At 38.4% G+C, this 144,179-nt stretch overlaps 3 protein-coding genes across 3 annotated transcripts; 1 reads left to right on the top strand and 2 right to left on the bottom strand.

Moving 5' to 3' along the window:
- Positions 1-1,315: 1,315 nt before the first annotated feature.
- On the bottom strand, positions 1,316-30,265 carry gabra6b (gamma-aminobutyric acid type A receptor subunit alpha6b). Its single transcript, XM_004550383.5, has 10 exons — positions 29,856-30,265; positions 29,580-29,704; positions 29,125-29,192; positions 27,845-28,065; positions 26,313-26,395; positions 25,972-26,115; positions 25,544-25,696; positions 20,588-20,865; positions 12,909-13,165; positions 1,316-2,490 (listed from the first exon to the last, which is right to left on the bottom strand). The coding sequence occupies exons 1-10, from the start codon at positions 29,939-29,941 to the stop codon at positions 2,478-2,480; spliced, it is 1,428 nt and encodes a 475-aa protein (XP_004550440.1). The 5' UTR covers positions 29,942-30,265; the 3' UTR covers positions 1,316-2,477.
- A 12,754-nt stretch (positions 30,266-43,019) lies between these two features.
- On the top strand, positions 43,020-116,728 carry gabrb2b (gamma-aminobutyric acid type A receptor subunit beta2b). The gene is made up of 10 exons (XM_024803888.2): positions 43,020-43,442; positions 43,580-43,671; positions 44,219-44,286; positions 80,085-80,305; positions 92,548-92,630; positions 101,286-101,423; positions 103,361-103,513; positions 110,396-110,640; positions 112,112-112,249; positions 112,376-116,728. Exons 1-10 carry the CDS (start codon positions 43,360-43,362, stop codon positions 112,721-112,723), a joined length of 1,569 nt encoding a protein of 522 aa, XP_024659656.2. The 5' UTR covers positions 43,020-43,359; the 3' UTR covers positions 112,724-116,728.
- On the bottom strand, positions 55,473-59,083 carry LOC143420710 (zinc finger BED domain-containing protein 4-like). The gene is made up of 4 exons (XM_076888815.1): positions 58,511-59,083; positions 56,499-57,559; positions 56,037-56,353; positions 55,473-55,828 (listed from the first exon to the last, which is right to left on the bottom strand). Exons 1-4 carry the CDS (start codon positions 58,712-58,714, stop codon positions 55,473-55,475), a joined length of 1,938 nt encoding a protein of 645 aa, XP_076744930.1. The 5' UTR covers positions 58,715-59,083.
- Positions 116,729-144,179: the final 27,451 nt, after the last annotated feature.

A 144,179-nucleotide genomic window follows, 5' to 3' on the forward strand; every position in this document is an offset into this window, starting at 1 on the left:
TTGACAAATTATTGGGAACCAATGCAGGAATCATTTAACTCCAATTAAAATTATGAAAGAAAGGAGAAAAAATAAGTATTGAATAATAAAATGCTTACATTAGCATATAAAGGTTTAAATATTTTCTGTGAAAAGGGGGTTATTGCCATGCCTCGCTGTATTAAATGGTTGCAAGTAATGTCAATATTTTAGTCCAAAAATGTGGCTCAAATAAGTAGTATGCGTGGATGTTTTTAACCCTCTAGTAACTGTATGCACACGTTTTTTCTATCTGCATCTGCATGTGACACTAAATATTCAGTGCAGCCAATGAATCTGTGGAACACACCATCTAAACCCTTTGAAGATTTTTCTTCACATCCTCTATACTCCAGCAGAGGGAAATTAAGCCAATGAACCAAAAAATAGAGTGTTGGAAGGGAAAAAATGAATAGTGGAAAGTAGAGCTGGCAGTGAGAGAGTTCCTGCAATTCAGTCACTCAGTCACAATGGATGCAGTATCAGGACAAGTACACTTATTCCCTTACATGTGTTCTAAATATTGAAGCAGGAAATGTGTCATTTCAACCACAGATGCAATATCATTCTGATGTCTGGAACTGCATGTGAATTGCATGCACACAGAAAATCAATACATACAACAAAGTGGATCTTTGTGGATGCTTTAGCTCTTGCTCTCCCAAAGTAGGTCCTACCCCAGCTATTACTAATGGGTAATTTTTTTTTATATCTCAGAGATTTGAAATGAATGAAAAAGAGTGGTAGAGAGATGTAGTTTCTGTTTTAAATTATACCAGAGCATGGGGCTCTGGAGCTCATATGGCTTTGAGTTGCCTGGTCAAGTTGGCAAAAGGATCAGGTACATCTGCTCTCAAAGCACTTGCTTTCCATGCAACAAGATAAAATGAAATACAATGCACTGAGGTGGCAAAAAGAGAGCTTGGCAAGTATTTTTTTCTTTGTGTGAAAATCCAGTTTATTAAGTGATCAGATTGCTCTATGTGGTGAATCTCCCCATAAATGTTCTATCTTCTCCAGCACTAGAATCCGGCAACCTGCTTTTTTTGTTTGTTTGTTTTTTTTAAATATATTTTTGCTTTTGTCGTGTAACTTATAGACGAAGTTTAGTGGCAAACTTACTCTATATTATATTTTTAGATTATATCTGCTTTGCTGTTAGGAAGGGTTCAATGGGTTAATGCTGTAACCCATTGAACCCTTTCTTCTTTATCTTAATGTTGTAAGATAAAGAAGAAATTCTACAGGTAGCCTTGAAGCCTTTATCTGGAGTCTTTCTATACTATGTTTACTGATATTAAATTAGAAAATATTTTATCTGAATAAGTGGATAAGCATAATATTTTTGGCAGTTCAAAAATAACTTATAACTTTTATAACTTATAGATGTGTGGCTGCCCTAGTTCTGCAGCCAGGTAAACATATCCTACAATTAATATCTGAATCTCCTGTGGTATTCTTTCTGGATTAAGGAACTAGATCTCTTCAAAATGTAAATAACAATGATTAGAGATGGGTCAGATAGAGCCAAGTGACTAAGCAGCAGTCAGTAGTAGAAGGGAATATAATGTCCAAATAGGTGGTACATCAGGTCAGGAGCATGACCAGAGTCATGGTTATCTTTTGTTTCATGTACTGTGTAACTCCAGGTTCAGACTTTTCGCTTACATCCTGAAGTGTTTAAGGGGAAGCATTTGGCACAAATAATCCGGCTTGTGTTGCAATGTGTACATAGCAGTTTTTTGTCACTTACCACCATTATTACTTACCTACATGAGTTGGCTACTTGATATGATAAATGGAGTAGGAGCATTGTAAGTAGTGCAAAACATCAAAAGAACTTAATAACTTACTTAACTGGGTTTTGCTTTTTTATGGAGAAGTGGAACTTTTTGTTTGTGCCTCTTAAATTTATATCAGATTAGCCATAACAATGAATCTAATTGCCTAGCACTGGGTTCCACTTGATCTGCAAAAGCAAATCTAACCTGTCCAGATATGGACATGGGGTGTCTGAGGCTGGGTGTCCTCTGGTGCCTGGCTTCTTTAGAGTGTATCTCCTGTGAATTTGTGGCTCATTCTGGAGAATTCCACTGATTCATCATCAGATAAGTATCTGGGAACTTTTGTCTTTGTTGTGTTCTTCACCCATTCCTGAGGAGTTTTTATATCACGGGGGTAAATTATACAGCTTGGGAAGGTTGCAGTTGTTGGGGAATGTTGTTGCAATGGTGGGGTGTGCTTAGTCGGGAACAAAGGTTAGGTAAGCAGTTCAAGTCAAAGTAAAATCCATATGAATGTCAGAGCCCAAGGTTTCCCAGAAGAGTGCTGCATTTAAATGAACTGATCAATGTTGCTCACTTCAATGGTCGCTGGTTTTAAGGTTGTGGCTGATACATATAAATGTAAATGTATGCATGTAAGTGTGTGTGTGCCATCCAGAAGAACAAACACTAGGCCTAGATGGTATCCCTGTAAGACAAAAATCAGAGAAGAAAATGTTGAATTAGTAAAAATTATTTAAAATAAAATAGAAAGCATCATGATCATGAAGAATGGATTTTAACACATTCAACTAAACTAATATATGCTTACAGAAACCTACACATGCATACCTATTCAAATCTGCATCTGTCCATATCTGCCTGAACACCATTCCAGACTGAATTTAAAGGTAAAATAAATCTGAAATTATTCAGTGTCTCACTGCCACTGTTCTCCTGAAAGACTTTGTGAAACCCATCTGGAAAACTTAGCTAGGTAGTTTACATCTTTACCATCTCTGCCTTATGTGTTGAAGCCGGTGACACTTTTGACAGCACTGAGAGCCATTTTTAGCCAGAGAACTTTACATGCCTGCTGGCAAAAGTTGGAGGTTTTCTGTGTGTTTTTAGTTAGAATTCACTGCAATACAAAAATGAAAACAAAATCTTTAATAGTTTCAGTATGCAAATGTATTTTTTGTGTCTTTTAACTTCATCCTTTATATCATCAAGTTTTAACTGTGATATGCTGAGACAGATTAAAAATAGGCATTTAGCATTTGTAAATCCAGTAGACATAAGTGTTTAACCATAGTGTCATTCCAGTCAAAAGTAAAACACAGTGGAGTATGACAACAAATGTACCATTGTATACTGATTTGTTATAATTTATTGTCACTGCCTTGTATTATTGGTACACTCTGGGGTTTAAGAGGGCTGGAATGATCTAGAATAGCATTACAGAATCTTCGATTCAATGACTAAATAAATCTGATAGTTAGTATTTTGTATGAAACTGCCTAACTTACTAACTCCATCTTTTCAGCTGATGCTACAGTTAATTCACCACTTGACCCTACCCTACCTACTGCAGCCCCTTCTCCACCATTGATTCATTCCTGTTATGCATTCAATTGAATTCAACAGTCGCCTCAAGGCGTTTTATATTATAAGGTAGACCCTACAATAATACAAACAGAGAGGAACCCAACAATGAAATGACCCGCTATGGGCAAGCACTTTGGCGACAGTGAGAAGGAAAAACTCCCTTTTAACAGGAAGAAACCTCCAGCAGAACCAGGCTCAGGGAGGGGCGGCCATCTTCCACGACCGGTTGGGGTAAGAGAAGGAAGACAGTATAAAAGACATGCTGGTGAAGACAGCCAGAGATTAATAACAAGTATGCAGATATCAATAATGTTGCACCAGCAGTACTTCAGCATCTAGCTAGCACTACAAAATAACTTTTTTATGGGTAATCTCAAATGAAACCTTTCTAGCAGTTCAACAAACATCACCAGTGACAAACAGGTTCTCTGTGCAGTTTGGCACAGAATCTGTGCGCTAGCTAGATGTGCACAGTTCACGTATTTTCCAGGAAGAACAAAGATGTTTTAAAACGTCCCACTTTAGGTGGAGAAAAATGCAACAAAGAGAGGACACTGAGAGATTACTTTCAAATGTAAGTGCTGCTCAGCATGTGACATTTGGTAAGCTGGAAATTTAAGGCTTAGGACTAATTCATATTAGCTTTCAGTGGATCTCTATATGATTTATGGCTAAAGTTGGCAATTCATATAATGAAATCTCTTTGACAACAAATTAAATGATGATTGAAATTCATCTTATTTAAAGTCAAGGAGGACAACAGGTGCCGGCCAAACTGGGCAGGGTGCAATAGACTTATTGGGCACATTGTACAGTAGGCAGACTCTTTGCTACACAACTGTTGGGTTGAGCTAGCATCAGTAGCATCATAAGAAAGATAGACATGAAACTCAAACAATTTCTAAAAATGAAATTCATGGGAGATTTTATAACAGCAAATATGCTGGAAAAAGTGAAAAAAAAGTCTTATTTATGGGTAAAGTCAACAAATATTTAAGTATATTCGATTGGATTTGGATATTTTGTACATGCAGTTTTTATGGTCCCCTGACCATTGAAATGAAGGGTAATTTTGATAATGTTTCAAAATAATTACTAAAATAACTGCCCCAAATTTGATTCATTGTCGTTGCTAAGTAACAGGACTTGTTTCGAGATGAGGTCGAGTTGAATTTGAATTTCTTTAGCAACTCTTCTCAATTTCCATGTTTACAAAGGCTAGGTTTTGGAAAGCAGCCATAATACAATATTTCACGTAACTCCTGCATATACTATGTAGCATGTACGACAAAGAGCAAAGGAAAACCTAAAGAAGGAGCAACATTTATATGAATATACCCTACAAAATTATTGTAAGACTTAGTTGTAAATGAGTCTTTTTCCCCTTTTGCCCCCTTACCTACACTACCTCCACTTGGCAAAGCCCACTTGGCGACCCCTGGGAACACTGCATAGATTAAACAAAACAATTTGCAATATACATGTGTCCAGGTGACAGAAATTATATATGTGACATTTGCTACGACATTTGTCATTCCATTCTCACAATATTTTACTGTCAAAACAATTCATATGTCTTTAAGAAAAAGATTCAAAGAGTCTGACTTGAAATGAATCATCAGTCTTGTTCTAGGGTGCACTGACAGGTCAAAGAACTGCAGACAGGCTCTTAAAGGAAGTGAACTTGTGACCTTTTGGTAACAGCACCATTTATCTTAAAACAAGGCTGCCTTTCCTTATTAACTGCATTTGTTCAACTAACCAAATGACAAATTTGCATCTGTACAGTTGCTAAAGAGGACTGATCAGCAAAGCACTGGGAGAGTCCCACAGAGACAAGTCTCTTCTTTGCAGTTGAAAGCCTGGGTGATTAATGCTGAGAAAATGAGGTAGAGGGACAGCACTCTGCTTAGCCTGTCAGGCTGTCCCGTTTTATCAAGGAAGATTCAGACTGCAGACTGTGCACCATGGCAGAGTGGAAGATGTGGTAATATAGTGGAGAGATGGTGACTGAGAAAGGAAGCGTTTAAAAGAGTGACACTAGATAGAGTAAGAAATAGAAAAAGCAAATGGGAGCAAGGGGTGATAGACGATGCGAAAAAAAGAAAAAAGAGAACAGATTTCTTGTTTGATAACAAATTATCCTATTAAGATTTGTAAATGCTTGTGTTTTTTTTCTGCATGAGTGTGCACACAGGCTTCCATGCAAACAAAGGTAGATGTGTGATAAACGCCTGACAGACAAAGGCAGATGTAAACAGTTCTCACAAGACCCAGGAGAGAAAAATGATAGATAGGGGATCACTGTTTATATCGGTCTTCTCTACTCCCTGTATGAGTGGCCTGTAATTGAATGATCATTACACCAAAGCTATGGCTATGGCCCTGCAGTTGAAAATAGGAATTGAGTTTGAAAGAGCATTTAGTGGTTTTGATTTATGAGCAACAATAGGGAAGTTGTTTTTTCAAGCCTGGAACTCTGATGGCCAATAAAGAGGAGCAAGGCTTATCGCCTGCTGTACCCACTCTGACACACATACACCATTTAGCCTGCTAGGCAGCCAGCAACCAGTCAACCAACCAGCTGGGGCCCTTCACGGAAGGAAGTGTTTTCAGCAAATTTGTTTCCTTCATGTCTCGCCCTGAATGGTGCTATTCATTAAAATAGCCTGCAGTCGGTAGGCACTGCTGCCACGGCACATTTATACACTTGTATGCCTGTATCCTCACTGAAGTAGACACACACTTGCACACAAATCCACCTACACTCACAGCAGACCAAAATCGTTTCTTTTGGTTCACCTCATCTTTGCAGGAGACCCTTCAATAAAAAAGCAAAGACACAAAGAGAGAAAAAGGGTCTGTTGCTTGCACAGCTATCTGCTTTCAGTTAGGCCGCTGGAGTTGTATATTTATTTCTCTGAAATGAAAAGAGCTGCTCACTTTCATTTAATGGATACAATATTTGGATTCATGTGGGTCTTACTGAGAATCAAGAGGTTACTAGTGTAGGTGGTGCTGCACACAAGAGCAAAGAAATGTAAAGTGTTAACTGTGAAAGTATTGTGCAGTGGACCGTGTTTCAGTCATAATCTATAGCGCTCCCGCTATTTTAACTGTAATTTAACTTATAATCTTAGGCAGTGTTTGCACCACTTTAGCCACAATTCAAAATATCAGCCAAATATATCTCAATTATCCCAGGCAACAAGCAAATTAGGTAAAAATGCAATTCACCATTCAGGTTCTCACCCACGTTGATATGTTTCCCTTCATTCATGCTGATAATCAGATGTTTAATTGAGAAAAGGGTGAACTTTACAATACCAAACAGTTTATTTATGGAGAAAAGTCAACTATTGGCAGCTTTATAACCTCTTTATTCATGTTTACCTCCATGTGGCATAAAGATTGGCAGCAAATTTCAGTGTGATTTTACTTGTAAAGGTTATCATTTGGGTGAGTCTGTTGGCAAGATGCCAAAAGTGAATTATCAAGCAACTATATATATTTCATAATAACAAAATGCATGCCAAGAAATGTTTTATGACTGTTTTTAGTGTTTTAGAAATCATCATTATGTCAACAAAAGCGTTGTGAGTTTTTCTCTGCACTTGTCTATTTTCATGGAATGGATTGAGGTGCAGTACTGTTACTTTTTAGAGTCATCTCAGCAGATAACTGCCCAGCTCCTGACATGACGAGCACACCAAAAACCTCTGATCATCCTGCCAGGAACTCTATTCCCTTGCCAAGCCCGATAGTAACTTATTGCTGCCTCTGAGACCCACTGTGATTTGAAAATAAGTAATTTTGTTCCAAAGATGTAATATCTACTGCTGAAAAAATGGATAACATTTTAACAGGTGCATCTCTTCGCAGCATATCACTGTCAATAAGATTATTTTCCCGAAAAAGGGTCTGTTTGCGGTTGTTGTCTTCTGCTGACATGCCAAGTTCGCAAGTAGGATTTCAGACATGAGATGTTCTGTATTGGAGAAGACCTTCTGATCTTTCTCAGGATGAATATAAGAACCATCTCTACAACACCACCTGCAGCAAGCGTGTTCAGTGGCAGTTTTTGTCGATGTTAGACGATTCAACTCTTACAGTCATGTAGCCGTTATCGATCAGAATGACAACCTGTGGTTATACTTGTTCTTTGCACTAGCTGCTTCTAAGACCACTGGGGGTTTCAGTTATTAGCCCTGGGGCTCTGTGTATTGTATCACCTCCTTCTTGCCTTTCATCAATCCTCCCCACTCACTGCACTTTCTCAGTCACACTTAAATGCACTGTATGTGAAGAAATTCCTCTGTGACATATGCACATGAATTCCAAAAGAAACACATGCATACTTTATTATATGCCATTTTCTTATTTTTAATTGCTCCTGATTCCCAGAGCTGAAATGCTGTCACTCTGCAATTTTTCTACAGGACGTTTGTCAGGATCTCCTTTCAAGCTTGCAGTTCCTATCAATTAACAGAAACAGTTAGGAGTGTGTCACTAAGCGGGTTAGTCACACACAGCTATCCTGATCCCTTCCAACACTGTCATGTCATCTGACTTGTCTCAGCTAGTGATGTGCGGATCGATCCTGAAATATCGATTCCTCCAATACCAATCATTTATGTTCTAGAATCGATTCTCACATTAAAATATCGATATTTTAGTAATTTAGAGTAAATTTGTAGTTTATCATTAACAGGAACACAGTGGAAAGAAACTATAACATTCGGATTGCCTACATTCAAAGGAACTACTTCCTCTTCCGCCTTTCATAGTCATGTGCGAAATACGTCTCGCAGCCCCTTGGCGTGCGCACTCACAACAATGGCTGAGCGTAATTGTGCGGATGTATTTTACCTCCACAAACAGCTGAGCCGTGGTTTGCAATAAATGTGGCAAAAAAAGTGAGGTGTTGTGGCCATACTTGCCAACCTTGAGACCTCAGAATTAGGGAGACATTCAAAAGGGCTGTTTGGGCGGATAAATATATTTTACAGGGTTTATTTATCGGATAAAATACGTTAAATGTCACCGTTATTATTGGCCGGCCCGGAAACAGCGGGGGTGTCCAAATTCAGAGGCTGCTTCCACCTGAGGACCGGCCTTCGCGGTCTAAAGAAAGCCGGGTAGTACGTCACGAGCTCCCTCGGTGGAGTGAAACTCTGCCGTCTGCTCCTTGCTGTCTAAAATATAACCGGACACTGACGTAAACTCTTCTGTTTAATCAGTTTTCTGTTTGACGTTTATTCAGCTGTGTGAAAACCCCGGAGGAACCCTCCCGAGGGAATAATAAAGTTTAATTTAATTTAATCTAATCTAATAACTTTAATCTCAGCCAAACCGATTTACTCACGAACAAATAAAACACTGAAAAAGCCAAACAAGAACATTTTTAAGTTATCAAAGTGACTTGAACATCATGTTTAACCCGAGTGGTGAAAGACCGCGGGGGTTTGAAGACGATGTGTCGGTCGGCTCAGATATTTGAAGTTTACACAGCTACATTCTCACCTGAAAATATGTTAAAAGTTTTTTTGCGACCCAGAAAGAGAAATAAGAGTGATATTAAAACTAAGTCGCTGCCGTCATTGTTGGAAACTGGAATTGGCTGGGCCGCGCTATGAATTCTGCGATATGGTTTTTCAACTTTGTTGTCCGGGTGGAAAATCTGGAGAAAGGTGGGATTCTCCCGGAAAAATCGGGAGGGTTGGCATGTATGGTTGTGGCAACATCACTAACCTTGTCAAACACCTCAGAGTAAATCATATCACAAAATATGACGAGCGTATGTTGAGGCGAACTGAAGAGGAGGAGAGGGACAGGTGCTGCTAGGGTGAGAGTCTCTCACGGAGTCCTTTAGTCCTCCAGGCAGGCAAGGTGTTCAAATAGCACACAACTTTAGTTTTTTTATTTCTATATGATGAACTCTGCATTATTAAGTGATAAGAAGAAGGTATTCTGATGTCCTGTAATCATTATGACGCTATAATTTGAGATACAATAAATAAAATCCGTTTTGTACAAAGTATCGGTATCGGATCAGTATCGTCGATACCACCCTGAATATTACTTGGTATCGGATCGGAAAGGAAATCAGTGGTATCGCACATCACTAGTCTCAGCTCATGCAAGGGGGCTTTTCTCTTTTTAGAGAAAGAGCAAGAAAGGAGAATAAAAGGAGCTGAACCCACACAGTTGAAAAGCCCCAGAGTCAGAAGTGTTGATGCACACTGATAGTGTGCATATCGATAGTGTGAACATAAATGCACAACCAGGCAGACACATTTGTTTAGAGCATATGGCCGGGACAAATCAAGCACACTAAGTTGCACACATACACAATAAAGTGAGCCTTTTTATCTCTAACTAGTATAAATCTCAACATCCTATCAAAGTGTCATACGGGAGCTATAGATGTAATATAAGAGAGCACAATGCATCTCATGATGTCATCAAAAGAACCATAGCGCTATTTGTGCTTTAGCAATAACAAAGCCAAGACGCAGCACGACTGCTGTGTATATCAGCAATAACTGTAAGTTATGTGCAGTATACAATTTAAAAGACAGCACCTGAAAAAACAGAAAAATAGATTCAGATTTAGTTTACTATGTTGTACTATAAGTATTCATAATATAGTCTGTTGTGAGTATTAGCCTCTCAAGTTGCTGTTTCAAGTCACATCCTATATATGATTTGATGCTGTTTACTAAACTGATTTAGTGTAAGCTTAAGATGTATTGTTTGAAAGCTGTCGCCTTCGCTGAATTCAATATGTAGAAATCCTGATGTTTGACAAAAAGCTAAAGGATTTCTTTGAGATCACATTTTGTATGAAAATTTGAACGAAAATTTAAAAAAACTAAATATTAGTGGGAGCTTAGTTAGCAAACAGCAAAGAAAAGATCATCATACAGAGTGTGTGTCTGATCAGGACCTGGTGTCCACATATGTGGAAATCACATTTTGGGTTATTTAGACCAAAATACTGAATTTTGCTCTACAAGGTCCTGATATCTACTTACGAGGACATTATACTGCTACTGTTCTATGAAAATTTTAAACGAATATGCTCATATGTGGCTCTCATTTTTCTTAAAAACAAAAATAAGGCAAAAAACAAAAATCTGGTAAATCTTTGTTTTTACATTCATCGGGCCCCAATATGTCCAAATATCAAAGAGAAATTAAAAATCCATGCAGTGGAAGAGTTCGGGTCTTAGGAGGTTAAAAAGTGGATTGATTAAAAAAGTTAGCATGATTCAATAACAAACTTTAAATTTTCATTAGACTATAAATTAAAGTTTTAATAAGACATTAAATTAGCATTTGAGATAATAAACCTATCAGGAAAGTGTTTACTGAGGTCACAGATCAAGTGAGTAGAACGGTTGTTTTCTGGTAGATTAATGAAGTTGCCAATTATAAAGAGAGCAAGCGGTCCCTTTTTACCATATATTTCACTTAATGTGACTGCAGATTCAACATAAAGTTAATTTTGCATTCAATATGACTTGAAATTCCCAAATGAGACCATTAAGTCATTAGTGAAATGTTGACTGAGACAATAAATTATGCGTGAATTAGGCTACTTTTATCCTAGTCTTCTCTACACTTTGACTTGTTTTAAGATAGGAGAGCCAACCCCTGCTGGCCATTACAGATATTGCACAGTTTTGTACCACATTAGCCCAAATATAAGAGAATTATGACTTTATAAAGAGGTCAAGCAATTATACATTAATTATTTTTTCTTTATTTTCTCTGGCTTGGACAGGCATGGCTCATTAAAGCTTTGCACACAGCTATTATGCCTGTTTACAAGTGCAATCTATGCATGGCAAATGATGGCTAGGAGATATATTTTTAGTAATGTTGCTAAGAGAAACAGAAGATAATTGCATGTTCATCCTATTTGGGCAAGAATTCATTATGTATTGAAAGTACATACTCATAAAACCTGTAAATAATGCAGTCCGTTCAGTATCAACCCCGTGACCAGTCTCTAACACGTTTGGAAAAAGTCATATTGGAAAAATTCTCTGTAAGTTGAAAGATCTTTGTGTATTTGATGAATAATATATGCCCTTCCAGAATAGCAAATGCACAATGAAGAAAGAAAAAAATGTAAAACAATATATATAATGAATACTTCACATTCCCATATTCTGTTTTCTCTCTCTGTCTCTAACTTCCTTTATCTCTTACACACAGAGACCCATTGGTATACAAACACACAAGTACACACACACACAGCAGACAAACTTTAGAACACAGATGGGTATATTTTCAGTTATATTTTGCTCAATAGCCAAAGGTCCCTAAGCGCAACAAAATCCACCAATAAGGAAGACAATATAAGCTATTTCTCACACACTTGGAGACTTAGCAAAATGTAAACTTCCAGAACCACCTGCCCACATAATCAGCATACTGCCTTTCTTTTCATCCAAAACTCTCACATTTTTCTTAATTGTGAGAAATGTGTATGCATGTATGTGTATTGTATTATTGTTGTGGGGACATAAACCAGATTACACAGTCATATTGTGGAACCTTATGAGCCTTTTTTGAGCAAAAAGCATCTTTTGCGTCTTTTAAAATTTACCACATATTGACTCTTCAAGTTTATTATGAAGATCTGGAATCAAAGTAGGTAATTGTAACTGATGAAAAGACTAACACCAACTGCGTGTGAGAACCTCAGCATGCAAACTTGACAGAGAAAAGACTTTCTATTACAGTTTGGTAATACTGTGGTAGTGTGGTATTAATATGAAAGTAGCAAAATAACTAAACCTGCAGTTTCCCATCCAACGTCCTCACTGCTCCTTCAGACTCCACCTTCTCACCCAATATTATTATTACTCAGCTATTACTATTACTCTATTACTCAGCTAAAGCCACTGATTATGCATGATATTACTTAGTTATTACTTTGATATTAATTTGTATTTAAGTCATAGTAAACTCCTATTTCCATATTATTACCTTGTCATTTCCACCTTATTACTCTATTATTACCACACTGTTACCAAGCAGTAATGTAAAGTGCAAATAATTTTCTTGTTCATATGTCAATAATTTGATGAACATTCCATATATCATTATATCTTATATAAGTACAGAAGCTGTACATTTGTTTCGTAGTAGTCAAGTTAATGCTTGACCTCTGACCTTGACCTTGAGGCTGAGATCTGTGAGATTCAAACTTGTGTGAGATTTTAGTAGATGTACCAATGGTGCTAATTTGATACTACTATGTTGCGTTGTTCTCAAGTTATTGCATTCACAAATTTGGGTGTCGACGCCGCCTGCCCGCCCACCCTCCCACCCAGCAGGTTGCCGACAATATCCCATCGGGCTTTCATAGCCGAGTGGGGGGGAAAAAACCCATTCAGTTATAGTCAGTAAGGCAGTAGTCATCCTAAAATCTGTCTGTTGTCTCTCTACAAACACATAAAAACAAATGCTGGAATCATTTGTAACAACATGCCATCTGTTCACCTGGACATCTCCATTGTGTCCTTGGTAAGATAGACAATCCAGTAGACCAGGTTGAAGGCGCCAAACGAAAGGGGGAAAAGGATGCGTGAGTATTTGTCGATGATGCTGGTGCCAGTCAGAACATTGTTGGCCGGTACAGCCGAACCTTGCTGGAGGAATGCTTGGGCATTGACCGGTGGGTTGGGAAATGTCTTGGCAGGACGCTCAAACATCGGGGTGGAGTTCATCCTCTTCTTAAGCACACTACTGGCATCCACCTTGGAGAGGAAAATAAGAACGATACAAAGTATATAAAGACCAGGGAAAAACAAAATGTTATAATGTCAGTATCTTATAACATCAATGCTAGTTAGTGTTAAGGGAGGAAATAAGGAAAAAAGGAAAAATCCATTCTGATGATAGTGGTGTGTTTAACATACTGTAAATAGATAAGTCCATATGTTCTATGGAGCATGTGATCTATATCTAAAATGAGTATGAGTATCACAGTAATTACACCCAGAAAAGAAAATCAATGATGTTTTGATTTTGATTGAAACTTCAGCCCATTCTGTCAAGGCTGGTGTAGTTGTGGGAGGCAAACAAACCATATTAAACGAAAGAAGCTCAATATATTGACGCATGGGTTTCTCACGCCTCATCAACTTTGAGTAAACTAGTGTGATCGCAACACATGCTCCCTGCTCCAATAGTTGTAAATCATATACAGTATGTGTACAGAAAGTAAGGGGAGTGTACATCTGGAAAATGGGTCAAGTAACAATGTGTTGCCTCCAGGTAGAGTAAGTGAGAAAGAACACGTTCCCTTTTAAAGGAACAAATTTCAGCATAAAAAAATACAGTTATTCCACGATGGCCTTTTATTGATCAGCAGCTTCACTGAGTAAGCACTGAACTTTATAATAATATAATTTAATATTTATTTTAAATATGCTGTTTTGTGCCATATTTATGCTTTATAGGACACTTTTTGTTTACATGGAAATTTCAAATATATTCCTTGTTAAATTTGCAAGTTTCTAGAACATTTATTGCAGAGCAGAGTTTGAACAGTTCTTTACATTTTATTTTGGGGGAAAAACTCCTAGTAGTTTACTAAAGCATTCAGTGTTTCTCACTTCAGTGTGGATATTTTTTGGCAGTCTTGGAACAAAATCTGAACTTGTGAGATTTAGGCAGGATTTGTGAGGCTACAGGATTACATGCTCCTCTACAGGTTAAGAAACTATTAAACTGTTACAATCCTAAGGCTTAGGGGAAACATTCCAAAAAATAAATAAATAAATAAAATCCATGGTGGCCAGTTTAAAAATCCATTAGCAGTTAAATTAGAGTTATTAACAACATTAATACTGAATCAAATTAAATATAAAATATTTGTCAGTCATTCCATGGCAGCTATGCTGAGGAGTGCAATCATGCTGTAAAATCTTAATATATTATACGTCTGGGGGTTTAAATGTGTTTATCATTTGAGGAAGTTCACAGGAGTGCAAGTCACAAACATTTGATATGGAGGTGTTAGACAAAGATAAAAAAGCTAATGTTTGAGCAGCATTTTAAACCTTTCTATTCTCTTTAAGCTGTATTATTATGGGCTTGATGAATATATCAAGCTCTGTAAAGTTCTATAGCAACACTGGGGAAGGGCTGTGAGAGAGAGAGCAGGTCCAGATGATCTAACCACCATTACCACCAGTCATTTTCGAGGTTAAGTTCACTCTTCAGTGAATAATAGTGTATCCTCTTATCTGTGAGTGGTATACTGTATGCTTCACAACACCAGGCTGTAGCTTCAAATGTCAGCTACCTGTTTCTGTTTCCCTTTTAGGTAACAACATGCAGTGAGTACACACACCGCATGCATTACTTCTGCATGGTGTACTGCACATGTCTGCAGTTGAGCCAAATGACAAGCTATTGCTCATGATGACAACAGGATCTCTTGGCTTCCTCTTAAATCTCATGGGAGATCAAGTCCTTGTCCCTTATTCACTGCTCTAGTTTTCAACAGACTCACAGAAAGGTTGGGTGCTGACTAACGGATATATGGATCATGTTTGGATGTGGGTCTCCGTGAGTAGAGCAGGTTAAGAGCTACACACGAGTGTGTTTATGTTTCATAGTGTGCGAAGGGGTTAATAGACAGCACGATTTCACTTTCTGTCCACTAAGGAGCCTCATCTCTGGGTGTTTGGATGTAAGTGGGTGAATATATGTAAATAATTATTACAAATTAAAAGCCATGGATATTACACACACAGTCACACACAACAGTTATGATCCAATAAGATGAACCATCGAAGGATACGGATAAATGAATGAAAAGACAAAAAATTTCCTGATCATTGTCATTTTGCACATTTAAACCATATTAATCTCACAATCTCACAGGGTTCACGAAACTGTTTTTTGTTTTTGTTTTGTTTTTTTACTTTTATGTACAGTACCAAGAGATTACTGGCAGAGAAATAAGGATAAGAAACAAATTGTTCACACATATATCAAAGCCTTCAAAAACACTGGTGACAACATAACTCTTTTAACCTCGCAAATTCAGTAACACAGAGATCTTGCCCTAGGCGAAGTGAATTCAGGTGACTTCTTTGAATCATAGCATGGTTGCTCAAGGTGATTGCACAGTTTAAGGCACAGTTGCACATTTTAGATGACTAAATTAATTTGCATGACTAAATTACATTGCAAAACTGCTACTAGTATGACTTCTGAAAATTTCAATAAAGAGTTGGTGGGAAACAGTGGGAGGCATGCAGTTCTGCATAGTGTGTGGGAAAGTTACTTAACTTTCCTACACTACTGCCATTATGGGAAGTGAAAGTAGGCTAATGACATACATTAACTGGCTTAATGGTTGTAGCTTGTTTCTAAAAAGTTCTTAAAAATACAAAATTTCCCAATGATTAAGCCTGGCAGGCAGTCATTTTAGGCTTTGAAACTTTAACTGTGCTGAATAAAAAATGAATAGGCTAGAGATGTAAGCTTCATGTAGCGCAGGTCCCTGGTGGTTTGATTATTTCCTGTCTCATGTTGACTGAAAGATAACAGTTGTTCAGTGTTTTTCACAGCAGAATTTTCTCCAAAAACTGGATGTCCATCGAATTACCATGACTAAATTATCATTTAATAATACCGTTGATAAAGGTGGATATTTATGGTTATGCTTCACATACTGAATTATTATAGAGTTAGCTATAAACATAGAAAAATAGGGGGTGGGGGGTGGAAGACTGCTAAATGATGTAGAAATAGAAATTTCTAAATAAATACCTGTAATCAGTGCATTCAACAAGTGTTACTTCATTACAATTTTTTTATTAGTCCTTCATTTATTCTGGTAAAAAAAAAATCTCATTGAGATCAAAAAATCTCATTTCCAAGAGAGACCTGACATCTTGGCAACAAAAGTCAAAATGTTATGCACCATCCATGACGCTACTTTTTAGTTAGTGTTGATCCCTGAACCTGAAAATCCTCTCTTTCAGTCTAGTTATTAAGCCGACAGGACAGCAAAAGAATTTCCTTAAAAATGTCCTGATTTAATCAGTGTCTCATCGCCTAAGCAATCTTTTCAAATTCTGTGATTGCAAGTACCCGTGGCTCAACCTCTGCATAAAGATCACATCTTTCTATCTCTCACCTTATTTTTTTTTCTTAATATGAAAAAAATATTTTCTTTATTTCCAGCACTAAATACTGCACCACCTACTCACCACTGGAAATGCATTCAGCACCCGTTACTCACACTGACAAACACTCGATCCCCCATTATGTTTACAGTTGTATATTTGATTCATTAACTGAACCAATTTGCTTTTGTGAGGTTTCCATGCCTGCTGTGTTTTACATGACAGTCATAACAGGTCATGGTCTTTTAAATCGTGACTGGTTGATGGCTATTTCTATTCCCAGTGATACGCCATTGTTGTGTTTTTTTTTCTATGTAATAAAGAGTCTTTCCTCCTACATATTTGGTGAAAGCAGTCATTTTCCATGATGCATCCCTCCCACTCTATTTCTCCTCTCAGTGTAACTTTAATGCATACACACACACACACACACACACACACACACACACACACACACACACACACACACACACACACACACACACTCGAATGCAAACTCACATAAAACACAAAAAACAAACCACACTGGCCCATCATCCATCTCTCCATCTTGTTCCATATAAAAAAATTATATATATATATATATTTTTTTTTTAAATGGACTGTGCCTGCTTTCTCAGCCCCCTCTCTGCTTTATTGTGGTGGTGGTTGCCCTCCTTCTTGTGAGCGTGCAGTGATATGCTGGATAGTCCCTTAATCTATGGCTCTTACATAATCGGCAGCAACATCATTCACTGAGCCACTGGCTGTCTCCCCGTGTCACTCACTGTGGTTATCACACAGTTACAGGGATGAATAAAGGACTGGGAGAAAGGGCTGGATGGATGATATACTGTAGCTAGATGGATAGATAAGGCATTGTTGAAAGCGATGAGTGAACTATATGGATGCAGGGGACATCGTTTGTTGCCGATGATGTATATACACGGGTTGGTTAGGTGTGTGTTGCAGATAATATCTGCATGTGAGTTATATGAGTGCAAAACTGGAAAAAGTGAAGGTTGTTATGTTTCACTGTTTATGTGTGGACAGCACATTCAAGCAAAAGTAGCAGGAGAGACGCAGAAGGGAGATCTGTGTGTGTGTGTGTGTGTGTGTGTGTGTGTGTGTGTGTGTGTGTGTGTGTGTGTGTGTGTGTGTGTGTGTGTGTGTGTGTGTGTGTGTGAAGTAGAGAATAGAGGTCTTACAATAGTAGCATAGAGCAGAGAGAGGAAGCAGGGAAAAGCAATATTGTAACATTTAATTGATCAAAAGGGTGAGATAGAAGCATTGGATAAATTGCAAACAAAAGCATGATTTTGTGATTTTTCATGTATTGTGTTCTATTTACATTATAGATGTGGCAAATGTCGTATTTGTTCTGTCAGCAAAAAATACGACAGAAAGAATTTAGGGGAAAAAGGTTAAGAGTAGAATCAAATCTATTCTTGTCAAGCAGGACCAACATGCTAAAGCAGGGGTAAGGTCTCCCATTGCTCACAGAACAACTTTTAATTTTCTTTGCAGAATTTCACAATATATCACAAACACTGCATTGACATGATTACTTCATGTATGCAGCAGGGACTTGGCATGGTCTACACTTGTTAAAGCCTGCCTTTCTCATTTACATTCAAACAAAAATTTACGATTTTTTTCAGGTAATTTGGTATTTCTCTTATGTTTCTGTTTATTATATTTGTTGAATGTCTTTCATGAAAGGCTTTGCTGTTAAACATTTTTTAAAATATTGTTATTGTTCTTTTTATTAGATATTCGACTGAAGACAACACTCATGTATCGAAAAAAAGTTCTTTAAATTGAAAGGCTGTTTAAAATAAAGTGAACAAAAACACGAATCTGCCGTAACACTAAAATGGGAACATTTCTAATATTAATAAATTGGAATGCAAACTAAATCTTCACTAAACAGAGGATAAACAACAAATATGAAAATGAAAGTGGTTGGTAAATGGACTACCATTATGGACTATATACCACTTTTCTTAAAGTGCTTTATACAACTTGCCTAATTCACCCCCATTCATTCAAGTACATTTTCCTATGATTTTTTTTCTTTTTGGTAAGTGTTTTTTAATCTAAAATTCATAGAAGTTCTTACTCTTATGGATGCATTGGAGAGCAACTCGGGGTCAGTATCTTGACCAAGGATATTTGGCATGCAGACTGGAGCAACCAGAGCTCAAACAACCAATTTTACCTGCTCTTTCTCCTTCAAAGCGGCCTTTAAGATTTAATAAAGCAGTTTTCGGACACAAGCACAATTGTGTGATCCATCACATTGCTCTGTAGAAAGTCTGATGCTTTCAAATTGCTGTAATTGTATCCCTCCAAGAAATACTGGCCCATGTAGGAGTCTTCTGCTATATGATGGATACAGACTCAAAACTCCAGCTAACTCTTTTTGCATTTGTGTGTCCATGGAGCATTCTCTAAAAAATGGCACAAATAACAGGAGTTGTAGAACTAGTCAAAAAAGACATCAAAGTGTGTGGCTCCGGTAGTGACATGGCTTTTGATGCACACTGTGTTGACGCAATAAGTACAGACTAAGCTTTAAACATTGATCAATGAACAATCATTTGTCATGGAGATATCGGTCACAGTGATGAAATATTCTTGTCATCGCTGGCATGAAGCTGAAACAACTATACGATCATAAAACTTAAGTAAATGTGGTTTAAATCATTTTACACTATAGACAGAATATAGTTCGAATATGTGTTTTCTCCCCACGTGGGTTCTCATAGGGAGTACTACCTACATTTTTCCTACAGTATGGCTTTACAGTGTAGAGTGCTCTAAGATAACTCCTATTGTAAATATCAGAAATGAATTGAACTAAATTTGAATAATTACATTTCAAGTTGTGTGATTCATTGCTGTTTTTCAAGTTCCTTGGAATAAAATGACAGCTCTGCTCTTTATATCACTGCCATCATGAATCATTGCATCAGAGCTCAGTTAACAATGGCTTTTTTTATTATACATACAACTTCGTCAGACACTTTTATATAGTCAGAGTTAGCTAAAAAAAAATTCAAGTGTTCAGGTAATTCAGGTCTTTTTCAGCAAACTCTTTTCTAACTCAGGATTAGACAATTCAGAATTCAAGAATTAGACTCAACGTAAGTTAAGCAAAAAGGTTGCATATTGTAGTACTCGCCTTTTTTAACACAATTACTATTTTTTTTATCTACTGCTCTCCGTTTGCCACACAGATGTGCTTATGTCATGCTGACAGAGCCAACATAAACTGTGAAAAGAATGAAACGCTGAAATTGTTATATAACAGCACAGAGCAAAGAATGGATTTCGTCAGCTAAAGAGAGACAAACACAAGCTAGACAGGATGAAAAAAAAATACAGAAGCTTAGCAAGATACCAGAAGTCAAGTCAAACCTCAGATCTAAATAAACACAATGATTAGGGAGAAGAACCTGATATGCAATATATAGAGATGATGTCATAATGCGCATGTTATATACCTCAACCTTAGAACCACAAGCACTTTTGGCCACCTCATTTTTGTGTTTTTAGCCCTTCCCAAACAAATGACTCATACTTCACAAAAAAAACTGCTTCCCACCTTCCTTGAGTTATAATTCAGAAAAACCAAAACTAATAAGTAAATTTCTAGAATTTGTGTAATTCAAATAGGGGCATATCAATATGTGCAAGCCATTTCACAGAGCAATTAGTGCAAAAAAATACATAAATACACTTTGCTTAGTATTAGCCAGATGTTACTGAGCCACATTTTTTAAATCCCATGCTTCATTCATTTGCTGGGATTAACCAATTTCTAATGTTTAAAGCTGGAGCTAATACTATACCATCACTTTCTGCATGTCCTTTACTGGTTTAAGTAAAGAAAAGCAAAAAAGTAAAGGTGGCATTTCTCTACTTTTGTGATATTAAGATGTTTTATCTGAAAGAAACAACAGCAGGCTGGTCATCTTCAACTAGCTAATTATCAGAATATTTGTTGATACATGTAAACAGAAGTTTGAAAAGGTGAGCTAGACTTACTGAGGACACCTCTACGTCATTCCCTGCGGCCACAGCGGGAGCAGCGGCCGCAGTTGCTGCCTCCTGAGCTGCTGCCTTCATGGCCGCTGCTTTCCGGTGCTCCCTGTTGGCCTGTAAGGTGGAGAAGTAGTTGACGGCGGCAAACTCAATCAGGGCGGAGAAGACAAAGGCAAAGCAAACAGCAATGAACCAATCCATGGCTGTGGCATAGGAGACTTTAGGGAGTGAGTGGCGGGCACTGATGCTGAGCGTTGTCATCGTCAAGACAGTGGTGATACCTGCATATGGGAAGGAGACAGCAGTAGATATATTGTTAAATAAGGATGCTGAGCCAGCCTGTTTAAATTGAGCCTTTTTTTTTCTCAAAATCTGTAGATCAAATCTTAGAAATCATTTATCATTTTACCCAAATCTTCACACCACTTATTACAATGGTGTTTAACACCAAAAAAGAGAAAAAAAACTATTTCACGCATGTCAGGATTTTAAAGAGAAAGCACTGCTGTTCAAACAGAGGGCCAAAGGATTGTCTGAACACATTTTATTGGATGTATATGAGTCAAAAATCGAGCTTTCTGGTTGAAATGAGAAGTTTCTGTTTGGAGAAAGGAGAACACTGCATTCCAGCAAAGGAACCTTATCCCATCTGTGAAACGTGGTGGTGGGAGTATTGTAGTTTGGGCATGTTTTGGTGCATCTGGTCCAGGGCAGCTTGCCATTAGTGATGAAACAATAAATTCTTAATTTTACCAGAGAAAACGTGAAAGAAAAAGACAACCAGTAAACAAACACTGATCGGTCGTTCTACCAAAAAGTTTTTGTAGTAAAAGAAAGATTATTTTTTGGAATCATCAAGGTTCTGATATACATCCAGCAGAAATGATGTGGAAGGATCAGGATAAGCAGTTCACGAGCAAACCCACTAACAATGCAAAGTTGAAGCTCTTCTGTAAAGACGGATTTGAGAAAACTGGATGTTTAGGTGTTCATTGCTTCTCAAAAAGTAAAAACATTAAAGACACTGACAGTAACAATCCACACACAAATATGCAATACTGGGACATTTGTTCCTAAAGAACAAAAAAGTTAACAATTTAGGTTAACAATGATTGTTAACCTAAATATTGGGAGAAATCTTACAGTTTCTTCATGCAGTTGCTAAATTTGAGATTTCAAATTTATACTTTCATCAAAATATCAATAGTATCAGCAATATCCATGATGAAACTGCAAACAAACCATCATGATGGACTCGTACGAGTTACTGATAAATATCATAATAAGCTAACTTGACATACACATTTATACATCTTCTTCTTCAGCTGCTTCCTTTAGGGGTTGCTAATGGATCATCTGCTTCAATTTCACCTCATCACTTATATCCAATTCTATCATCCCTACTCTCTGCATATCCTCGTTTGCTACATATATATGAACCATCTCTGTGGTCTTCCTTTTTTCCTTTTGCTTAGCAGCTCCATCTTTAAGATCTTTTCTCCAATATACCCCGTGTCCCTCCTCTTCTTATATTCATACTATCTCATCCTTTTCTCTTACTTTCCCTCCAAATTATTGAACCTGAGCTGTTCTTTTCTGTTCATTTCAGCTGTTCATTTCTAATCCTGCACCTCCAGGTCCCAATCGAAATCGTAGCATCGTGTTATTAATATTTATAGAGAAAGATATACTTTAAAAAAAAGGCACATTGCACATCATACAACAAAAGATACTGTGTAACACTAGTTAAGCTGTTGATGTCATAAATCTTTGATAAAAATATATGTGTATATGATGTAACAAGAAAATAACAGAGCCAAGCAGAGCATATTTTTCCCATGGAATATTTTTAACATGTGGCAGCAGTCCTGTTTTATGGCATATAACTAGAATGTGGCATTTCAAATCAGAAAGTGTTGCCAAAAAGTCACTTGAGGGAATGCTAATCTGTCCATAAGCAGACTAACCCCTGCCCCCACATTGGCACGTCGGTAAAAAGAGACCGAATATCTATAAACATTCTGGAGAAAGACATCCAGGCTGTATGGTATTTGCTAATATTTGTTTGCTTGTCTAATATGAGGTACAGACAAGATGATGGAGAGAGATGATCAGAAGAAAGAATGAACATGAACTTGAAGCTTAGACTAAGACTAACAGACTTCCTTTTAGTAGGAAATCAATATACATGTATATATATATATAATTATTCTTTTTTTAATTTTTTTTCTAAGTAATTTTCATTTGGGAGAAGAGTAGTTTATCACACAAAAGGTCCATTACATGTCCATTTTAGATATAACATTTCAGACATAGCCCCTAATACTACTTAATTCATGAATAGAAATGATCCGTAGTTCTTAATCCTTAGATAAGAATTTCCCTTTTCCCCACCCAGATTCCTTCCTTATTAAGTCAGATAAAGATGCTGACAATGGTAAATGGTAAATGGCCTGTATTTATATAGCGCTTTACTAGTCCCTAAGGACCCCAAAGCGCTTTACATATCCAGTCATCCACCCATTCACGCACACATTCACACACTGGTGATGGCAAGCTACATTGTAGCCACAGCCACCCTGGGGCGCACTGACAGAGGCGAGGCTGCTGGACACTGGCGCCACCGGGCCCTCTGACCACCACCAGTAGGCAACGGGTGAAGTGTCTTGCCCAAGGACACAACAACCAAGACTGTCCAAGCCGGGGCTCGAACCGGCAACCTTCCGATTACAAGGCGAACTCCCAACTCTTGAGCCACGACAATGAACATCTCTTTTAATAGCCCATTACCAAAGTACATATCTAATTCACTTTCATCAAGCTAAAGCAAGCAGGGATAAAGGGCCATTGAACGCTGTTCCCATGGTTTACCAAATGTGCACTGTAGCTGTGCACTTTTCATTAGCATTGTAGGAACTTATGGGGGTTTTAATGCACCTAATAATGTCTCAAAAACATTTTCTACACAGCACTTTGATGGTAAAACCTAACAACCCTCAGATGCAACCTCCTCCAACAGTCAACCAGTCTGACTGTTTAAATCTGAAGCACCAGTTAAATGACTGCAAAAGGGAGGAGGAACATGGAAAGAAAGCCTGTCAGGGTAGGAGGGAGAGGCAAAAGAAAAAGAAAGAAAGAGTGTGGGAGGGAGAGGGATGAAGTATAAAGACAGGATAGAAATGAAATGCTTGGGGCATTTATGGGCTTTTATAAGAAAAAAAGCAAGGTACAAATTAGGCCACACTCAATTAAGTCTGTAAGACTTGTGCTCAAGGGACTTTCAGCTCTTAGGTTGTTGACAATTCAGCACGCAATATGGTATGGTTTAATGCACTGTCAGTGTCAGGCCTGTCTCCAGAACAAAACAACCTAGGATGCATCTGAAGAAAATGAGAGTGCACTAGCTCTGGTTACCTTCCAAATAATGATTATCAGATTAATACACACAGCTATTCACTGTTTTCTGTTGTTGTAGCAAATGTATGTCTTGTGAAGTCAAAGAAGTGTTTAAAGTTCACAAATGAATTATGACTTCATAGACACAATAATTGTTTGTTTTGAACTCTCTTAATACATGTTTTGTATGTTTAATATTCTTACACCTATAGGTCACCTATAACTTATCTGTTCTTCTCAAAAGTAACTAAACTGTCTATCTTTTAGTCACAACCCAAAACTTGTGTGTTAATTCAATTTATTCAAGCAGTGGCTTTTTGGCTATCACTTGCAATGCAACTTGTTTTGTACATAATCTCTTGTGTCCTCTGTCCTCGATTTAGAATGAGCAGGTTTTTGGGTTTGTTTCGGGGTTTTTTTGCTTGTCTGTATCTTTTCATTCCAGCCAGTACTGAGTGAATTGAGAACAGCAGGATGAGTGAGGCTAATGAGTTGCCACAGATGTGCTTTCTACACGAGTCTTCAACTTCCATGCAAACATTAATGACGGGGATCTATTCTCTGAAGGAGAATGCAGATTTGTTGGAGCGCTGGCTCGTTTCCAAAGACAAGGGCTAGCACTGCTTCTGTGCACAGCTGCATCTTGAGTTTTACAAATAATGGAAATTCAGTTAAAAATGATAGCAAAATCTGTGCACTTTTGCACATTATCCTCACTTTTTGCATCTGTGCTTTTTCTGTCTTTCTGTTGCTGTCATTCCTCTTAGTCTATCTCTGTTTTTGTTCAGTGTATCTCACCCTTGCTGCTCCTGAGGCTAGAGCTTGGTAGCAACTGTAGCGTAATGTAATGTGAGCAAGCGGAACCTGTGAGTGCTCGGAAAAGGGCCAAGTAAACATCCTCCCCCTCTCAGCCCTTGCATGACCAATTTCAAAAAGGACATCTATTCCCAATTAATTCAGCTCCACCATAGTGGAGGAGGAATAGAGATAATGAAGGTAAAACCTGACTGTGATGACTGTGGTGGTCTTTGTTCTATTGCAGGAGGTTTCATTTTAAAGACAGCTCATTGCAGTTTAATTTAGGGTGCAACAAACAGAGAAAATATAGTTGCTTAAAGTTTGTAAAGTGAGAGTCAGGAGTTGTGGGGTCAACCAGTGGGCGGCAAGTCAATAAATCCAGACAGTTTATTATTTGGCTTTTTGATACTTTACTAAAAAGAAGTAAGCCACAACAAAATAATGGATAATGTATGCTTGGCTATTTTGTTCAGCTAATTAATGGGCACTCAAGTTGTGTCATAATCTGAAGCTAACTGCAATGGTGCAAAATTAGAACTGAGAAAACCTGAATATTTACAAAAAATTGCCAGTTATTTTTGGAAGACAAACTGAAAATGTTCTTCAGCGTTCCAAATATTTCAATCCAAGTAGTCAATGGCTGTGTGAAATGTGTTAGCTCTGGAGTCTACGTCAAAATCCCTTTTTCTGATATTTTTTTCAAATCTTGAAACTGACATTGAAATTTATACACTAAATGAGTATGAGAATTTAAGGAGCTCTTACCGAACACAGTCCGAGCTGGAACTGATTCCTTATTAATCCAGAATGAGACTTGGGCCAGGATGACAGTCATGATACAGGGAATGTAAGTCTGAATCAAGAAGAAGCCCATTTTCCTTTGCAGGTGAAAATGAACGGTCATAATGACATATTCACCTGGAAGAGTAAATACCAAAAAGATTTGTCAATGCTGAGAATTTACTTGACATGGTTGCCATACACCAGTCTTTTAATACTGACTGGTGAAAAGTATTGTTCTATTTATGATGAAATTTTTAAAAAGAATGCAAGTTCATGCATGACATAACATTCCACAAACATGTAATGGTAAATAGTTCACGGATTCACTGAAGTGTCCTTAGCAGGTTTTAGTTTTAACACAGTGACCACTGCACACTCTTTATGACAGGTGATGTTAAACATCTGCTCACCTGTATTGGATTTTAGTCTCTCACTGGAAACTGTCTGACCAATAAGGTCATACTGCAGCAAACTGGATGATTCTTGTGGCACTTCAACAGATGACAGAGGACCTTTCTTCCATGTGTACACAATTTCACTGATGGGGTAAGCATCTAGACAGCATGGATAAAAAGGGCGATTAAAAATGAAAACTTTCAAAAATTCACACACACATACACACATATGTATGGCATTTCAAATTAAGATCTTTGACGATATCTTGTCAGTCATCTGCTCAGTGACAGAGTAATCAGTGATTGAAAGTGACACCATCTGTCGGGTGAGTAAGGCTGAAAAAAAACTAACTCACAACTCCCAAACTTAAGTGGGCAGGCATGGCCGTCCATGGGGAAGTTCATCAGACGCATGGGGCACTCTGCATTTATAGTTAATCTGTAGGAATAGAAAACAGTTTAATTAAGTGTATGATTTATATTTCATACTAGCTTTATAAACACTGCTCTTTCAAGCTGGGTCTGGTGTGGTGCCATTCAGCATTATAGCAAAAAAACAAGTACAGAATATAGGATTATACAATATTTTTGGTAACATAGATGACCTAAAACCTGCAAGACCATTTCACTGCGGTGAACACACAACTTGGCGAAGGACAACCGTGGATAACACATTTCACAAAGGATGTTTTTATTTATTTATTTATTTTTAATGGCAGAAGAAGAATCCCATGTTTGTTGTCTGCTCATAAGTAAAACATATACTTACATATTTTCATAACTTATTTATAACTTATTTTTAATAACAACTTAATGTTATTTTCTATTTGTATTTATTTTATTTTATTTATTTGTTTATTTACTTGTAAAACACATTTGATTCTTTGGAATTATTCAAGTTATAAAATTCACAGAACACAACATCTTAATAATATCCTTAGTTGTTAAAACATTTCCAGTGATATTATATTGGTTTTATTGTTAATGTAATAAATGACTTAGGTTATTCAGTTCTACAATGTTGTTATAATATTCTTGTTTACCAGAGTGACAGTTTATACAAGAACTCACAGCTAATAAGCAGCTCAGAGCTTTGAGGAAATTTCTCAGGCTCACAGACGAAGGGGGGGAAACTGATCCCAAATGAAATGATTCAAGTTAAACTACTTTAAAAACAAAAACAAAAAAAAACAACTTTAAGATGAAGTAATTCAGAAAAAGTTTAGATCTTTTACCCAAAGCTAACACAAGGACAAAATTCAAGCTGAGACTGTAGAAACTGCATCATTATACTCACAAAACTACAGTTAGCTTATCTGTTATTTAAACATCTATTGCCTTCGAATGTATTTTCTTTTCAGCCAGTGAACCAATAAATGTAGCACTACTTCATATATGTAAAAAAAACAAAAAAACAATAAAAAAACAAACAAGTTGGTTTGTGTCTGCCATCTTGTCTATAGCCCCCCACCCCACCCTCATAAAATCTGTAATGTAGACAAAGGTGGCATCCCTTTATTGTAATATAGTTTACAAATTTTCTTAGATAAAGCCTTTTTATTTACTTTTAAATGTTTTAGAGTTCATCCACTTAGATAATCTAATTAAAAACAAAAAAATCTGTTTTTGTGCCATTATTGACTCTAGGGGCTTTTTTTTTTCATTCTGCATATCTCCTTTTGGAACAAAGCTGGAGTCATGTTTGTTTGAATCACTTTCCAGGGCTGTTTTCAGTATCAGATGGCACATATCTTGTTTTTGGAATGGCACGCTGTTTCTTTTCATGTCTGTGCATATTCTTGGATGCCTGTTCATCTAATTTGTTTTCCAGGTCTGTGCTCTATTCCGGTCTTGGCTAGGTTTGAATCTCACTGTCCAGCACTGTTACCTCATGGTGTAGAGGATAGTTCCGTTCTGCATGATGCGGAACAGCTTGTTGGGGGTAGTCATGTTGTGAGAGATCGACCTCTTGCCATTGCGGAAAAATGTGTCCGGTGTCCAGATCTTGCTGACCATCAAGTTGTTGAGCCGCAGGATCTCAATGGGGCCCTCAAATTTTAGTCGTTCGTCAATCCACGTCTGACGAAAGAACACATCCATGGTGTATTCCTGGATGGAGGTGAGAGCGTGGGTTACGAATGTATTTACTACTACTATGACCACTCCTACTGCTGGTGCTGCATCTACTATCTCCTGCCATTATTATCTGCTTCCCCCGGAGATAATGGCAGATGGGTTTGTGAGCCATGGTTTCGAAGGAACCTGCTGGATAGAGTATTGGCAATGTGATGAATTGTTTTCTCTTTCTCAGTCTCTTTTTCTTTCTGGAGGATTATGTTATTAATGCCAATACTGCCAAAACTAAAACCTTGTTTATGATGAAAACCCTCAAGACATAGCATATTGTACACTTTGGTCACCTTTACACACACACACACACACACACACACACACACACACACACACACACACACACATATATATATATATATATATATATATATAGTTTTTCTTCAATTGTTGCAAATTTTACTTTTCTGTTTTCCATGTTTCATTCCCTACCAGCTCTGAAAGTTAAGTGAATTGATTGAGTAATTCATTATTAATACACAGTTAAAATAGACACAGTTTATTTCATCTGTAGAGTCAGCAGTAAGTCAGTATTATGAGTCTATCCAGCCTTTAGATCACATGGATGGCCTTGCTTCCCTTAAAAGCTTTACATACCCCTCTATAGAACTGCCCCTAGCATATCGCATGGCAGTTCTAGTAGGCTTTAGAGGCTGTGAAGCAGTATCTAAAGCTTAAGACCAAAGATAGTAGAGTACAACAGACATACATCACTCAGCCTATCCCGTGGCAGAAGTAGCCCGCCTATTCCATCCTAACACAGCCACATCGCTATGGCGGAGGGTGGGGGGGGTGGGGGGGATTGTCAACCAGATTAAAATCCTAAGCTGCACTAATGACATCCTGCCCAAATGTTGGAATAATGAATGCTGGGAGTAACATGAGTTGAGGTTGAAAGACCATATACATTGCAGTGAAATCTTGTTTTCACATGTACTTTGTTTACAATCAACCAAACACATGTATGTGAATAACATCCACACATTTTTCCTTGTGTATCCTGTATCAGTACTTCAGTGGTCGGCATAGTTGACATACCATCTCAACATCTGAAACAGGTCCAAAGCTGGTGACAAAGATGTCAGTTTTGACCTCTGTAACTGGACCTACAGCAGAAAGATAAGTGGTTGCTTTGATGCAGACAAAAATTTTGGACTAGCTTATTTGTTAATTTCTTAAAATATAAAGAGGTTAAGGAATAAAGTTATATGTATAAAATGTGCCATTTACAGACTTAAAATAACCACATCAGATAAAATGAACACACAACAAAACAGCATGCTTTAGATATGATAATTTTATGAAAAGTTTCTAATAGCAAACTTGTGATTTTATTATAATGTAAGAGGGGAAAGACGGCTAAGAGATAACGTAAACTAGATGAGATACACACAACTAGTTGAGTAAAACTTTATCCTTTAAGGAAGGATATGGATCTAATCATCATGAAGCAATATTATACAAAATACAGTATAATACGTCCATTAGCATACCTCCAAATCCAGGTCGCAGTCTGTTGTCATAGCCATCCAGTAATCTATCCAATATACGCGTGATGTTATCCAAATATATACTGGTCTCACTGTGCTGATTTCCCCAAACACTGCTAGCACTGTAACTAAAGTACATATGCACTGCTCAAAGCTCATTTCAACAGATAGAAAATCAGTTGAATATACTGAGTTTCTCAAAGGCACAAGCATCCACAGTCTGTGATTAAGATGCGTAAAAGTCCGAGAACATGCAGAGAAAAGAGTTGCCATACTCACCAAGACAAAAATAAGCAAGTTACAAGGAAAGCCATGCCTCGACACCTGACAACTAGAAATCCCAGGTCAACTTTTAAAATCAGCATATTCCATCATTTTCAAAGCTTGATAAAATGCGAGTCCGCTCTTGCTTTACTTGTAAACCGTGAGAGGATACCGCGCCAGTCCAGCACGACTTGACTTTCCCTCTAGTGCGGTTGCGCCCGCCTCAGCCTGAATCGCTCAGCTGGAAAAACCTGAAGAGTTTTTAAGAGAGTGAAGAGGAAGAACGACGCGAGCTTTAACGTTAACGGGACAAAGCAGTTTGCAGGGAATACATCGGTCTCGACGGCAACTTTGCTTTAGATCGGTTTGAAGGTTAAATAACGAAGAATGTCGTCCTTTATTTATTTATTTATTTGTGTTTTTAAAGACGATGGAAAAGAAAAGCGCGAAGAGAGATACAGAAGGGGAGGAGGGAGAAGTAGAGAAAGAGAGCTTGCACAAATACAATACTGTTATATCAATGGACAGTATAGCAAGGGACCTTTTTGAGTACAGATTGATTTCAAATTCATTTTTCTGTCTCTCTCTGTGTGTGTGTGTGTGTGTGTGTGTGTGTGTGTGTGTGTGTGTGTGTGTGTGTGTGTGTGTGTGTGTGTGTGTGTGTGTGTGTGTGTGTGTAATCGCGGGACTTTGTTCATGCAAAACCCGAAAACTGCAAGTAGAGCGAAAGCATGATTCATATAGTAGTTAGGTGGTTGAGTGGAGTGGGCGGTAGGTACATTTAGTGCACCTTCAAACTCCACAGACCCAGAACAAGGGGGGGAAACACCATACTGTAAAAGTCAGAACTGAGTTCACATGAATTTATTTCTGTTGCAAAAGCGCAGTTCAAGAAATTGCACCCTGCTAAGTGAGTTTCCACTAGCACATTTTGTGCAAGGTGTATGGAAGAAAGAAAAATATCGGAAAAGTAAACCCTGCAAATGAAGTGCAAAAGCAAAATTTATCACTCTATTTATTTATTTATTATTCATCTAGGTTTGTGCAAAAAAAGTCAAAGACAGTATTGTGTGGGAGGAATAGTTACTGTACCACCACTATGTGGAAAAAATGCTAATTATAACTCATATGCAATAATCATAAACTGATTTTTTCTCTTGAAAACAGAACAACTTTAAGAGAAAAAAAAAGTGAAAGCCAATATTCACTGACGAATGCCAGCAAGCCTCTGTAAGGTTATATGCTCAGTGATCAATGAACTACAATACTTTCTTCCAGTGCACCATTACTTTTTCATTAGAGGTATCATATCATAAGTGATATCATAGTGATTCCATCAATAATTCATATGAGGGATACAAATATAGGAAATTCTTCTAAAGGCATTAAATTGTGAAGACTGATTATGCAACTGTGGTCTCTTTGTACTCAAAGCTGAAGTTATATAATGATCTCAAAATATTGTTTAAATCATATGGAAACGATCACTTTCAGTTCAAGCATATTCAGATTTGATTCTTTTAAAAGAAAACTGGATATTGCTGTAATTTGTCTGATAAATTGAAGTTATTCTCTTGGTTTTCTCTTTAAAATGGTAAATGGCCTGTATTTATATAGCGCTTTACTAGTCCCTAAGGACCCCAAAGCGCTTTACATATCCAGTCATCCACCCATTCACACACACATTCACACAGTGGTTATGGCAAGCTACATTGTAGCCACAGCCACCCTGGGGCGCACTGACAGAGGCAAGGCTGCCGGACACTGGCGCCACCGGGCCCTCTGACCACCACCAGTAGGCAACGGGTGAAGTGTCTTGCCCAAGGACACAACGACCGAGACTGTCCAAGCTGGGGCTCGAACTGGCAACCTTCCGATTACAAGGCGAACTCCCAACTCTTGAGCCACGATCGCCCAATCTTGTATTGTTAGACATATCATCAAAGTAAAAATCGAAAGTTTAAGAAAGAGTTTGGTGAACATTTATAATTCTTTAAAGAAATATCCTGTATTCTGCATTATTAGAAGAACATGGAGGGCATAATTTCACTTTGCATACTGGATGATAAAACTAAGATTTGATATTTCAAAATAGAACACAGCATTTGTTAGAGGTATGGGAGCAGAAGCTTTAACACTACTTTATACAACACGAGTATTGTGGTGAGAGCAGTGGCCATCCTAGAAGTGGTGGGTACAATTGCAACAGTGGCAATAGTAGGAAATACAGACCAGGCATATACTGAGGTAGTACTGTATTAGAAGCAATTGCAGTGGCAGTTTCAGTTTCTCTGTTGACTTGCTGGTACATAATGTTATCTGACCCTAATGCCGCGATCAACTTGATCTTTTAAAGCATGAGGTCAACTCATCTGACCAACCACAGTGCACTGACCATGAAAGGCTTCTGACCTGATTTGCATTGCTGGCACTAGCTGAGATTTTGGATGAGCCACAGCAAAAGCGAACACATTCTATTCCTCCCTGCTGTGAATGTGCTAAACATGCTTTGTAAAGCTTCTGATATCTCAGAAAAGCAGTCACAAGTGTACGCACATAAATACTTGTGATGCAGACAAGGGCCATCACTATTTAAGCCACCTCTGCAATTTGGTTGCTTTAAGTAGTACTGGACGCACCACACATTTAGTAGATCACTGTTTTTTTAAGCATGCCACCACTTATAAGAATATTTAACATTTACAAAAATTAGCACTTCTGAAAAGAGAAGGATCTGAAGCTACATGATGTTGTTTGTGTGGGAGAAGATTGGCTTGACCCAAATCAGAGACTGACATACACTTTTGAATATATCTGTAACTTGTCTGCCTGTTTGCTCACCTAATTTCCTTCCATCATAGCATTTTTTTCCTAGACAGACAAGTTGCTGCCTGGATAATTACCTGACTGGATAGCTGATTGATAGAACGATGCGCTTGCTAGTTCGACGTTTTGCCTAAATAGCATAATGACTGACTTATAGACAGATATTAAAATGCTGACTGGATCATTGCCTGCCTGGAGACTACATCTAGAAGTGCACTCTGTCAGTCCTCCAACCAAACATTCACAATCAGTGGTGCAGCGAGTAGAGAAACAGATGGTTAGGCTGGCTAAATTGGGAGCCGTCTAAATCCATATTGTTATATGAACAGCCAGCAGAGATAAAATTCAGCTATGGCAACTCCTTACATCAGTTTTATTGATTGTCCTGGCATGGTGATCGTGATCTTACATGTTAGTCGCAATTCTGTCTTCCCAATTTATAATTTCTTTGTAACCGGTCACTACATTCTAAAGCCCATGTCAAGAGAACAATTGCAATTAATGAGAGGTCATTATATCTAACAGAGCATATTTCCATAAAATATAATCACTAAACCATTCATTAGTCTTAAGTTCTGAACTGAGATGAAAAAGGCACAGTGATTCTGATGGATTGCAATTAGGTATGCTTCGTTCCATGAGAACAATACACCTCGTATGCCAGGATGAATAGCAATTCAATTATGTCAATTTAGGAAGTACAATTACTTCGGGAAGATAACGGGACATACTTGAAAATCCAATGTGTTTTGATGAAGGAGGAAAAAGCCTTCAGAAGGAGTTTGTTAATTAGTTCATTATTCAACAAAACAGGATTTAATTAAACATGTCATGATATGCACTCTGTACTTGAACACATATAGCAGCCTCTCAAGGAGCAAGATGCAGAGCTAGGAGATTATTGCAAGAAACTTTTCACAACTTGCTGACCTTTTTGAGGGAGGAGGAACTTTCAGATGGTAGAACTGGAGTGTGTATGTGTGTGTTAAGCTGTATGTTCAATAAAATTCTTTTTAAAGAGACTGAAATTGGTGTGAGGAAGCACGCTACACTGTAGATAAACAGAAAGAAAAACAGATGAGAGAAGATTTGAAGATATCCGCTCTTGTGCATCTGTCCTTCAGCACCATGGACAGCTCTGACAGGCGACTTGGTTCTATTTTGCCAAAGAAAAATACAATAAGAATTCAAAGTCACTGCTGACAAACTTGCACACCATACTCCACAGTCCCTCTTACGGTGCCTGTGATTAGTCAAAAAAAAAAGTGCATTGTCTAAACTCGTTTCTGGCCGCATCACAGTGCTTCTATAAATAAATGATTTTTCCCACGTGAGATGGACCCACTGTACTTCATGTGCCTCACAATGCAGTATCTATGGTAACCACTTACAGTAGAAGAAACTCAGCATGTGTGGTGTAATGTGGATGCGTGTTTGGAGATGGCATGAACTAAATGTGCTCAAGAACAGTGAACAATTTTAGGTCAGTGCTTCTAAAAGTAATTTTTGGATGACTTTAGGGTTAACGTCAGGATCAAGTTTTATTAAGTGACTGATATGTTTCAGTACGTGGTGGTATAAAGGAGTTGGAATTTGTATTTCAAAGTGCTATTTAGAGTTTAGTATTAGGTTGTTGTAGGGGGACTAGTGGTAGAGGTTATAAAATCATTTTGTGTATCTGAATTTTGTTTTTCCGCTCGTCTGTAGGTTAATGGCTAGAAATATACAGTTAGTGCTTGCGAGTGTTCCTCCATCAATAATGCCGTTGCATAACACCTACATTAAATTCAGTCTTTGAAATCTTTGGGACTTGGCCTGGTTTTATCTTTTTTTTCCCGTCAGCCCCCGTAGTCACACATCCATAACAGCGCACACAAAGCAGTAGTTCTTTAAAATCGCTGTTCCTTACACATGATGTGCTGCACCAGTTCCTGTGGTTTTCAACATTAGGAAGAAATTTCCATTGCAGTTTCCATGGAGACCAAACCATATCATAGTACGATAAAATGTTGATTTGGAGAAAACAGTTGTCCTCGCTGCCTCAGTTGACCTCTTGCCTGACTACAGCCAAAAGCTTCACAATGAACTGTGCTGGATAGCTGCCAACGTCCTGCTGTAAGGAGAGTGGAAATAAAAGTGGTGCAACAAAACAGAAAGCCACAGAATACATAATAGGAAATAATAATATTTATATGTATGATGTGAAAGTTAAATGTTTTGCTCTGCAGATGCTGGTTTAATTATGAAACAGAAATTATTTGATTGCTGACATTCTGGAATCTTGTCATGCGTATGGTATTCCTTATTTTCCATATGCAAGAATAAAGAGTTGATATTCAGTCTCCATGGGAAGAAAAAAAGTCAATGTCAAGTTAAAGTCAGTGTGCTTGCAGAGGCAGTGCCTTCATAAATCTGCGACCTGAGTTGATTAAACTTGATTGAATCAAATTATTTGAAGAAAAGACGCAGAAAAAATAAAAAAAATTTCAAATGGCATTTTGATTATATATTGACAATCTTTCTCATACTTTTTATCACTGGTCTGCTTGTTAAGTTTGTCCTTGAAATTGAAAAAAAAATGAGTCCAACTTTATATATATATATATATATATATATAAATATATATACATATATATATACATATACATATATTAAAAAGATTTGTGATTAGATTTGGTTTTGTGCTGTCAACATATAATTTGCTATACAAAAGTAAGGCTCCCTTAATTTTGTAGCTGAGATCACATGTTAAAAAAAAAAGTGCCCCTTTAAAGTGCATCAAGTATAAGCCTCACTGTGTAACTGTAGCTCTTGATCTTTGAAATCCACAGGTGGCATGGTGGAACGGCGACACAAGAAGCCAACTACATCGCTGTCATCCTGTGTCGCAGTCTAAATCATCGCTTTTGATGCCAAGACACCAAACGTGAGGTTTCTGGCAGAGGCCTCCAAATAATCCTCCCACCCTTCCCTCCTTCCATCACTCCCTTCATCTTTCCACCCATCCAACTGTGGCTAAAGCTGACACTCACCCTGGACTCCTGTCTGCAGTTCTGGCAGCAATGACCGATGTCTGTTGGGGCCAGAGTGAAATACTGAGACAGAAATGAAGAGAAAGAAAATGTGGAGGTGAAAATGGAGTTGGCCAACTATCTGCTGTTTTGGTGTTAGCTGGGCAGGTAAGGACACCATAACCTTGAAAAGCTAGCAGGTGGTGCTTCCTCTGGTAGTGAAGCTAGTTAAGGCAAGCTAATGAAGCATAAAACTTGGGTTATGGACTTCTTTTATTTATTTATTTTTTTCAATCTACATGGTAAAGGTCGATACCGCCATCCTCACAATTTGTTTGGTGTAAGCGCATTGTCAGTATTAACCCTGTTCAGGACACATTCACGGACAGCTCAAAGCAGTGCTGATGGGTAGTTTTTAACTGTAATGGATGGAGTGCAGCCAATATAGGATTTTGAATCTATTAGATCTGGTGAAACATTCATGAACTTAAATGTTGGTGAAGTGCAAGAGAGGACCGTCATATTTTTATGTATTCATTATTCAGAGGACCGATAAGTGTGTTTCTATTTAATTCATTCCTGATGCAAAATCCTCAATATGCCATTTAAAGAATATGCAATTTAAAGAAATTAAAAAATGTGTTGTACATTAGAGCATGACTTGTTTCTTTTCTTTTTCTTTAGTCTTCAAATCATGGGATCCTAAATGAAGGAAGTCAAAAAGCTTTGATCAGATATATGTATTAAAAGACACTCATCACTCTAGTCTATCCACTATCCTTCCTTCGCACAAGTCCAAATGATCTCAGTCTTGTCTCTCTTAACTTCGTCTCTAAACCACTCAACCTCTATAGCCCTCCTTCTGGTCAGTCCCACTGAAAATCAGCGCATCTTTAATTTTGCTGCTTGCTTTCCTTCTGTCACCAGTCACCGCTGACAGTCGTCTCCATCTACTTCACCCTGCCGGTACTCTCTCCTTCACCTTTCTTGTGCACTGTCCATTGCTTTGAATGGATGCAATAATGTGCTTTATATTACACAAGCTACTTACATCAATAGCATGACTGATGATTAGTAAACAAAACATTTTTCTAACTTGGAAGTAACCATTTACAAAAGTTTGATTACACATTAATTGACCCTTTATTATTATTATTGATTGTTTTAAAGTAGTACATTTCTTCCTCTGTTTAGGATGTTTTTGGGACATTGTCAGTTGGTGGTTGTAAATGGTCTCTCCTTCTTTATCTTTAACTAGTATATATTGACTTTTTAGGATTCACCTGGGAGAGTTTCATTGTGTGGGAACTCATTTCAGGACCTTTAAGTATGAAGAGGTTGTTAATAGAGGCAGATTTAAGTACTGCACCGCTACTTTATGCTAATTTGTACCTTTTGTTTTCATTTTAAAGGCCACTATATAACACTTTGCAGCCTGGAGGTGAATGTCTTCTCTACAAAACTTAAACTTGCGAGAGAATTTTTACCTCGTAAGATTAGTTATGCCTGAGAAGCAACTGTTGCTTAGACAGAGAATCTGACTATTTCCTTCACTACTGCACCGCGTAAGCTTTTTTTTTTTCCATGTCTAGCTATCAATAACTTTATCTGGGTCAACTATGCTTACACTACACACTGGTGATCGTCTTTTTGTGAAGCTTTTTTTTTTTTAAATTTAATTATTTTATTTTAAATTGAACTTAAGTTAACAAGTCAGATCAACACAACAGATTCAAGTTACACACAACACACAATAAGTGAAACATAACTTAAATAAACTTAAATATTTAAATAACTTCTATAATTTCAAGATGATGGAAAAATACACCACTGTCACAAAAGCAGAAAGCTGATTGAGAATATTTTAAAATATTGCATTACCTCAAGTACATCTCAAATACCCTTTTTACAATTTAATTGACCCAAACACTAAAATAAATGAAAAAATACAAGTAATATTTTCAAAAAGCCCTCCATATAAACAATCAATGGTTGTTTGCACCATGCCTCAAAACTGAAACAAAATAAAATAAAAATAATTACTGAAATAGTAAAGAAGGGTTTCTGGGTACTTAGCAACATGCACGACTTTCAACTGAGAGGCTGAGCTTTAGAGTCATTTTTTGAATTATTTTTTTTACATTTAGAGTCAATCGATGTTTACTTTCATTTTCATTCGCTGTTTGCCCAGATTTAGGCATTAAAACTAGGCTACTTGTCAGGATTAGGACCAGATTATAGTTTGGGATAAAACAGAACCTTTTACAAGGATAAACACATGTTAGAAAGCTCCATTTTCTAGGTTACCAGGGTGATGAGTTCTGCCCCATATAACAGCGACACCGCCAGCGCATATTTTACATGCATTTACCACTAGAGGTCGTTCAATTTTAAAAACACAAGGATAATTCATATTAGCTGCTTGCACAAACAACCTATTGGGTTGTACTTTACGCGAGGACAGTCTCGCATTGACATAATTTAAAAGTGCCTTCCCAAGTCCTCTAATGGAGCTCTCCTGCTGAGTTAAGGAGCTCTAATCAGCGGTGTCAATGCTGTAATTGCAGTTCGCATAAAAGAGAAATACAGAGAGGTGTTTTAATTACAGGGAAAGGCAGAGTGCAATTTCCTTCCCTGCCTGACAAATTGTGTTTGATTATATTATAAATGTGATGTACGTTAACTGTTGGATACTATGTTGTTTTGTAATTTTAGATCTGACAGTCAATCCAACTTTATCCAACACAGGGACATGGTGAGAGAGAGACAGAGAGAGAGAGAGAGAGAGAGGATGAAATGACGGCACTTTATTTTGGCCATGAGCTTTGGCATGCTGCTGGTCCATCTCTGTCCATCTGGATGGATATCAGACAGTCAATCCATGGGAAGCCTTACCTGCTGAGAACATACCAGGTGCAAACTCCACAGTAAGACAACAACCAGTAGAGGTTTATTAAGTACTGCACAGTAATCAATCTTCTTCCCTTCCCACCTTCCCACAGCATATGCGTGATAAATAAATAAATACAAGTAAACTGCTTTGGTCTGATTGTTTTGCTAATATTTGTTTAGGTTTTATAAAAGCTTTGACAAGATTTTAATGTGTAACAATTCATTAATAAGATAAATGGTGAGTTGAGATGACATTATAGGTACAACGGTTAACGCAGAAGAGCTCCGCATCATAATGAATTTGCTATGAAATTAAAAGTATCGATAAATGACCATTTTTAAAACAAAGATCCAGTATCTTTGAACGTTACATTTACGTATCAGTGACATATGGAAAAATATATATTTCCTATCTATAGTCACAATGTGTCACTTTCAATTTGTGGCCAAAAAGCTGATCGCCCTTCAGTTAAATATGTTTGTATATGTGTGAAGATCAAACTATTAGAATACTGAATGTAGTGCCCATCCAAACAGTCAGTGTTTGACATCCTCTGCCATTGTTTGAGTTTTCCGTCATGTTCAAAACCTAAATCAACGTTATGGCAGATGATTAACTGAGATCTGCTATCTGTGTGCTCAGGCACAGAATGCTATCTCTCTCTCTCTCTCTCTCTCTCTCTCTCTCACACACACACACACACACACACACACACGCAGAGCGAGATCACAAGCCTCTTCCCTGAATACTTCCATCATATTGCCAAGATCCCAGCAAACAAACGCATGTTTACTGACATGAAACAACACAAATGCTTCTTTGAAAACATTGCGGACATCCTTTTTCATTCCTCAGCACAGGGCAGCCTGAGTATAGCTTTGGAAGAAGTGTTTTACTGGGACGCTCAGAAAGGCAGTCATTACATTCCTCTTAGTGCAAAGATGCAGAAAGACAGAGAGGAAATGGAAGCATGAGAGCCCATTTGAGGATGTTTAACAATTGGCCAAACCAGGCATTAAGAACAGCAGAGCAGGTCAAAATATTTAATTGCTTTCTTCAGTGGCAGATTCAAGGTAATGTCTGAATCTACACACTGAGATTTGAGGGCTAGATTACAGCATTATGTTTTTTATACACACAGTATTATAACTTGTGTAGAATTGTATAATTCCTCCATCTGTTTATCTTCGAATGAGTATTGGTGAGTCAAAGATATGTCATAGTCTTCAAACCAACATACTTTTATAAACTGTTTTGTTTATACAACCATGTATGATTAATTATGTGAGCTACTTTCATATAAGACATGCTGGCAGGATTAAATTAAATAAATAGACACAAGCACACAATATTCACGTTAAAGCCCGACTAACTTCGGATATACATCATGATTTACAGGGAATTGTGTAGGAGAATGAGGAAGAAAAGTGATTTAAGTGACACTGATGGCTGTTAATGCCAAATGTACTTGGCCAGGCCTGTAATTCAGAAACTGCTGATATACCATCTGTAGGATCTGCAGAGAATAGCCTGAAAAAAGGCAAAACATTCAGTAAGTGCCAGTTCTCTTTATAAAATTGTTTTATTAATGCCCGAGACCAGAAGAGAATGGTCCGACTGCTTTGAGCTGATAGGAAGGCAACAGTAACTCAAGGAACCATTTGTTACACCCAACATATGCAGAAGCCCATTTCTGAATGCACAAACATACCAACTAATAAAATCAACAGAAAGCATATGATTTATGCTCTTGTTCATTTGGATTTCTATCAGCAAGTGACCAAGTACAACATTTCACAAAAGTCTTGACCCATTTCTTTAGATTTTGCTTCCAAGGAGACAGACTTTCTGATTCTGCAATTCAACAAGTAGTCTTGGGGATCTTGATTAATGTATTTATGAATGCAGAAAAGTACATTTGACCTGTCATGCAACACCATCTGGAATGCATCCAATTGGTAATGGCTTTATTTTTCAGCATAACAATGATTCCAAACACTCTGCCAATGCAGTAAAAGCATACCTGGATGGCGAAACAAAACACACACACAATGGAACACTATCAGTCATCGAATGAGCACCACAGAGTCTAGACATCAAAATTATTGAAGAACTATGGGATCATCTTGAGAGAGAAATGAAGAAAAGATACCCTACATCTAAAGAAATTATTTGAGTCTTCTTCAGGAAGTCTGGAGAACTATTCCTGAAAACTAGATGAGGAAATGACAATAAAGGTTGCCTAAGAGATAAAAAGTTCAGATTGCCATACCAAACACTGACTTTCAAGCTTGTTAAATGCGTAAAAACTCTTTGCTTTATATACTCTTTTTCCATGTATGGCTGCATGTTTCGATAAATTGCTTCACCTATTTCCTAAATTCCCAACAAAATATAAAGAAATGTGGCGTGGTGGAATACTTTTGCATATCATGGTATTGAAAGGATAGCTCATTAAACTAAAACTGTATTTCCATGTGTTCATCTTGAGTTTCCAAGTCCCTAAATTTCGTCCTTTTTTGTCTATAGTTATAGCTGGGCTTTGTGCCAGAAATAATTTTAGCAAGACCAAATAAATAGCTTACAACTATAGCAGATTTGAAGCACAATTAAACTTATCTATGGTGGCTTCCAGATGACAAAAATGGGGACAAAGTCATTAAAGCACCATAAAAATAATTTGAGTTTGAATGAATTCAGCCAAAATAATGGTGGTAAACATTCTTACGGGTGATCATGTAAAGTGGAATGCCAACTGTTAACTACCCAAGAGGAGCACAGTGATATATGAGTTTTCAAGGCTTTATGAGGACCAAAGCATCTGTGCATGTGTTTCAGTGTAAAACCGTACAAAGACTTATTAGTAAAACAGGCCAAAAGCCCATAATGCTGATGTGCAAAACTTCAAACTTGTTCAGGTTTTTTCTTTTTTTTAGGTAGGATTTGTGCATTTGTGTGCAAAAGATGATTTGCAAATGGCCAGTGTTCATTAAAGACTATTGAAATGATTGTACCTCCCTGTAGTGAAATGCAAGCTACTTCATAACTTACAGCAATAAAAAATGTTTGGTTTTGATGTATGGGGTTGTATAGAATTAACGAAAAATAAATAATAAATCTGGCAACCTAATGTTTGTCTCTTAACGTGTCATATCAGCCCCCTGCAGATAAAGTTTCAATGTGTGCAATGGGGCTTCAAATATACCCCGATTATTATTTGATTTACTTAGACTTTAAGTTAAATTTACTTTGGTTTTTGTTTTCAGATTTTTGCACAATTTTTAGTTCCAGAAACGCCATCAGGTCGAATAAGGTGCAAAAATTCCACCTGTTGTCTTGATAATACAGGGATTCCATTGATTTATGTGAATAAATCACAGTAATGAATAGAAGTCTCAATATGAAGAGAGTTGTGCTTTGAATTGAAGAGAAAATTCTGCAGCTTCCTGGCAGGATCCCCCCACCCCCCACCACCAGTACCACACACACACACAGAGCTGTGAATCGCTACTGGACTCCTACACGGGGCTCACTGCCTTTTGCATCTGCCTCTGATCCCACCATATTCATGACGCTTCGTGTCCGAGTTTACACAGCGGCGCACATCCTGCTTACCGGTGCGTGGAGCCACCAGCGTGCACGGCTGTGTGAGACGCGCAGAGTGCAAGCTTCAGCGCATAGTGCTCTCCTCCATGAAACCTGCTTCCAACCTCGAGGCACTGCGCTGGCAAGGCGCTTCCCAGAATGTAAAGCCAAGCTGCTCTTTTTGTCAGAGGCCTCAATGCGTTGAGGTCGATGTGTGAGCAACTGCTGGTTTAGACACGATATCACGATATACAGGAGAGAGAGAGAGAGAGAGAGAGAGAGAGAGAGAGAGGGAGAGAGAGAGCGCTCCATGGGCAATGTCAAGGGGAGCGGCTGACTGAATTCACTGGTTTAAGCATCATGGATAGAAAGGCTTTTTTTTCTCTTTCTCTGGGCGTTGAGCAAATTGCGGACCTGTTGTGTACCCCAGCTGTAGGAAAAGTTTTGTCTCCTGGTTTGGACAAACAATGTCACTGATGTATACTCATATCTGATAATATTTGCACATATCCTATGTCGATTAGATCTTTGGTTTAAGAACGTATCATACATATCCTTTCCTCTTCACCAACGCTTAGGTCTGTGACCAATTCCAGAATCTATAAAACTAGATTTTAGTTAAATGCTTCACCACAGTGCTGCTGTTTCACAAACAAAGATGCTAAATTTAGAATATGAACTGTGTCGTGCAGACTTCAACTGAGAGCTGCCGAGTTGCTCTGCAGGAGCAAAGAGATTTAGTGCCTTCAGTGGTTTGCTCGGGGACTGACGAGTTGGCTAACTGATGTCCGGAAAAAAAAGCTAGTGGAAAGACACAACCACACCCACAATTTTCAGTAATCTCACGAGTGTCGAACTATCGCTTTTTCTATCACAGTTGTTGCTTTTTAAACAACCGCTCAACGTGTAAAAAATCAAAACACACGCCCACGCATTCTCTCTCTCTCTCTCACGCATATCCAAAACAAACAAAACAAAAAAAAGGAAAGAAACGGGGAGACCCCCATATGCCCCTGAGCAACCTAAAGTCTTGATTCTCCTTTAAATTTTCTCCTAGATTTGCCAGTACCATCAGCGGCAGCTGTGCTGCCTCTCGGTGTTGTGGTCGGGAGTACGCATGCGCCCGGCATTGGAATTACTGCGCTGGCAAGAATAAGTTAGACCTCGTCTTTCCTAAAAGAGCGAAAAAACACAGAGTTTAAATATGGTAGTGTTCAGAAGACGAAGAATGATGTGTTTTATCGTCTGCTTGCTCCCCGTCATTGTGGCCATGGTGTGCGCTCAAAGGTAAGTGACGGAGGATGCTCCACTCGTTTTACTAAGTGTATTACAGACGGCATGGGAAATACTTAGGCACTTCTGTTTGAAGAATATATCCTGTTTGAATCTGATTTTGTCTCTTTCTGTGTTTTCTTCGTCCATAGTGCCAGTGACCCTAGCAATATGTCTTTGGTCAAAGAAACGGTGGACAGACTGTTAAAAGGTTATGATATACGATTGAGGCCAGATTTCGGAGGTAAATGTACTTCTATTTTCCGATACTATGTTAAAGGCAGCGCGTTGTCAGCCTGTGAAATATTACAGTTAATGTGTTAACTGGGCAGTTTTAAGCAAGTAAGGAGGGGGGGAGGATATATCAGCTTTAGAATGACAGTGTAGATAAAATACGACTAACGCCAGAACACATGTGGATGATAAATTGCACCAGCACATTTATTTGAATGACGAGTCTCCAGAGTTGGGGGAAAAAAACAGTATCTGCTCATTTTTCTTAATATTAACGTCCAACTCAGGCGTTTATTGTCACGGAAATACGTTAGAACTATCTGAGCTAAAGTCAGCAACTTTTAGAGGCAATACCAATACTTTCACTGCTGGCCAACGCATCTAATCCCACCCGAAATGAACACTGTAAACTGTTATTCAGCTGACAAGAGCTAAATTCACAACTGTGTGCTTCCTAGTCACGTACTCATTATTAACCGATATGTCAGCGAATCACTCGGGCTACATCTGATGTGCAGTGTCTTCTTTTTTGTGTGTGCTTGTTTTCATCTGCCCAGGTCCTCCTGTTGGAGTGGGAATGAATATAGATATAGCCAGCATAGACATGGTATCAGAAGTCAATATGGTAAGTAGGCCATTATCACCTCTACTTTTGGGACAGTGTGTGACGATAGTGATAGCTGTTATGCTTAAGCCTATGGTGGGAGATGCCCACCATAGGCTGTGTGAACGTGCCAGATCAAATCAGTGGGCGTGAGTTTGAGACTTCAAAGCCACTGATCATTGTGTGTCATGACACGAATTAAACCTCTTTGGAGCTTTTAAATTGACTGGAATAGATGGACGATTGGTTTTTGGTCTTTTAAGCTGATTGCAGCCTCATTTTCTGAGCAAAAAGGCTGCACAGCCAAGCATCACTAACCTAACACAATCAATTGTTTTAGGGAATAAAGTTCAATCTGCATACATGGCACGCACCTGCAGTGTACTTCCATCTATCTTGAGGGAAGTTTTGATATTAACAAAAGTCTCAACGCTGACAAGATTTTCTGAAACATCGTTTTTGACGAGTCTGTCAAAGCTGGGATTTTGCTAGTAATAGTGACAGTGGAGGAACTTCAGCAGCTGTAGCGATGAGAGGTGATTAAGTTTCATACAAGTGCGCCTCCTAGTGACGATATTATAGAACATCACCTCGGTTTTGAGAGAAACAGAGACATGTATTTTATCACACTGGAAGGTCAGCTTGACACTTATAATACACCAAGCAAAGGGGGCCAAAATGATATTTATGATGTTATGCATTAGCTTTTGATAGGTGCATTGTCACTCCTACATTTTTTTTAAACTTCTTCTTTTAATGTTTTACTTCAACAGTGGGAGCTGGCACATTAGTATTTACAACTTTTACATGAAATGTCTAGCTGTGTCCTGCTGCAGCAGTTGTTTTGGTGTTGCTATCTGTGATATGTTGCATATGTTTCACTCTAGGAAATTGTGGGCTGCAGCACCCAAACACTGTCGCTTGTGTTGTTATCTTCGTGCCTCTGTTGATTCGCAAGAGTGAGAAAACAGATGATAATATGTCTATTTGCATGTATTTGAGGACTTGCACAATCAGTCACACACACACCCACATACACAGGTACGCACACACATGCATACACAATGCAAGTCTTTGGAGCCTAGGACTGTGGCTTTGAATTCTTAATTAAAGCCATGTTTTCTCTGTGTGAAGGATGTTGAAAGCTGCCTTACATAGAGGTTGTTCATGTATATGTACTTGTTAAAGAGAGTGTAGGTTCAGAACTGTACTGTAAGTGCTAAAATAAGATGTATTTTCATGTATCAAATGCATTCATGATGTTCTTTCCATCCTCATCCAGATTAATTATAGAATAACTAAGCATGTGAACATGTTTATGCAATTTATAGATGCAGGCTGGTTAGGAAAAAAGGACAGCATACCATGTGTTACGTTACTAGTGATTCACATTATTTTCAAACTCATTAAACCACATTAGGACCCTTATGCCCTATGGATGGGGAAATTGTCATCCAGGATGACACGATAGAAGTGTTTCATCGTAGCAAAAAGTTATTATTAGAACAACCTTATACTTTTCTCCTATTTTGATCAAGTCTACCCAAATGGCAGGGTTCAGGTTCCCACAGCATAACAGGTCGTTACATCACCTCACTGTACAGTGGGGGTCGAGCATCATGGTTTTTCATTTAATTTGTGTCCTCTCTGTATATTTTCTCAGAAAATGCACAACAGCAGGAACTTATTATTAAATGACAATAGTGCTAGAAAGTAAATAATGATATTTATGTTATTTAGATTACATGGAGCAGTGCGGGAAGCAAATCAGGAAACTGTAATAGATTATGAGCTAGATACCATGGTGTGCCAAAACTATTTTTGCTAATACTTTCAACTCCCAACAACATTCAGAAAAAAAAACTGACCTAACCTAACATCATTATTCTTGCCTACAAGCACACCACAGCTGGGATTTATATTCATGCACCCCCACACGGACAAACAACAAAAAAAAAAATCCCACTCTCCATCTAAACACAAAAAAGCTGCTTCTTTTGATCATGAGAAGCCTTTGTTAGGTTTGGCCTACTAAACACCCTCTAATGTGAAAGCAGAGTCATTACCACCTGACCCACTGGAGTCTCATAAAAAGAAGAGGCCACATGTGTGTGTAATGGTCTCAGCATCTTTGATCTCTTGTCTTCCTCTAAATGTAGCCACTTTTCAGGATAGCAGCTGGTGTAGAAGCACTTTCCTTTCTTCCATTTCCTCTACCCCATCTGGCTCTCTGTCTGCCACTTATTTCAGTGCAGGGATAGAACCTCCCTGTGTACTTTCTTTATTGAACGGAAAAGGGTTGAGGGTCGAGGATAATGGAGAGATGTCACAGAGGAATGCATCCAGCAGAGCTGCATTTATCTTCATGGTAGAACAGAACATCCATGTTTTGGTATGTATATATCAATTGAATCTGCTAGTCTGGCATTACTCTATGTTGGAGGCCTCACATCTGAAGCAGAGACACCAGGTGATGGCATATGTATTTGTTGACATTTTGCAAAAGACCTTTTAAAATAAATACATCTTTTGCAGCATTTGTCCTCAGTGTCATAGATCCATTTGCATCAAACTCACTTTAGATGAGTTCTCAACCTAAAAGAGCCTTTAAGCATGGGTGGCCGTCTCTGGTATTCATCACATAACCCCTCATAATATTTATGAGGGGTTTTAATATTAAAACTGTACATGCATATCTTCACTGATGATTGTGCCATATAGAAAACTATATTACATGTTTGGGTTTTTTTAAGGATTGCGGCTTGACAATGAAGAGGATGTGGCCAGTGAAAGGTCACTTGTTCCTGTGTTTTGGACCCAGTGTCACAATCTTTGGCTTGGGACTTTGGATATGATTGTCTAAGACCTAGGGGTCACATTTTTCACTTTTCAGTATGTGACATAAAGAGACAGAGAGAGAGACAGAGACAGATAGGAGAAAGAGCTCTGACATTAACAAGTTACCATGTGGAGAGCCAGCAGCGGTGCTGGTGTTGGAGGGAAGGTCATGTACCTAGTGCTGCAGAGGGTTCATTCTGCGTGACTCAGAGGTGGACATACAGAGAGGGACGCACACTCGGAATACCAATGACATGTTAGACATTCAACCTAAGGCAAGTGGCTTGCAAGCCTTGATTCATGTCGTGGTCAAAATAAAAAATAGAAAAAATAGTGGAAATTAAGTGGGAATATAGAGGCATTAGTAGATCTCCCTTCAATCCTCTCAGTAATTGTCTTCTGCTTCTCTGCTGCTCAAGTCTCAATATTTACTTTTGGTTTAGCTCCTGAGCAGTTGAAGTTTAAGCCAGCAGTTTTCACAGGAGAGAAATATTCCTGTCTGAGGATGAAGAAAAGTTCTTATCCCCCTCCAAAAGGCAGAAATACCATTATTGATGCACATAAAGGTCGAAAGGAGCTTATTGATTGTTGGAGAGGGACTGCAAACTTCAGACCCCCTTCAATTTTGGTACCACCTCTCAGCACGTCTGGTGTAAATGCATGAAGACTGTACGGAAAACTCTACCGCTTATACTATATATCATAAAGATACATTATAATGGATGTTGGCTGAAAGGCAGGAGATTATTGCTTACCACATGATATTAAAAAGGAAGAAAGATTGTGATAGCACTTATGTGGTATTGCACAATATCTCATCCCAGACCTAAGAGCTTTAAAATGATATTAAGCCTGCTTCTATAGATATGTCTAAATCTATGTCACAGCCACCTTCAGTAATCTGGATAGAGCTGTATACCAATGAGCAGATGACGTACGGAGGAATGTTCAACCGTGTCAGTATTAGTTTAAATAGGTTTCCATGACATGGGTTTGAACACTGAAGAACACTTAGTATAAAATGTCAGTGGGGAAGAAAACATCTGCTTAATCAGATCATAATAAGGTTAAACCAATTGATGGGTGTCATGTAATCTTAGAAAATAATGAGCGCCACTAAATCTATTTTCATTAAAGAATACATCAGCTCTATTGTCTTTTTTTTTGTCAAAGCCCACACACTTTGGCAGGGTTTCACCAAAGCTATACACAGGTTGATTGCTGCAGGCTTTGCCAGTACTCCAATTACCCCCACACTCCTGCTCCATGGTTGTTGCATAGTAACTAATGGAAGCGAAGAAGCAATGTGTGAAGATTCACAAACTGAAACACCTTTCATTTGTGGAAGGAAATAAAAAGAAATGTGCTAAAACTCAATCAACATGTGTGAATTTGTGAAGACACACCAATGTTTTTTGGTGTGCAAAGTGTCAAATTAAATGTGAAACTATTAAATCGTCTTTGCTCAGATATAAATTTGACACAAGCTATTTAGAAAATATTGGTAATATTTATTTGAGTTGGAAATTTTGCAACTTGATGGCATACTTTGATTAAAATGACTAAAAAAAAATCTTTTTTCAGTGTAAAAGTTATAACCATGCCTCTAACTTTGGGAAGGCTATAACTAGTCAAAACGTCTTCATTAAAAGTTACACTTGCTAAAAGCTCATTGAAGTGCCTCGTGTAGTGAAGTGACTTCTTATCCTCAGTCTGTGAACAGACATGGACATACTTAAAATGTCTTTAATGAGAAGTACAGTGTGTCTGTGTTTCTCCCATGCACATGCATACATTCGCAAATCCAAAGCCCTCGCTGGTCTATAGTCATGTCTCATCTCATAAACTGGTATTTTAACAGATCCTCAGTGAAGTTGTTGGAATAATGCAAGAGACCAGAGTCCAGACAAATGCACCCATGGTCACATTCAGGGTTTTTATTTATTTATTTAAGAAAACAAGCTGAACACAATAATTGTACAGTTGCGGGCCATAAAACTACTTTATAAGCTAAAAGAGACTATGGACAGATGCATAGCAGGTTTGCATTGTGCGTTGCAGTCTGCCACAGTAACTTTTGCTTCCAAAACCTACAACATCTGAAGCATCCTTAATTTGTAGTATTTAATCAGCTGATTATGAAAGCACTGGAAAATGTTATGTAAGAATTGTGAACAACCTTTATATATCAATAGAAGAACACATTTGGAAATAAAAGACCTCCTTCATTGTATATTGATGCTACCATGTTATTTGGTAGGAAAAGCTTATAATTTATTTGTGAATACTTTCAGGTTTGTTTACTCTTATTGTAGCAAAAGTTTGAAAGGGGAAAAAAGGCTGATTTGGAGGTCAGTCCAAATAAAAATATTTATCACAGTGAGTATTTTAGTGAAACGTGTTTACTCATACATTTATATTCACAGGGAATATTTTCAACTCCCTCATTATTAAGCTGTGATGCATTTTGAACTTTTCTAATAAGTTCCTGTCCTTGGCATTCACTTGTCTCTCCCACTGCTTCCAGGTGTAACCTGTTTCCTTGGTATAGTTTGTTCTTCAGACAGAAACCCTTGTGTCACAGAATATTCTCCACCCTCTCACTCTCTTAATATTTTCTTTCATGGCAGTTTTCATTGTGATACCTCTTTCCACCTGTAAATCTGGCCATGACTTTCCTCTGTCTAATCAGCATGAAGAGGAAAAACATGAAACGGAAATGGAAATTCTTCACCTTGCATAGAAATCAACAAGTAAATATGACATTGTGCAGAGGATGTTGGAGATGAAATTGTGTTTTAGTGATGACCCTGTTCCTCACTGGAGAAAGATTCTAGGTTCTGAGGCATTTTTGTGTGTTAGTACGTTCTCCCTCTGCATGTGTGGGTTCCCTCCTAGTGCACCAACCTTTTTCACAAGTCCAAAGACGTGCATATTAGGGTAATAAGCGATTCTATTTTGGCTGTATAGTTGTGACTGCTCACATTCACACCTATATCCATGTCGCTGTCTCTCTGTGGTAGACTGGCAACCTGTCATGGGTGTCCCCCACCTCTTTCCTATGTGTGATAGGCTCCAGCTCTGCCTATGATCCTGAATTGGATACATGGTTATGAAAACAGATGGATGGATGCCAGCCTATAGAGTTTTAGTAATCTATTTACAGTTAAGTCATGGGTCACTTGAATCTTGTTTTAAAAAAAAGGCATAATTTATGTGGGTGTTTATGTACACAACATAGGATTACTTTTTTATGTCAACAATAAGAACACATAACCTACAGGTAGGTGTTAGCAGAAGCTATTAGCAGAATATAAATGAGGCTGAAGCTAATAATTGTGTTTCTGCGATAAGACCATGATATAATAAAGCAGGTAAACAGAAATAAGGTTCTAAATGATCCTCTTCATCAGGGAGATTAAGAAAATGAATGTAAAACTTGAACAGAATAAACATAAATGAGGAATTTCCTCCTTTGATGAGCACTGTACACGATAAAGTGATCACCGAGGATGTGCCTCACCAATAAATACCAACAAGTTTAGGGTAAAAAAAAAACACGTGTCAGAGCCTTAAGACTCTGTTTGTTGGCTTTATGAATATAGTATGTAAAGTAAATTTAAATTCTTTAACACATACAAAGCAAGTAATACATGTTCCATCAGTGTTCACATATTTTGGAAACTAGCTGGAATTATTCATTACTAAACTTCTTTATTTTAAGTATTGATTGTTTTAGAGACAGGGCATGGACATCAAAAAGCACTTGTAATGCAATTTTATTAAATGTTATCCTAAAATGTTTTACAGTAATAAAAACAAAGATTTCCACTCGTGTTATCTTTTAAAAAACAATTGCAAATTTAACAAATTAACATATTTCTTAACTAGACCACTTACCATTCACACAGTGTCTAATAGCAATTAAAAGCAACTAAAGTAGTACCAAACTGAGCGCCATGACACAACTGCCTAGCAACAACTGTTATAAAGAGAGTGCTGAAGGATCTCCAATCTGGATTGCTGAGTGTAGCCTGAAACTGTAGAGAAGATTGAGTATTTAGTTGCTCAATAAGCAAGCTAACAGTTGGAACCAAAGTCAATCAGATGTAGCAAACACATTTAAAATGCCGTGGGTAGGCAGTAAATCAAAAAGGAGGCTGATGATCATATAAGCAGGTACAGACAAGTGGAACACAGTGAAGGCTGCAGCAACACGGGAATAAGACAACTTAGGCAACCTGGAAAATGTTTTCTATGTGCTATTAATTTCAGATAAGGTAGAAAGAGAGGTCATTGTGATCAGTGTCAAGAAGCAACAGGAAAATTCAAAAACAGTGGCTGGTGGGCATGAAGAAAGAATGACATAGCTGAAAGTGATATTATATTACTGAGAGCACAGGAAATAGTCAGAGGCAGAGGAGGGAGGAGAGAAAGATGGAGCAGCTGTCCCCATGACAAGATTACCACAGGTTTTTGTGCAGTCGAAATCTCTTAAGCCGTGTGTACAAAGATGTCTGACTAAATAGGGACTAAGGAGTTAGCTTGCCATTATTTCTCATCTCACTGCAGGTATCTTTTTAAAATCACACAACTCGTCTTTACAAAACCTGTCCTCAGCCCCGAGTTATGATTCAAAAGTAGTTTTTCGATCACTGTATTTAATTAGGCGTAGCCAAGTGTTGAAAAGCTTTCACTTGGGCAGTCTAACAATCCCTTTTTGCAGATGATGTGGTTCTGTTGGCTTCATTAGGTGGTGGCCTCCAAGTCTAAGGCCATGGTCCTCAGCTGGAAATAGGTGGAGTGCCCACTCCAGGCCAAGGATGAGTTACTGAAAGAAGGAGTTTAAGTATCTCGGGGTCTTGTTCACGAGTGAAAAGAGCAGTAGATCAACCGACAGATTGTTGCAGTGACTGCAAAAATGCCGGTATGTCCATCAGTTCGTCATTCTAAAGAGAGAGCTAAATGTAGAAGCCAAGCCCTCGATTTAACGGTCAATCTATGTCCCTACCCTCACCAATGGTCACAAGCTTTGTGTAGCGACTGAAAGGAAAAAGTAAACGGATACAAGCAGCAGAAAAGAGCTTTCGCCGAAGGAAACCTAGCTTTTCCCTTAGAGATAGGGTGAAGAGTTTGCCCATCCGGGAGGGGTTCATAGTACTACTCCTACAAATCGAAAGGAGCCAGTTGAGGTGATTCGGGCATCTGATGAGAATGCCTCATGGGCACCTACTCGGTGAGGTGTTCCGGGCATGTCCCACCGGCAGGAGGCCATGGGGCAGACCCAGGACACGCTGGGCTGGCCTGAGTACACCTTCTTGTTCCCACGGACAAACTGGAGGTGGTGGTTATCCGCTTAGGCTCCTGCCCTGTGACCCAGCCCCAGATAGGTGGAAGTATGGATGGATGGTATTTAATTAGGTTCAAAGTTTAGGCACAGTTCACAGCCTTGCTATACTTAGCCTCTCACTTTTCATCCTGTTCCATCATAAGGTTAAAAGTGTTGAACCTTAAGCTGTTAAAAAGTTTCTGTGCTGGGTTGAATGCAAGCTAAACAGCAAAGATGGATATATTTACTGCCAGAATACCATTGTCTTACTGCACTTTGCCTCTCTGCACTCTTTCCTGTTAAGGAAACTGGATAGGCAGAACAAAGAAAGGAACATATGGAGTTCAACACTTTCGCAAATGCAAAAAAACAAATTCACTAAAACTTTTCAAAATATTAAAAGCTGGGTGTCCCATGGGTACACTAAATTGTACATGGAGGAATCCTTTAAGTGTTTGGCCACTGCATTTTCACATCTTGATATAACTCAAATCTGGTTATCTTTGAAATATCAGCTGAGTTTCATACACCCATCACTGTATCCACACATGCACCAGAAATGTACTTCTTAGATTGCTATTAATATTACAGACATTGCATATTGTACAATTAGTACCATAGCTCTAAATGTCAAGGGAAGGAAGGCATGTAATCAATTCCCTCAGGTTAAACAAGCTCACTAGTTAAGCATCTGATTCACTGCTGCCTGTGACAGAGAATGATGGGCTGGATGTTCAGACAACAGCACATTCCCTGCAGCAGTAGGTCTAAAATCATCTTGTTTTCGTGTCGGTGGGCAGAGCAGGGCGATTTAACAGCATATTGCCACTGTTCTATTGAGTATTGCAAGGTAATAATTTCTACCCTTATATTATGTTGCTCTGTTATATTTTCCCATCTGTCTCTCTCTTTCTCTCTCTCCCTCCAAAGTGTATCTCTCATTTTCATTTTTTCTTTGCCTATTTGATAATGACACAAGGCTGAGGCCCTGCTGCAGGGGGGATTAGACAGAGTTACAAATCAAAGTGGGTTAATCGGCTAGCCTACCATTTTTGCAGGCATCTCTCAGTTCAGTGGTCCCACTACTCTATTTGTTTGTGTGTATTACTGTAGTGTTTGCGCACACCTGCTCAATGGTTGTTGTTTTTTTTTGTTAGTTTATTCGTTAAAACAAAAACGAGCAAAAAATATCACAACATATTTCTTTTGAACTTTTTATGGACTCACCTTTGGAGAGACAAATTAGGAGTGACAGTACAATCAACCATCCGCTTTCAGGAAATAAACCCAAGATGGCTTGTGTGGTTGCATACAAAGTCAGTTGATGAGCACGGTTCTGGTGATTCTCCTGCCTTCAGGTTTGGACATTGTGGACTCTTTTTTTGGAGACTGCTGTTTGATTTTTTGTGTGCAGCAGAAAACTCTCCACGCCAGGCATCATCCTGCACATGAAGATTGGGTCACATTCAGAGCTCTTTGCACAAGTTTGAAGTCCATGTTTAAATCACAAATGAGGATTTGCAAGTTTAGTCCTAGACTTCCAAGGAGAAAATGTAGCATGAACTATGTGCTGAGCTTTAGAACCTTTTTATTCAACCCCACATACTGATGAATATTCTTAAAATCCTGTTAGTTGCTGAAACTAAGACAGTCAGCACAGTGTGGAATGGACTGGACTAGGACACAAACAGGTCTAATCTCAGATTCCTCAAAGCTAGTGTTATTTTTGCCAAAGACGCTGAGCCTATATAATTACTTAATTCCCAGTGTTAATCAGTGATAAATGTTTAGTGGCAGCTATTTTCCTTTGATTGAAACATTTTTTTAGCCATATGCTGTCATGGCTGGATGCCAGGTGACTATTTATGCATTAAAGATGGTATGATATGTCTCTGACACTCACAGTTTACTGTGCACACATTTATATTCAAAGCTGAGAGCTGCACAGTATGTTGTGTCACTGAAGTTGTGTTACAGAAAAGCAAAGACAGATGCATATAATACTCATAGTCACAGCCACATTTGGGTGCACTTTCCATTTTGCCTGCTCTTTTTCTTAATAGGAAGGGCACGAGTTGAATCACGATCGACTGTGTGTTCAAAATATGAGTGTTAGTGTGTAAGCATTGCTGTTGAGTGTTGTGTACCAGGGATAACACTCATCACTGCGTGGGATCTATTTTTAGGTTGTTAATCAAGTAACATGTTCTGACTGACACACTCAGTATGATATCCCATGAAGTGTGAGTGCAGGGAGATTGCTTCATTTTGGCTCATCCCACCGCAGTGACCTACCAGAGGTCAAAATGATGTGTGTGAGAGTGCAGATGCAAGTCTTTGCTTCAGTGCCTGTTGTCAAACAACAAAATAGCTCTGTACAGTGTTTCCAGATGCAAAGGGTGCCAGACACATTTACAGAGATTTGCTTCTCTTTATTTGTATGTGTTTGTTCTCTTTAAATGCATCCCAAAAATTGGACAAGAGGGAAGGGTAAAAATATGTTTTTTTTCTAAAACGTCTATTATGAAACAAGAACCGTCATGACACAGAAAGATGCCGTAATTATCCAGGGAACAATACGACACAGCGTAGCCACTCACATTTAGTCAGAGGTGGAAAGAGTACTCAAAATTTGTACTCAAGTACAAGTACTGTTACACTGGTTAAATTGTACTCAATTACAAGTAAAAGTACTGGTGTTAAAAAAATACTTGAGTAAAAGTACAAAGTACTGTTCTCAAAAACTACTCAGAGTATTAATTACTTTTTAACAGACTGATGTTTTATTCTGTTGTCAATAGCAGGCATTCAACTCGATTCACCAGTATAAATATTTATGTTCAAAGCACATTTTTCAGATGAACAAGGTATAGAAAGGTAACTTGTTTTGTAAATAAATGTAGATATAAAAGGAGGAATTTTGTTTGTTAAAACAATGACAAAAATGTTTCTGAACATGCGTAGAACCATTTAAACTTTTCCCCATACACTGAACAACAGGCAGGTAAGTGTCTTAAAGTCTTAGCATTTCTTTCACACTTTACTTTCTGAACCTTTTGTTCAGTTTCAGCAAGAGCTGGTTTTCTAAATTAACAGAGGCAATCCGACTTCGTTTGGCAGTGAAGAGTAGACCAGCACAGCTAAAAAGTCGTTCACACGCAGCAGAAGCAGGCAGAGCTGTGTTCAGTTTAAGAGAGAGGTTTTTGATGGCTGAGAAGGAGTGCAGCAGCTCCATGGTGTCTGTGGCACAAGCAAGATAACCATCAAGCTCAACTGCACTTTGCAGCCTTCTGGAGATTGGTCTGGAGAAGAATTCATCTTCATCAGATGACTCTCTTTGCTGATCCTCACTCTCATTGTCTGTCGTTTCAAGATGTTGTTTGATGTATGTCAAGGCTGTAATTGCAAGTAGATAACACAATTTTGTTATTTAAATTTCAGTGATTATTCCTGAACACAAATTTAAAATCGGCAAATTCTCAAAAAGGATTGTTTAGTATTCAGGACAGACCATCAATAACTTACAATGTATTAGGTGAAATACTCACTTAAGCATGTGTTCAAATGTAAAAATACACAAAAATGGGATCACATGAATCCTTACCAGCCTCTGTTACATCTGCTCTGTCAGTCCAGGAAGTCTTGAACTTGGGTAAGAGGACTGCAGCTGCAGCCAACTCTGGATCCTCCATCATCGCTCCAAAACGCTTTTGAAGGCCATTTTGCAGGGCTCTGATGAGTGGCACGCATGTCTTGCTTGATGTCTCCAGCCTGCTAAGTTTGGACAGTAGTTGTTGGATTACTGGCAGGAGCCATCCCATAAAGGAAGTGGACTCAGACTGAAGGATGTTTGAAGCTTTCACCAGTGGCTTCATGGTGGTACAGTACTCCCTTAGGAATGCAACTTCTGCAGGACTCAACCTGTAAGACACAACAACAAAACCCACCATGACTATAATAGGGATCTTCTGATTTAATATTAAGAGTCTGCTCACGTTTTTAACCATCCATTAAGGAAAATTCACAAAATTTGAAACCATATTGGTAGGTGTCCAATTTTACTCACATTTTCACCTTGAACTCCTCACAAATGCTCCTGATGGCATCTTCCCCCTTCTCATCAATGATGCGTATTATCCTTTCAATGGCAAGGTAGGTTGAATTCCATCGTGTTGCATTGGGACGAATGATCTGTAGCTCACACTTGTCCTCTACCACTTCATTAGCCAAATGAGATCGGCCAGTTTTGTTCCAAATGGCCTGGCATTTTGCAAAGGTTGCACGGGAGAGCCTCTTGTAGGTTTCATTCATGCTCTCTGCTAGGGCAGCATCAGTTGTTGCCACAAGGTTTAGCAGGTGACATGCACATCGCTGATGAGGCGGAAGTTGATACTCCAAACCAGAGTCTTCATCAAGAATTGCACTTGCCTCATGGTAGTCCCTATGGTCAGTCAGGTCAATAATTTCTGGGTCTGCTTCATCTTCAGCTTCATCTGCATCGTTTTGTGCCCCAAACATGTGGAAGGCCTTGACAAAGTTGGATCCACTATCAGTTGTGGTTCTTACAACTTTGCCTCTAATCTTGTATTGGCAATGGATATCATCAAGCGCACCAGCAAGCATGTCAAATGTGTGAGACCCTCTCAATCTTTTGCATGCTAGTGCTGCAGATCTTCTTTCCAGGGACGCTTCCTCTATCCAATGGCATGTGACTCCAAGGTAACTTTTCTGATGAGCTGACCAACAATCAGTAGTGGTAGCAACAAATTTGACTTTATCCAATGCTGCAACCAAAGTCATCTTCATGTGATCAGCAGCTTCACAGATTCTGGCACGGACAGTGGGTCTGGAGATGACTTTGGCTTGAGGTTGTAATGTGGTAACCAATTCTTTGAAAGATGGCTGTTCTACCACTGCAAATGGCTGTAGACCCTCACATATGAAATTGATGACAAGCTTGTCAACAGTTGCTTGTGGAACATGTTTGTTTGCAGCTCTCAACATCAGGTCTGGTAACTTGGCTTGTGTATTTGCTGAGAGCTTGTTTGGTGTGGCTGTGGTCTTTCGCTGTCGAGATGTTGATGCCACAGTGATATTGTACTGCTCAGTCTTCGATGGATGTTTCCTCTGTAGAGATAAATATTATCATACGTCAGGTTCATACATTACTTCATAACATCACTGTGATTAACACTAAAAGAAAACACATTTTTAAAACATTATTCAACTAGACTTGAGCTAATCTTTGATTGTTGAGCATAGTATAAAAGAGTGGTGAATTGGTCAAATTTTGCAGATATATTGCTGTATTTATTCACAAGTGTAAACCAATTTTGAACGATCATTGCAAAAAACATGAATTTCTGTATACATTCTAAGTTCTGTAATATGTATACTATCTGTAAAAAGAGTATCGACCAATGTATCAGTATCTAAATTTTTAACTCCTTTTTATCAGTATCACCCTAAAGTTTTCAGTATTAGTCAGGTCCTAAAAATACTAAGAGAGCAAAATATGTGTATCTAGCAAATCTAATTTAAGAAAAGGGATCACATACACAAAAATGCTGCCCATACAGCTAACAAATAAAACCAATCCACATTATGTTCTTTAAAAAAAGATATCATATTGGGAAACATATAACCCTACTGATTAAGAGCCATGTCACTATGATAGACCTATATCAGGCCAATGATACTGATCAACTGATCCATCAATCGGGCTCTGGTACATGTCAGCTGAGAGCTGGAAGATTAATTTGAGATGCAGCTCAGCACTGTGTTCAAGTTTGTTTGTTTGTTTTTTTTAAATAGGCCAGCTGATTGTAGGCCTGTGAGTTTTAAATGACTACAAGTTTAATTTATTGTAATGACGGTGGTTATCCAAATAATAAGCTAAAACATTCCTACGAATTGTAGCTCAATTATGCATGCACACACGCACATTAGCTAGCTCCGTCTTATTTTAATATCAGGCTAACCAATGGCGGTGACAATATCTTAGCCAAACTAGTAACCTTAACACACATGAAAAATAAGAAAGCAATATCATACACGTATAGTTGTAAAACCTCTTACCTCAATGTGTTTTTTTAGATTAGATGCTGAAGTCTTGTAAGCTGAAATGACTGTAGAGGTCAAACAAAGTTTGCACTGCATCTGGACGCTGTCTCCTTTTCTTCCTCTGTACACGAAAAATTCCTCCAGGTATAGCCACGGGCACGCGTCCTCCGTCTTTTCTACGTCGTTTTCATGGTTGACAGTGTTGTCCTCTGTCTCCATTTTGGCTTCTTTGTCTCCAAATCTTTCGTCTATAAAGTAGTTTATACTCCACCATTTAGCACCTCCAGACACCTGTGCCTGCTGCTGCAGCGGAGTTTATTCTTTGCTTACGTCTTAAATTGGCGCGGTTGCGATTGCACGGCCTTATTGGCTGCAAAAATGCAGACGAAAGGTTTGAATATTAATTCAAATTGTGGGCGTACTCAGTAGTGACTTTTGATTTTATAAGTAGCGAAGTAGATTACATGGTGTAAGTTGTACTCAAGTATGAGTAAAATTACACACTTGAAAAATTACTCGTAAAAGTACAAGTACCCAAAAAATGTACTTAATTACAGTAACGTGAGTATTTGTAATTCGTTACTTCCACCCCTGCATTTAGTACAACCTTTTGAACAAAGTTAAACATGTCAGTAGGCCAAAATTTTAGAGTGACATGAAGGTTACAGGTTATAAAAGTCAGATGACATTTATAGTCATCAGAACTAAGCAAATAAGACACTAATAATATGTAATATACAATTGTTTGTTTGTTTTTGTTTTTCATAATTCTATAATGACTGATGAATTAAAGCCAGTTAAGCACCTGCACTACAGCAGGTAATGTTTGAGATAAAGGATTAGCAGTCACCCTCTACTGACCAATCAGTGCTCAGGAAAATAACATAACCATACATGGAAGACCCCTTATCTCCCAGTGATAGGACAGTAATAGGGACTAAAGTTTTTTTAAGTGTTAAAGGTGTTGTTCTTGTTTTTCTTTCTGATTAGCAATATATAATGATTTGTAAGATGGACATTGTAAACACCTTGACCAAAACACAATTAAAAAGTGTAAATTATAACACATAGACATGGACTTCACACCTGACATTTGAGGTAAACAATGATTTCACAGGCTACCCTTACCACAGCAGTTAAAACATTTGAGTTGAATCACATAAAGACAAGGAAAATGACACAAGTCTTTTTTTTTCTTACTCTCAGTTTATTGTTAGTGTAGATGTTATTCACATACATTAAAATACAGTGTGTACAAAAGCGTGGCCACTAAGAGATACAGTGGTTTAATCCTAAAACAGGATAACTATTTGCATTTGCTGACTTTTAATCCAAATTTATAGGCAAGCTGAGTCTACATTTGATAACCACCATAGTGTGAACACATTGCTGAATTGCTAGTATTAAGATAACTGAGCCCAGATAAGACAAAGTTATCCTGGGTATGCTAAACTTGCTTTGTAGTACAGCCGCCGCAAAAATTCTTAACAATGCTGGGTTTTTTTCTCCTATTATAAGAGAATAATGATCCAATCAGTGATACCTGTTAAATACAACAGTAATACTTACCGGGGTGCTACATTAGGAGTCAAAATCGAATCACTATTTCATTAAAATTATTTCATTTTACCAACCAACTGAGAATGTTGTCAGTTGCAATAACTATAATGTATAACAAACCAAATGAGAAAGTTATTTGGAAGATTCTTGACGCTAATCTTTTAATAAACCTTACATGAGGCCAGCAATTACAAAGTTACAATATTTTTTTTCCTTGTGTATATTCTTGTGTGTATATATTTTCTTCCTTCTCTGATTAAACAGATTTATTAACGTGTTTGTGACTGTTTATCTTTGCTATAAATTTGACTGTTGGTCACATGATTTGCTTCATGTCTGGCAATAACATAGATTTTACAGTGTGTGAAAACTCATGATACTAGCTGTCAATGGAGCACAGGACTATATCCTACTTTATCGCAGCTTGTCAAAATACGAGAAGTTGATAATGGCTTGGCAGGAGAACCAGGGGGTGTGGATTGGTTTTCACAGCAGTTGAACGTGGCACAGAGTTGATAATGGGATAGCGCTGAGCGGTGTAATGCAGCAGTAGCACTTGGCCTAAAGGATATGTTTGCTCTCACTTCTGTCTTATGGGAAAGCATTTTAGCATTGTTACTTTTATGCAAGTTACAAGTTTAGTTTAAATTTAGATGGCTAGTTTTCGGTCCAAAAAAACCCAAAACACAGACAATACAAGCTTATTGATCATAGTCTTAGGTATGGGCTAGGTATGATTTTCCCTCTCGTATTTGTTTCCAACAAGATAGAACAAGTTCTGTGGTTGCCTGTTGTGCCATTAAAGGGAGTTTTATGTCCAGCACCCGTGTTGAATATGAATCATGAAACAATTTCTATCTTATTCAACCTTGTATAGACAGCTGTGATAAAGTATGAAATGAGTCTTTTGAAGGGCTTTTCCTTTTGCTGTTGCAGATTCTCTCTCTCGTACTTCTCTCTCTAACTGTGATTTGTGTTTATGTATGTATAATATAATAAGTACATTTCCTAAGTTCAATTCCATTAACAACAACATGTAATTTATATTACATGGCAAAGAAACTATTATAAGGAAAACCCCCAACAATCAGTTGAGCAAACACCTATGAGCAAGCACTTGGTGACAATGAGAAGGAAAAGAAGAAACCTCTGGAAGAACCGCTATCAGGGAGGGGCAGCATTCTGCCATGACCATTTGGGAGATCATGAGAAAGAGGGGGGAAAAGAAAAGCTTAGAGAGAACGGACAAAACAAATACATTTTATATTGCAATACTAACAGTTTCTTGATTGATAAATGGTGGTACAACTTGATAGCCAGAAGAAAGTACTGTACTTTTTGTCACTCCCATATATGAAATAAGGTTTTTTTTCTGCACATTGCAATGGCTTAAAATGTTCATCAGACCTTTGGGAATTTGTGAGATCACTGTCGAAGTTACAATTGTAGATAAACAAAATAATTCTCTTCGAACAGTTATATAAGGATCGAATGGCTCCTAGCAGTGGGACAGATACCACATGCTCCCAAAGCACCTCTCACAGAACACACAAGTGAAACAGTCGAATGCCTTCTCCAAGTCCACAAAACACATGTAGACCACTTGGGCAAAATGTCATGTACTCTAAAGTATCATTGAGGGGGTAAGGAGGTGTTCCAGTGTTCCATGACCATGGACATGACCAGTTCTTTTCCAGCACCCTGGCATAGAGGCTGAGGAGTGTGATCCACCTCTAGTTGGAGCATATCCTTCGGTCCCCTTCTTCAAAAATGGGAAGCACTACCCTAATCTGCCAATCTAGAGGTACTGCACCTGATCTCCACTAAACATCGTGGAGGTGTGTCAACCAAGACAGCCCTACAACATCTAGAGTTTTCAAGCAACTAAGGAGTTGTTTAACTGGCTCAGTGACCTTGCCCCCGGTGATGGACGAGTCATCCCCCTTGTCCCCAAATTCTGCTTCCTCTATGGAAAACTTGTCGATGGGATTAATTAAGTCCTTGAATTATTCCTTCCACTGTCCAAAAATATCCTCAGTTGAAATCAGCAGCACTTCACCCACACTCTTCCACCATACACAGTGGAAAAAGAGAACCTCCTTAGTCGCCTGACAGTTTGCCAGAATCTCTTTCAGGCAGTCTTTTTCCGTGGCCTCTCCAAACTCCTCCCACAGCTGAGATTTTTCTTCAGCCACCACCAAAGCCACGTTCTGCTTGGCCTGTTGGTATCTATCGGCTGCCTCCGAATTCCAAAGGCTAACCAAGATGGATAAGTCTCCTTCATCAGCCTGATGGCTCTGTTCATCTCCAGTGTGCACCATCTGGTTTGGGGGTTACAACCATAGCATGCACCAACCACCTTGCGGCCACAGGTCAGTTCAGCAGCTTCAGCATTGGAAGTGCTAAACATGGTTCATTAGGACTCAATGTCCCCACTTGCTCTTGGAACACTGTTGAACATCTGCCAGAGGTTGGACTTGTAGAACTCATGGATGGGGGCTTCTGTCAGGTGTTCCCAGTTTACCCTCGCTATACGTTTAGTGACCCCAGGTCTGTCCAGCATCCTCCCCTGCAACCTGATCTAACTCATGGCCAGGTGGTGATCAGTTGACAGCTCAGCACCTTTCTTCACGTGTGTGCGGAATTAATGGTAGCTCTTATGATGCGATTACAAAATCGATCATCAACCTGCGACCTAGGGTATCCTGGTGTACATGCACTCATGGATACCCTTATTTTTGAACATGGTGTTTGTTATGGACAGACTGTGGTTTGCACACATTGCCCACATGAGCGTTGAAGTCTCCCAGTTAGACTACAGAATCCCCCAGGTTGGTTCCACATTAGACAGATCAAACCACACAAAGATATTCAGCCTTTTGGAGTTGCCATGTAAGACCTCAAACCTTAACCAAACAGACATGATCTCAAGGGACTTATTCACATTGGACATTCAAAGAATATGGCTTCACTAACACAGCTGTGTGAAAACGGATTGCCCTATAGTCATCTTGAATAGTATGCATGACTAAAGTTTCCGATTAAAAGTTAATGTTTAAGTAACTGTGGCCAAAGGAGATTTTATTATTAATTAAATATCAAAGTTCAATGTTTTTTGAATGCCTAATTGGTGTGTTAGTAAATGCACACAAATCTAAGAAACTTACCTGTTACTGTCTTCTGTGTACTTTTTGAAGCAGATACTTAAATATTTTTAAATGGAAGGTGAAATATGAAAAAATGTTGAATTGTATTTTTGTTTGTAGAGCACTTTGAGCATTAAGGCTTCTTGATGCTCATCTGAGATTATTAATGGTATACATTCATGATGGCAAATATAGTTCTCAAAACAATTCAAACTGATCTATTTGCTTAGGATCTCTCCCGCACTATCATATATGGACTTGCACCTTCCTAAAAAGTGATACATTTGCAACCTATTACATTTAGTTTCAGTGAACGCAATGCAAGTTCAAGTATGTAGGTCATCTGTTTCAAATCATCATTTGTTCGTACTTAAAATGGCTTTGCAGTTATCATTCCACTTTATGCCCTTCCCATCACTGATATTTTATATGTTTTTGTAGTGTTGTCAAGACAGATAGAATTATGGTCCACAATAACACATTTCTAGTGTTATCCTTGTATGGCATTGCCCCACATACACATACATACATTTTGGCACTGACACCCCTAAAGCACCCCTGTGTGTATTGTAGGTCAATCCAGCTGTGAGGAAATATTGCTTCTTCAAGGGTATCCTAGCTCAAGGAGATACTGTATTCAGACCATCAAATCTGAAGTCACAAAACTATGTGCATGAAAAAGAAAGAGACATTTGCTCCTAGCTACATAGGTAAACTGGAATAAACTGTATTTGTGGGTCATGCATATCTTTATAGCCAATTTTTTTATGCTCACTGTGGTTGTATATTTTCCTTCGATCTGGAGATACTGCATTAGCTCACTGTTGACAATGTGTATGTGTGCTGTGTACTTCTTGTTACACAACTTGAATAACAAACAGGTTCTTCCTCAGTTCCCCAAACGTCCATAATGCATGAGATGCTGGAGTCCAGTAGATCAGCGTATTTCTATGTGCATTGTATATGTGCTGTAGTAAAAGGATAGTTGTAGAGAGCCTCAGGAGCATCAGAAAGGTAGATATTTGACAAGTTTTCAAATGAGTATATGCATGCAGTGTGCACCACACATTTAGCTTCATGAGACATGCAGGTCACACACATATACCTGCCCACACACACATACCCCCACCCAAAACCCACACATGCAATCTTTGAAAGCAGGAGCGGTAAGTGGAACAAATAACATGCACTGAGACAGACTAATTTTTTTTTCCCCTTCATCTCTTTGGCTAGCTAGCCTTCTGATGTGAATGAGATTGAAAGCTCCATCAGCTACACCCTGTCTTTCAGTGAAATTCAAAAGCACCCTAATAATCTGCGTCCTACTCTGTCCTCTCTTCTCTTCCCCATCACCCCCCACTGACCCCCTCTCTGAATTGCCACTCCACTCTACTACTCTCCGGGGATGCAAAAGGGCCTGCAGATGCTCCAATCGTCTCTAATAAATTGTATGTAGTCAGTTATGCTACACAGCTGCCAACTGGCAAAGATTTTAACCTCTGCTTTGGGAGAACTCTGGGAAATAAAGGTTCCTCTAAATTCAATTCACCTTCAGCGATCGCTTTTGAAAGCTATGTCCAGGCCAAAGTAAATGATGAAAAGTATAGAGGGGGAAAATGGGTGACACACAGAAAGAGACAAAATAGAGAGACAGGAGCTACATGATGGAAAGAAAGATTAAGCAAAGTAAACAAACAAGAATCTGGCAGTTATTAAAATACATCGTCTGGATTTTGACCAGATGATGTATTTTATATATAAAAAGAGTATAAACAGTTTTGGTCAGATAAATATCCTCATGGAAATTAAATCTCAAGACCTGAGCAACAAACAAAATTGATCATACTCTTTCTAATAAACTCACATTTACTACTCTTATCACTCCAATCTCATGTATTAATCAAGAGAACACTAATAATACTGGTCCTAATAATTTGGGAAAATTTTACAAGAATCCCTTAAATTTGCTTACACTTGTGATTATGAGGTTTAATCACTGAAAAATATGATTTAAAAAAACTCATTTATTTTTTTTGCATCTGTTTGATATATTTTTACATTATATGTATTTTCTCTCAGCTTGACCACCTATAAACAAATACTAGTGTTATTAATTCTGGAGCAAACAGGCCAAACAAAACCCCCGCAGCAGCCCTTGTGTGGTTTCCTGTTGCCTATTTACTCCATGCAGTGTGCAAGCTGTTCTAGATACAGCTCTGAATCATAACCCCAGACTGACAAAAATATATGTCACTCTGCTCTGGAGGGATGGATGTTTATTATTAGACTTCTTTAGAAATGCTGTGCCCTATTCCAGGTTTCCCATACCCTGTCGATGATGGGGTGAGGGCCATGGGAGACAGGAAATTGAAAGCCACTTGTTGTTGGAGGGCTTTTTTGGAGGAACTGAAGTACTGGTGTACTAAAGTATGGGCATATGGGTGAGTGGCGAAGTGATCACTTCTCGTCCTCACTAAAGATATTGCAAAATAGAGGAAGAACAAAGAAAATGAAGCAGAAAGAGTGATAGAGGCCTTACAGTCAGGATGCTTTAGTATTCAACCCCAGTATTCAAGGTTACTGCACTTCAGAAATAAATTTAAACAAAATTAGGTGAATGTGTTAAATATGAAAATCATTGTTTTGTGTTTTTTTCAGTCAAAATTTGGTTGATTTTACCTGAATGCAGGATATACAGTTTGGGGTAATAAACTGGAGAGGAGATATTTAAATCAGAATCCTTAATGGAATTGAACAGCTACAGAACTCATATAGCACCTTAGAGGCTGATACACCACCTGTCATAAGATAAGATAAGATAAGATAAGATACTTTTATTAGTCCCACAAGGGGAAATTTCATGTTCTCAAGATGGCTTCCATCTGCTTAGTGATCATGATACCAGCTATTAAAATTCCCCATTGATGAATTCCCACCTATTTATTTCCCAAACCACATGCAGTAAATGCAACAAGAAGTCCTCTGAGATTAAGAAAGATGGAGAGAAGAATCTAGGGAGAGAGGAAAAGCTCCAGGGGAAATAGATGGAAGGATATTCATCAAAGGAGTGGGGAAAATCTGAGCTCAAATGGGAAAAAATAGCATGAAATAAGAAAAAAATAAATAGTTGGAGGAGATGAGGAAATAAAAATGGAGGGGAGACAATGTTTCAGAGGGAGGTCATAGCTGGTGCTGACTGGGAATGAAGAGCAGTGAGAATAAAAGCAATTTGCATTACCGTTCCACTGAGCTTTCCAGTGCCTTTCATTTGCCCCCATACCTCTCCACTCCCCCCCCCCCCCCCCCCCCCCCCCCACACACACACACACACACACAATTCCTTTCTGCAAACTAACCACACTGTTCCACATCTCTCAATAGGAAAACTTTCTTCAAGGTTAGTTAGAAGAAGGAGATCTATAGTATTTAGTAATCCTTATTCTGGCCCTCACCTTGTCTCTTTTGATGTAGACTTTGTATTCCCACTCTAGTCCAGCCTTGTTCACTTACAATCAAAACAAATCACTTTCCATGACTTCTGCTATTTATTTTTCTGCTTTGTGTATTTGGTTCACAGTTTTTGTTAATTTCTTTACCATATCTAAGTTACATTATGCCTTAGAATATATAGCTATATATACTCCTTAAGCTTTAAAATTGTATATATACTATAAACACTAAATAGAGTGTGAGCTGAGCAATCAGCTGAACACAACTTGGTAGTAACCTGGATCAGGTGGTGTACCGTCCTAGTGTACCATTCAATAAGGTGGCAGTGTACCATGTTCCACACCTGCATTGCTAAAATGTCTGTATGGAGCTGTGGCTTTAACACAGTTGGGGCCTATACTTGTGGTGGCAACCCATAAACTGAAGGTGAACAGAGGGCCATCAAGCTAAAAAGACCTTTTCAAGGGTGGTAGGCCAAGTGGAATGCAGCTTTGGCAGCCATGTTGGTCTTAAACTGATTTTTCCAAACTGTTGGGGTGTTTGTGTCTCAGAAGGTGGAGTAGGTTGTAGTTTGAAGGTTAGTGGTTTGATCACTGGCTGCTCCAGTCTGCCAAAGTATTTTTGGGCAAGATACTGAATTCTGAGTTGCTCCCAATGCATTCATCAGAGTGTGAATGTGTTTGTGAAGTTTAGATAGAAAGCATGTAGACACTAAAAAAAAAATGCTTGTATGAATGTGTGTGAAGGAGTGAATAAGCCTGCTGAGAAGGGGAAAGCGCTGCTCTTTTTTTTTTTTTTTTTTTTAATATTTTTATTGAGAGACAAGTGTACAGTAGTTTACAATGACAACACAATCTGTTCCCCTCACATATTTTTTAGTTTTTCTTACATGAACAGACACAATAACACACACACAGGCACACCTACACACACGCTTAAGTAAACAAACAAAACCTAATAAGAAACCCAAAACAAACACAAACCCCAAAAGGGGGGAAAAAAAAAAAAAAAGGGGGGGGGGGGGGGGGAAGAGACATGATATTAATCAGCTGGTAGAGCGTTTAATGACTTGCAATAGTCCACGAAGGGGCCCCAGATAGAATAAAATTCTCTGTATTTGCCCTTCGCCACAAGGCCTATCTTTTGCAATTTAAGAGATGACATCACATCTCTAAACCAAAAAGAAACTGAAGGTGGCTTTGAAGATTTCCAAAGGAGTAAGATGCAACGTCTAGCCAAAAGTGATGTAAAGGCTAATATTTTGAAGTGTGTAGGGTCGGTTAGACCAGTGTTGACTGGAAGCCCAAAAACAGCTAGAAAAGGGTCCATGCAGATTTGGGTCCCAAGAGCTTTGGAAAGAATAACTGAATACTGACTCCAGAAGCCATGGAGTCTTGGGCACAGAAAGAACATATGGCCTAGGTCACATGGGGTGGCATGACATCTCTCACACTGATCCATCACTTGTGGGTAAATCTCAGACAGACGAGACTTTGAATAGTAAACCCTGTACAACACCTTGAACTGGATGAGTTGTAACCTGGCACAGGACGTACTATAACGGACATTGGATACTGCTTTCTCCCATTGCTGATCCGAAAAAATTATTCCTAACTCCTGCTCCCAAGCCCCCCTAATTTTAGCAACGGAATGGACATTTAAATCCATAAGTTGTTTATATATTAAAGATATAATTGACTTCTTATTGGGTTTAAAGGATAAGAATTCCTCCCACGGTTGGACATTTGGGAGAAGAGGGTAGGAGGGGAAGAGAGCAGAAGTGCAATGCCGTGCCTGAAAATAACGGAATAGATTGGTAGCCGGAAGATTTGTTTCTGAACACAGGTTTAAAAAGTTAAGAAAGTGCCATCTTTATAGAGATCCTTAAATGTATTAATACCATGACGCTTCCACTGTACATAGGTACCATCAATGAGGCCAGGAGTAAACAGATGGTTCTGCGTGATGGGCATGTGTACTGACGCAGAGATGTACTTAAAATGACTCCTGAATTGTGACCAGACCCTTAGACTAGACTGTACCACGGGATTTTGGGTGAAATGAGAAGGCTTAAGTGGTAGTGGAGAGAATAATAAAGCTTCTAAGGATGAGGAAGTGCACGACAGGCGTTCCAGTTTGCACCACAGCAGGTCTTGAGATTCAAGCCAATGGGTCAATTTGTGAACATGAGAGGACCAATAGTAAAATAAAAAGTTAGGCAAGGCAAGACCACCATCAAATGTCAGTCTCTGTAATAATGATTTCCTCACCCTGGGGTGTTTCCCTCCCCACAAAAACGATGTAACTAGCTGGTCTAACTTTTTGAAAAAAGCTTTAGGTAAAAATATAGGAATACTCTGAAACAGAAATAACAATCGAGGCAAAATGTTCATCTTTACAGCATTGATCCGACCAATTAGGGACAAAGGTAGCGATTTCCATCTCTGAAAATCTGATTGAATTTGAGTCATTAAAGGGGAGAAATTGGAAGAGTATAGAGAAGACAAAGTACGAGTCATGTTAACTCCCAAATATTTAAAGCCAGCAGGGCTAAGTCTAAAAGGAATGTCAGATTGTTTAAGTGTAAGACTTAAAGAATTTATGGGGAAACATTCACTTTTAAGAAGATTTATTTTGTAACCTGACAGAGAGCCGAACTTGTTTAGTAGAGACACAATCGATGGTATGCTAGATAAGGGATCAGAAACATATAGAAGCAGGTCATCTGCATATAAAGACAATTTTACGTCAAGGCCTGACCGGGAAATACCACGAAAATGAGGAAGGGCCTTCAAAGCTACAGATAGGGGTTCAATTACAATAGCAAAAAGTAGGGGGGACAGGGGGCAACCCTGTCTCGTCCCGCGTGACAATGAGAAGTAGCCAGAGGAAACACCATTTGTATAGACACTGGCTTGGGGTGCCCTGTACAACAGTCGAATCCATGAAATGAATCTGTCCTTGAAACCAAATCTTTGCAAGACCGCAAAGAGAAAGCTCCACTCTACACGATCGAAAGCTTTCTCAGCATCAAGTGAGATAACTACTTCTGAATTAGTGGTTGAGTGTTGGGAAAGAATGACATTCAAAAGCGTGCGGACATTAAAGAACAGCTGGCGGCCTTTAATAAAGCCATTCTGTTCATCTGAAATAATAGTAGGAAGAATCTTTTCAAGGCGAATTGCTAAAATTTTAGCCAAGACTTTAACATCGACATTCAGCAGTGAAATAGGCCTATACGAGGTGCAAGACGTAGGATCCTTACCCTTCTTTAAGAGAACAGTAATTAGTGCTTGAGACAATGTAGGGGGCAATAGACCACGTTCAAAAGATTCATTATACACTGAAAGAAGTAGTGGGGCTAACTTGTCTATAAAAGTTTTTAAAAATTCAACTGAAAACCCGTCAGGTCCTGGTGCCTTACCATTGTGCATGGTCTTGATTGCATACACAATTTCATCCAGCCTAAGAGGGGCATCTAATTGTTCAGCTATAACAGGATCGACAGTGGGCATTGTAAGACCGTTAAAAAAAGAATCCATCTCTGAGGCATCAGCAGCAGATACAGATTCATATAGGGAGGAATAGTACGTCTTAAACACCTCGTTTACTTCCTTTGAATCAGAGACCGAGTTGCCTGCCGCATCTTTAATTTGGGAAATTAATCGAGACGAGGCCTGACGTTTTAACTGATGGGCCAAAAGCCTTCTGGGCTTATCACCATATTCATAATAAGTCGCACGCGCACGAAGTAAAAGACGTTCAGCATCTGCCGTAGAAAGTAAATCAAATTCAGTCTGCAAGTCAAGTCGTCTTTTATGCAAATCGGGAGTGGGACTGTCAACAACCTGTCTATCTATGTCACAAATTTGTGTAGTCAAAGTTTGAAGTTTGGCTTTGTGGCTTTTAGTGGAATGGGCAGAGAAAGAAATTATTTGCCCACGCACATATGCCTTAAGAGATTCCCAAAGCAATGACCTCGTAACAGTATTGCTGTCGTTAAACACCATAAATTCATCAATTGCGGATTTGATAAAGGTAACAAACCCCTCATCCGAAAGCAACAAAGAGTTAAATCTCCAGGGTGAGGAAAAAGAGGACTGGGCTATGAGCTTGATGTCAACGCTAAGTGGTGCGTGATCGGAAATGACAATAGGATGATATGTAGATGACAGTACTTTTGGAATAAGGGAACCGTCCACAAAAAAATAATCAATCCGCGAAAAGGACTGATGTACCTGAGAAAAGAAAGAGTACGCTCTGGCAGTAGGGTTAGAAAACCTCCAGGGATCTACAAAACCATTCTGAAACATAAACTCAGAAATAGACTTGGACATAGAGGATTGGGTCAGGGTCCGAGGATTCGAACGATCTAAGGCAGGATCAATAACACAGTTTAGGTCACCACCCAATATCAAAAGATGAGTATCAAGGGAAGGGAGACTACTCAAAAGTGCATCTGTAAAACCTGGATTATCAAAATTTGGCGCATACACATTGACTAAGAGGACGGGTACATTGTACATGGTGCCTACAACAACAAAATACCTCCCGTTTTTGTCAGCTTTAATCTCAGAGGCTGTAAACTGTACCCTTCTGTTTATTAAGATCGCCACCCCCCTGGCTTTTGAATTAAACATTGAATGGAAAGTATGACCCACCCATGGGCACCTGAGCCTAAGATGATCCCGATCTCGCAAATGGGTCTCTTGCAAAAACATTACATCACTCTTTAAACATTTAAGATGCGTAAATATTTTAGATCGTTTAATTGGGCTATTCATACCTTTGACATTCCAAGTTAAAAATCTAATACCACTATTGCCTAAGGACTGACCTGAAGTGCTGATCATTGCAGAAAGACAAAAGAGAAAATACTTATTTCTTCACCCCCAAAGAAAGAACAAGTGGGAAAAACACACTCACACAAACACACAACGCAAACCCACAACAACAAAAGTACAGCTTCAGAATAAAAATAATAATAACACGTCAAACACACCCACCCGCCTCCCCCCTGCACAGCAAAAGCCCCCATCCCCAAACGACGGAGACGGCAGTGCACGCTCCCACCCGGAGCAATCTGAACAAAAACGCTCCCGACTACGAAACGAACCGTGTCAAACCAAAGCTCCAACAGAGTCTTTTCTCAATAGATTAAAAGGCACAAATAAAATAAAAATAACCCAATTATATTTTACTATTAGACAGGTAAAACAAAACAAGTGTTTGGCAGAGTAACAAACTTAGCTTACCACAATGATGTTTGGATTAGGATCATACGCTATTTCAAACAGACAAACATTGTCCTGCTATATCTTTTATCTTGTGGTTATTGTCTTAATATATTCCTTGGCCTCATCTGGCGAGACGAAGTCGCGCTGCATTCCTTGATAAGTGATCCGTAGTCTTGCCGGATAGAGGATCCCAAATCGGACTCCCTGGATGCCGCGAAGCTGGCGACGGACCTCATTGAAAGCCGCACGGGCCCGCGCTGTCTTAGCGGTGTGGTCGGGGAACACAGAAATGGTCATATTATTTATCTGCACTCTCTGCAGCTCCCTGGCCTTCTGGAGAATCCTAGCACAGTCCGCGTAATAGTGCAGCCTCACAACCACAGCACGGGGACGTTCACCGGTGTTAGGTTTGGGGGCCAAAGTTCGGTGGGCTCTGTCTACAAGCGGCTCCTTCCCAAGCTGAAATGCCTCCATCAACAGCACGGACACATCTGTAGCGGACAGGACGTTCTCCTCTGGCACACCAACAATGCGTATATTATTGCGGCGAGACCTGGACTCCAAATCCTCGCATTTATTCTCCAATTTGGCCAACTCCTTTGACATCGCATCAACTTTGGCTTGGAGGTGGACAATATCATCTGTACATGTGGAGAGAGACTGCTCCATCCCCGTAACCGTGCTCCTGAGGCCAGCGAATTCCTGCCGCATGGTAGTTATATCTGAGGAAAGGTCCGTTTTTAGTTGCTGTATGTCGGACCTGATAGACGTGAGATTCTCCGCAAACGCTGCCGTCAGTTCCTTTTTAAACAGTGATGAAATTTCTTCACGAAGTTCAGAGAGGAGTTCAGCCTTCGTGAATTTTTCCGTATCGACGAGCGGCGTGTCGGGTGACCCAGGCCGTGGCGAAGTTTTACCACGAGGCGGGGATGCAGTGTTAGCAGCAGGCCGCAAGTTCGGCTGAGAGGTGCTTGCGCTCTTATTAACCTTACGCGACATTGTAAATACAAAAGGCAAAAACAGTCTTGTCTCGGAACTATACAAAAAGAAAAAACCCGTCAAAATGTGCCTGGAAATGCTAGATAATAACTAGACTCTGCAGGAGCTACGCTCGGTGCGACCTACGCCATAGTCACATAAACCGGAAGTCGAAAGCACTGCTCTGCTCACACAGTATACAGTGATAATGGGATGCTGCTGCATTTCCTCAATCCAATTCCCATATTGGGAGAAGTCTGCGGACTAGGCAAATAATGTGCCAATCACTGGAGTAGATAATTAAACAACCCTGCCACTAAGAAGTTGGGTCAAATGAAGTTCACATTGAGTTTCTTAATGCCCCGGATATTGTGGGCCTGACCTAGGTTAGCTGACACACACCTCTGCAACATTACATGGACTGGTACCTCAAGATTGGCTGGAGGGTGTATTCCAATACTCTTAAGCCTCCCTGGGAAGGTCTGTTCCAGGGTACTGAAGAAGCTACCTCCATTTGTCAAACCCCATATTCAATAGCAACAATTTGGTTTGCATCCTGGTTGCAAAATACTGGACCAGTGGGAGTTTGCCCAATAAATATGTTTTGTGGACTTAGTCGAGGTATCCAATCACATCCTTCAGGGTGTCCTTAGAGTTGTTCAGAGTGTCAGATATCAGTCCAGTTGTTGCAAGCTACTGAGTCCAGTCCGTGTGCTACCATAGCGTGAGCTTGTTTTACATTGGTAGCAATAACTCAGACTTAGAGTCAGCCACTCAGCCAGGTCACAGCCAAGAGGTTGAGGTTATCAGGTTTGGTGATTTCAGGATGTTGTCTCTGCCTTTTGCTGATGTTGTGCTTTTGACTTTACCAAGCCACGAACTCCAGCTTACACTGGAGTGGTTTGTAGTTGAGCGGGAAGTGCTTGGGATGAGAAATAGCACCTCCAAGTCTGAAAGAGAGGGTCGTGGCTTCAGACTGGAAAAAGATGGACACTCCAGGTTGGAGAGAACTTGCTGCCCCAAGTTCTAATGTGGCGTTCTAATGTTACTGTTTTGTTTAGAAGCAAGGGGAAAGGGAGAAAGGTGTAGTGAGTTAATTTGACATCTAACTAGGATGTCTCTTTGGAGCCACCTAAGTCAGGTGTTTTGGTCATGTCCTGCTGGAAGCTCCGAGGGAGTCCTAGGACATGCTAAAGGCAATATACTGGAAAAGTTACCTATGGAGAAGGATGTCTGGGTGCCTCTGCTTAGACTGAGGCCCCTGTGACCCAGACTTGATACTGGATAATTGGTTGAAGTTGAATGCAAAAACATACCATCTTTTTTGTCTCCCCTAAATATGAAGAAAATATTTTATCATTCACTAGAAAAAATTGAGATAATTGTATCAGGAAGAGCATTCAATGTAAAACCTGTACTCAAAAACAAATATGTAGATCACAAATGGATGCTTGTATATATTTTTGTGTCGTCTTGGTAAGACGCTGATAAAAAAAAGTATGCTACTATATAGTTTGTTTGTTTTTTGTTGTTTTTGTTTTTTGTTGTTTTACTTATTTTTCCAAAAACAAGAAGAAAAAATAAGCAGAGTTTATACAAGGGCTTACAACACAAGACAAAAAAGAATAAGACAGAAAGACCTGAAGAAAAAGCTTTAATGCCGTGCAGCGATGAGGATGAGAGGGTTAGTAGACAGGGCGGCTTGAAGGATGAGTGGGGTTGACGAGGTCAGACTGGGTCGCTGGAGCACCTTTATTTTGGGGTTTTCAGTAGTTTTTCTTCTTCGTGAGTTCACAAAACTGGTCTTCAACAATGTATTTGAAAAAGATGTAGAAGGAGCTTTAGTTTTATTTTTTTCTAGTGTACTGGAGAAAAGATATTCAAGGACAATTTATGACAGAAATAATAGTTTGAGCATTTCGGGAACAAACCATCTGCATGGCCTTTCAGAATATGTTGAAGTTTGTTGCAGATTACCTGCTCACTTAAGATACATATACACACATGGGCATTAGGTAGTTTATACTATATAGAGCTACTGATTATCACTTAATTTAGTGCGTGACTGTGAGTATCTTTTTTGTCACTCTTTCAACATAATGGCCTGACCTAAACTGTCTGGAATTGAATCACTTTCCTAAGTGGATGGAGGGGCTTTCCATGTGTTCTTCTGTGTTGTTTATGACTCATAACTCTCCCGTGTACTGTTTTTAGATAAGATACGTGCTTGGATTAAACACAGATTTGTTTTATTTTAGAAGAAATCCTGGTCATTACGACTAATTGAGGGTCATCATCCATAGCTAGGAGTAAGATAGCTCAAGATTATAAGCAGTCTAAAGGACTTACTTGAATATGCTCTGGGAAATAATTGTCGCCTTTCCCATTTGCATTTCACTGAGATAGCTGCAACTTAAGACTTATAATGACAGTACCTCTATAGCGATGAATGCTGATGGCAAGCTGAGCAGAATAAGCATATAGAAACAATCTTACAGCAGGATATAGAGTGGAGTGCACCCATGACATGATTGACTTTACTGCTTTTTCAGAAGAGTACTATATATTTCCAGTGTCTATATATGGAGTTGTAATTTCTGTAAAATAAAATTTCTACAGTATTTTAACAGACTTACTTACTAACAACATGTTATAGAGAAGCAATCAAAAGCAGTTTGACCAACTGTCTTATAGATTATAGAATTTCTTTTTTTAGTTGTTCCAAAAAACTCTAATAATATATTTAACCTTCCAAAAAGAAACAATTATTGCAGAGTGTAAAGCATCCTGCTGAATTGGATATTGGTTATTAGATATAATGGATCATGTCATAGGGTTGTGTGTGAAAATTTAATGATCACTTCGCATTGTCCCCTCTTTGACAGTGTGGGAGCACAGCATATTCTGCACACGTAAATTCAATATCATTCTTCCTGCTTCACTCTGTCTCCTTTTTCATTTCTCTCCATCTCTCTATCTCTCTCCAGCATAGTTTATATACCGATGCTCATTATGACTGTTGTTATGACAGCCTCCCTTGCACTTACATGCACACACCCGCTGCAGTTATTCTGGTGATTTACAACCTCTTTCCTCCACAAGAGAGATGCACTATAACTGTTTTTGAGGGGAGCTTTATGTTCACTGTAAACTAGCCACAGTGGCACCTCCACAGGGCCTGTCCTGCTCAGCAAACCACAGCCTCCTCAAGCAGATCGGTGTGCAATAATAGGCTCTCAGGGATGACAACTGAAACATTCACTCAGTTTAATAACCAAACCGCAGGCCATTTAACACCCTTCTTTTTCCACCAAGGCTGTCCTTTATTTATTTATTTTTTTACACTATTTCTAAAGAGTATTTCAAATTCAGAAAGTGGACTTTGCCTTGTGGGAATTGTGGCTTTAAATGAAGTTTTTGGGCAGTGGCACAGTTTTGTTTTGTTTTTTGTGATGTTGCCTCTGTGCACCATTGGAGTGGATATTGAATCAAAAAGATACAATTTTAACCTTTAAATCAAAAGCATTGAATTAACTGTTTACAAATTATAATCAAATTTACACATAATCCCAACAGTTCAGAGTCCTATACCTAAATGATCAGACTATGCAGATGAAACATCTGTTCATTGGAGCTCTGAATTTGAGCGTGAAAGAAATCACGATGAAAGTATCATCAGTGTCGTCTCTGTGTGTCGGCCACAATATTGTCATTGTGCAAATAGATATGGACCTAACTGTGAGTGCAACATAAGATCGAAAAAGTTATTATGTAGTGCAAAGAATTCTTTAAGAATGGAAAACTTGTAGAGAGTTGTAGGTAAAAATCACGGTTCTTTTCTTGTATTCCTTTATTAGTCAAGACTGTAATGCCACAAGAAGAGCATACACATTTACAACACATTAACAGACCCTTGTGTACAAACTGCAGTTCTACAAGGAACATTTGTAAAAAGGTGCAACACATAATTGAAATGTCATTTTCAGTGTCCAGACAAAAACATCTGTGTGTTTGTGAGGAAGAGGTACAAAAGCATTCCTATTGTTCCATGTATCACATGAATGCTTTTGTGTGATGCTGTGTCTAATAAGGGCATCAGAGATAGTATAGGAGGGGAACATTTCAACAAGCATCTCTTCAGTCACACGTGCTGTGGTGCATAGCATGGCAGAAAGAGCAGAGTGTGAGCTGTTACGTAACCTCCAATCCGGGACAGAAATGTTGCAAAGGCAGCACGTGCAGTAAAGGATCTGTTGGCGCAAGACTGAGGCTACCCAGAAATTAGATGACTATAGTTATTTACTGAAAAGACACAATAAAACATTTGTTTTAATTTTAATGTCTCTTTAACGTTGGGTTTTAGCATCTCTTGTTTCCAAAAGTCTTCCAACATGTTATTAAGCCTCCTAATGAACTTTTAAATGGAGATGCAGAAGTAAGGTTTCCCATTATTATTATTTTATTATTTTTATCATAAATTAAGTAAATAATGTACATTCTTGATTTATTGCCAGTAAGGTATTATATGGATGAATCCATGTAAATGGCACAAAGACTATAATGAAATTATATGAAATGGGTGTTTACACAATTCCAAACTATGTGTGACCCTAAATTTACCAGTGTCACTCTGTTCCTATTCCAAGTCTAATTATAGTATTGGATGCTAGTATTGCCACTCTACTGTTTATGTCTTGAAAAACCCAGTTCCCAAACTCATGGTTGTCAGCACCCAAGCCAAATAAGGTACAAACAACAACAACATGACAAAACCGATTTAAGTCAGACAGCGGTTTTACTCTGAAAGCTGCTCCCATTTTCCTGACTCCATACAGTCGATATCCAAGCCTCTAGTTCCCAAGGTGCTGTTGGATGTCAGATCTGTAGCCAACAGGCATACTCAAAAATGCATGTTCAGCCTCTTTGCCAGGAAGTGGATGTGCCAGTCATGACAAAAAGTTCCCTGAGACAGCAAGTTTGTTTAACTTAGTTTTTCATGGATGATTGGTAGGCTTCTTACTGCAGTAAGCTACATGAGCATCTGACTGCTGGCTTGACTATTTTTAACGTGCCCCAGATTTACCAACAGGGAATTTTCTTGCAATTTATCACACTTCTTGTATTTTTTAAAAAAATAAATTATTAAGCTGCTCTATGAGTTTCAGGTGATGTGTGCACTGTAGATCAGATTTCCTTGTACATTTATTCATATATTCATTGCCGGTTACTGACAGCATAGTTTCTACCACAAAAGTACTGTACTACTGCTCTATACTGTAAAGTACAATATAGAATGATACTGTATTATTACAGCGGTAGATGTTTTTCACATCTACCGCTATGACTTATGGGTTTATTTTGACAAAACCAGTTTTTTACTGACAAATCCTCATGTTCAGTTTTGCTAGTGTACAGAGTTTGATCATTTATTCACCTGCTAGGCCACAAGGTCAGCTTTAATACAACATAAGTGGAAGGAAGCTGCAATGTTAGCTATATAAAAATATAAGATTAAATAATACAAATAAATAGTTCAATAGACTGAGCTGTGGACAATGCTGTGCAGTGTTGTATACAAACTTCGTGATAAACAATTGCATTCAGAAATAAACAAATTGAGCAAATTGTGCTTCCATAACTGCAGCTCATATCACCATTTCTCTTTTTTTTTCAGTAACATCCTACAAGTTGCATGTTCTGTGTGATTTAATGTTGGTGTCAGTATTTACTGTAATGTTGTATTATTGTCATGACATTTTACAGACAGAGCAAGGTGATAGCAAGCCTAAATTAGCTGTGACAGAAATCACAGTCAGTGCTTGCTGCTCTTTGAATTTAAATGCTAAGATCACAGTCAACATCCTGGCTCACATAGTAGATTTGAGGGATTTATTTGATCATCTTTTTTTTTAAGGTTTGCTAATGTAGTTGTTTTTGCAGTGGTACATTTCCTGGCACATTACCCCACTAATTGCAGAAGTGAAATAAACAGTCAGAAGTAATTTGCATTGCACTCCATGCACCCTCAACCTTGAATGCTTGTAACAGGAACTCTCTTATCAAAACATTGCTTCACAGCAGAACTACTGCCCAAATCCAAAAGCCAGTGGCAGAAAAAAAAGGAATACCATTCAGCTTAATTCAGGTCACACATAGAACTACAATGATCAAAATGTATAGAATTTATTAAGGGTTTTAACAAATTTTGAACTAAATAAGAGCTCAGCTTTCCTTTGATAAGCTGAGCCCTTAGTTGTGTGGTAGGCAGGTGAGCTCTCTGTCTCATTACTAACAGTTACTGTTGGTTCTAGATTTCCACGTCTTAGGAGAACATTAAGCAAAAGCCAAAATCCTTTCCTGTTAGTGATTTCTGCAACTCGAATACATTCTGTGAGAGAGTGCGCTTTCTATACATTTCTTCATTTGACTTGACTGAGATATCTAGCGTTCCACTTTTGGGTTGAGCAAACAGTAGATGGGTGAATATGTTATGCAAGCACAACACAGCAAACCCAAACAGTTCTTAATCCCAGAAAGACAGCCACTGTCAAAGGAAATAGAGCATGTAGGAAATACTCGGTAAAACTTATTTTTTGAGGTTGCTTGGAGGTTATTTAGAGTTTTCTCAAATATGCGGTCTCTCTTGCTTTGTCTTTCTCTCTCTCTTCTATGTATGAGTCACATGAGTCAAAAATACACAAACACTCGCATTAAACCAACTGGACATGCCACTGACATGTGCTATACTCCACAGCCATACTGACAAAAACATACACACACTTACACACCAAACACGAGCCATCTTTCTCCCTCGCTCTCTTCCTCTCTCTGACACATACACACTCTTTCACACTATCTGTCTTAACCTCATGTTTCTATGAACAGAAGGAATTCCCAGTTGCTTTGTACTGAGGGTTTTTTGGCCTGTAGTGCTACTATTTCATTTGCTTTAAAGTGAACTTCATCCAATATTGAAGCCTGTCTAGTCTGGTCTAATCTAGGAGTTTGCATAAGAAAAGTCTTACAGACCAGCTGTGTAAAATGCTTGTTTTTTGGGGGGAAGTAACCACCTCTTCTGTTGTTTTTCTCCATCTCTCTGTTTTATTCATCTTTCCTCCATGCTTCCCCAACTCCTTTCCTACCATTTTATCTTTACCCTCTATTTTCTTGCTCTTTTCTTTTCTCTGTCCTCCTTTGCCCATCTTTGTGCACTTGCAGGACTACACATTGACAATGTACTTCCAGCAGGCATGGCGAGACAAGCGGCTGTCCTACTCTGACATCCCCCTCAACCTGACCTTAGATAACCGGGTCGCTGACCAGCTCTGGGTGCCTGACACCTATTTCCTCAACGACAAGAAATCGTTTGTCCATGGTGTCACAGTAAAAAACAGAATGATCCGACTGCACCCAGATGGTACCGTATTATATGGTCTAAGGTGAGATTTTAATCTCTTAAAATAACATTTTTGTCAACACAAGAACAAGAACTAAAATGTTATATGCACAAATGCTGCATGACCTTGGTAACAAATAATGACAAACATGTTGCACAAGAATTGTGTTCTCTTTTACTTCATGTTGTCAAACAATTCATACTTAATCCTTGTCAGCATACTTTCTATTTTAAACATCTTGAAAACATCCTGGAAAAAAGAAAATCTTGCAGGTGAGGTAACAGTGAGACAACCATTGCTGCACTGGACCAAGTCAGTAATTAGCTCATTAGAGCCAGATGAAGAAAACTACTGATGGGAGGTGCAACATTCCCCCTAAGCAAAAATGATAATGTTGAGGAAGTGACCTACTTGTGTCCTCATTTAAAAGACGTCTGCACATCACCAAGCCAAGCCTCACTAAAGGCTTGTGTAACACTAAATTCAAGTCTTTTGCATGCTCTCTGCATAATTTACCTCACCACCAAGTATAAAAAGCAGATGTACTTAGAATAGCTGTAGGTGTAAAGCCTTGAAAGTTCATCTGAAATTAAATTACTTTTTTGTTTCTTTCGAGATCCAGGGACGTTCAGTACTAACATTGCTCATTTGAAGGCTGATTAGATAGTCAGCTACAGCACACTGAACTCTGTAAATGTCATTTCAGTTAGTTTAGATCTTGTTCTTCAGTACCACTGCTAATAAAACCGTTTCTGTTGTTGCCTTGCCAGCTACACCTTTCTGAGCACATTGGGGTTTTTTTTCCCGTTACCCCAATGTTACTACATGTCAACTAGATTTGCACAAATGATGTTAGATTACTTTTTCTTCCTAACAATAGTTAAACATTTTCACGATCAAAGTAATTTTGATGGGGTTGACTAACACTGTGAGATGATTAAATATTTAAGCCATTAAATTTATTTAACCTACTGAAAATCAAAGAGCATTAGGTGACAAATTATGAAGTATGATTGGTAATTTTTGCTGACAACGACGCTGTACACATTCAGCAAGATACTTCTCTACCTAAAAAACACCACAACTTTTGCAACGTTTTTTAAAACAAACTTTTAGGAGGGCAACTACTTTAAATATCTCAATGGTTTTCCTCCATGCAGGTATTTGATATGATAATATGACATAACCTAGCTCTTTCCCAGAGACCCGAAGCAGAAATCCTAGTTGCACTATATAAATTGATTGATCATTCCACTGAGTTTCAACCTCTCTGAGTTAACATGATGACCATGCGTTTCTTACTCCTCACTGATGTCTCATCATTTCATTTTGTAAATAGGCCTCTTATGCCCAAAGTCTATAAAATGTTATTGAAAATCATAACACTTTAATGGCTACCATGACGATGAACTGGATCTGCTCTGGGACGGTGAAATTTAATAGAGATTGAGAGAGCACAAGACAAAGGATGAGAGATGTGTTAAGAAGAGGATTAAAATGGAATCTTGCTATTATATTTTTCTGTGATACTCTTCATTGCTGTTGTTGGATAAAGTGGATGGAGAAGGAAGAATAAGACATTTTTTCTGAGATGAAGAAATGGAAGAAGAAAGCACTATGTGGAAAATTCTAAATAATACATTGTCTTGTGCTAAAATCAGAATAATCAACAGTCAATTTTCATGGAAGAAATCCAAAGCTCTTATGCAAAAAAGGGAAAATGAAAGAAAATGGGATAAAAAAACAACATACACAAGCTTTAGAGATGTATTGTTCTATTTGTGAATTTGTCTATAAATACTCTAAATTTTATAAGATTTTTTCAAATGTTATGCCACATTGCATTATAGAGGATCTCCACTTTAACAATCCAATCACGTGGCCAATCATGAAAGAAAATCAACAAAATCATTTGTTCTTTTCAGCTAGGGAGATCGCTCAAAAAGGTTGTCTAGAGATGTTCGGGGTCAGGATGACTTTACCTGTATGTTCCCTGACCCTGAAGGTGCACAAAGGCTGGAGAGAATTCTCCTTTTCAAATTTTTTGAAGCATGGTTGAAGAACTAAATAGCAAATTGATCAAAGAGCCAAGAATAAACTCAATATAATTTTAAAATGCTTTGAGTTTCTGCTGGTAGGGTTTTTGTTTTGTTTTTTAATTATTTATTCAATAATTTGTGTGCTTGAGTGGTCAGTACGGATTGCAGCCCAGTGTCTCCAAGCATGTTTAACTGCAAGTTGTTAGAGCTGCACCATCAGATAATCCACTTCTCCTCCTTGTTTTGGCAGATGAAGTGATAATTATGAGCACTGTATCATCAGCAAATTTCAATGGCCTGATCATAGGGTTCACTTAGCTACACTTCTTAGGTTATTATTGTTTTGTTTGCCCATCATATACTATCAATTGCTTGATTAATTATGCAGAGCAAGCTATATTTGCAAAATATATCACTAGTAATCTTTTAAAAGTGTAGTGTAAGAATAATAAAAATATTTTAATTGACAAACCTTTCCTTTATAATTGGGAGGAAATGTTTTCCTTTGTTTGTTTTTAATTCATTTGTATTTAACAGTTTTGGACTGATATATTTCTCATTTATACTGTCTTATCTTGCACACAGTTCAATAAACTTTTCATATAATGGACACCTACCAGATTTAAACTTTGATGGATCGAGCAGCAGCCAAAAAGTCTCTGTTGCTTCAAAGCCAAAGTGCTTCATGTCTAGAATGTCTAAAGTGAACAAAACCCAACAGAAGAAAGCTCGAGGCAGTAGCAGATTGTGAAGGTCAGATTATACTGAGATAGAACTCAAATAGTACAAATCATTCTTGTGTCAGGTCATCCAAGTTAAATGTAAAATGAACAGCTATCAACACACTGATGCAATATCCAAATGGAAAAAAAAATCCATAATCACACGAAATATGGGTTTGAACGTTTCCCATCCACTGAAGAACTTGACACAAAGTGCAAATATTACTTTGGATGGAGTAGGATTAGACTGAAATTGGGGGAAGAAATCCATCACCTTTGACACTCAATATCATGTAAGTAGGATGACCAGATTTTTGCAAATCCTAAATTGGGTCATGGAATCTTGTGCAGGTCAGTGAGTGCTCATAAATCCACACAGCACATGCAGATACAGCATATTAATGCCCACTGAAGACCTACTAAAGCTGTGCAGTTATTCAATTTATTATGTTAATAAATTCAATTAGACTACAAAAATGTGTAGACACAAGCATGCATTAAGATGAAATTCATGCAAATGGAAATTCTTGTAGTCTGACATCAATTAAAAATATTTGAATGAAAAAATGTAACAATAATGCATAATAAAATCAGGACGAAAACATAGTGGCACGATGGACTATCAGCTTCTCTAGAACGTGCCCTCTATCTCTACAGCTCTATTTGGATAAATGGTTTAGAAAAATGGATAGGTGGATGCAATTCAAAAGATTAGATTTAGGTTAGACTGGAAGCAGTCTGAACTAAGTCCATCATATATCTAACAAAACCCGTGACAGATTAATAAATTTTGGCTATTTTGTTATTATAGGCGCATAAAGATAAAACAGCAATTTCAGGCTTTATAAAGGCTTTTAAAAGATTTATTTCTAGATGAAAACAAGCCAGGTGCAGGGACTTCTGCAGTTTTGGCATATGAAGTTACAGGATGACAAAAATAAATATCCCTACAACCATGTTCAGTGACCTGTGGTGTTTCGGGAAGATGTACTGTCACAAAGAAAAATGTTTTGAAAATATAATTAAATGTAGCATCTGCAGATGTTTTAGAACTAAACCCACAATTGTTGCTGCTTTCAAGAAAAGCAAAAAGCTAAAATTGCCTCCAGGGCAAATATTACCTGTGCAAAAGCAAATATAAAATAATAAGACTGCAAGCATTTTTGGGCTGAGAAACCAAAACAAGAGTTGGTGTTTTGTCTTTGTTATATATAGGGAGTATTTGTTGGTAGATAGGGTGTTTATCACTGAAAAATACCCACCTTTAAACCCAGCTTTAGGAGAGCTCTTAGCATACACAACTAATGCCTGATTGAGAATTAACAAAAAAATGTCTTTGAATATTAAGATTAAATGTTAATCTTTTACCTAGAGCATCCTACTTACTATATTTTCATGGACAACAGTGGGTGGAAAGCAGCTGGCTATGGGGAATGATGACTCTCTAAATGCTGTCATTATCTTAAATATCAAATAATGCAGCTCTGGTGCACAGCACATTCACTGTTTCAATGAGCTCTGAGCTCTGCCAGCAATCAGAGTGGAGTATTTTGTTTATAATCACAGAAAATGGCTAGACTACAATTATGCAGGGGTACTCCTTTCCAAGTACAGTGCAAGGAACATTTACGATATTTTTCACTGAAAACCCCAAATAAAAGGGACCTACTTCTCTGAGTCCTACTATTTTTTTATGTATGTATAATTTAACTGTACTAAATTATAATGTTTTTGTACAATTAATTATTTGTTATGTTTTTGACTGTAAAAGTTCAAATGTTTCTGTTGCAACTACTATAAACTAAGACCAGCATAAATTGAGTACAAATAAGTGACTGAGAATATTTAAGTAAAAAACAAAAGTAAATCATTGCAACGCATTAATCACTCATATTTATTGTGATTGTGACCAACAGCCCGCACATTTCTTTGGCCTGAAATCCAGTCTCTTCCCTTAAAGCTACTTGGCCCTGATTTGACCTCACAAGTTAGATCAATCCAGCAAGCCAATCTCTGAACACAGCTTGAAAAATATGGAGGGTCACTGCAGGTGATGCAACATATGGGACTTAGTGTGGTTGGCAGCTTTTTCAGGGAATGTTTTTTTTTTTTAGCAACCAGGGAGTGTAAGCAGACTGAAAAATGTGGCTTTGCATCATTTAATGGATGGAACAACTGGGGGAAATGAGAGGGTAAATGGAGAGCAAGACAGCAGTAAACATAGGCAATCTGATGCACACTTCTACAGTGTAACAGCTACGTAACATGCTCACACATTACCTCATACAAACATGCATAACATTTATGTTTTCTAAAAGCCCTGCCAGAGGCTTGTGCTCTGAGTTCTACACCGGTGACTCCGACTTGACACAGAGATCAGAAAGTTGCCGAAAAGTAACCGGCAATTTACTCCTTGGTTAAACACATGGAAGCCACAGAGCCCCATCACCAGCAGTAAATCCATCAGTGTGAAATAAATGCTGACAAAGACAGGGGACAAGAGAGAAAGAAAAGGAGAATCTATCTAAACCTCTTAGGCTCAAACAACCTCACCGTCACACTCTGTGGGGTGGTAATCCCTGAGGTGTGTAATATGAAACAGCATGTTAATGTTAGAACTCTTCCCTTTGAACTTCTTTACTGGCATTAGAAGGAAATGTTATGATAGACTGCTCACTGTCTCTCTTCACATCCTCTGTCCTAAAATATTCTTTCTATGGCTTTGTTTTTATTATTTTACCTCCATTTTTTGAATAACTAAGTAAATTACAACATTTCTTTTTCTTAGCAAAAATATTTAAAAAGTAATACTTAAGTTTATCATAAGAGCTGTCTGATCTTATTTTACTATACCTGTAAAGTAATAGTAATGTGTAATATTAATATTGAAATTATAAGTAACATTAAGTAATCTCCTACTTTTTTTTTGTATTTGCTTTAAATGGGAAAAAGCTGGGGAAAAGATGGGAAAAGCCTGAGACTAACTGTCGCTATGTGGCTGTGAAAATTAGGTGAACCAATGACTCCACGATTTCAAGATTTAAGTGTCACACTTTCTATTGGCAGAGACTTTCTTTTTCTTTGTGTATATTCTGGCTAACAATGATAGGAAATTATAATATTATGTAATCTGAACAACAGGGAACATGCATACTGTACGTTAAATGGTGGAGGTCCAAGAATGGAACCTTGAGGAACTCCACATTTAAGTGTTGTTTGTTCAGATTCGGTACTGTTCAATTCAATTTAATTTTACGTAGGGCATTGCGATATGACCAAAATCTCATATCCCAATATAAGACATTTATTGTGCCGACAACGATACCGGTATATAGATCACAAAAATTTTACATTTTCTGTAAATTCTGTGAATCTCGGCAGCTCTACTTCCGTAAAGTGTTTTCAGCTGGGCGTCGTGTACCTGGAGTCGAGTGTTACATAAGTTGAAACAGCTGCAGTTTTCTCTGAGTATTTTTTTTTACCTGATGGCTCTTTTTAGCTTCTCGTCTGTAAACACTGTGCATACTATTTCACGTGATTTGGTTTATTTTGAAAAATCTCAACAGGATCTTCAGCTTTATTGTGAAAGGTTTATGTGGAAAATAAACAAGCAGACGGCAGAGCCACGCGATGGTTTTACCGTCATTGTTGCTAACGACAACGCATAAAAACAGTCGCTTGTCCGTCCGTAGGGTGATTATATTAAGTATAAGAGAAAGAGAGAACTTTAAGAAATTCTACAGTGACCATCAAAACGATGAAAAATATTGCCGTAAACAGTTTATTTTGCGACTCCACGAAACAAACAATAGCGTAATATGAAACGATAGACGTTTTCATATCGCCATCTGATATATATCGTTATATTGAACAGCCCTAATTTTACGTATACGTTACCATAAACACAAAAGCAGTCACCTCAAGATTCTTTATATTGTAAGGTAAAAACCCTGCAATATCAGAAAGACAAGCAATCACACAATCCCTACGAACAAGCACTTGGGGACACTGGGAAGGAAAAACTTCCTTTTGATAGGAAAAAAAAACTCTGGAAGAACTCGGCTCAGAAAGGGCAGCCATTCACCACAATCTATTGTTGGTGAGGGGAGAGAAAGAGAGAGGAGAAAAGAAGGGAGTGGAAGAGAGTTTAATAATAACTAATGATTAAATACAAACACAGATTTGTAAAAATACAACTCAATACTTTGTAACATAACCTTTGTTGGCAATAACAGAGGTCAAACGTTTACTATAGGTCTTTACCAGGTTTGCACACACAGTAGCTGGTATTTTGGCCCATTCCTCCATGCAGATCTTCTCGAGAGCAGTGATGTTTTGGGGCTGTCGCCGAGCAACACGGACTTTCAACTCCCGCCACAGATTTTCTATGGGGTTGAGGTCTGGAGACTGGCTAGGCCACTCCAGGACTTTCAAATGCTTCTTACGGAGCCACTCCTTTGTTGCCCGGGCGGTGTGTTTTGGATCATTGTCATGTTGGAAGACCCAGCCTCGTTTCATCTTCAAAGTTCTCACTGATGGAAGGAGGTTTTGGCTCAAAATCTCACGATACATGGCCCCATTCATTCTGTCCTTAACACGGATCAGTCGTCCTGTCCCCTTGGCATGATGTTTCCACCCCCATGCTTCACAGTAGGTATGGTGTTCTTGGGATGCAACTCAGTATTCTTCTTCCTCCAAACACGACGAGTTGAGTTTATACCAAAAAGTTCTACTTTGGTTTCATCTGACCACATGACATTCTCCCAATCCTCTGCTGTATCATCCATGTGCTCTCTGGCAAACTTCAGACGGGCCTGGACATGCACTGGCTTCAGCAGCGGAACACGTCTGGCACTGCGGGATTTGATTCCCTGCCGTTGTAGTGTGTTACTGATGGTGACCTTTGTTACTTTGGTCCCAGCTCTCTGCAGGTCATTCACCAGGTCCCCCCGTGTGGTTCTGGGATCTTTGCTCACCGTTCTCATGATCATTTTGACCCCACGGGATGAGATCTTGCGTGGAGCCCCAGATCGAGGGAGATTATCAGTGGTCTTGTATGTCTTCCATTTTCTGATGATTGCTCCCACAGTTGATTTTTTCACACCAAGCTGCTTGCCTATTGTAGATTCACTCTTCCCAGTCTGGTGCAGGTCTACAATACTTTTCCTGGTGTCCTTCGAAAGCTCTTTGGTCTTGGCCATGGCGGAGTTTGGAGTCTGACTGTTTGAGGCTGTGGACAGGTGTCTTTTATACAGATGATGAGTTCAAACAGGTGCCATTCATACAGGTAACGAGTGGGGGACAGAAAAGCTTCTTACAGAAGACGTTACAGGTCTGTGAGAGCCAGAGATTTTCCTTGTTTGAGGTGACCAAATACTTATTTTCCACCCTAATTTACGAATAAATTCTTTACAAATCCTACCATGTGGATTCATGGATTTTTTTTTCACATTCCTTCTCTCACAGTTGAAGTGTACCTCTGGTGCAAATTACTGACTTCTGTCATCATTTTAAGTGGGGGAACTTGCACAATCGATGGCTGACTAAATACTTTCTTGCCCCACTGTATATGGTCTTTATAGTCCCTGACAGTACTGCAGCATTCTGGAGTAACTTAAGCATTGCAGGGAGGTTTTAGAACAACATGATAATAATAAATGAATTACAATAGATATCCTAGAAGCAATAAATGGATGAACTAGTTTTTCAGCATCACTTTGAGACAGGATGTTTTTGTAATTTGAGAGATCCTGCACAAAAGGAGAGCAACAAGTGTCTGGTTAGACACTTACACTGGTAGGCATCACCTTGTTTTCTACCACAGTTTTTTACCATTACCACTGTTTTTTTGTACAAATACCTCAGTTTTACCTTATTTTAGAAGCAGGAAAGCTTCTAAATTCATCTTCTTTATGAAAGCTGCTTGTCACTGGCATTGTATACAATGCCCATTCGCACTCCTTTTTTTGCCTTTTATAGTCGAAACTATGAAATGGAAACGCAGAGGAGATTTTTGAAAAGTAATCATAGCACTGTTGTGTTCGTTTAACCAGGCTTGGGTTAAAAACATAAAATCAAGATCATTTTTTGTAATATATTACTTTATAAATTAAATGCATTAGCTGTGCACTCTGAGTACACTTGGTTAATGCTTTTGATCTTGCCACATAGGATCACTGTTTAGACAAGTGGCATGGAGTCTGTCTCATCTATGATACGCATCTGATTGGTGATGTGTGTAACCACTGCTGCGTAATATATCTTCAATTTGGCTCAGCTTCAGTGTGGAACGTTGACCAGTGAGTGAGTTCAGGCCAAGCCACCTGTCACAGCCAGGTGGCTTGGCTGCAGGTCGTTACAGGGACATCCTCTGGAAGCTTTGGATAATAGGGTGGATGGAGTTAGTTAAGGAGGAAGGAGCATATTCTGTCTGACTATGTATGGTGTCCTGCCTATGTATTCTGTCCTTGTTGCGACTTGAGGCGACTGTTGTTGTGATTTGGCGCTATATAAATAAAATTTAATTGAATTATTCACAGAGTTTAATTAGTATTAGATGTTCCAAGAGCAGGACATAGATTGGCAGCAAGTATCTTGGAGTGATCTTTACAGTTCCAGAATAAACTGAAGTTGTCAATAAACTTTATCCAATAGGTGAGACATGCTGAAGTTAACAAGGTGTTTGAACTAAGTAGTCTCCTAAAAGATCCTATTCCCCTCTCCATGGTAGGAAGTGGGCCACAGAAGAATAACTGATGTGATGGATGCTCAGTTTAAGTGAGGCAGGGATAAGTTTTAGGTCTCCTTTTTTAAAACGTCCCATAATCCAGCAAGTGGAGCATAAAAGGAGAATATTGTCTCCAATTCCGCTGTTAGCTTCTTTGCAGACATGTTGTCAGTTATTGGATTTTGTTTTAATATATTTGCCATAGACACAGACTATGGGATGCCTTTTAGGTGTTAGTAAAATCTTGTAACGCTGGTGCATAATTGTTTCCAAATCTTTGCTTACAAATAATATCATGTAATGTTGATTATATCCTTAATTTGAATGTCCATTAATCTTTCTGTGTTTGTATAGTAGGTGTTTGTAATTTATGAATATAAATGTATTGGCATTATAGTGGCTGTTTGAATAATGGCATAGTAAAAGAGAGATAGAACAAAGAAAGCGAAAGAGGCACAGAGGCACACAAGCATGGTTATCTCTGCTGTGTAACAGAGGATTGGACTCAAGATGAGCCTCTCCTCTGGCACAAATTTATCTATGTTGTCAGGTGTGCCTAGACGATTACCCACCATGCTGTGCTGCTCTGTGGCAACTCCCTCAGTGGGAGTGAAGTTCTCACACAAGACCAGAGTCAAGGAAAGAATGGCAGCCTATTACTCACAGCCTCATCCTTATGTTCCTTTCACAAAGTCTGATGGACAACATAACCTTATCTATTGACTCATGGTTGCCTTCTGTTATTATCCCTTATTATCCCTTGCTGCCTATTTGTTTTGATATTGACTGAAAGGCTGAATGCCTTTATGGTGATAGATACAGTATCCACAGAATATGATAGGATAGAAGTAGTAAAACAGTAAGCTCTGGTTCTTTGACCAGGGTTGTTTACACATATAAGCACATTTACCACAGCAGTACATTTCTTTGGTTAATTTCTCATAATCCATGACAAGAAATTAAGATAGAAACTGCTTTAGGTTGCTCTGTTATTCACAAAGGGTTAACACAGTGGTTGTTTTAACATGCCCAATTTAGCTAACTCTACTTTTTCTTTTTCTTTTCCTCTTTCTTTTTTTTTTTTTTACACTAAATGCCTCTCCTGATGCAACCCCAAAGAAATTTGTGTCTCCTCCTGGTCTCAAAGCTTTCATGTGTTAGGTGAATGCGACACTGTGGAGTAACTATAACAAACTAAAGCATTAAATAGTATTAATAGCTATAAAAAACAGCAAGTCAGAAATCAGAATAGTATGTGTAGTGGAACTATAAAGCTCTATATGCTCCTGATTGTGGTTCACATCAAAAGAGTCAGAGTTATGTGGTCAAAGAGGGTCTTGACATATTGCTGAGATCAATTCCTCGAGTGTCTTTTTAGTAAAACATGAAACATAGAAATACTATCTAATAAAAAATGTTAAACAAAACAAACAAAGAAAAAAAACACCAAGATTCTATTTAGATTGCCTCTCATCCCTCATTTGAAGTCATGACATATTTTCACATTTGAATTATTATGCTAAAGGGAAAGGATAAGTTAAGCCTTGGGGGGCAGTAATCTAACATTTCTCTTTTCCCCCCAAGCTGTTTTATCTATCTTTACCATTTCCCATGAAGATAATAATCTATCATTTTATTGATGTTCGCATGCTCCATGGAGTCATGAAGTGTTCATTTGTGGCACATCAGGTGCTATATTTGAAAGCCAAGTCCCATTTAAGCTTGGAAACAGGAAATTATGTGAAAATGTCATTTAAAGTACTTTTTTAATGGAATGTATTAACTGAACAACTCAGATATTTGAGGTTTTTATATAGCTGTATGTTAGGAGTGTTAACCCATCAGTACCATGCTGTAATAATGCTATAATAAAGATATTTCCTTGTTTAATATTCAAAGGAACTTAGATTCTTCTTTTAATTATTAAAAGAATAGCTTTGTACAATTTATGTCATTTTTGTTTGTCTGTGCAGCATCTCACAATAAACAGTAATGTTCATGAAAAGGTGATGTCTGACAAGACGAGTGCACACTTAAATAAAACTCTGACACTAACGTAACATCATACTTATTTAAGTTATATGACATTTTTTGTAACTGCTATAAGTAAACAAATGAAAGTATAATATTGATCTTTCAGTCTGAAATTTTTTATTTATTGTGCTGATTCCAGTTACACTAACATCATCATCATTTTATTCACACAATAATACTGACCTACAAAGTCAAAGTTTTCAATAAGGTTAATTTGATCCCATATGGCATTTTAAGGCATTATTACATTCATTTTGACTTTTACAGTATATCTCTCTCTTCTGCTGCTGTCACCACTGTCTCACAGAGAATAAACCCCACAGTGATTCATATCCCAGGTGAAACCTAACAGAGAACCCACAGGATTATCCAAACAAAGCTAGAATTGGGACATAAGGATTAGCTATTCACCTATAATGCCCAGTGGAGTTCCCACCACTACCACCGTTCCAGTCTTTAAAAAAAAAAAAATAATAATAATTTAGGGTTATTTATTTATGTATTATTTTATTTTTACAAGATTTGGATTTTGTTCAGTTACTCAGTGCCATGCAGCTAGCAAATGGTCATCAAAACTGTTTAGAAAATAAATTAAAAGTAAATAAAATGAGGCAATTAAAAGAAAAACAAAACAAAACAAAACAAAAAGTTGATTCTCACAACTAACAGCATCTATATTATATATCTTTGTCTAGTCCCTGCTGTAGTTACCCTGTTAAAAAATAGAGTTTGCTCTCTAATTTTGCTGTGATTTCTTTTCAGGATAACTACCACTGCTGCTTGTATGATGGACCTGAGAAGGTATCCACTGGATGAGCAAAACTGCACACTTGAGATAGAAAGTTGTAAGTAATTGATTCATTAATGACCATAATGTGTTCTTTTTTTTTTTATTAATGTGTTTTCTTATCAGAGTTGAATTAATATGTCGACTCAGTTTAACAGTTTAAAATTCTAGGTTTATGTCTAGCAATTTAAATTTGTCCCTTTTAGCCCGTGTTCTTCCTTTGTACTTTAATAGTAAAGTAAAGTTAAAGTAAAATGAGTGACTGTGCCACTCATTCACAAAGAAATTTAATTTACCTCCAAACAAAAGTGGTTGAAATTTAGCTTTAATAAGAACTAATGGTGAATAATGATAAATACATCTGAATGCCTGCAATGCTGCTAAAGTGCATTACACCCTGAAAGGCATAAATCTGGTGTTAATGTATGAAGGGAATTATAGCATGAAGGTTTAAAGGACATCAGGATCACACAATACATGGATTTTAACACAAAACAGTAATGCAAATATGCTTCTTGTAACAGTTATCTGTTATTAAGATTATCATAGTTTTACGATGACTGTCATGTCAGATGATTTTATTTTGACTGGAACTTTACTTTCTGTACTCATGGCTAAGGGTTCATGCAGCTTCACAGCTGCTTTACAAACTGTTCAAATGAAACACGCTATTTGTAATCTAGCAGCCTGCTACAAAAGTATCTGTGAGAGTATTGTTGTAGTAATCCATGATTATTATACACAAACCACATTGTTCGTACCACAATGTTTGCTTGGTTCATGATAGGCATATAAAGCTCCATAACTGCATTTCAGTTATGAATATATTCTGTATCCATTCTGAAAGACATTTATAGAACAAAAAATAAATTGACAGAATAAATACCAATAAGAAAATAATTAAAATCAAGCTTTCTGTATTCAGTTAAATAGTTACAAAATACATCAAGGCATATTCTGAAGTGGAAACTGTATAAATAAAAATAAATAAATACATACACACATTTGTAAGTAAATAAATAAATAAATAAATGGGGTGATTTATTTGAGGAAAGGGGTAATAAAGGGAAGTAGAATGGAAGAAAACATTTTAAATGTATCATGCATGTTTTGTCAGTTTTTGTCATTGTTGTCATTTAGTTATTGCTTAGAAAGTAAACTGATTGCTGCATTTATCCCCCCCCCTTTCGCAAATACTCGAGTTAAACCCCCAATACTCATTTTACTTTTGGGCAGCTTTACTTTCAATTTCTACTCCAGCTGGTCCAGCAGCCTCTGCTAGTTCTCAGTGTTCTCATACTCCATCTTTCCTATGTTACTGTAGAACTGCTAGATCTCACAGTTATAATTAGCCCCATGTCAGCCACGCCCATGTCTGGTTGGTTAGTTCGAAGCTCTGTTCTTTCAAAAATTTTGGAACTCTTCCATAAGTACTTTGAATTCATATGTGGCACATGTATACGACATGTGCTATATCTTCAGTACATTGTTATGCCTTTCAGTGTATGTCTTTCCAGCTTGCAACCTTAACACTGCTACTATGTGCTTAACAGTCTCCAGGGCACCTTTTCATAATTCTTCTCTGGTAGAATCCTACCTTTATGGATCTAATGTTAAGGGCCTGCTCTCAAGCTGTTCTTCAGGACTGCATTCTGTGGCCAATGATAGGATTTCTTGATCTCAGTCACTTCCTTTATCTGCTGATGATGCATACATTGCATGGAGGGGCTTGTATCCCATAGATTTTACTCCTCCTCTTCATTACTAGATTAGATTAGATTAGATAGAACTTTATTAATCCCTCGGGTGGGTTCCTCTGGGAAATTCGATTTCCAAAAAAGCACAGCACCGACAGAAGTTACAGAGTTACAGAATATTATATATATATATATATATATATATATATATATATATATATATATATATATATATATATATATATATACACACACACACACACACACACACACACACACACACACACACACACACACACACACATATATATAAATACAGAGACAATATAAATAAAATATATGAAGGGGATAAATAGAATAAATAGGAATAAAAATACAAGTGAATTGCACATTTCAAGTATTAAGTCTATTGCACCGAAGGTGAAAAAAAGTTTGAAAAGCCTAGTCTAAAAAAGTTAAAGTTAACAAAAAAGGTGCGGTGTTGCAGAGCTACTTGGAAAGGCTGCCGTCACTCCAGCGCCATCTTGTCAACATACTATACATCTTCTGCTGCCTAAGGCACTCTCATAGCAGTTCATCCCCAATACCCATCTTCCTAATGTATTCAGAAATGTTCTGAATACATCAGGAATATGTATTGGCTCTCACAACTGGATCTTGGCACTGACACTCACTAATCCTCACCATCCTTCTTTTCATGGCTGGTGGAGTCTCATGGTGCTGGACTTTAGATGGAACCATCAGTGCCCTCAGAAGTTTGTTTGTATTGATGTTACTGCCATACCAACTCTTGTGGCCACTTTATTATTTAAGCCAATATCTATTTTGACATTGAAAGCGTTGATGGTATGGGTCTTATTCCTACAATGGAAAGGGCTCATCAGCACTTGTTCGTTTCAATTGAGCTTTATTTATATAGCACCAAATTACAATAACAGTTGCTTCAAGGTGCTCATTATTGTTAAGAGGCTTCATATTGTCTCACTGTCTATTATCTATTTGCTGCTTTACCCGCCAGTTCCTGGTCCTTTGACATTTTGTTGTTTCAATACCCTTTTGAGCTTTGCTCATATGTGTGGAGCTTCCATGTTATGTAGAAGAAGTTTATCTACCAGTTTGTTACCTGGTATTTATACAAATTATACCTTTGTGGGTATAGCCAGTATGAGTATTGTTAGCCACTCATGTGATATTCGAATAGAAGTGGATCATGGCAGGTCCTTGTTGCTGTTTGCATACACAAATGCACACAACTGCCACATATCATCTATATATAGTTTGTCATGCCAAGGGGACAGACAAGAAAAAATACTATAATAAAATCTAAATGGGAACTTCATGTATATTTTTACTGCAAATGTAACCCCCTGCTTTGTAGTGTCCAGTTGAACAAATTGTCTGAGTTCAGAGAATGATGGTAAACAACTGAGAGGAAGATGGAGAGGAGTGGAGCATTAGTGGTGTACATATGAGCTCACCTCACAATATGTCCAGTCATTAGTACCACAAGCGCACATCCTTCTCTTTTAATGTGGTTGGAGTGTTTTCTTTCTCTTAAGAAACTAGCTGGATATTACTAACTGTGGCTGTGAGCATCCATCATATAGATTATGTATGTGTAATTATCATAGCCACTAAAACATACCCAATAGACAAAACCTCTGAAAACACATGCACACTTAAAATGTTTAAAGGACTCCCAGTGCTAATATAAAAGGGTAGACTACTGGTTTCCATCCATCTATCTCCTTTATAAATTCATCAGTGTTTTTTTCCTTTCTCAAAGTTCCACCACAAGTGTTTCTTTCTTACTCTGTATGTATCGCTCCATTAGCCATTCTATTTTCAAATTGAACTTTATGTGACTTAGAGGCAAATGTAAAAGTATTAATCATGCTTCAATTCAGATCAACTCAGATCCTATGGTACAAAAGTTTGTATTAGTATACAAAATTTCACACCTAGACTATTATTGAAGGATTTTCTTGCATTTGAAAATGCCATTCATACATTATTTATAATGCTCAGTGTCGCTGTTACAGTAATATACAGTCTATATGCTGCTGTATAGCCCTACCTTCAAAAGAAAACTGATTTGATCAAAAGATACAACACTGACTTCATAACAACAGTAGCTGTGAACCTTTTCAATAAATCATACCAAGATTAGGATCAGTCAGCCGTTAAACATTGAACACTAGCCAAGAAGCATCTTCGTGTAGCAGCTTTACAAACTTGTAGTGTAGTAACTTTACAAAATGTATGGCTCTACACAAGACGACAAAATTGGTCATTTCAGCAAAGCTGTTTTAAAAGCCATAAAATGAAACAAAGTAATTAAGACAGCTATGTACGTATTCGATAACTTTTACATGTACTGAGGGGAAAGTAAAAGGCACATTACATTAGATGTTTCAGTCGATATGTGCTCACTATGAAACTATCATTTCATTACAGCATCTCTGTCAAGTTATAGTTATATTTTCTGCACCAGTGATCCCCATCATATGGACAGCCACTTCCACTCTATCTCGCTGTTGCCATCACTGCTTATCAGAGCCCATTTTGGAAACTGCAGACATTCTCTGGGGTGTGAATGGTTTCCACACGTGGGCTTGCATGGCTTATTTATTTATCTTATCTTTAGATGTTCCGCCCCTGTCCAGGCATCCAAGTGAGCTGCAGCTTGCTGTATACTGCAAAACTTTAAAGATATTTTTTAATTACTAGGAATAACATTAAAGTCGCTTTGAACTTTGTAAAATCAAAGTTAGTTGCAGACATATTTAGAGTTGAGTATCCTTCTCAGCTTCACTGGGCTATGCGTGAAGCAGGCATTTGTCGGGGGATGGATTTCAAGTATCGATTTTTGTGTGAGAGTGATGGTGATGTTTGTGAATGTGTATGTGGACACATGTGTTTACGCATCACAGAATGTCTATTAATATGTATTAAGTTGATATGCATTTCGTCTGATAAACTGTGGGGAAAAAATAATCCAAAGGACTTGCTTGGTGACTTTAATAATTTTCAATAAACAGTCAAAATTTAGGGAGTCACAGCATACTGTATTTCAAAGTATTCTTATTTCAAATGTTTGCAAATGCCAAATGTGTTTACAAGTTTTATTTACAATATATTTAGAAAAAAAGTATAGATGTGAAGAATAACATGATTGTTTTGATTCATAATGCTTTATCATGACCTTGCATGCCAGTGGTATTTAATATATGTATTAGAACTTGGTATTCTTTTATAATAAGTATATAAAAAAACACTTTTTTTATTATCCCTGATTATCTTCTGCCCATAGCAATATCAAAGCCAGTGTTTTATCTCCTTCCAAAATCCTTCTTTGCCCATTAAAACAAATCAACTGAGACATTATTTCATAAGCTTGATAAAAATGCCTGGAGTCAGATTTGGTCAGGGAGATATGCCAGAGTCCCAGTTAAATAGCTTTAGTATTGTATTGCTATCTCCTCTGATGTTATCGTGAACAATTTCATTTACTTTTGGTCTGGCGGTGCTCTCTGACATTGGAATCCATAAGAGAAGGTTTTGTGCTAGTGTAAAATAGATATCGTCACCCCGTGTTTTATTATCATTTAAAACTTATTGTTTTTTTTTTATCTAAGTTCTGTAATCTTGTGCCAGTTAATAGTTACAAAGCCAAGTTTCTTATTTCACCATTTTGTAATTAATAGATATACTCTCAACTAATTATTTATTTTGTGTCTCTTACTATATTCCTTGCAGTTAATTTCATATGGGATGGGAATTAAGACAATCTGAATGTGCTAAACACTTTGACACAAAAACTTCAGTAAAATAAAATTGCAAAGTCAGTCTAAGGGTTAAAGTTCTTAGGTAACTAAAAACTAAGTTATAAGAGCACTGGGTCAAACTTCTACTCATCTATGCTATTACAGTACAGAGGTGTGTGTAGTCCTTGTTTGTTGACAGTTTGTTTTTCCTAACATGCCCCCATTCAGTCATCCACTTCAGTCATGCAGTAGCTCTGTTCCCCCCTGAGTGTGTCCACAACACAGATTGATAATTACTGCTATGACCTCATATTGTCAATTCACCATAAGCACATGGCTCAGAAAGACTCTTGTTGTCTAGGTAACCCTCTCATGTATTTACTACCAGGTCTTCTACAAGTCAAAGATATCCTTCGCACTCATTGGCTGTCATCAGTGTTGGTCAAGTTACTTGAAAATAGTAATTAGTAAATAATTACTGATTATTTCTCCAAGAAAGTAATCCAGTTACTTTACAGATTACTTATTTTCAAAAGTAATTAGTTACTTTTAAAAAACATGATACACAACCTGAATACGTAATAAAGCAATAGACCTTTCAGCCCAATTCTATTTTTTCTGCATAATCGATCATATAAAATGTATTTAAATGAAAAAGTCTTGTTTTAAAATTTGTTTTATTAGTTTTAATATTTTAACTTTATGCATCAAGCAAAAATTTAATTATTTGCAACAGTCTTGTTTAATCTAATTTGATCGGATATCGGAGAGAAATAAAAATTATCACAAAAACGCCTCACAAAACTTGCGACATGGCGTAACTCGGCTCATAACCGTAGCACGTCAGAGCAGTATGCGTCACGTGATAGAGCGGCTGTGGCGTGCGAGACCTGTCGCTACCAAACCAGCATTTCATCTCAGAGAAAGTTATCCCAGAGAGAAGTAAAGCAAGTGTGTAAGTTCATCTCTGAATGTTTGTAAAGCATTCCAACGTTAAGCATAACAACCGATATATGGAGTGACTGCCTCTTCCCTCTCCCTCGCTCTCCTGCTGCTACTTCAATCATGAAACTGATCAATGATCAGCTGATCGGCTTTTCTGTCGCGAGTCCGTCTCTCTTGTTTGTTTTTGGCCCACTTTGCACCAGAAAGAGGGAACCAGCGGCTAAACAACAGCAGCACGTTTAAGCTTGATAAGCTGTTGTTAGAATTTATTTAATATTACTTTCTACACCAGGATCCATTTCTACACGTAATAAGCTAGTACTTTTGGATTTTTTGTTGCTTAAAAAATTCATCCAAACTAAAATTATTTCTGTCTGCCCCTGACCAGTCCTGACTTCATTTCAGTCATCTCAACTAATATAATTTCCTTATACACTTCACTCCATGAGGATTTTTTTCTTTTCTGGCACCTGTACTGAGGAAGTCATTTTACCATTCCTTCTTTGGAAACTTTTTGTTATAGAAGAATGACCGAAAGTCACATACACATTAACAAAAAAAAAATTACAATAAGTAAATAAATAAAAATAAAAAGCAGACAGATAAGCCTCCATCGAACTTCTGCTTAGAACTTGTTCCTGTGCTGCCATCATTAGTGCCTGTGAGCTGTCTTTCAGTCCACCTTTGTCTAACCATTGATAGGTTTTCTTAATATCAGCCACTTCTTCTACCTGTCAGTGGTGCATGCAGTGCAGGGGCCTGTCCTTCCATGATATTTCCTACTCTTGCTCCTCTTCTTTCTTGGGTTTCTTCTGCCTGAGGTATTCACTAAGCACACGGTCAGTTGTGGCCATCTTGGATTTGGGTGTCCCATTCTTGGTTCTGACATTCACTAGTCCTAGCCCACCTTCCTTACACTTAGTGTACTGTCTCAAGGTGCTGGATTTGGGGTGAAACCATCCCTGCATAATAGGGAAGTTTCTTTTCTTGCCGTCAGTGGCTTCTATCTCCTCTTTTGGCCAGCTTATTATCACAGCACGATATTTTTATCAACTAGAAGGACATAGGTGTTGATTGCCTAGATGTTGTTCTTCTCAGGACTTTCCTTACTCTCTGCAAGAACTTGATGATTGCAGATTTCCTAGCGGCCTCTTGATGGTTCCCATTTGCCTGTGGAATTTGCAGGTACTTGTAGCTGTCTTCGTTGTTTGTAGTGTTGCCTTCTGGTAGTACAATCCCCTCAGTTCTGACTACTTTCCCTCTCTTTGTTGCCACCTGGCTTCAGTCTCTCAGGTTCAAGCAGCTGGCCATAGCTGTGAGACTTTGCTTGACAATTTCTAAGGCCTCAGGTATGGGCAGCTTACTTCTTATGCATCCATTTGTTATATTAGCAGCACCAATAGTTGGCTAATCTTCCTCCATGCTGCCTTTATCTTGATGGAGGGTACTGCCTTTTGTGGCTGTTTATCTTGTAGCCAAGCATCTCAGTGATCAAAGTTGCTGTGGTGTCACAGTAGTGATTGTCCATGTTCTAGTAGACCTTAAGAAGGTACTTCACGTAGTCTTGGTAATCAGCCACAGAAGGTCTAGGTTTTCATTTTAGCTATGATCCTAGCTATCTCTCAGGTCATCTCCTCTCACACTCACAACCGTTAGTTCACATATAAATATTTTGCCACATTGCAGTTATTGCGAAGTGCACAGTAGTGAGAGATCTAAATAGTAAGGGTATCTTCATGTTGAGATGGCTTTGAATAAGATTTTAATACACAGTAATTGCACTACTGAGCTTTACTTGTGTAACTAACAGAATTAATATGTTAGTTACACAAAAATTAATGACCAGCATTCATTCTTCCAAGGTTGCAGTATTGCGAACTGTTATATGTGTGGTTCAAGGAGTGTTAAGAGCACAAAAGTCGATTGTTTTGACTAGAAAATAATAACAGGTAAACAAACCCACAACTTAGAAACATTTCAAACCATATATACACTATGCAGGCCTTTTGAGGAGAAGGAAGCAAATAGGAATAGGAAGCATGTTTAAAATGCACATGCTTTTACAAAAAAAAAAAATTCAAATGAATAAAAGAGTTTTTCCTTGCGGACTGCCATGAATTTTTCATCAGTAAACCAAAGCCCAGTGACTGCATCTAAAGTCAAAAGACTGTAAACTGGTAACAAATGCAAACCTAATCATTACTAATTAAATATACAAGAACGACATGGGATAGATCGTGAACAGATATAGTGTGTAGACCTTATTGTCAATCAGTTATTCTTGTTGCTTGTACTGTCTCGCAGATGGTTACACTACAGATGACATTGAATTCTACTGGCGAGGAGGAGATAATGCTGTGACAGGAGTAGACAAGATCGAACTTCCCCAGTTCTCCATTGTGGATCATAAGCTCATTTCCAAGAATGTTGTCTTCTCCACAGGTAACGCATCATAAAAATCATGATTCATTATCATTGTTACTATTATTACTAGTAATTTTACTTCATTATTATATCTCTGTGTCTCTGTATATTCATAAAATAGTTTAGATGTTTCATACTTTATCAGTACTGACTTTTTTCACTGTTTCAACTTATATATATGAAAAAATAATTTCCAGAAATCCTAAACATCATGAAAACAAACAGGCATACAGATCTTTGAATGAATCATTGTCTTCGGAGGCAGATGATACCATGACATTTTAACAACAAACAAAAGAGAACACTGCCTGATATAATGAAATATTCATATGTTCAAGTTTTTCATATTCATGATTTTGTCATGCAAACAAGCATTTGTGAGCAGGACAGTGATTTTTTTGGTGATTAGTTAAAGCCGCTGCACTGAATGATAGCGTAACGTAAATTCAATATGAATGTTGCAGCTGCACCAATGAAAGCTTGTTTTGTCTGCACACACTGCTTGTGCGTGTATGTATGTGTGTTGTTGTGTATTGGTATACTATTAGTATGCAAGAAACTTTACCCAAGTGTCTACCTGAAGTGTGCTGGATTTTATTACCCAATATAGAAATGGGGGAATTCCCCTGGTGTCAAACATTCACTGGATACAGCTTGGTTATAAAACTGTCATAATTATAGTGCTAATTTGAAAAACTCTGTAATTGAAAAAAAAAACCCTCAAAGAAATGTGTTGTAGTTGGACAATTGTAGTAAGACTTTATTGTATACCAAATTTGTATTTGTTTCTATCACATATATGCTGACATTTCAAATAACAGGCTATACAGGAATAACCTGGATTTGTCCTCATTCATCTTCATAGAACAAAAGTCACAAGATCACGAAAGTTAGACTTTATCCTCTGGATACCACAAAACAAATTTTAGTCAAGAATTGCAGAGATTTTTCCTCTGGCCTGACAGAACACCACTGTCATTGACAGAACCACGTGATCAACATGGTCACAAACCCCTGTTTTCCTAATGAAGCATGTTTCAGCCTTCAGATTTTTAAGCTTTATTTTGAGTGTGTGCCATGACCTTTTTTTTAAGGAAGGTAGTAAAAAACAGTTGCTCATCAGTCAGTGATATTGGAAAGAACAAATTTAAATTACTTGGTTCAAACTGATCCTGATTACTGATGATTGTGTTCATATTTTTTGCCACACACCTGATATCTTTGGCATTTCACATCTTTTCTGCCATGGTCCTGGGTTGTGCGACCCAGTGTTGAGTTTTATGTATCTTTTGTATTCATTTATGCTCTAGCTTAGTTCGTCTAGTTAATTTCTAGGGTGCTGCTTAGCCCTTTGTTTCTTAGTTGTTTATGTCATCTCCTCCTGTACTCAGTCTCCCTGGTTTGTGCATCTACCTGTCATGCGTCATGTCTGTGTGGTTAAGTTCAGGTCACGTCTAATCTCCATGTTTCCTGTTTTACTTTGAAAGTCTGTGTCTAATGTCAGTGTATGTAGTTTCGCTTTCCCTGTCCTGTCATTAGGTCCATGTGTATCAGCTGTTCCCCCTTATGTGTTTCCACTTCCCTTGATCATCCCTTATGTGTATTTAGTCTTTGTGTTTCTTTCAGTCTGTGTCGCGTCATCTGTGTTCCCACCCTCCATGTTTTCACGGCCAGTCTTTGCAGTCATCGTCATAGTTTTCTGAGTCTTTATAGTTTATCACAGTATCAGTTTCCCAGTTTAGTTATAGTTTAGTTTGGTCACAGTATTTCTGCTTTGTTTGAACTCTATGTCATCAGCCATAATAAAGGCTCGCTTTCAGTTTAAGTTCACTCCCGTCTACTCACTTGCGTTCGCACCTGGGTCCACCACACACACCAGCATTTCTTCTCCACAGACCGTGACATTTTCTCTTTTTTAAACATTATTTTTAATTATTATTCTCCTTTCTCCAAAGGTTCTTACCCTCGTCTGTCTCTGAGTTTTAAGCTGAAGAGAAACATTGGTTACTTCATCCTACAGACATACATGCCTTCTATTCTCATCACCATCCTTTCCTGGGTCTCCTTCTGGATCAACTACGATGCCTCTGCTGCCAGAGTGGCTCTAGGTAAGGTTCATAAAACAATAAATAGGCCAATAAAAGGGGAATATGTAGTTGAAAGCTTGCCCAACCTGTGTGCTGGTTGTACTAAATACAAAAATGAAGAGCATGCATCTTACATTCTCTTGTTCATCTTTTCTCATTTTATCTCTAGTTGCTTATTTCCTCGATTTTGTGAACTTTTTGAACTTTACACATAAACCACACTGTTACTGTATCTTTTGCAAGTATTGTGGGTGTTAGTGGGTCAAATATTAATCAAGTATAGGGTTAAATCATAGAACTATAATGATGGTTGACTAGGCTGATTTGTTTCTACTTTTAAACCAGAAACCGTCTGTTCTTTTTTGGGGAGCCGCAATTTCCTCCAGTCATTCTTGATTATGTAAATCCCATGTTGCCTGGGAGATTTGTAACGAGCTACTCTGTGTTTATCAGTGGTTCACTGTCTTCTTTTTACCGAATTCCATTCATTCAGCTTAATCTATATTTCTACCCAACCCCTCCTTTTTGTCAACAAGGCAATTTTGCTGATTGACGACTGGGCTATATGTAGTGGTGCAGGGGAAGGCATGCATGGGATTTAATGAAAAAAGTTAATGTTTTATAATAGAGGCAGGTCAGAGTTGGGAAATGTTTGGCCACCTCCTTCGCCATACTAGATTCAGAATCTACTTTATCCTGACCTCCTTTCAGGCATTAAAATGGACTTGTAAGGGCTATGTCACATGATCACTATGTGCAAAAATCTGTTGTTATTGTTAAGCTCTTATCACAACAGCTTGGGAAAATTGTTTGAATCCTATTTTGACCAGTATTAATTTATATTAATTGGCTAGAACTCTTGGGATGCTCTGAAAAAATGTTTCTTAAAGCCTGGATGCAATGACTAGCACAATTTAAATGCTATAAAAATCAAATTAAATATATAAAAAAAGTAAAATAAGTCTATAATGCTGCTCATTTTGAATGTGATGCATTAATAATAATAATAATAATAATAATAATAATAATAATAATAATGGATTGCATTTATATAGTGCTTTTCGAAACCCTCAAAGCGCTTTACAATTCCAATATTGATTCACTCTCACATTCACACACTAGTGGAGGCAAGCTACAGTTGTAGCCACAGCTGCCCTGGGGCAGACTGACAGAAGCGAGGCTGCCATATCGCACCATCAGCCCTTCTGGCCAACACCAGTAGGCAGTAGGTGAAATGTCTTGCCCAAGGACACAACGACCAAAACAGACAGAGCTGGGGATCGAATTGGTAACCTTCCGGTTACAAGATGAGCGTCCCAACCCCCTGAACCACTGGGTTTCCTCACTTGCAAAAATATGAACAGTGTCTAATTTTCAAATTCAAATTCAAATTTTATTTGTCACGTACACAGTCATACACAGTACGATATGTAGTGAAATGCTTGGACAACTGCTCGTGACCTAAAGAAAACAAAAAAGGAAAAGGCTATGAATAAGATAGGAAATAAATATGAAAAATTAAAAAGGGTAAATTTAACTAGGAAGGAATAAAATATAAATTAAGGTTAATATGAAATAACTGTACAACACAAATTAGAATGAAGGGTAAATTTAACTGGGAAGAATAAGATAAAATATATAAATTAAAGTTGAAAATAAAATAACTGTACAACAAAATACACAATACACAATATAGAACTATATAAGAATGTATGAAGAAATATAAATATAAATAAATATATACACAATAACAGCAGCTGTACAAGTATTAACCGGAAATGAAGAATATAGTGACCAGTGTTGTGCAAAAACAAAGTCCAGAAAGTCCAGTGTGTGTGTAAGAACTATATGTGTGGGTCAGTACTGTGTGGTGGTGTGATTGAGAGACCGTATCGCCTGCGGGAAGAAGCTCCTCCTCAGTCTCTCTGTGTTGGTCTTCAGGGAGCGGAATCGCTTTCCTGACCTCAACAGAGAGAACAGTCTGTTGTTGGGATGGCTGAGGTCCTTCACGATCTTCCTGGCCTTGGTCCAGCACCGCCTGCTGTAGATTGAGTGCAGGTCAGGGAGCTCGGAGCGGATGGTGCGCTCAGCTGACCGCACAACCCTCTGTAGAGCTCGTCTGTCCTGCATGGTGCTGTTCCCGAACCAGATGTTTCCCGTCAGGATGCTCTCTATGGTGCACGAGTAAAAGTTCCTGAGCACCTTGGAGGGCAGTTGGAAGTCTCTCAAGCGTCTGAGGTGGTAGAGACGCTGACGGGCCTTTTTCACCACGGTGTTGATGTGACAGGACCATGACAGGTCCTGCGTGATGTGAACTCCGAGGTATTTGAAGCTGTCCACTCTCTCCACTGGGCACTCGTTGATGACAGGGGTCTGGTAGTTCCTCTCCTGCTTAGTGCTGAAGTCCACTATCAGCTCCTTTGTCTTACTGACGTTTAGAAGGAGGTTGTTCCTCTGGCACCAGTTCTCCAGATTCCTAATCTCCTTCAGGTAGGCCGTCTCGTTGTTATCAGAGATCAGGCCCACCACGACGGTGTCGTCAGCAAACTTGATGATGGTGGTGGAGCTGGTAGTGGCCACACAGTCATATGTGTACAAAGAGTACAGCAGGGGGCTCAGAACACACCCCTGGGGGGCTCCAGTGCTGAGAGTGGTGGAGGCTGAGACATGTCCGCCCATCCTTACTGCCTGTGGTCTGCCAGTTAGGAAGTTGGAGATCCACTGACACATAGATGAGCTGAGTCCCAGATGCTCCAGCTTGGTGGTGAGTGTGGAGGGAATTATGGTGTTAAATGCAGAGCTGTAGTCTATGAAGAGCATTTTAACATAATTCCCCCTTCTAGTGTCCAAGTGAGTGAGTGATGTGTGGAGGAGATGAGAGATGGCATCGTCTGTGGAACGATTTGGACGGTAAGCGAACTGTAGTGGGTCCAGTGTGTCTGGTAGTGAAGAAATGATGAAGTCTCTGACCAGGCGTTCAAAGCACTTCATCACTACTGAGGTGAGGGCTACAGGGCGATAGTCATTGAGAGAAGCAGGGTGGGGTTTCTTCGGGACAGGAACAATGATGGACTCTTTGAAGCATGTGGGGATCACCGACTGAGATAAAGAGATGTTGAATATCTCAGTGAACACAGGAGCTAGCTGGTATGCGCAGTCTCTTAGGATACGACCTGGGATGCCGTCTGGTCCTGCTGCTTTCCTGGTGTTCACTCTCTTGAAGGCTCTCCTTACTTCATGCTCGGAGATGACGAGCACGTTTCCGGTGCTGGCAGTATCTTCCTGTCTGCAGCCGTTAGCGCCGCTAACACTAGCATTGTTGGAGACCTTAGCTGCAGCCTCGAAGCGAGCATAGAAAGTGTTCAGCTCGTCTGCCAGAGTCATGGCCGCGTTCGTCATACCGGTTGTTGGTGCTTTATAGTCCGTTATTGTCCTTAGTCCCCGCCACAGGCTCCTAGAGTCACTCTGTTGGAGTTGTGACTCTAGTTTCCTCCCGTAGCGCTGCTTCGCCTCTTTCACCGCCCTCCGCACGTTATATGACGCGGCTTTGTACGGGTCCATGTCCCCCGTCATGAGTCCCGTGTTGTAGGCAGCGGTGCGGGATCTCAGAGCGTCGCGGATGGTTTTATCCACCCACAGCTTCTGGTTGGGAAACGTTGTGATAGTCTTTGTCTCCACGGTATCATCCGCTAGTTTCCCGATGAATCCCACAACCGCTTCCATAAACACGTTGACGTCATCGTCGGAGCTGTTTCTGAACATGCCCCAGTCTGCGTCATCGAGTGCGTCCTGTAACGCGGCCACCGATTGATCCGTCCAGCGCGCGACCTTCCTCTGAACCGGAACTTCCTGTTTCAGCCTTTGTTTGTATTTTGGCATGAGGAAGATGGCGGCATGATCAGATTTGCCAAACGGGGGGCGGGATTGTGCCTTGTAGCCGTCCTTGACCGTAGTGTAGCAGTGGTCCAGTGTCCTTTCACCCCTGGTGGGGCAGGTGATGTGTTGATAAAAGTTCGGCGCTGCGCGTTTGAGGTTGGCGCTATTAAAGTCCCCCGTCACAATAAGCGCAGCGTCCCGGTGTTGTGTCTGGTGCTGTGTGAGTGCCTCATGCAGCTCGCATAAGGCGGTGACCGTGTCCGCTTGTGGTGGAATATAAACGGCACTTACAATGACCGATGTAAATTCCCGAGGTAGATAAAAAGGACGACACATGATGGACAGTAGTTCCAGATTTGGTGTGCAGGAGCGTGTGAGAGGAACAACGTTCGCACTGTTGCACCAGTTGTTGTTCACCATTAAACACACGCCGCCTCCCCTTGACTTCCCCGAGTCCCGTGTCCTGTCCATGCGGTGAACCGAGAAGAACTCGGCCGGCTGGATGGCGTGGTCCGGCACCGCTGGGTTCAGCCATGTCTCGGTGAAGCAGAGGAGATTGCAGTCCCGAATGTCTCTCTGGAACTTTATCCTGGCCCTGAGGTCGTCAAGCTTGTTCTCCAGTGACTGGACGTTGGCGAGCAGGATGCTAGGCAGAGGTGTGCGGTGTGCACGAGCTCTCAGCCTGTTCCTGACGCCGGCTCGCTTCCCTCTAGGCTGCCGCCGCTTCCCTTTGTTCTCCCTCGAGATCTCACTCGGCCAGCTCGGATCCGGAGTTAAAAACTTCGAATTGTGAGTACATTGTATACCAATAGAAACAAGAGTGTCACTGTCATACCTAATGTACCCAATGGTGATGATTTTGCCGATTTAGAAACGCTGAAAACTAACTTAAAAAACAAAGACAAACAAAGACAAAGAAAAAGTGGTCGGAGCAGTCGTGACGGGAGCCGACCTCACCGACCTCACCGGCGCCATCTTAAAAAATTTTCATAGTATTTTCATTTGAGAGACAGGATATCATGGCCCTACAGAATATTGTAAGGTCATGCCATTTGACCCCTGATCTCAGTTTTACATTTCACATCTTCCTTTCTTTCAGGTTTACCCCAAAATGTGTTAAATCTTTAAAGAAAGTATTGGCAAGAGAAAGAAAATGAACTGCATAGTTAGTTAGAAATATACTGTAGTGTAATATATAATAAAGTTACTCATGACCACTTATATACAGAGTAGTACCCATTGTTTATTACCTACTCCTACATAATGTTTGTGTAATCAAAGTAAACACACGTCGTGCTGCCCTTAACCAATTTTTACTGTACAACAAGTACGTTAAAAACAACAACAAAATTAACTAAATAAATATACACTGAATATGCAGTGTTTGTGTGCACAAACTTGGCCAAACAAAGATAATCCTGATATACAAAACACAATACTACTCCATTAAAATGAAATGAGTGAGCTGCCTCAGCAGAGTTTGCACTTTTATAGTACTTGATGTTATTTTTTGTTGTCGTTCTTATTGTAATTTAATTTAAATGCAGCATTTTAATGATTGTTAAATTAATGTATTCTAATTTATTTATATGTTACTCACTACTTTAGAAATTTTGTTCCAATTGTTCACTAGAATTTAAATAGTACTGCTGTTTTTTCAATGAATGAGGCATATGTAGGAGGACACGTAAGCACTGTAATTTAACCATTTTAGTAAGTTCTCATATAAGCATTAGAATCTGGCTTCTCTTACCATTTCTCATTTCCTTTATATGAATAGAACAGTGCTAATGTAAGCCCAACACATGTACATCCAAGAGCGAACATTGTGTTAAAAATTACAAAAAAAAGGGAAAAATTGCCATGTAATAACTCTTGCAGGGGTTTGTGTGCCGTGCATAATAAGCAAATTCTCAACACATTGATATGCATAGTCTGACAGTTTGCTTGGGAAGGCTTTGGAAAAACTGTCTTTCTCAATAGGAGTTCTCCACTAATGAACAAGATCAAGGTTGACATTTGAATTTCAAAATACTCCACTTCAGGTTCTTCTTCTAAAGCATATTTTTAAAATCATGGGGCAAACCCTTTACTTTCACTGATCAAGGTCACCTAATCAATCGAATCAGCAGCCAGCATTTGGAGGCATTTCAGCCAATGGTGCGCAGCAAGTCACTGAACAAACCGTTGTCCGTCTTGGACAACCCAACACACCAGCTGCATTCCACAAAAAACCAGCAGTGCACATTCTCCCACAGATTTATCCAACCCTGCTGAAACAAAGGACGCTTCTGGAAATCATTCTTTGTTTTCTCTATAAAACTCTACAACAGCTTTCCATTTTTCTGATAGGTGAACACAACTGTCAGAACATAAGCTTCCTCACACATTTCTATATTTGTCCCTTTTACTGACATTTTTAAAAAAGAGTACATATTATTGAGTTGCTCTGCTATTTGCAAGAAATCTATTTTCCACAATCTCAGTCTTTTTTCAATTTTATTTCCTTTTATTTGGTCACTATTATTAAGAAAATTTTACACTTCCCAATATTATACAGTAAGGCCTTCACCTTATATGTGAAGGCCTTACTTTCACAACGTTATTAATATTCCTTCCTTCTTGAATTATTGTACTCGTGAGGTTTTTAGAAAAGTTGACTTCTGACTTTGTCATTGAGGTTCAAGGTCACTTAGATTTGAACTCATTTGAGATTATTAGTTGATTCCCGTATGGCATCAATTTGAAAATCCTACATCGCCACATTCATGAGTTATTGCATTGATAAGATTTTCAGAGAAGTATACCTCTGACCTTGACCTTAGACTCACAGGCCGGGACTCAGACTTGTCCAAGATTTGTCGTAGATTTCTCTATGGTATGACTTCTTTCTTGAGTTATCAGATTGACAAGATTTTCTGAAAACTGGACCTCTGACCTTGATCTTGAGGTCAAAGGGCAAAATTGCAGTTTTAAATCTGACTACTGAATTTCTCAATATCTTTTTTTGTGTTTTTTGTGGTTAAGGTATTACCACTGTGCTGACCATGACTACCATTAACACTCACCTGAGAGAAACGCTCCCCAAAATCCCATATGTCAAGGCCATAGATATGTACCTGATGGGCTGCTTCGTCTTTGTTTTCCTGGCTTTGCTGGAGTATGCCCTAGTAAACTACATCTTCTTTGGCCGGGGCCCTCAGCGTCAGAAAAAGGCAGCGGAGAAGACAGCTATGGCCAACAATGAAAAGATGAGAATGGATCCAAACAAGGTAACTATCTAATAGCTTAGCTTGTCCCTGTAGTTTGGTCATCTACCTGCCTACGAGCATTTAGAAAGGACTTGTTGAGTCCAGTATACTCACTGCATTGGTCACTTTGCACAACATAGTTGACATCTTCACACAGCCACATCCATTTATGCTCGCCTGAGGTAAGGTACCCACTACAGTATTCTCGTGAACGATAGGTGTTGGCACTTAGATAATAAGAAGCCAAAACTGGAAGTCAAAAAATTGCTAAGTTTTTTTTTTCCCCACAAAGTCTCATCTTTTCAAACTGCTGCAACATCTCACTTTGTATAGTCTGCAAATCTCTGGCCTTCATCAATAAAATGGTGATAAGAACCAATGTGATCCTTGTGTCTTCAACCCAGCATTGGCAGCAGTAGTACAATGTCCCGGGTTACACAATTGGCAAAAGGGTGGCTTGCAACAGAATTATTGCAACTTGGTGTCAAATTGACGTCAACGTTGTTGTATAATGCTGCTCTGCCACCACAAGAGGACAGGTATAATGGGGCCCTTATTGAGAATTAGTATGGTTTTCAGAAAAATGTTTACATAAACAATTAAAAACTAGAAACATATATTTGAATACATAGGCAAACCACATCTGATGTTTTACCTCTACATGCATGAAAATGCATGAAATCGCATTTACAGTGAAAATGGATTATTCAGATTGTCTAAAGAGTCCAGAATAATAATTAACAACATTCACTGTTAAAGCAGCTTAGTAGGTTTGTTGTAGCCCGTGTTTGGAAGCCAAAATGACTCGTGAAAAAGAGGAGGGTCTCGGAGACAGATGGCTTTTCGCCTTGACAAAATGCAAATGATCACCATAACATGGCTGCACCTGGACTGCTGAAATACTCAAGGCAAAATGCCAAAGAAAACCAAATAGAAAAATAACTGCATTTATATCCTTTGACCTATTTCAAAGAGTGCACAGTCTATATAGCAATTTAGGAATTCTGTTCTGTTAACCATTTAGGTTATGTCTACATGGAATTTGAAATGGAAACACTAGAACAGCGGTTCCCAACCTTTTTGCGCCACGGACCGGTTTATGCCCGACAATATTTTCACGGACCGGCCTTTAAGGTGTCGCGGATAAATACAACAAAATAAAACTAGTACCGGTACCGAAAAAAAGAAGATTTATTCATAACACACGTGAAAAGACCCAGGAAAACAGAGTTAACGATAAAAACGATAACAAAATAACGCTGAAAACCGATAAAAACCCTGAAAACCATACATTTCACACCTGAGCCTCAACTCTCGCGGCCCGGTACCAAACGACTCACAGACCGGTACCGGTCCGAGGCCCGGGGGTTGGGGACCGCTGCACTAGAAGATAATTATTTCATAAACTGCAAAATGTAACAGTAACAATTTTTTTTAATCCAGTCCATCAACTGAACCACAGCAATATTGTTTTGTTTGAATGTGCTTGCAGTGGCTGGTGGGGAATGTAGTTGGCAGAGATGACACGCTGTATGCAAGAATGAAACAACGTGATATGGATGGCCATGAGTCATTGTGGGAACCAATCTTTGTGGATGATGCAGCAATTGGACTTGATCAAAAAAATAAGGTATCTGAAAATGATGTGCAGGTGATTTCAAATGAGTTTTGTGCTAATGTCAATGCCAATGTCTCAAAAATAAACCCAACACTACATAAACTTGAATCTAACAAACTTTACTCTTTTACTGGGCAGATGGACCCACATGAAAACATCCTTTTGGGCACCCTGGATATTAAGAACGATATGGGTGTTTCAGAGCTGGCTCTGGGTCTCAATGACCCACGGAATACCATGTTGACATATGACAGCTCAGCCCTACAGTATCGCAAAGCAGGGCTGGCCAGGCACAATTTTGGCCGAAATGCATTGGAGCGTCACATGACTCAAAAGAAAAGCAGACTACGGAGGCGTGCTTCACAGCTAAAAATCACCATCCCTGACTTGTCTGATGTAAACTCTATTGACAAATGGTCACGGATGATCTTTCCAACTGTATTTTCTTTCTTTAATGTTGTTTACTGGCTTTATTATGTTAATTAGGATAAAAAAAAATGTTTTTAATAAAAAGGACATTCATGAGGGCAAGACCAAACAGCAAATATGTTGCTAATTTTGTCTTTGTGTCTTGTTTGTTTTCTATCCATGTGATCTTGTAATTGCTAGACTGAATCGGTAAATTACGGACTGGATCTGTCATAACTTGGAAAAGAACATTTGCTGGCTTACACGTGAAAACCTTACACTAGAGATTACAAACATAAGGTGCCTGTTCCTGAGTATTTGTTTAACATTTTATGTATTATGGGATGTGTGGATCTTTCCGTTATTTAAAATGTTTGCGTTTCTTATGTTTTTATTACTTTAGATTTAAACTAAACAGTAATTGCCAAACTGTTATATAAATGAGATATGAATGGATAAGCTGACACTTTATAATGACCATTTACTTTTACCGATACTAATTCAAAGTACTTGAAGCAAGTTTCAGGTTAATAGGGCTTTCTGTCTCAATTATATCAAAATGTCATGTTTATATGGGACACGGGGGCCTGAAATATACTTTTTTAGGATTTTGTTATTTGAAAAATCATTGAAAATGGGGAAATTACCAAAACATTCCAGATTGATTGAGTAAGAGTTGCATGTTAAAAGAAAATACAGTGAGTTTATTATGATTGTTGGGTGCTATCCACTGTGTCAGACAGCTAAGGGAACAAACAATATTATTCCTGTTATTCACTTAAATGAGATTTATTTTAACAGATGCATGACAAATTAAAGGATAATCCAACATATAATCTATTAAGATGGTGCTGGGCCACCATGTGTCACAAAAATCAATTCAGTGCATTTTCACATTCATTCCCCAATTTTGTGGAACTCTGCTGAAGAGATGGAAAATTAATCCAAAACATATTCTCTTAGTTGTATTCTAATGTAATAACCAAAATCTCTGTTTGGTTTATTGGTTGGTAGGTTTTTGGACCACCTTCCCACAAAATGCCACTATCGGCAAAACAAAGCCACCGGTTCTCCCCACTTGATCACTTCAGTGATCAGTGACTTCATTGTTTTTCCTTTAATTTGTTTCTTATCTGTTTATCGTTGTTACATGGGTTTGCTTTAAATTGCTTGATGATATAATGATTGTTTCTTCGTCTCTTGTTTTGTACAAAAAAAAAACAGTCAGTGAAATTAAATGGGTGCCTGTGTTCGATGGAAAGAATAGAATTCATAAATATACAAGCATTATGTCATTATAGTAGCAACTGACACCACGATTTGAATATTTATTTTGACTTTTTTGTTTCTCTGTTTCTTTGACTCAAATGTGTTTATTTATTCATCTTAATCCCAAGCTAGACTTGTATACTATATATGGGTATAAAATTACCATGTATTGTTTTTACATTGAAAAATATGTTGACAATCACAAAATATACAGCTGTCAATACACAATGAATTTAGAACAATGACAAAATACTTGCTAACAGTACTGCCCAGAAGGTGGAATTTATGTGGAACAACTGATTATGCACAAAAGTTGTTATAAGCCATAGAGGCTCAATAGTTCTTCTAACATCTGGTGCTCACGGGAGTGTTTTAAGAGAAACCTTATTGATCTTTTTACACTATATATTTCAATTTCAATTTAAAACAAACCTAGGGCAGCGATACACCAGTTCCAAAGTCCCTTTCCTGTAGCTCTATACTATTTAGATCATCAAATTGCTCTGTTAAAAAACAAAAACAAAACTAGAGGTAAAAAAAAAAAGAGTAGCAAAGCCTCACATGTGAAATTGTACCTACATAAACATTGTTAAATATAGTGGAAGAGGGGAAAGCTAACTTCAGATATTTACCTAAAACACAATCTTGCGCATATTGCTGAAGTCCTCTGGAGTGATATTCATTTTGAGTCTTAAGGCATGAGTGAATACTCTAAGCATTAATATGTTAATGTTTAATCAAAGTGTGGCCAAGAACAGTTATGACCCACTGCATGCTCTGTGTAGAAGTAAATCTTTTTTTTTTCTAATTACCCAAATATTCACTCAGTTTTTGTGTTTAATTCATTTCACAAATACATATACATAATGTTTACAGGTTTATTAAAAAAATGTCTTAATAGTTACTTGTGGTGTTATTAAAAATACAATTTTCTTTTCTAGAAATAATTTACTTAACCATTATAGTCACTCTCCAACAGCTCACAAACAAGTTAGACACACTTTTAATTATCAATAAAGTGCAGATTCAAGTCAGCTTTCAGCTCTGGTATTTATATATGTTAATTATCAAAATAGTCAATTTCACACTGCTTTCTTAAGATTGAATACTGTGCATTGTAAGTGAAATATTGTATTTTTGTTCAATGGTTATGGTGATTATGTCACAAAATTTGTCGTCTTTGTTGTTTTAATATAGCTTTCTATCTCTCTCTCTCTTGCTCTCTTTTTGGGTCACTTTTAGAGGGATCTACTAGAAAATGATTGTTGGTGTGAATCTCTGAGGAGTTCAACAAAAAATTTGGGAACATGTTCCAAAAGCATATTTATATATGTATATAGCAAACATATATATTGTTAATCAGAAATTGAAACATATTAATACATATTAATAAATACTTAAGAACTTTCTACACAACAAAAAAAAAACAAAAAAGATTTTCAATAGCATTTATATTGTAACATGGAAAGAGAGAATGCAAAAGCAGATGTAATGTAAATAATCTATTCAACAATGTCACTTGATCACTTTGATCTTATGCTATTAATCGGAGAATAAGTATTTGTTTTTGCCAAAATGTAAACATGTCTTGATGAATGTAGTTGATGTTCCTTTGCAGGGTGTTTTTGCTATAATGTTTCAGCAAATGTATACGAGATTTTTGTACCAATAATTAGCTAAACACAGCTTAGTCCACACCACCACTAACACAAAAACACACAAATACAAAAGGTCATGTGATTAAGAGGCTAATAATACCTTGTATCAGACCAAAAGTCAAACATCTCAGGTCAGCACAGTTCACACTATTAACAACACCGACTACAATATACTTGTACTTAAAAAAAAGAAAAAGAAAAAAGAAAAAAAAGCGGCTTGGTGCATTTGTTTTATCTGTTCTCCCTGTAATTTATTTCCCTTCTCCTGTTTAATATAATGCTCATGATACAGTACAGTACACAGTAACTATATTAAAAGTATGGTACAGTATTTGACCATAACCACAATCTAGACATGGCTAGTATTTAAAAAAAATATACAATAATAAACAAAGTTATTCTATCCACATCAGCTGTAGACATATAAAGATAACTCAGATTTTAAAAACAAATCTTAATAATAGTGCTGTAACACATGATGTATCTGAGTATGAGTGTGGGAAGTGGGTGCATGTTGGCCAGATAGCAATGCATTTCCAAAGCACAGTTTGGATGTGTGTTTGTACTTCACAGCACTTTTTTGTTTCATATATTTTTATACTTCTATATTCCAATGTAAAAATGGCAAAACCCATTTTTCTCTAAACCTTGTAAAACAAGTTTGAGCATTTTTCATATTTATACAATGCTTATTGGTTGCATTGCCCCTTAGGGATAGTGAAAATGTAATGATTTGTATGATAACGAAATCCTGTCAAGATACCTTGTTTAAAATTTAATTCATATAAAATACATGGTTGTAAATGGTTTGAAAATGTTTTTTTTTCTTAATTCCTGGAAAGTTAAGGTTTTTGGAAATTCTAGATTCTATTTAGGAGAATCTGGAACGAATGACATCTTAAAAGCCTAAATGACACATCTTTCTGGCTGAGTATGTCTGCACACAGTCACAGAAGAAGCCTTAGCCTCCTGCTGCCCTGGACCTCTTTCCAAGCAGCATCAATCCTACTCACTCTCAACACCCTCCACCTTGGAAAACCCTTGTATATGGCACTCATAAGAACATAGCTGCACATTTTTGAAAGACAAGCTCTGTAAAAATTATGTCTTTTCTTGGGAAGTGAAATTATTTCCCTGATAATAAATATTATATACAGTTCAGAGAATGCCTGTTTTGCACTTATTTCAAATGAGGGGGAAAAAGCAGAGTGATCTCAATGCATGGCAAGTATTCCCAGTTGTGTAAAATTAACAAAAAGTAGACAAATGCACTTGAATTATGACCGACTGCAACATATAATGCAGTTGATGCTTATGCAGTACAAAAAAGCTAAAACGGGTCATTTTCTGACATGATGGCTTCTTTTTGTGATTCATCTTCTGGAAAGCACATACCAACACTTCAGAAGGTTAATGAGTCATTCACATATGTATGAACTTTGGAATATTGTACACAAATCTGTAAAATTAGTAAAACTGCCATAAGAAGACTCTGCACCTGTACATTTCCCACTGAAGAATTTTGTTGAATGAATAATTGAAAGAGCCCATTTTCACTGGAGCAGAGTTTTCTCTAAACACTCTTCCCATTATAATGAAACACACACACACACACACACACACACCTATGTTTTAACATGACTGTAGTCCAGCCAAAGCCAGATAAATCAAAAGAACTTGCATGTGATAGCAACAAAATTGTATGTAACTATGCATAACCTTTTCCATTCCACACAAGCAGAATGTTATGCTGAGATTTGAAACAGAGCCACCGTGGTGTAGAAATAGAGCTCTTGTGGCTCTGAATAGGAGTACATGAGTCATGACATAGAGCGGTAGGCAAGCTTGGCATCGCAACAAAGACATTAGAACGAGTGTGAAATGTGTCTTTTTATCTTTCACCCACAACACTTTTTTTGGTCATCACCCACAGTCTTCAGTTTGCGATTAAACTTACAAAGGGAAGCAGTGACTGTTCAGCCAATATATCAAACCAGCATTTTTTTTAATGGTGACTCAGTGTTGAGGGATAATTGCAATACAAAAGTATGACTTTGTGTTAGAGCATCTGGATAAATATAGACACCGGAAGTATATGTGCGCGTGTTAGTGTGTGTTTCAGTGTATTCTAATATAAAAGCCCACCTTCCATTTTTATATAAATGCTTATGTGATTCAATTTTTGATAATCCAAGACTCAACTCTAGCAATCAGCTACAGAATCTGTTCCAGTTCTTTTTCTGCTTAGCCCAGGTAAGATTATTCTGACATTGGTTTAGGAATTGCTTGATATTAGGAATGCAATAGTTGTAGCCCATTTCCTGTACAAATCTGTGCATAGCGGCACTTGATGCACCTACCCATGAAATGATGATTCTTGACAATCTTCTGAAGCCTGTGGTCATCTGTGTTCCTCGTACCCCTGTTCCTAACACATCTTTCTCTTCCACTCAGCTTTCCTTTTATATACTTTATGTATTAAATCTGTGTTTATTCAGTTGTTGTCTGATACTAACCTGTGAGATAACTTACCAATTACTTTCACATTCCTTTTCCTTATCTAGAGTAAAGTAATGGTTAAATGTGTTTGTTGACTTTGCTTGAAAAGCTCTTTTCCCACCGTATCTATTGAGATAACCTTTTCCTATGAGAAAGGCAGAATAAGGTTGGTGGATTCAAGCTTTACTTTTGTTATTCTACTTTGTTAATTTATTTTCTCATATTATGTAACTTCATGAAACATCTTTAATTTCTCTGCCTCTGCTTCTCTTCTTCTGCATGTGTGTGTCCCTAGTTAATTAGGAGGAATATATGTTAATGGGACGCTGCTAGCAGACTAATTAAGATTCTGATTAGACTTAAGATACTGTCAGCCAGTCCCACTGTGTGTGCCCTTATGATTATGTGTGCTTATATGTGTGTCTTGCCTCTGGTTTACTTGTTGAGGAAATCACCCAAACTCTAACATGCATTTTGTCTATGGTTAGAAAATGAAACTAATTCTTAGCTCTTATGGTGACTCATACTTCATGAAAATATCCCATTTGATTATTTCTCTCAGACATAACATTAGCAGTAGATTTTTAAATAAGAGGGTACAAACTTCTAGTTTGGATTGCAGAATAGGCAGAATTTAAATCAGGAAGATACTGGACTTATTGTCAAGTCTGTGCGAAAAATATTGATAAGAGACCAAAAAGTAATATGAAATATTAAATAAACCTGTATTTAAAAGTACTTATTTCAGGGTCTTTTTCCCCACTTTCACTTTATTGTCTACAAGTCATCAGTATCAGTTATGATATCGGTTTGGATATGTGGTGAGAGGGAAACATGAAGATGCAACCAGGAGATGTCCTTACTGAGTCATCAGAGCTGAACAGGTGATAGAGAAACAGGTTTACCTTTTAGGTGACATAAATGAGTTGAACCGAAAGTTATGAACTGTTTCTGAGAGGCAAATAACACCAGGATCCTTTGTAGCTGACGGCTGGTAACTGTGCAGGGGCGGGTCTCATTAACAGGGAAAGGGGGGCACAAAGAAATACTTTTCTTTCTTATTCTCATTTAAAATGTCCAGCTTTTAATAAATAGTTATCTGAATCTTACAACCAAAGTTTTTATCTGATATAAAATGTATATAAATCATACATATACCAACAAGTTGTATCAAACCAGAAATTTAATGAGCTGGATTTGTCTCGCATTAACTGGCTGGACACAGAGGACATCGAAATTCAGCTGATTGAACTGAAAAGCTCGACTCTGTGGGGGTCAAGGTTTGCAGAACTACGAACGCAGCTGGAATCCATAGCTGTGTGTGTTCATGGGGCTTGCATTTTCACCTGCTGGACATCACTACCTGACAAGTTTAACTGTCTTCAGAACATTGCAGAGGCCTTATTGACAGTATTTGGCTCTACATATCAGTGTGAGCAGATTTTCTCTCACACGAAGAGTGTACTCAGGTAGCTTTCTGAATGCAGGACACTCAGAGACCTGTGTCTCTGAGTGGGAAACCAGAGATCACATTAACATGAGTATCCCTGTATTTAACAAACATGCCATATTGGTCCAGTTTTTTGTTCTTTTTTATCATTGTTGTGAGGAGACCATAAATAGCACTTGCATTTTCTGTTGTACAGTGCATTTGCAGTTATGGAGTTCATGTTATGGATAAAATGTGTCCTTTTTTTTTGTTTCAAAATAGTGGAAAACTATTCGCTGATAGCTGCCAACATCTGCGAACAAATATAATTCTATAAAGTTGTTCTATATAGTGTGTAACTGTTGATATAAAGCATTATTAAATGTATTGCTAGTGCAATTCTATGGCACATTGACTTCTGAGGAAATTTTAGATGGCACTCATCATCAGAAAGGTTGCCGACCCCTGGTCTAAATAATCTAGAAAAATATTAGCAATACCTTAAGGGACAGCAGTGACCCAAAAATGTCTGATCTTAATCCTTTATTGATACAGTACATGCATTAGTGGACTTCGATGTGTACTAATGTGAGAAACACATTGGTTGAATTAAAAGAATTACACATCAGATAATAAGGTGGTGTCATTAGGTATCATCATGAAAGCACACTCTTTTCTCCTTATGTACAAACAGGTTGTTGGATGAAGAAAAACAAACGTACAGATCTGCTACAACCACTGATGTCCATTTGTGGGACATTTAGAACTGCAATAATTTGTCTACTTTGGGAGTAGAAAACACATTTTCTTAATGCATTGCTTTGGTCTTAGAATGAGCGTAATCTATTGTAAGAAACTGTTTTAAAATTCTGGGCTAAAAGCCAGATTTTCCCACAAATTGAAAAAAATGTTCTAGCTATAGTTATCATTCCATTCAACAGTGATTTAAAAAAATGTACTGGCAGCTAATCAACAAAATGCATATGTTCCAACTTTGTGTAGTAATGTCTTTTGTTTTCTTAGATGAATACATTAAGCTCTTTAATTAATTATTCTCTTTTGTGCAGTCTATTCAGAAATATGTTTAATATAGGTTAGATAAACACATATATAGTAAAAGCAATTTTGCTATGCATCTACATCAGGAATCTGTAGATAATTAAAGAAATTTTGATAAAGCATTCATTAAGTGAGCAAAACACAAAGTGAGTGTAGATAAAAATGTCACGTTGCTGTCACAAAGCCCAAGATTCAAAAAGCAAATCTGCTGAATACGAGTGTGCACAGTTTTTCTAGATTTTCAACAATAAAACAATTTTCAGACATTCCCAGTGTAAATTCTGTAATCATTTTAAATCTTCTAACGAGGCCATGTGTTCACATAGCATAGACACAAACAACTGCAGTTCGGTTTCTTTTTAACACTACTCGGGATATGGAGTTAAGGTCATACTGACTGTCACTAGGTGGCTACCGTCTTGTGCTTTTTAACAGCGTCACTTCTCACTTCACGCTCACAGAAAAATCACCAGTGAGGAAAACTGCTTTTTCTACACCTTAATATCAATAGCAGTTCTCACCGGGTATATTTTCCTGATTCAAATGTCATATAAAGCCAACTGATGAATGTAGGCATTTAGTATATTCTATTATGAATGAATATCACATACCAGCAAAGACCCAGAAGGATTAGATAGATACAGTACATAGAAATATGCATCCACATACAAACACATTTACAAACCAAATACATGACTCTTTATTGTCTTGGTCATCCATATTTGGTTATGAATATTATTTATGTTCTCACTTTTGTTTGATGTTAGACATTTTTAATGCTTTTAAAAAACAGAATGTCTCATTTAGTCTCTTTTGACAGTGACTTGGTTGATCAGCATACATCAAGATATAGCAAAGGTTCTTACAAATGTGTTGCTACATGTGCAATGTTGGGTGCTTGAAAAAGACGACGACTGGACTTCTTTAAACATTGTCCTTAATGTTGTTATAAACTCCCTGAGATAAAAGTCAATTTTGGGGCTGCTTAAGTTTAAAGAAGTCTACTCGCCTTCTTTTTCAAGCTCCAAAGACTACAATTAGCTGCATGCCTGAAAAACTACAGATGAAATTTACCTATGGAGTATATGGATGGCAGATTGAAATGTGCATTGAATAAGGCTGCAAGAAAAGAAAACAGCAAGAAAATCATGAGGAAGATGGAGCTCCCTAGAGGGAGAGAAAATGGACCAAAAGAGCAGGCTTTATACCCTTGGCTACTTCTACCTCGCTGCTATTTTTCTGACAATACCAGCTGCCCTCAGAGGTATAGCAAAGGGGGTAGCAGGAAGTAAGAAGGGTACACGCAATATGTAGGACAAATGGGATAGTGTAGTAACACAAATACTGTAAATATTTTTACGTGTTTCACAATTTCCTTTTTGTGTATGTATTTTACGTTTCCGTGCCCAGACATTTACAGGTGTATTCAACGCATCGTGTATGGTCTATATGACAACGTAAATTAGACAATGATGGCCCCCAGGAAATGTTTCTTGGTAAAGATCCAAAGGTGACCAAAAATAGACCAGATGGAAAATGATATATCAACCAGACTCTCCTCCCTCCACTCCTGTCCTGCCATTTTCTAAAGTCAAGATTAGTGATGTCATAACTTGTGTACAGTATAAAAGCCCACTGAACACTTAGAAAATGACTTATTTCTTTTAACATGGCCTCTACTTCCTGGGAGTAGCATGAGAAGAGGAAGAGAGGCTCTTTGAATACCACACCATGAGATGCTTACACCAGGTGGAACCCACAGGGTGCCCTAGCTGTGCAGAAATGTTGTACAATTATGTGTTAATTTGCCCATGTGGATAGGAAAGACGAGTGAAGGAAGACTGGACTGTCTGTCAGTGCCAAGAAAATGGTACATTAGCTACATTAGCCCTAAATTACATGGCTGAATATATCTGAAATAGCTCCACTTCCACTTAAAAGCACTAACATCCTTTCTGTTACACAACATTAGTAGCATTAAATAAGGCCAGTTTAGCAACATTATTTAAATTTTAAAAGAAATTCAGACAGAAGTTTCTCTGTGCCACCCTTGAACAAAAATGTTTTTGATTCCTTGTGGTTAGCGAGTTTAATGAACAAATCCACTTGAATAGGATAATCTGTAAATGAAGACACAATGCATGAATCCTTGTTTGTCCCTAATCTTCCAAAGCACTTGATGCTATTAAAAGGACCGGCAATTGTATTTATAAAATCACTTTTCTCTGCCAGGAATATTATTTCAATACGTTATTCCGTGTGTCTTTAATTAATTTCACTGTGGAAAGATCCAGAGGAATAAAAAAAGCTATGGAACAGAAATGGTTGCGTGGGAGAACAGACCCGCAATCTCTTTACATTAGCAGGGATTAAGAACGTGAAAGCATAATACATAAAGTATATTGCTTTCATGGGCAAATTATTTTCAATATAATTTCCAGTTTCATGTGTTGCATTCATTTTTATTGGCTATGTCTATGAAAAATTTCTGAAGCCAAAAAAATCTATTCCAATAAACAAAGTACTGAATAAGCTCAGAATTTATACTAATATGATGGTGAGAAATTGAAAAAATAGTACTCATGTTTTCTTAAGAACTGAAAAATGTCCAAGTGTATTTCCATAAGGATTTTGGCACCATTCTACTAATCCATATGCAAATACATAGAGATTACCCATTTTATCTTTAACAATAAAGAAATTCTAAATGGCAAAACAGATTAATTGCATAACACTGAATAAACAATTTGTCCACCCAACCTGTGTTACAAGATAAATCCCAGTATCAGTTGCATTAGGATGGGCTGCATATAATCATTTGCATCAATGACCTTAATTTATATAATGGGAGAAAAGGGATAAATATAGAATAAAAGTCAGAAAAAGTGAAGGACAAAAATGTAACTGAAAACAACAAATAAGAACTAGAGTAGGACATATAGAGAAATTAAAACTGACTGATGTGTCATTTTAATTTGCAATGAACTACATTACCCTGCTTCACTCTCTCTTCCGTCATAGTTTTATTGTAATAAAAAGTAGGAGCTGACGTCAAAACAACAAACAAAAGGAGCCAATCTCGAGGATTTAACAAATTTACCTTCTCAAAAGAAACAGACCAAATGACAGCAACGTGCCTCCCTAACTAAGAAAAAACATGAGAAAACTACAATCAACAAAAAGGCAGTCCACCCCTACTTAAGTGAACAGCGCTGGGCAAGTAACAAAAGGCCTGCTGGTTGGAATGAGCCGAGGATAAATGACTGGCCGTCCATGGCGGTGTCATCATATAAGCTGTCTACAGGTAGCTAGCCAATCCGTATGAGCCGCCCTCTGGAGCCACCAATCACGGAAAGGCACCTACACACTGAGATTTGCATATAACACAACATTACAACAGCAGTCGCAACACAAAGTTTAAACATTTTAACACTTAAATTAAAGAATTTAGCTCTCAGTTTTCTTAGTGAAAAAAACCTAAACAAATAAACAAAGACCTGAACAAGGTGGCTAACATTAGGAATTTAAGGGATTATATAGGTTTTGGTTTCAAAAACATGTTACCCTGCTACCATAGGGTTACTTGTACTATATGTCCTTGCACAAGGGATTAAATATCTTCTTAGCATTAAAATGCACTGGACTGTTTTAGTTATTCTCAACAGACCCATTCAGTGCCTACATTGAGCAGTTGAGTGCATTTTGATTTTTGAACTTCATGCAGAATATTATTTGGAAGCTATGCTACTTGTTAGCATAATTGTGGACCCATGAATAAGTAATAAAAATATAAGACCACAGTTTTTCTTTTATTTGAAGAATAATGTGTACTCAATAGACCACCAACATTAATGTGCTCTCTGCCACACTGGCTTGCAAAGAAGGGGAATTGAATTACCTGTCCAGAGTGTACCCTGCCTCTCACCCTATAGTAGCTGGGAAGAGAATGGCTGGATGGATTTCTAACAGCTGATATAACATACCCCTTATTAATTCTAAAAATTTCCCATTTTGTTGCTAAATAGAAGTTTAAAAGTAATTAATTGAAGTGTTGCATATAAATCATAGATATTAGAGGTAGGAAAATTGAACAATTTCAAAATAAAGCATAACCTTTACTGATGACCCCAAACTGTAAAATTATGTTGCCAATTCTTACACCATAGTTTTCATACAGTTACCAAGCTTCAGTATTGTTAAGTTGTATCTGTTCTAGGAGTCTGGATGCATGTGATATTGTATGTGAATTCTAATGTGCTTCATCTAAAGCATCTAGCCTTATTTTTGTGTGTTGTTTTACTGAAACCATGTGGCTGTGCACGATGAGTCATTCACTTGCTCAGTTAGCCAGCCCCTCTTGGCTCCTCCTGAAGGCCATTTGGTTAGTAGATGTGTGGCCATTTAAACTGGCCAGTGCTGAAATGGCACCACAGCACAGACGGTGCCTGGTGAGTACCTGCTCTTAGCTCATTATTGGCAGCAGTCTCATGTTGGCATTGCTTCTTTGCTGATTCTCAGCATGTCTGCAAGCAATAACCAAGCATTATTGGTTATTGCACATCTATATGGAGAAAAGGGCCTCAGCTGGAGAGGTTGCAAAGTTCACATAGGTTTGTACCTGCATCGAAGTCAAATAAATTAGTTTATTAATTAAACTATGGTAATATTATGTTTCTCAAGAGCTTATAACGAATAACACACAACTAGTTTTGTTTATTGTTTACAAGCTAACAAGGAGTGTGTTAATGAATTTTGCTGGGAGTTTTTTTTTCCCCTGTAGCTTCAATCAAGCTTTCTGCTCCTGTGTCAATATTACAATCCCCAAATCAATTTTGAACAGTAGATGTAGGGTGCTGACACTGGCCTGTTGTGTTAATTGATGTGCTAACAAATGGCAACACACCAGAGTTGATTTAATAAGGCTATCTCTATTTGCAGCGTTATAGAAAAACACAGGGGAAGAAATTAGGGCTGCAAAAGAACAGAGACCAAAGATATGATTATAACTCATATTTTTTTGCAAATAGAAAACAGTCCTTTTTCCCTGGTTATGAAGCCACAGATTCCATAAAACATAATTTTCTTTGCATATTTACGTTATTATTTTGTTTGTTTTAAAAAAAAAGAAAGTCTATATGAGATATATGTCTACATACATCTCAGGTTTTCCACCATGAAATAGGTGCTGTGAAGAGAAATTAACTAAATGTAAACTGTGATGAGGCCCATTTGGTCCCAATGTACACAAAAGGTTTTAAAACTAAAACCTCAAAAATGTCTACTTCACAAAAGACATTTGAGGTAAACTAAAGAGTTGGAGACTAAAGGGCACAACAAGGGGTAAGTTGCAACACAATACAAAAAGCATGCAAAATAAGAGGCTGTTTTAAGAACTGTAAATTCTAGAGCTTCTTGGTAAACACTTAAGCGTCATTGCCCACAAACACCTACATTCATCACTCCATCAGTTCATGCAGAGATTGGAATAAGGCATTCTCCTTTTCTGCCCCATCTTCATGGAACATGTTGCAAAAGGATTTGAAGCTTTCTCAATTGATTTCACTTGCAGACTTCAAAATACATACAAATGTTTTTGTGAAATCGTCTCTGGGAAGTTGTTTTTGTTTTTAATATGACTATGTACATTAGTTTTTGTTTTGTTTTGTTTTTTTGTTTTTAAATTAATAATTATTTAATTTTAATATGACATTTTAATATTTTTGTCTGGAACAGGTTTCTCTTGCAAATGAGACATTGGGTCTCAATGGGACTACCTGTATAAATAAGGGGTAAATTAAAAAAAAAAACACCAGTTTTTACTTTGGAAGTGTCAATTTTCAATAATTTTCAGTTTCGGTTTCAAACGATCTCTGGTCCTCATTCAGTGCTCTTCAGACAATATTGTTTCAGTTTCTTCAGTTGGACTTTCTCCTGCTTTTTTGCCTCAGCAATGCAGGATCCTCTCTTACAACACAAATGCTTTCTCAGCTTCACCTTACATAGAGATATGGGGGTCTGGCAGTATGCAGATAGTATACAGATTGTACAGGTCTGTTGGGTTAGATTGATTCTGACTGACACATGCACAATAGTAAGAATAAAATACGGTAATTCATGAACCCAGTGGTATTTTCATGCACATGTATTTTCTAGTTAATGGGTGAATACAAATGAATGAAGCCCGTTCTCATAAAAGCAAATTTAGCCACTAGCATATTTCCATCTGAATTCATTGGATAGGTACACACAGTGAATAAGCTATAAAATGCAAACACTCCAATAAGCAAAATGCAAAGAGGAAGACAATGAAAAGGTACCATCTGAAATTGAACAATGTTGACAAGTTTTTCTTTTTGCAAAAGGAAAAAACATTAAAATATACTGATGATTTCAACTTGGTAGGGAGCTAATTTCATACGTTAATACCTCAAAGGCCCTGCAAGAAATATGTTAAACAGTAAACACTAAAACACAAAGTTGTCAGTGAAGCTCTGTTCAGAGGAAACAAAAGGGCAAAATCAGGCTCTCACAGCAATGATTCCAGCAATGGTTTCGTAGTACTTTGCAAGTAAGTAAAGTAAATGAAATCAAATCTGTCTATATTCTAATATTTAAAGATCAGTGTATTGTTTTTTGTGTATTCTCTGTTTAAATGTTATGAAACAGTACAGCAGCAGGAGCTGTAAACTATCAATACTCAAAGCTTTGATTTCTGTAACAGGACTGCTGTTACTTTATTCACAATAACAGCTTAACATTTTCAAGAGAAGCTTACAAAGCATGTGCTGTGACAAATGCAGATGGATAAACAATATACGAAATTGAAGAACTACCGTGAATTATTTCATGTGTCCCAAAACATAAGGAATAATGAAAAAACAACAACAACAAAAAAAACCAATCCCTCTCTCCTTGACTCATTCTCCAATGTTAGCGTCTTGCTTGAATTGTAACACTGTGTTGGCAATATTCTATTTGTTCCTTGGGGTGTCATGGGAATCTGAAACGAGATGTCGGGAGAAAGTCTTTCAACAAGGAGTCTTACATGGAGTAAACCCCTTGTGTGGATTGTCAGAAAATTGAATCAGAGCCCACATTGATGTGTTAGCATTACTGAAAAATTTCTAAAGCGCTGTGCATTTCTAGTAGGATTTAAAATGCAAAAGGGACATTGCTGCAGTTCTCAGAGGGCCGAGGTAGAGAACTACTTAAGGGATTTTTGGTTTTTAATGGAATCTGTCAACATACATCCCAGATTGGCTAGTATGTAAGCAATATCAGCCTTATTCACTTCTGTGCTTCCTGTAAGTATCTGTTGTTTATTGTACCATATCAGTTTTACTCCAAAGCTGTAAAATGTCGATGGGGTATTGTCGTTACCCCATTGGCCGGGCGGGAAGCGTGGACAATTGAGTTGTGTAAGTGAATACAATAAATGAGTCGACATAAGACTTTCAAGTTAATACAATAGATGCATCTACTAAAACTCTGGGTTGAGTTCAAATCCTGGTGACCTGAACGAATATCATAGGTGCATCTACTAGGAGCCTGACGGGTAGCACTGCCAGCTTCCAATATTTTTATACAAAAGAATGATGCTTTGATGTTGATGTTTTAGCAATGAAAATAGGCTTTTTTATTTTAAAAAAATAACTATTAATAAGAGCTTATTAACTCCAGTTAATAGCAGATAATAAAATAACGTGCTTGACATCACACCTTTATATTGTATCAATCCATTTCATTCATATAACGTTCATTTAATGCTTTTTCAGAGTTACATGATGCTATTATTCTCACCCTCTCAAGAACTGACTTTGAAAGAAAAGCACAAGATGTCATAACGTTTGTGAAGTAATTGACAAATTCCTGCTTTTGGCTCTTTGGTTCCTCAGCATGAAACAAATCTCTTTACTGTTGAGACTTTTACAACAGTTAGATGTAATGTTATTCCCAGTAGATGAGCAAAAACCTCTAAAAAAAATAACATTGAAATGAATTATTTATAATGTGAAGAAACCACTTACCTCATGGGACTTTGTGTGACTCTTTCTCAACATAAATGAGAAGGAAATGGCTTTAGATTTAAATAACCTCAGGCCTTTTTTTTTTTTGGTGTAATTGCCAGAAGCCTTGATGAAACAAAAAGGAGATGTAGCACCCCACAGTTTAATTGTGTAAACTTCTCCAACTGATCATTGGATGGCCACGGAGCATCAATTCCAAAAAACCGACGTAGTCCTTTCAGTCAAATAAAAGACTGAAAATAAGATACATAGCAACCTTAATTATTTGTAGAGTCACAGAGGTCACCAAAGTAATCTGAAACAAATTACTGTTGTTGTCCTTGCATCTCAAAAGAAGGTGAATTTAAAATATTCTAGCCCTAATGAGACTTGCCCTGCAGTCCTTCCTCTTCATTGGCATGTCTTATAGGATTTCTTGTAGTTGAGAAATCCAATTTGAGATGAAATTTTACAACTGTTCTCTTGAGAGATAATCACATTGTTGATAAACAATTGTACTGCTGTTAAAGCCATGTTTTTATGGACTATATTTAAAGACGGAATGTCTTGGTGTGACTTTGTAGCCCTTTTGTTTTTTTAATTTTGATTTAACCATCTTGCTGAAGAGAGGGGGATGATAAATTACTAGTTAGTACAGCAAAATAAAAAAAATAAAAAACATTCATCTATTTTCTTTGGCGCTTATACAGCAAAAACGTGAAGTGTTTACATTGTTCCATAACATAAATCTACTTATTTTTATGTATGCATATTTCAAAGGACCATGGACTGGCAAGGCTTGAATTCATCATCGGGGGACAAATTAGCCAATAAGTAAAAAGCTAGTCTGGAAAGTAATTATAACATGTAACCCACTATTTTATGCTGAGTGTTGAAAGAGTATCCAATAGACAATGCAACCTCAAGGAAAAAAAGAGGGTGGGAAACATGTCCTAGGCACGGTTTAATTAAGGTACATGTGATGGGAAATTCATCAATCTCTTACAGAAACCCAAACATGTTACTATGATTAATTAGTGAGGTTTTGCCTTTTAGTAATTGGATTGTTAGCCTTTTCCAATAGGGAAATGTTTGCTACATTACTTAGAAGTAGGCACACTCTAACAAACTGCTGTGGTGCATTGGGATGTTTTCAATAATATAAACCACCATAATAATATGCTATACTGTGGAATCTTGGGCATTCTAAAAATAGTAAACAGTGTCTAAAATTTCATCTTTTATTTCCACCAGACTGAGTATAGTGATTGAAGTGAAACAAGGATCAATGCTGTATTTATTAACACCAATTTAAAAAAACAAAAAACAAAACTGATCTAACGCATCCACTGAGAATACTGATACTGAGAATACTGATATATGACATTAGGCAAGTGTACGCAAACATATATTTGTGTACAGTAAGTTATATTTTGTAATTATTAAATACATACATACAAAAAAATGTGTTATTTTAACAATGTGCTTTATTTTGAAAAAACAGAACAAAACAAAACATTAGGACACATTTAAACTGCTCGTCTGTGGTCCCTAAATATCATTTAATTACTTCTTTCCCAGTTGTCATGACACTAGTTCATTTTACCAAGAGGCTGTAATCAATAACACTCCCTAGCCAAACAATAAATTTGCCAATTGAATGCCAATAACAACTCACTATCAGTCCCATGAAAATGTAACCCCTTTTCCTGATTTGCATATTTGTCACATTTAAATGCTTCAAATCATCACAAGTATAATATTAGACAAAGATAACCTGAGTAAACAGAAAATACTTTTTTTTCTTGATGATTTCATCCATTAAGGGGGGAAGCTTTCCAAACCTACCTTGCCTTATGTGAAAAATTGATTCCATCACTTGATAGAGCCTGTCTTACAAAGTGAATTAGGCTGAAATACCTCAAAAACCAGTACATAATTCTCTAATCTAAAGAGAAACATGAAACATGATCTAAGGAAACAGGTGAGAAACAAGACATCTATCAGTCTGGAAAGGGCCATAATACAATTTCTAAGGCTTTTGGATGAGATGAGCGCCATTATCCACAGTTGGAAAAAAGATACCTGGAAGTATGGTGAACCTGGTGAACCAAGAGTGATTGAGAGCTTATTCAGAAGGCCATAAAAAACCTAGATCATCTAAAAAACTGCAAGGCTTACTTGTCTCCATTAAGGTTTGTGTTCATGATTCAGCAATAATCTTTATTTATTCCAGACTTAAAGTCCACAATTTAAAACAAAAATTAAACAAATCACATAACAAAAAAAAAAAACCACAACAAAAAAATCAAATAAAAGCTACACCAAAATCACCTTCCCACAAAGACATAACAACACCAGTGTTTCCACAATGAACCGATAACTTGTGGTCCTAAACCTTTTATCTGTCTCGTTCTCAAAGTGCTCAGCCTGAAAACTAATTTATATAAGAGGATACTCAGTTGTAAATATGTTATCCTACACTGGCTATAAATGTCACCATTGTCTTACATTTGATCTGCAATACGATATCCATGGTATTTGACCTTGTTACAGGCAGTAAGATTGTTTAACAATTTCAACTTTGATCTGAAACACACAGGCAAGTCATTGTCTGAATTGTTCAAGAAAAACAAAATGACAATTGTAGAGTTGCCTAGTCAAAGTCTGTGTCCAAAATGCTTTGGTATAACCTTAAACAAATAAGTAAATAACATTCCTCCACAATAAAGCATAAATTATTCATTACAGTTATAACAAAAGTTTGATGGCAGTACATGATGGCAAGGGTGGTAAAGCCAAAGAGGTTTGGATAGCTCTTTTCCCTTAATAAATGAGATAATGATATAAAACTGAATTTTGTATTTAAGCAGGCTATCTAAAATTTAAATTTGTTTGCTGATCTTAAAAAAAAGCTGAGAAATCAGAAAAAAGTTAAAACTTTTTCGTGGCGCTGTACGTTGCTGCTCTGAACCTGTCAGGGTGCTGGATTGTTGATGCAGCATTTTGAATGTCTTTCGTATTTTTGACTCCTTTTTGCTGTTTGGGGAAATGTTTAAGTTCTATTGTTTACAGTTGGTATGGAGTTTAGTCTTGGTTAGGTTCTAAGTTTAGTTAGTCTTATGATCTGTGTTTTCTTGTCAATGTGTCATTCCCTGTTTCCTGCGTGAGTCTGTCATGTCCTCTGTGTTTGTCTCTTAAATTACAGCCGTGTTTCCCTCTGTCTTGTCTCCCTTTCTGGTTTACATATTCCCCTCATGATATCATTCCGTGTCTCCCCTGTCTGCATCTTAGTGTTTCCTGTTTTACTTTGACAGTGTCACGTCCTGTGTTTAGTGTGTTTAGTTTTGCTTCCTCTGTGTCGTTAGGTCAACTCCTTCCAGTTGTTCCCTGTGTGTTTCCAGTTTCCCTAATTCCCCTCTTCTGATTATATTGTGACTGTTTTCCTCTGTCCTTTGATTGGCTCTCTGTGTTTCTTGCATCATGGTCCAGTTCCCTCGTTCATGTCTTATGTTCTGGTTTCCTTGTGTTTTAGCTTAGCTTCAGTTTGCCCGGTTTAGTTAGTCAAGTCTCAGTCTCTCATTTTGCCTTTTATTTGTAGTTATTTGTTCCAGCCTTCGATAAACAGCTTGCTTCCTGTTCAACTTCACTCGCTTGTAAATGTCTGCATTTGGGACCTCCTCCTCTCTTCACATTCTCTGCCATTGCACTTCATTGTCAACCTTTCATTTACTGAGTTACTGGTACTTGAGGAGGTATTAGTGGTTTAGTGTGCACTTGCATCACTACATTCCTTTACACTTACATACTTAATGCAAATAAGCAACTGTACGGGAGTTGTTGTTGACTGTTCTGACCTAACCTAAACAGCATACTGTATGTAAGTGAGTTTGAGACACATGCACTGCTCTTTCATGCCACCACAGCTACACTTGAAAGAAACACTTAAGCAGAGTTTAGTGCTGAGTTAAGTACCCTTGGAGCAAAATTAGTATTTCCATCACAACGCTACCTAGAAAATAAAAGCATAAAAAAGACAGGGAAATGTATCTAGCAAGTGAAGAAGTCATGGATTATTAAAGAGGTTAGACATGAGAGGGAATGCTTTAAAGGAAAATGTTAGAAGAAGGAAGTGGTGGAGATGCAAGCTGTGAGGACATTTGTTTATGGAATGGGTGAGTATGTTTGGAGGACCAGCTGGAAGTAGAGATGGGACTTGCTTCTCTCAAGCTTTGCCAGATGGTGCACCTGTTTCAACTCAGGACTGGTGGAGACTCATTCACTTACTGACATGTATTAATGTCAAGTGGACTTGTCTTCTGGCAGGAAAATTGACACACACGTGGAATAGTAGTTAAGATAGTCAAAACCAGTGTGTGTGTTTGTGTGTGTGCAAAAAAAAATGTCACTCATCGCTTACTCATCACTCATTTGTTTGAGAGTGAATCATTAGCCTGGACTACAAGGCAATCACAGCATAATTCTGTTTTCCTAGCATGTTCTCTGAAGAAGAAAAGAAATCGGAAAAGTGATTTTAATGATTTGACAGTTATAATTACATGCCATGCTTGGCTCCGGTAATAGCAGGTTGTTGTAAATATTTTGTTGCCATATTGGTTTTCATTGTGTATAATGTTGATTTTATAAGATTACAGACTTAACAAAGATGCCAAGTTTATTACTGTTTTTGCCTTTAATTATTATATGCATGAATTAGTTAAACCATAAAGGAGTATAATGCTGCATAGGCATGCATTCATTTGTGCCTTTGTGCCCAGCTTTACAGATTTTAAATGCATAACTAGTGTGTAGGGGTTTTTCATGTATGTCCTAGTGGTGAAGATAGTTATTATGTTGCTTAACACATGAAATCACACTGTACTGTATGATATTACTTTTACCTATTATTATTATTACCATTATTATTGAATATAACCCTATCATCATTCTGGAGTCAAACAGGATAGCATATGAGCTATCCTGTTTATTTCGAAAAAAAACCCCCAGACATAATCCTTTTAGACCTTGTTTCATTACCCATGATATCAAGAAAGTTCTATCTAAATTACTTTAATAAGCCACATCTAGGTAATATCTTAATGGAGAGAAGGAGAAAGTGATAGTCTGATGATGGTGAGACTGTTCCCTGTCCATTCAATTTATCATTCCTGGCAATCTGTGATGTAAGTCTAGCCTATGCAAATTGTTGTGTAGAGACAAATGTTCTTCACTGTCTCTGTGTCTGTCTCTCTCACTTTATCTCTGTCACTCACTCACTAACGTACACGTACACACACACATACACACACAGGGACGTATAATTTAACTTGACCAAACACCGTCACCCTTTTTATCCAATAAAGGGCTATGACAGCAACTTTATCTCGGCCTGCTGGTTCCTCACTGATGGTTTTCTTTTTTTGACAGCTTTAATGAGATTAGAAAGAAGCCAGAACCACAGAGACATGTAACGCCTTTAATGAGATGGAATGAAACTCAGCTAAACTATTCATCAACTGGGATTGTGTTAGGTGTACCCATGCAACCAGCCATGCGCGCACACACACATACACGTGCAAACATGTACAAAATCTAAGAGTGCTTCCTAGCCTCCTTTGACTCAACACGACAGCCCTCCAAATTAAAGCAGTCGCGACTTGGTGTTGTACGCATTACCGGAAAACACTAGATTCCACTGCTTTGACTTCCTGAGATGAGTCATACCCTAGGGGGATTTATCTTACTGGCTAGATAGAAGACAGAAGGTATAATCTATTTAGATATCTCAGCATTTATCTTCCCTTCCCCATTGCTTCCATTTTATCATTATGGTATGTACGGTAGATTTTCCATCAAAAAACAAAACAAAACATAAAAAAGACGCTGTCAAAATTGCGTTAAATGAGCCCTGCAATAGCAATTGTTTTGGATAAGAATGAATTCTCTTGCTGACTAAATGATCTATTTAGGTGTAGTCATTTCCATCTTTCACATCTGAAAGAGACTTACGAATTGTGATTATCATTAGTATCATCACTATTATTATCTTAAAGTTTGTCTGGCATGAAGATTGTATTATAACTGTAGTATGCAGTAGCTATCATAAATGAGTTCGAGGAAGCGATATATTTAAATCCTTACTGTGACTATTCCTACTTGTAGTGCTACTTATCCTTACAGACCAGGCAAGTACACTTAACTGGCATTTCAGTGTATCTTAAGCAAAATATTTAACGAACCAAATCAATCCTGCTATGATATCTTTGACTATATGTCCTCCTGAAAGTTTTCCTTGTAATACGAATCATGATTTCTTTACACTCACTTTCCGTCAAATTAATTTCACAATAGAGTTGTTAAAATAAAATGTGTGGGTTAGCAGCCCTGACTGCCATGTATGTCATCTCTATGATAGGCCCCTGGGCAGGCATTTTTTTTAGATTCTTGCCGCCACATTGTACCTGAGCAAACACACTATCTCACATTCTCTCACTCTCTGTCGGTCTCTTTCTCTCACACATACTGAAAGTGCAAAAATAAAATCATATGGCAATAATCATATCAATAACATCCTTCTAGTTTGTGATCAGTACCATAGAAAGCAAATGCAGCATTTGGGAATGGACACTGTTATTTCAGCTTATGCTATAAGCCAGTGTTTCCCAACCACTATGTGCTGCGAGAAATGATCAGGTGTGCCGTGGAAGATTATCTGGTTCCACCTGATTGGTGCTCTAAGCGACCGGCGTAATGGGCAGAACAATTATATTCTCTTCTACTAGAGGGCAGTACAACTACCTGCTCTAATTAAATGGGTTACCAACTGCCAGTAAAACAGAAGAAGACAGAAGAAATTACATAATAGTCATGCTGTGAGAAGAGGCAGCACTTAATAGCAATAGATAAATATTTGAAAAGAAAAAGCATTCAATCTGACGTGGTCCTGGAGAAATTTCCGACCCAGATGAAGGCCCTAGCATGAGTAGTGGTCAGAAGAAAGCAAAAAAAGTATACTGGGGACCAGAGATGGGCAGTAACGCGTTACTGTAATCCGATTACTTTTTTCAAGTAACGAGTAAAGTAAGTGATTACTATTACAAAAAAGATAATTACATTACCGTTACTTTTCCGTAAGCATGCTGCGTTACTGCGTTACTAAAACTGTGATTCTTTTGTGAGTGTCTCATGACAATGATGTAAACGAGTGCGACATTTGTGGCAATAGCTGTGTCCAGATCAAGAATTGATAATATATCGAGTGTGGGAGAGAGTATGAGCGTGCAGCATTTAAAGCGTGGAAGTACTGACCTTACTTTGAGTTTGATTCCGTAAAAAGTGACAAAAACATTAGCGTCCGCTGTTCACTGCGTGGGAAGAAAACTTCTTTTTACAGCGAAAAAAACCCTTAACTTCCAAGCAAGCACCGAGTGCGCTACCACAGAATGTGAAATTCACGGAGACACTCGCGTATTTTTCCACTGACTGCTGCGGCACACCTGCACCAGGGCAAACCTCCACCTACCCCACTCCCGCTATACAGGTGAAAATAGAGCAACAGGACCGCTAGTCTTTGATTTTATTTATTTTCTGCTGTGTTTCACTTGTATTTATTTGAAAGACTGAGTGTAAACACAAAAAAATATTTTATTTTATGTGCAGGAATGTGCAGAAAATAGGTTTAAATGTTAAACAAATTTCTTCCGGTGAGTGAATGTTGCATATAATTTAATGTTTGTTTGATGCATAATAAGTGATGCATAATAAGTAGTAAGTAAAATAAGTAATCAGTAAAGTAACAGGATTACTTTTTGGGGGAAGTAATCAGTAATTAGTTACTGATTACTTTTTTCAAGTAACTTGGCCAACACTGCTGGGGACAAACCGAGACAATTCCGCTATACCTGGTGCTTTTTGTGACATTTTTGTTTGGTGGTGTGCCGTGTGATTCTTCTAATGTGAAATATGTGCCATGGCTCGAAAAGGCTGGGAAACACTGCTATAAACCTACTCCATCTTCTTCAACTAGGTTACCACAAGACTAAAGTAAATTTAACCTAGCTAAAGTAACCGAAATATAATAATGTTTGTAACCATGGTCGGACAGAAGTCATCACAGGTTCACTAAAGAAGTGGACATCGCTAAACATCAGCACTCTGAGAAGATGCAGCAGCAGATCTCAGAGAATGACTCGGCCTCTGTGTGGAAAGGTTTTAGGAATATCACAAACTACAAGCCTAAAACCCCCCACTCCACTGATGACTTGCTCTTAGCCAATACCCTTAACACTGGCAGTCCCAGGCTTCTACCTTTCTACCTTTAAAACCCGCCACCAGCCAAATGGCTGGTAGGCTTTTAGCTAAGCTTTAGCTTCAGGCAAGTGGAAGCTAAATTGGCTAGTCATTCATATGTAAATTGGGTTGTTACCTGGGAATTCTGGAGGGAGGGGAGTGGGGGTGTGTGGATGAGGGGGTGGGGGAGCTGCTAAAAGCGGTGAGCTTCCTTTTGTGTTTCATCTTGATGCATTCTCAATCATCCAGGGAAACAAATCTCCAAAAGTCACCAACTTGGAGTGTTTCAGTTTGCCATCTTAGGGAGAAATCAACACACATGGGTGTATGTCCTTTGTTGCTGAGATTTATTGATAAAAACAGTACAAAAAATCAACCATTTGTACACATTTTTACAAATAATTATAAAAAGTGAGTGAGTACATTTCAACATTTTCAGCAATCACTCACAATCCTGGCACTGCCATGGTATCTGTAGTCTGCATTTACCTTGGCTTGGCTTCCTGATCAATTGTCCACTACCAAAAGGAAGCCAAGCCCTGTGATCACACCTTGTTTTGTTGTAAAGGGTGGCAGGGCTTGGCTTCCTTTTGGTAGTGGAGCATTGATCAGTCGTCCATTGTGGCATCAATGTGATCACACCTTGTTTTGTTGTAAAGGGTGGCAGGGCTTGGCTTCCTTTTGGTAGTGGAGCATTGATCAGTCGTCCATTGTGGCATCAATGTGATCACACCTTGTTTTGTTGTAAAGGGTGGCAGGGCTTGGCTTCCTTTTGGTAGTGGAGCATTGATCAGGAAGCCAAGCCCTATATATATGATACAATCTCACTACACTTAGCCTAATCCTTCATTGCCCTGAAGAATTCTGTGGTGTACGGACCTCCTCTCCAAGGAAAGAAAATGCAGAGAAGACTCACCACTCAGCAGGCCTTGGAAATGATCCTGAGGGAAGTCGACCCTTGTGACTCGGATGGAGAAGACCTACAAGTTCAGCCGGATTCGGACTCAGAGCTGTCTGATCAGTCTTCCGGTTAGTTGCATTTCATGTTATTTCCTATTTCATTTCAAATAAGTAAGTGGATGTAGTTTGTAAGTAAGATATTTCAGACATTATTCTGATACAGAGGAGGAGATACTGGACCTTCCCATTGCTCACAATTTGAATTTGTTCACACTGCAGATGAGGAGACTGCTTCTGCACCTAAAAAGAGAGCTTGTTTGGGGACTGAGACAGCGAAAGATGGCACAGTGTGGCGTGAAGAACAGGTGGGGACCTGTCTCCCTTTCACCCCAATAGAAGCGTACGCTGCAGATGGAGAGCCAACGGCTAAGGCCAGGAGAAATATCACGAGTCGCCTTCGGAGCTTCCTGTGTTTCATCACTCTTGACATGCTTCGTAGCATTCAAGAATGGACTGTTCAACATGCACAGCAAACGGAGCATGTTCATTGGTTCATGGACCTCCCTGAACTAATGGCATTTATTGCAATTGTCTCTAAATGACTGCTGGTCAGCAAACCTGGGAAACCCACAGATAATTGGAACTATGGCACGAAACCGCTTCCAAGAAATCATGCAACACCTACGCTTTGATGACAAGTCCACCCGCAGTGATCGAGCAAAGACTGATAAGTTCGCTGCAATTTCCAGTTTGTGGGGATCATTTGTCACCAACTGCATCACGTGCTACAACCCTGGTCTACATATCACCGTTGATGAACAGCTTTTCCCATCAAAGACTCGGTGCAGTTTCCTGCAGTATATTGCAAGTAAGCCAGACAAGTTTGGGATCAAGTTTTGGGTGGCTTGCGACCTAAAATCCAAGTACATTTGCAATGTCTTCCCATATCTTGGCAAGGACCCCAGTCGTCCCACTGGGGAGAGACTTTCTGAAAATGTAGTAATGAGGCTGATGGAACCATTCCTAGACAAGGGCAGAAATGTTACCACGGACAATTTTTTCACATCGCTTTCACTTGCGCAAAAACTTCTTAGACGGAAAACCACCATCCTCGGCACAGTCAACAAGATTCGCAGGGAAATTCCTCAATCCACTAGACAGACAGATCGCAATGAATTCACCACTCAGGTATGTTGCAGGTCTTTTGTGGTTCTATGTTTATGTGTTTCATTGTGTGTAAAAGTGCTATGGAAATAACAATTTATCTTATTTCTTAGGTGTTTTCAACCTCTGCTGCCACGCTGACGGCGTATGCGGCCAAACGGAAGAAGACAGTCTATATTCTTAGCAGCATGCACGGCGTGGTTCAGACTGATAACACTACCAAAAGGAAGCCAAACACTGTCACCCTTTACAACAAAACAAAGTGTGGCGTGGATGTGATGGACCAGATGGTTCGGGAGTACACTGTCCGCAGAGGAACACGGCGCTGGCCAGTTGCCGTGTTTTATAACATGATTGACATGGCAGCACTGAATGCACATGTGCTGTATCAAGCATGCTCCGGGACGAAGGAAAGACGGGTGGACTTCCTGGTGGAGCTTGCAAGGGAGTTAGCTCACTCTCATGTAGCTGCGAAGAAGGCAAGAAAAGAACAGTTGCCTTTGACACAACCCTCCACACCGAGCCCTGGAAAAAGAGCCATGTGTCAGGTCAAACACAATTGCAAGAACAATCATGCCACTGTGCGATGTGTTCACTGCAACAGATACACATGTGGTAAATGCAGACTACAGATACCATGGCAGTGCCAGGATTGTGAGTGATTGCTGAAAATGTTGAAATGTACTCACTCACTTTTTATAATTATTTGTAAAAATGTGTACAAATGGTTGATTTTTTGTACTGTTTTTATCAATAAATCTCAGCAACAAAGGACATACACCCATGTGTGTTGATTTCTCCCTAAGATGGCAAACTGAAACACTCCAAGTTGGTGACTTTTGGAGATTTGTTTCCCTGGATGATTGAGAATGCATCAAGATGAAACACAAAAGGAAGCTCACCGCTTTTCGCAGCTCCCCCACCCCCTCATCCACACACCCCCACTCCCCTCCCTCCAGAATTCCCAGGTAACAACCCAATTTACATATGAATGACTAGCCAATTTAGCTTCCACTTGCCTGAAGCTAAAGCTTAGCTAAAAGCCTACCAGCCATTTGGCTGCTCTCCGGGTTTTAAAGGTAGAAAAGCCAAATGGGTGGGCTCTGGGCCTTCCTAGTGTTAACGACTTCTACTGCCGTTTTGACGAGCCATCAGGCAGCCTTCACACCTCCAACGGCCCCAACAATAGAGACACTTTGGACACTAATTCCCCCACCTCTCCCCCCTCCATAGAGCCATCACCACCTTCAAACCGTTCACCTACAACACCCCCCTCCTCACCCCACACAAAAGAGGATTTCACACCACCTCCTCCCACCACAACTCTTCATATTCATGAAGCAGATGTGAGGAAGCAGTTTAAGAGTCTGAATGCTCGGAAAGCTCCCGGCCCAGACGGTGTGTCTCCTGCCACCCTCAGACACTGTGCAAACGAGCTGGCCCCAGTGTTTTCTGGCATTTTCAACTCCTCACTGCAGGCATGTCATGTGCCTGCCTGCTTCAAGTCCTGCACCATAATCCCTGTCCCCAAGAAACCTAGGATCACTGGACTAAATGACTACAGACTCGTGGCTCTGACATCTGTGGTCATGAAGTCTTTTGAGCGCCTAGTTCTCTCCCATCTCAGGACCCTCACGGCCCCCCTCCTGGACCCCCTGCAGTTTGCATATAGAGCCAACAGGTCTGTAGACGACGCCATCAACATGGCCCTACACTTCATCCTGCAGCATCTGGACTCCCCAGGAACCTACGCCAGGATCCTGTTTGTGGACTTCAGCTCTGCCTTCAACACCATCCTTCCAGACCATCTCCGAGACAAGCTTTCCCAGATGAATGTGCCTGATCCCATCTGCCGGTGGATCACTGACTTCCTGACGGACAGGAAGCAGCATGTGAGGCTGGGAAAGAATGTCTCGGACTCCCGGACCATCAGCACCGGCTCCCCTCAGGGCTGTGTTCTTTCTCCTCTGCTCTTCTCCCTGTACACCAACTGCTGCACCTCCACCCACCAGTCTGTCAAGCTAATCAAGTTTGCAGATGACACCACCGTTATTGGACTCATCTCGGACGGGGACGAGTCTGCCTACAGGAGGGAGGTTGAACGTCTGGTGTCCTGGTGCAGCCACAACAACCTGGTGCTGAATGCCCAGAAGACAGTGGAGATTATTGTGGACTTCAGGAAGCACACAGCCCCACTCCCCCCCATCATCCTGACTGACACCCCCATCACCTCTGTGGACTCATTCCGCTTCCTGGGTACCACCATCACCCAGGACCTGAAGTGGGAGCCCACCATCACCTCCGTCATCAAGAAAGCCCAGCAGAGGATGTACTTCCTGAGGCAGCTGAAGAAATTCAACCTGCCAACACGGACGATGATGCAGTTCTACACTGCAATCATCGAGTCCATCCTCACCTCCTCCATCACCGTGTGGTACGCTGGAGCCACTATCAGGGACAAACAGAGACTGCAGCGTGTTGTGCGCTCTGCTGAGAAGGTGATTGGCTGCAGACTCCCATCTTTGCAGGACCTGTACACCTCCAGGACATTGCGGCGTGCAGCTCGGATCTCAGCTGACCCTTCTCACCCTGGACACAGTCTGTTTGACCTGCTCCCCTCAGGCAGGAGGCTCCGGTCCATTCGCACCAGAACCTCTCGCCATAAGAACAGTTTCTTCCCCTCTGCTGTTGGACACATGAACAATAACCATATGACTGTACCCGCCACTAACACATGACCCTACGCTGTGTCACTGCATCATTCCATGTTTGGCACTGATCACCACCTGCACTCATGTATATATCTTTCAACGTAGCACTCTTAATTCTTATTCTCATGTATATATCTCATGTATATCTCATGCACATATCTTTCCACGTAGCACTTTTAATTCTTATCCCTACTTTTATTTTTTTCCATGTCTATTTAAGTGCTATTTATGACACTATGTTTGCACTGAAGCACCGCAGCAATTTCCTAATGTTGTAAACCTGCTCAACATTTGGCAATAAACCCCATTCTGATTCTGATTCTGATCCTGTTCACTTCTCTCCACCCTGTGTTAAGCACCACTTTTTTTTGCTTTGGCATGTTAAGCTTTATTTAAGGTCACTGTGCTAATGAACTGCTCTATAAGACACTTGTTTGCATAGATGAGGTCAACGGGTTGGTGGACAAATTTTAATATATTTTTTGTATTATTTATATATTTATAGGCTTTGGTTTAAAACCATGGCTTAAATATATGAAATATATAGCTGAGTCCCTCCTTCCTTCTAAGCCCTGTTTCAGTGATCCAGCTGCCCTCTCAAAAGATACATATTTCTGTATATGTTATGTTTATATACAACTCTGCAAAGCAGCCAAAGCGCTTTTGTTGCAGACCCATTTAAGACACAGTGTGATGAATTTCATTGAAACATTTCTTTTACCATTTAGCACATGATATATAGAGTCAAATGCTTTAAATGTAGAATCTGTGTACACAGTTTTCATTGTTTCTCTTTATATATTTGAATCAGTTTTCTCCAGCTGCAAATAAGCAATTTTCTGAAGCTGTAAGCACTGGCATTCTCCACGTGTGGACAACTGTGAGTAAGAAGCTAATGAGCAAAATGGTCAATGAGACTTGAAAGGGACAGATGGAGTGACTGAGTGAGAGAATGGCAGATGGAATGACTGAGAGTGGGAGAATGATGACAATGAAGCCAATGATTTGTGAGAGGAGTTGAATGATTTGTATGGGTGCATACATAGACATGTGGGTTTGATGTGTCAGAGGTGGGGGTGGGTTGTCCTATCAATGTCTAATTGTCTTTGTCTTAAATTGCAATTCCTCGGGTCTGCCAGTGGCCCCATTAAGATGACCTTCAGTTGCTAATGGAAGGGGAATGGGAAAAATGTTGCCCATGATGAGGGCACAGAGGAGCTAAAGAGTGTGTGTGTGTGTGTGTGTGTGTGTGTGTGTGTGTGTGTGTGTGTGTGTGTGTGTGTGTGTGTGTGTGTGTGTGTGTGTGTGTGTGTGAGAGAGAGATCAAGGTAATTTTGTTTATTTTGAGAGAAGATAAAATGAATAATAGCAAAATTGGTAAGTAAAGTCAAGAGAAAGGATAAAACGCCTCCAACCGTCCATAGTTTGATATTTGAAGCTGTTGGTAACTGAGGAAAATGAAAAGGCTTTTCATTGATGGGATAGATGGGGCTGCTGGTGGTGGTGGTGGTGGTGGTGGGTGGGTGGGGGGGTATAAGAGTAAGGCACCTGAGGCCTGAGATAATATGATGATAAACAGTCCCGAAGGAAAAACCCTTTCCGCCCAGTCATTTCTGGATGTAAAAAAATACAATTAAACCTACATTGAAATGAAAAAGCATACATAACGCACTCTGTATCCTGCCTAACCTCTCTAGATAGCGGTCACATGTTTGCTTGTTTTCTCAACAAGTACACAAAGAACAAGGTGTGACTCCCTCGTGCGTCAGTACCATTCATTGAACACGCGCACTATTCTCTGCATCCCTTTGAAACACAAATCCATTTCTGATTACATGTCCACCAATTTAATGAGTCATGTTTCTGAAGGGCACGTAAAGTTGACTAATTTTCATCCTCCAATCAGAGGAGATGGGCTTTGCTTTTGATTGTTTTTGAGTATGGCTGATACACGAGAATTACGGACCTGAGCAAACTAGGACAAAATCAAATCTAGATAACTGCAGCACAGGCAAAAGTGCACACACACATATACACAAACACACACACCTTTTCTCAGAGATACAAACGTGGCTTTATTTTTACAGTCAATTGGCTTAGTAAAGAGTTATATTTCTTAAACAGAATCAATCATGTTACGAGACAATTAGAAGCCCAGACAAAAACACACTTTTCTTGTTTGTTACTCTGTCCCTCTTTGTCACTGTGCTTCTCTGCCATTGCCTTTCTATTCAGGGAACATTTTAGAGGCAAAACACCCTGCAAGTCATACTCCAAAGTCAAAGATCTATAAACAGAGAACAGTGTCACCTGGTGGTTTATTCTCAATTTATTAAAAACAGTGCGTGGTGAATAATTGATACACGACAATACCCATTGCTGGACTGACTCACTTTGGTTATTTTAGCTGTTAAATTAGATATATCTTTAAAGCCTTTACAGCCAGATTTATGACCCGGGATCATGATCCGGAAATAGTGGAAGTGTCACATTAAAGCCTTGACATTTCTATTTTGTCACGAACAAATTCTGATTATTTAGATAGGTGTT

This window comes from Maylandia zebra, linkage group LG10 (assembly GCF_041146795.1).
Source record: "Maylandia zebra isolate NMK-2024a linkage group LG10, Mzebra_GT3a, whole genome shotgun sequence".
Taxonomy (NCBI): Eukaryota; Metazoa; Chordata; class Actinopteri; order Cichliformes; family Cichlidae; genus Maylandia; species Maylandia zebra.

Bases quoted from the DNA above. Each gene is read 5' to 3' on its own strand.
- gabra6b (XM_004550383.5), bottom strand. From the start codon at position 29,941: ATGCTGATTTTAAAAGTTGACCTGGGATTTCTAGTTGTCAGGTGTCGA. The intron at 29,705-29,855 runs GTGAGTATGGCA...TATGTACTTTAG, and splicing joins ACTTGCTTATTTTTGTCTTG to TTACAGTGCTAGCAGTGTTT. The intron at 29,193-29,579 runs GTATGCTAATGG...TTTCTGCTGTAG, and splicing joins ACTGCGACCTGGATTTGGAG to GTCCAGTTACAGAGGTCAAA.
- gabrb2b (XM_024803888.2), top strand. From the start codon at position 43,360: ATGGTAGTGTTCAGAAGACGAAGAATGATGTGTTTTATCGTCTGCTTG. The intron at 43,443-43,579 runs GTAAGTGACGGA...CTTCGTCCATAG, and splicing joins GCCATGGTGTGCGCTCAAAG to TGCCAGTGACCCTAGCAATA. The intron at 112,250-112,375 runs GTATCTGAAAAT...TTTACTGGGCAG, and splicing joins GACTTGATCAAAAAAATAAG to ATGGACCCACATGAAAACAT.
- LOC143420710 (XM_076888815.1), bottom strand. From the start codon at position 58,714: ATGGAGACAGAGGACAACACTGTCAACCATGAAAACGACGTAGAAAAG. The intron at 57,560-58,510 runs GTAAGAGGTTTT...TTATCTCTACAG, and splicing joins ATCTAAAAAAACACATTGAG to AGGAAACATCCATCGAAGAC. The intron at 55,829-56,036 runs GTAAGGATTCAT...TTGCAATTACAG, and splicing joins AGCAGATGTAACAGAGGCTG to CCTTGACATACATCAAACAA.